Source organism: Nelusetta ayraudi, unplaced genomic scaffold, assembly GCF_046127955.1.
Source record: "Nelusetta ayraudi isolate G7.1 ecotype Tasmania unplaced genomic scaffold, CSIRO-AGI_Nayr_v1 ptg000174l, whole genome shotgun sequence".
In the NCBI taxonomy this organism is placed as follows: Eukaryota; Metazoa; Chordata; class Actinopteri; order Tetraodontiformes; family Monacanthidae; genus Nelusetta; species Nelusetta ayraudi.
Genome location: NW_027466223.1, coordinates 942,998 through 1,081,476, shown reverse-complemented (window position 1 = coordinate 1,081,476; position 138,479 = coordinate 942,998). Strand labels below are relative to the sequence as shown.

The 138,479-nt window shown below is 47.4% G+C and overlaps 10 protein-coding genes across 13 annotated transcripts; 4 read left to right on the top strand and 6 right to left on the bottom strand.

The window, feature by feature from the left end:
* Positions 1-17,837: 17,837 nt before the first annotated feature.
* Positions 17,838-34,147, bottom strand: LOC142880874 (guanine nucleotide exchange factor VAV3-like). The gene is made up of 2 exons (XM_076014847.1): positions 33,913-34,147; positions 17,838-18,008 (listed from the first exon to the last, which is right to left on the bottom strand). Exons 1-2 carry the CDS (start codon positions 34,117-34,119, stop codon positions 17,853-17,855), a joined length of 363 nt encoding a protein of 120 aa, XP_075870962.1. The 5' UTR covers positions 34,120-34,147; the 3' UTR covers positions 17,838-17,852.
* Positions 34,148-41,624: 7,477 nt separating this feature from the next.
* On the top strand, positions 41,625-51,803 carry sh3glb1a (SH3-domain GRB2-like endophilin B1a). Of its 2 annotated transcripts, none has more exons than XM_076014844.1 (9): positions 41,625-41,768; positions 43,441-43,582; positions 44,469-44,597; positions 44,811-44,944; positions 45,890-45,982; positions 48,587-48,676; positions 48,810-48,910; positions 49,391-49,616; positions 50,773-51,803. In XM_076014844.1, exons 2-9 carry the CDS (start codon positions 43,546-43,548, stop codon positions 50,878-50,880), a joined length of 918 nt encoding a protein of 305 aa, XP_075870959.1. In that variant the 5' UTR covers positions 41,625-41,768; positions 43,441-43,545; the 3' UTR covers positions 50,881-51,803. The 2 variants fall into 2 exon arrangements, with proteins under 2 accessions (XP_075870959.1, XP_075870957.1); XM_076014842.1 differs by lacking the exon at positions 41,625-41,768 and adding an exon at positions 42,674-42,950.
* Positions 51,804-55,155: 3,352 nt separating this feature from the next.
* On the bottom strand, positions 55,156-59,432 carry nrros (negative regulator of reactive oxygen species). The gene is made up of 3 exons (XM_076014845.1): positions 59,267-59,432; positions 57,986-58,103; positions 55,156-57,194 (listed from the first exon to the last, which is right to left on the bottom strand). The coding sequence occupies exons 2-3, from the start codon at positions 58,088-58,090 to the stop codon at positions 55,248-55,250; spliced, it is 2,052 nt and encodes a 683-aa protein (XP_075870960.1). The 5' UTR covers positions 58,091-58,103; positions 59,267-59,432; the 3' UTR covers positions 55,156-55,247.
* A 5,741-nt stretch (positions 59,433-65,173) lies between these two features.
* Positions 65,174-68,919, bottom strand: fbxo45 (F-box protein 45). The gene is made up of 3 exons (XM_076014858.1): positions 68,158-68,919; positions 67,134-67,490; positions 65,174-66,124 (listed from the first exon to the last, which is right to left on the bottom strand). Exons 1-3 carry the CDS (start codon positions 68,497-68,499, stop codon positions 65,939-65,941), a joined length of 885 nt encoding a protein of 294 aa, XP_075870973.1. The 5' UTR covers positions 68,500-68,919; the 3' UTR covers positions 65,174-65,938.
* A 299-nt stretch (positions 68,920-69,218) lies between these two features.
* fam168b (family with sequence similarity 168 member B) lies at positions 69,219-74,296 on the top strand. Its single transcript, XM_076014859.1, has 7 exons — positions 69,219-69,367; positions 70,889-71,072; positions 71,215-71,298; positions 71,383-71,525; positions 71,694-71,892; positions 72,010-72,138; positions 72,638-74,296. Exons 2-6 carry the CDS (start codon positions 70,910-70,912, stop codon positions 72,120-72,122), a joined length of 702 nt encoding a protein of 233 aa, XP_075870974.1. The 5' UTR covers positions 69,219-69,367; positions 70,889-70,909; the 3' UTR covers positions 72,123-72,138; positions 72,638-74,296.
* Positions 74,297-74,663: 367 nt separating this feature from the next.
* rbbp8 (retinoblastoma binding protein 8) lies at positions 74,664-80,584 on the top strand. The gene is made up of 19 exons (XM_076014852.1): positions 74,664-74,875; positions 75,765-75,907; positions 75,984-76,026; positions 76,164-76,259; positions 76,367-76,458; positions 76,644-76,716; positions 76,824-77,005; positions 77,100-77,192; positions 77,440-77,516; positions 77,642-77,718; positions 77,859-78,090; positions 78,582-78,681; positions 78,794-78,876; positions 78,967-79,075; positions 79,485-79,655; positions 79,751-79,796; positions 79,886-79,973; positions 80,097-80,238; positions 80,329-80,584. The coding sequence occupies exons 1-19, from the start codon at positions 74,832-74,834 to the stop codon at positions 80,454-80,456; spliced, it is 2,019 nt and encodes a 672-aa protein (XP_075870967.1). The 5' UTR covers positions 74,664-74,831; the 3' UTR covers positions 80,457-80,584.
* Positions 80,585-80,625: 41 nt separating this feature from the next.
* Positions 80,626-84,323, bottom strand: slc35d4 (solute carrier family 35 member D4). The gene is made up of 15 exons (XM_076014857.1): positions 84,067-84,323; positions 83,710-83,756; positions 83,523-83,600; positions 83,326-83,407; positions 83,170-83,247; positions 82,853-82,878; positions 82,709-82,760; positions 82,568-82,616; positions 82,416-82,461; positions 82,265-82,300; positions 81,919-81,953; positions 81,768-81,837; positions 81,066-81,159; positions 80,901-80,965; positions 80,626-80,810 (listed from the first exon to the last, which is right to left on the bottom strand). Exons 1-15 carry the CDS (start codon positions 84,136-84,138, stop codon positions 80,744-80,746), a joined length of 897 nt encoding a protein of 298 aa, XP_075870972.1. The 5' UTR covers positions 84,139-84,323; the 3' UTR covers positions 80,626-80,743.
* Positions 84,324-84,815: 492 nt separating this feature from the next.
* On the top strand, positions 84,816-96,309 carry nsmaf (neutral sphingomyelinase (N-SMase) activation associated factor). 3 transcript variants are annotated; one of them, XM_076014851.1, is made up of 31 exons: positions 84,816-84,959; positions 86,020-86,112; positions 86,765-86,843; positions 86,982-87,043; positions 87,266-87,302; positions 87,494-87,544; positions 87,628-87,699; positions 87,803-87,850; positions 88,373-88,425; positions 88,517-88,646; positions 88,736-88,807; positions 88,907-89,015; positions 89,569-89,745; positions 89,839-89,918; positions 90,006-90,096; positions 90,379-90,442; positions 90,539-90,590; positions 90,930-91,050; positions 91,136-91,267; positions 91,649-91,691; positions 91,783-91,943; positions 92,053-92,164; positions 92,299-92,357; positions 93,094-93,161; positions 93,296-93,363; positions 93,464-93,587; positions 94,103-94,186; positions 94,294-94,444; positions 94,771-94,873; positions 95,026-95,135; positions 95,801-96,034. In XM_076014851.1, the coding sequence occupies exons 1-31, from the start codon at positions 84,922-84,924 to the stop codon at positions 95,896-95,898; spliced, it is 2,742 nt and encodes a 913-aa protein (XP_075870966.1). In that variant the 5' UTR covers positions 84,816-84,921; the 3' UTR covers positions 95,899-96,034. The 3 variants fall into 3 exon arrangements, with proteins under 3 accessions (XP_075870966.1, XP_075870965.1, XP_075870964.1); XM_076014850.1 differs by lacking the exon at positions 95,026-95,135 and having other exon boundaries at positions 88,739-88,807; positions 95,801-96,309; XM_076014849.1 differs by lacking the exon at positions 95,026-95,135 and having other exon boundaries at positions 95,801-96,309.
* Positions 96,310-96,570: 261 nt separating this feature from the next.
* Positions 96,571-104,677, bottom strand: LOC142880888 (cyclic nucleotide-gated channel beta-3-like). The gene is made up of 17 exons (XM_076014863.1): positions 104,603-104,677; positions 104,190-104,271; positions 103,660-103,828; positions 102,976-103,121; positions 102,355-102,651; positions 101,363-101,571; positions 100,962-101,012; positions 100,760-100,846; positions 100,597-100,661; positions 100,345-100,467; positions 99,663-99,804; positions 99,400-99,559; positions 99,118-99,215; positions 98,910-98,993; positions 98,718-98,836; positions 97,985-98,137; positions 96,571-97,005 (listed from the first exon to the last, which is right to left on the bottom strand). The coding sequence occupies exons 1-17, from the start codon at positions 104,675-104,677 to the stop codon at positions 96,576-96,578; spliced, it is 2,490 nt and encodes an 829-aa protein (XP_075870978.1). The 3' UTR covers positions 96,571-96,575.
* Positions 104,678-106,083: 1,406 nt separating this feature from the next.
* Positions 106,084-113,108, bottom strand: LOC142880879 (cyclic nucleotide-gated channel beta-3-like). The gene is made up of 15 exons (XM_076014853.1): positions 113,005-113,108; positions 111,574-111,734; positions 110,966-111,486; positions 110,840-110,890; positions 109,894-109,980; positions 109,730-109,794; positions 109,408-109,530; positions 109,080-109,221; positions 108,805-108,964; positions 108,630-108,727; positions 108,466-108,549; positions 108,228-108,346; positions 107,974-108,126; positions 106,272-106,422; positions 106,084-106,178 (listed from the first exon to the last, which is right to left on the bottom strand). The coding sequence occupies exons 2-15, from the start codon at positions 111,650-111,652 to the stop codon at positions 106,161-106,163; spliced, it is 1,851 nt and encodes a 616-aa protein (XP_075870968.1). The 5' UTR covers positions 111,653-111,734; positions 113,005-113,108; the 3' UTR covers positions 106,084-106,160.
* Positions 113,109-138,479: the final 25,371 nt, after the last annotated feature.

Genomic DNA, 138,479 nt, shown 5'->3' with positions numbered 1-138,479 from the left:
TAACTTCAACTGTTAAACAGGTTAGCTTGACTGATAACAGTTCTATCAGAACGGCACAGCGTTGTCATATTGAACGGTACTAAAACCATTGTGCTCCTTACATTGGTGCGCTTTGTCCAAAAATGACCACGAACAGATGCTCGCGCAATAGCTAACTTGCGTTAGCCTCTTTTCCGTCTGTTGGTTCTGTACACGGTTCTCGTAAAAGTATCGCGTCTTTACCGACGCCTTCATAGCAATGTTTGTCACTGGAGCTGATCAGGGATCAGCTGTTTGCTCGAGGGCTTTCTCGCCACAATGTCCGTGACGAACGGAGGGACGAACGCCGCAGACGAACCCCGAACAAGCAGGTGTGCGCGTGTCGTCAGATACGGTTAGCGTCATCTGCGGACCTCGCCTACCGTCATGTCAAGGGAGTTTTCCCGTCAACGTCTTAGTTCCTTCCTTTTCCCCACTTTTACTTGTTTTAAAGTCTGAAATGTCGAGTTGACACTGTGGTCTCACGGTGAGCTTGTCACACCGAGAAACTTCAAATTAGCTGTTATTGGACTGAGTGACAAAACTGTCAAACTGTCTTTACGTTCTGAATTTTATTTCAAATATTAGAGACAAAAGCTTTAATAAAATTTATATATATATATATATTTGTATATATATATACAAATAATATATACCATAATATTAAACTATTAAAATATATAAAAGGCATTTCACATCTCCTTACCTACTTTGTGATTTTACCAGAGACAACACAGTAAAAAAACATTGTAACTAGTAGTCGACGACTGGGCGAGTGGTAGTCTGCGTGCGTGTGTAAGACTGCTCACTGAAAGCGTGCATAGAATTGCGCACGTTGTACATACGCAGGCGATGCATAACGTTCCATCCGCATAGCAGGGAGCCAATAAGGCCCTGATTACCTTTGATGAGCTAATGTTTGGCAATTAGCGCCGAGGGCCATTATTGCCAATAAAGCACCATTAGCGCGTTCGGGGGAACGGTGACACGTAACTGATTGGAATGCGACACGCGCTCGCCGTCTCTCGGACTCCATTGGCTCGTTTCGTCGCCGGGCGCTCGCCGCACTTCGCAAGCAGCTTGGAGGAAAGGCAACAGCTTTTGGGAAAACAAACTCGGATCCGAGCGACGACGTCACTTGGAAGCCGGACGAGGCGCCCGGCTGGCAGTTGTCGTGCATCTTCGCGACCGCCCCTCGAGCGTCACACTTTAATCAAAACGAACGAAATTGAAAAACAGACCTCCTAGAATGACGGGCGTGTTGGGTTTGGTGCATTGTTTGTTGACACTGAAATAACTCGAGACACGCATTCCTTCAAAAAAAAAACAAAAAAACGTCTACGTAAACAAACCACCGGCATGCGGCAATGCGAAGCTCTCAGCTGCTGTAATCTGCAACAGAAGTGTCTCGCTTTTTCAGAGCAACGCTTAGAACAGAATCTCTCCCAGTAGAGACTGAAAACACTGCTGGTTCTGCTTTAATTATGTCACCGGCTATCTGACACCACAGAGAAATGTGCGCTAAACAGAAGATTTATTATCCTTCATAGATCACTTTACCGGTACATTTGTTTATGCAAAATTAGATGGGCCTCAGAGTCATTCTTCTTGTCTGGCTGAGTCCATTTTGGAAGCTCCAAACACACGAGACAAAAAAACAACACAAACACTCCTCTCGGTGAAAGCCGACGGCGGCCGTCCGTCGCTCCAGCGCCCCCTGAATGTTTCATTCTCACATAAATAAGGCAGCATATCACCCGAGTGATTACACGGACAACACACACACACACACACACACACACACACACACACACACACACACACACACACACACACACACACACACACACACACACTCCGCAAGAATACTGATGTTCTCCGCACACCTCAAGGTCTCAGAGCGGCAACGCTGTCTTAAGCGGCCGAATCCTCGCTGCCGACAGGTGAAACTGCAACTCCGGCTCCGCTCGTTGGGGGTTTAGTGGACAGACTGACGAGCATGACACAGACAATCAGCTCTTAGCCCAAACTATATGGTCCAAGAATTCACAAGACCTCATTGGAAAGACTTTGGCAATGGACAAAGCTCATGGCGGAGATTATCAGCGGCCAGACGTTGCATACAATCTTGCATACACACTCTCACAATATGTACATTTTAATTGTCACAGCAGGAATAATCTGGTTTAGACGCAAACCCTACGTGAATTTAATTATCAATTGTAATTGAAAGTAATGACTTTTAACCAGGCGCACTGATTGCATTTTGCATCCAGATGGCGCAGGTGAAATTAATTCACGCGCGATAAAAGACAGTTTTTTTTAATCTGTAAAAAGATAATAATAACATGGACAAATTTGTTTGTGGGGAGAATCAAATTCCGAGTCTCAGGCACAAAGAAGGAGATCTCCCTTTGCGCTTCCTGTCTAAACACTAAAGCTGAAAGGTGGTTTGTTTGTGTTAGGGATTGGGCCCTACTGGCTGTCTTCCCGACAAGGCTGCCTCTTGCACGGGGTGGGCTGTAAATTTGACAGAACCATTTAACGGTTGTTTATACGCGGTGCACTCTCAAATAAAACAGAACCGAGAGGCTCCCCGGCAGAGAGAACACGCAATACTTAGCAGCCCCCACTTCAAGACTTCATCTCGAGCGCAGCGAGAGTTCGACGGGATGAATGCGCCGTCCGCGTTTGTGAACTGCGGCCAGAGTTTCTCCAATAAATCACCCAGAAAAGAGGATCCTCCCCTCGGGGACGGCGCGAGGTATATCCAGCGGCTCTTGTGCCTGCTGCTGCTATTACCATCCGATCCTCTGCGGCCGCTGTGCTAAAGACATCACCTCATCTCTCCTCCACCCACTCCCAAAAACACAATCTCCATTGTTTCATCACATCGGCGCGACGGTCTCGCTCCCCGGCCGCTTGAATCGCTCCACGGCGGTTAAACCGCGGAAGGGAAAACGGCAGCTGGGGCTGTGGGGTCCCCCCCCCTTGTGGGATCTTTCAGGTGAAAAAATAAACTGGAGTGTTTTAAGAGTCCTTTTAAATGAACGCGGAGGGGGGGAGGTTACCGGGAAGCCGTTTTCAACTCCTTGTAGACTCGTTTTGGGGGGTGTGGGTGCGGGGCCCAAGACTTGAAAGGCTCACCAAAAACCAAAACCAAGTGTTTGAGTGGGCAGCCTGCATAGTAAACGATGTCCTACGGCGAGCAGCGAAAATCCATATGGGTCCCTCCGCAGTTATTCCCCCCCCCCCCCCTCACCGCAGCCTTTGATCCGGCGCAAAGACCCCACCGTTTCAGTGAGCGCGCCGACGGCCGACTGAAAGCGACGGGGGCAAAACAGTGACCCTCGCACGCTCGACTCGGGAATCTGAAGATGGCTCCACGTGAGACGCGAGAGTGCGAGACGCAGACGAGCGCACGGGGTTGCAACAATCGCGATAAGTTTCGAAAGAGACTTTGTTTCAGGATGTTTTAAGGTTCCAGTAAGGCAGTCACAGATGTTTCGCACTTTGTGAAACATCTGTGACTGCGAACATCTCATCTGAGGGGATGCAGCAGCAACTGCCCACCTGCACCTACACTTCGCTGAGAGAAGTTGACAGAGAGTTTTGTTGCCTTCGGTGTTGCCGCTTCCAGAAATCTGTTCCAGCCCTCAAACCACACCTGATGCTGAGAGACAGAAAAGAATCATCTTATCAGCCATCGTGATCACGGAAGACGGACATCACTTGATGATGTGTTTGTTCAAAAATGCAAAAAAAAAAAAATGGATCAAACTAATAAAACAGCTGCTTTTTCACAGCTTGACATTGATGTGTGTGAAAACACTCACTGCAACAACATTGTCCGATGTTGTTGATGCTGTTGTTTTGTTTTTTTTTGGTTCAAATCAATTACATGGAGAAAAAAAAGCCTCCAGTGGGCATCGAGTTCTGCAAACAGAACAATGTGACTGGAGAGGAGGCATTCAAAACGGGTGTGGAACAAGAAGTATTGCTCAATTCGAGTGGCACTCTAAATCCCTCCTTAATAAGATGGACGGATGGATGTTTCAGGCCCCATTCATAATTTACTGTGGCTGGGGGATGACATTGGGACTCTAACGATGCGCACTCAGCTGGAGGAAACGATGGCAACTTGCTCCGCCGGAGCAAGGGCAGCTGGACGGTTTCTTGGCTCACAAAGTCAATCATCTGTGAGAACATGCGGCGCCGTCGTGGGATTCGCGAGGACGCCAAATTCTCAGACAGACCGACCCGACGTCGCTCTTATGCGCGACGAGACGATAATTCCCCCCCAGCCTCGAGTGAAGGTGTGCGAGGGTGCTGCATTTCAGCACGATACGCACGTAAAGCTCCACACCGAGAGTGTCCACGGGATGAATTATCGCACACGCAACTTAATGAGGGAGTGGATCTCACCTGGGACACGGCACCACTGTAATTAACTGGTCGGCGGAGGAGAGAGCTGGAAGGTCTGCGGCACTTGAAAGAGCCGCTACTGAGCACCGCTCCTCGGGGACCTCGCCGTTTCCCCCACGTGCGCAGAAAACGGTATCTATCAAAATTAAACTCGCCGTCTAAATCCAAAGGAATTGTTTTTCAGTATTTCGACGAGCTTCCACAGGTCGCCAAGACGGCTCTGCGAGAAAAAAAAAAATTCTGGGATTCATCTCGTCTTTACAGCCAAGCTGCCTCAAAGTAAACAAAGGCGCCGCGAGGGTGATCCGTCTCGTTGCGCCCCGCGCCAAGATTGATCGCGGTAGTTTTACATGTCAGCCGCTTTATTACCTCCCCCGTCAGTGCTGAATGTTGACCAGAGCTCCATCACGCAACAACAGTCAGGACCAGGCCATAAATCCAAATCTCGGTGGAAAAAATAAAAACGAAACGCGACGGCTCCCGCGTTGCTGGCCAACAGCGTTTCCTAGCTCGCGAGCGCGACTACCGGAGTTTTCCACGTCCCGACAGCGCCAACTGTCTGTCAAGTGAGCCTGTTCAAACTCGAGGTCAGCGCGTCATTTTTATTGCATTGTGTTGGCGTTTTTATTATCTCTTTTCGGAGATTATGGATGCAGCGGGGAATGATTAATTTATAAAACGCTTCCCATGTATTTGCCAGATCAAACAAGAGGCGTGCACCAGAGCCGAGCGTGTACTGCCTGATGTTCCTGCCTGAGCAATATTCTGATGTAAGTAATGGGAAGCGTAGGAAATCTCCTTGATGGATGTACAATGACACATCAGGACCGAGTGATGAAATCTGGCTTCAGAACAGCAGCGAAAATGTGCTTCCCACTTTTGGGCGTGTGCTGCCGAAGCTCCGGCCCCAAATAGCCAGCATGTCACATCTATATGGCATAAGTGGGTTAGCATCGCTTAGCATACCCTGAGGAGTTCCCCAGTATAATCATGAGCAATTAAATGCGCACTGTTTCAATCTAACTCCTCTGATTCGGCACATTAGCCATGCAGCTGTGTGCAATCTCATTATGACTCCCCCACCCCCCGCTGACTTTTCGTTTAAATAATTCAATATCACGCGGTTAAAGTCGGCACTTGAGAAGTGTAATGTTTCCATTGTTAACGCTTAGAATACGAGAGGACGGACTTTGAAACAACTGTTGGCTGTGGAAGGAAAAATGATTTCACTTCAAGGTAAATTACCTGGCATTTCCACCTACACTGCTGTCTTTCAGAAGCTAGGCTAGCGAAGAAAAGGTAATCACGCAGTACGGACTGATCATAAATTGGCATAGCCTGAGAAAGTGAATTGAACAAACAGATAAATATTCGAACTGAAGCACTCTGATGAACAACATATTAGAATGATATAATTGGCTGTTAGCTGCAAATAGAGACCACACAACGGCTCTGCTAAAAAAAAAAAAAAAAAAAAAAAAAAAAAAAGCACTTACAGTAAGTGCTAAAATCCCCAAAACGTTTAAAAAATGAAATATCGATTAGCATTTCCCCAGAGACGCTAACTGCAACGACAATGCCGCGTAGCCAGCAGCAGCTGTTGTGCACCGTCGGACGTCTGGATTATCCAAGGCTGCTGTGTCTGTTCATAAAGTCAGTAATTACCAATATACATTAAAAATGCATATTTTACGTATGGCTGCTTTATAGGCTGTTTATCACCCGACCTTATGTTGTCATTTCTTATTTGAAAGGATGTCAGTTCTTTTGACACCTGTCAGAAGAACTCAAACGAAACTCATATTCCTGTCAGACGAACCACAAAGCTTCCCTCACCTTGTAATATTTCAGCATATATGTATATATATATATATATATATATATATATATATATATATATATATATATATATATATATATATATATATATATATATATATATATATATATATATTTTTTTTTTTTTGATGTAAAGCTGATTTCCCCTGTGATCTCCCTAAAAACAGCTTCTCTCGGGTTGTTACGTAACACAGAACAGTTGGTACATTGTGAGGAAGGATCAGATTTTCAGAGTGGAGTATGGAGGACGGGGATTAGCTTTTTTAGAAACGCCCCCACTTTGAATGATAACGCGTCCGCCCACTCCACCTCTGGGAGGCAGCGCGGAGAAGAAAAGACAACCCCCGGTTCCAAAGATGGAGCCTTGAGCATCTGGAAAAGGCGTCATCGACATACAATCCTATGAAAGTGGGATCTTTATATTACGGGGTGGGGGGTTGCAGATCTCAGCTTGATCAGATCAAGAAAACCTTCGATGTGAAATCCTCGACATGGGAAGAGGACGGTGGGCCTCGGGTAGACTGCGAGGCAAAGGTTTGTGAACGTGTGGCAGTCATCGGGTTTGGATGTATTGAGAAAGCGATCTGCCCGCTCTCTTCTTCTAGGATGAAACCGGCTGTTTTCAGTGCGGTTATAATGGCCTAAAGAGGGGAAATGCGCGCAATTTATGCGGCAGTCGGCGGCGTTATTCTGCAAATCTGTATTCCACCTGGATGTTCAGTATGCAGGTCAGTAATAGGGGGTTTGAACGGCTCCACAAAGGTACAGCCTCCGGAGGTTGTGCTGGGAGTATAGAGAATGCCACTATGTCAGGATGGGGGTGATGTGCAAGAATTAAACCAATACGCACACCTACACACACTGGCAACTTGCACCTCTAGCAAGAGAGAGCGGCTAACCCACAGCCAATTGGTGTAAAAAGAGGAAATTATTCGGGACAAAGTTAGACGTCAAGCACACCACGCCGTCGTCAACATTCATCTGAAGATCGGAGTCTGGGCGATAAGCCCGACGCCGTGAGTAAAAGCCAACGAGGGGACTCTCGCTGTGGCTCTGACGCGGGACTTTTCAGCAGAACCAAGACTTCTAACTGTGGGTTTATCACTTCCGCTATGGAGGCGCGTCCCCGTACTGTCGGCCGTAAAAACACGCAACTAGCCAGCCCAAGATGTTTCACTGTACATTTTTTTTCCCCCAGCGAGACTGTTGGACTTCCTGCGTTAGATTTAACCGAAAGAGCCACACGTGTGACCCCCCCCCCCCCGATCGGCACTTCGACAGGTCATTCTGCTTCCCTTTGTTTTGGAACCATCTGTCGTTGATGAACACATCTGCGGAATCCTGTTTCGAGGCCACTGCCACCCCCCCATCGAGTTTCGCCAGCTTCTCTCCGGCAGAACAGATCAGGCCGCGATCAGCTTCGGCCGCGTCATGAGTGGTTTAGTTATGGTGAGGCGCGGGTCCAAAGCATTTGCTCCTGAAGCCGGCTGGCGGCGGTGAACGGAGGGGACGAGGGGAGGGAGAGAACCTGTCAGAAAGTAGGACAGCGAGGGAAGGGTGGCCGGATCCTCGCAAGTCTTTGATCCCGACCACGGTGGCTTTGACTCGCGCTTCCCCTTGCTGGCCCTCGCCCAGCGGTGGCCTGTAAATACCTGGCAGCCAGCGGGCTCCCCCGACGCACAACCAGCCGCCCGAGAGCGCAAAGGCTTCCCGTGTTTGGCTCTTGGAAGCACAATTACCGTCGCTTGGCTTCGCACGATTTGCGAAACGCCAATCGTTAAAGCAGCGGGACGGCAGGATGTTTGTGCTGCATCTCAGATGAGTAGCATACCCCCTCCCCTCACCCCCTCCCCCTTTCCCACTTTGACACTTCTCACTAAAGGCCTACCTGCTGTGTTTATACCGACAATTTGAGCTTCCCTTTGAACTACTGTAAGCGAGGAGCCACAGAAAGTTGCACGCTCATGGTCTCGCCCCTGTACTGCTGTCCAATTTCTCTCTGAATTTATTTCTGTCTGTGTCACGGTTGCATGTTGTTACATCCAGGGGCCAGACGCGGTCGCAGGAAATGACCTGATTAAACCTGCAGTCGGTCAACACAGGGCAGGTCACTTCAGGGACACTGAGGGAAATCACGAACGCGCACAAAGTACAAATATAGCACTTCAAGGGTTTTAGGCGTATTTGGTTGTTGACAGTCGAGACAGAAAATAATGTTGCGGTAATGCACCGTCACACCTTTCAGCTCAGTATTAAGGTCACACTCACAGCAAGAAACTGCAGATGAGCCCCTGTGGTGACCGTTTCCTCTTCCTGTTTCCTGCTGCTGGCTGAGATGCGACACAAGGACAATTTTCGGGGAATAACTCTCTCTCTCCCTCTTACACACACACACACACACACACACACACTGTAACAGAGGCATGACCTGACTCACTGAAAGGAGGAGATATATTCTCTTCCTATCTGAGAAGCCCACATGCCGTTAGAAATGTCACACGATTCACACCTCGCAATGGCATTTCGCCGCTTGCACAGTCGAAGTGGTCATTCATTCTCAGCCCTTTGTTCGTTTTCCCTTTCCAAAATGTGACGATGCTTACGCCCAGGATCATTCGCGATGCTCACTCTGTCAGATTGCGCAGACGCGGTGTCATAAATTGGCTGTTGTACAAACAGACCGCGCCCCGCCTGATCACGGCTCGCCGTCGCCAAGAGACACGGGCCTTTGGCGAGGCGGGACAAGCAGTCGTCACTCACTCGTAGCAACGGAGGGACTTTGCGCGGTGGCGGCCGTTTGCTGCGAAAGTCTTGTCGTTGTCATCTCGGGCTGTTTGGGAATGAAGCCCAAAGCAGGCGCCGAAATTCCATCTCAGGCTAAATACCGGCACGAGACCGATAGTCGACGAGTAGCTTGGGGGAAAGTTGAAAAGAACTTTGAAGGGAGAGTTCAAGAGGGTGTGAACGGTCATTGCCATTGAGACATTTTTGCAAAGTTTATTAAGTTTATTGTTGACTTAGGAGGATTGACAGCAGTCCTACACCCGAAGAAGGGTTCTTTCACATCCGAAATAGACATGACTTGGCAGATGTGAGAGAGAAAAAAACAAAAAAACAAATGTTAACTGGGGCTATACATTACATCTACGAAAAGGACAACACTTTCGGATCGCTCCCGAAATGTCAAACGCGATGCGTCATACGTGGTGGCAGGCGGATGGGAGAAGATGAACACCGTGTTTGTCACAGTCAAAACAAGTTAATTAGATCCCTTCAGTGGCAAGAGGAGCCTGTTGCACAGAGCTGCCTTCCGGCACCCTTCCGCATTCGTCACAAACTGTAGCATCGCTCTCGGATCTCCTGAAGGGACGGATTGGTCCGTTTGGGTTCCAACAGCTCCGATGTGACGAAATCAGTTACCTCGACAAGGCAACGTGACATTTATGTCAGTTGGGGACTGACTATCCAAAAAAAAAAAAAAGAAATACTTAACAGCCACAATCAGAGACAGGTTCGAGACTCTCTCAAACACTGTAGAAAAAAAACATGTATATGTAATAAATAACAACAATCAGAACAGCATGCGGTGAACCACGAAATGTCAAAACATCCAAACCTTTGAGATTGCACATTTTAGTGTTTGGACACGGATTGAAACCCTGCGGGGCGGCGGCGGTGGGTATCTGGGATGAAGCATCCCTCCGACTGCTCCAAACGTGGGTGTTGGATGCCGCAGCCGAGGCACACGGCGCGCTCGGGCAAAAAAAAAGAAAAAAAAAAAAAAAAGAGGAAAAAAAAAAAGGTTCAAACGCAGCATGCGTGCCCTCATCAAAGAGGTCTCTCTCTCTCTCTCTCTCTTTCTGTCTCTCTTCTCTCTCTCTCTCTTTCTCTCTCTCTCTCTCACAATCAAAGACACACAATCCGTCAGCTGCAGCTGGAGGGGCAGCGGAGCGCAAGGCGTTCTGGCCCGGCAATCTTTAGCGAGCAGCCTTTTTTCGCCTCTGCTTCAACACGTGTGTGTGTGTGTGTGTGCGCGCGTGGTACCACACTTGAGGAAAACCAGCTGGTATGAGTCGTGCGATTCTGTCGGAGGCTCGCCGCGTCACGCGCACGCGTCGTCTCCGGGGCGCAACGACCCCAGTGCTCGACGCTCCCCGTCGGATTGTTTTGGATGAAGAGAAACTCCAAAATGCTTCGAAAGTGAAAGCAAAGGGAGCGTGAAGGCGCCTCAGCCGCCGGAGGAATTTACGGAATCCGTTTTGTCGTCCGTCCGTCCGCCCCTCCGTCCGTTTTCTTTTCCCGCTGTCGGGAGGCGGCAAAGACGAACCTCATCCTCGACGCTTCAGAACCCCGTACAAGTCGGCCGCATAGAAAGACAAATAAACATTTTTGGGGCCTCGCTCACTCCTGAGGCCAATTCAGGTTTCCCCAATTCATGTACGCATTGTTTTTGGACTGCGGGGAGGAAGCCGGAGTACCTGGACGGGGGCCCCCACTAGGACGCAGGGCGACCGTGTGAACATAACTCTCGGGGATCGGACCCGTAGCTTTGTTACTTTTGGGGGTGGCGGCGCCAACTACGGTACCACCAGTAGGGTAGAGTTCCCTGGAGAAGTGGGTATACCCTAAATTCTTGCCCTACTCTTAAGCAACCCACTCAGCAAAGGATAAACACCCCAATTAATACGCAATGCTGGCTGAAGAATAGGTGGGTATACCCCACATACCCTGCACTACCCGAGTGTGTACCACCGTGTTGCCCGCTACTTTTTAAGTACATATATTTTAAAGCAAATAACAGCACGGTTAAAGAGTCTCAAGCCGAATCTCGGGAACGCAGATGTCTTCAATCAAATTGTATTGTTTGGCTTTTTAATACTTCACGAGAGTTTCTTCTGTCATGAATCAATGAGTGGTGGCCAGTTTGTCCATCACTTCTCTTATCTCCGACTTAAATCACGCTACAACAGCTTCTTTTTAAATCCAGCTATGTTCCAAATGACTTTCAGCGGGGTAGAGAAGCACGAGCGCACTTTCTGCCCTACATTGAGACGTTAGCGACGAACGCACGCGATTCCAGCAAACTGTCGGACGCTCCTTTTGATCACGTCTAAAAGTCAAATTCCTGCCATTGATCTTCCCACTGTGTTCTCCCCCCCGGAAGCGCGATGATGCGAACCGTGTTGTTTGGCGTCCAGACAGCATCATTATATTTGGATTCGAGTTATTTCATGTACAAGAAGTAAGCATTGAAAACAAGATGACTCGCATTGCAACGAGGCTGCAGCTACTCGCGCGAATGGAAAATCTCACTCCTGCACAGGCCCGAAGAAAGCAAGCGCAATGACATTTTTAAAGCGGGGAAAGCCCATTGGCTGTTAGATCACATTTTTTTTTATCTCCCAGATTTTCATTAAAAAATACAACAAAAAGAAAAAAAAAGAAACCTGAAAAGACACTTGGAGTGTTTTCTTATTATCAGACCATAAAGCGCCAAGCTGTTCAGGAAGGGGAGCGCGCGGCATCTCGAGCGAGGCTGATTGCAAGTTTAACCATCTGACACCTGCAAACCATTAAGCTCGCCCATTGACACCCTTCTGCAAAAGAGCAGCGCGCTAAATCCCTGAGGGGAACAGTCGTCTTCAAAGAAATTAGCGTGTTTTTCTCTTCAGGAAAAAAGAAAGTGAATGAATGAATGGGCCTTTTACCGCACTGAAAGCACTGCCAACGCTGCAGAATAATAATCATAAAAAAAAAATAAAAAAAAACTGGCACCCCTCAGCAGCAGAAGGTACCCGATACGTGATATCTGACCTTCCGGATCTGCTGCAGTGAGCGCCGCTAAAGGACAAAAGGGTGAGACGGGGCGGCAGGGATGATGAAGAAAGGGGTGGGAGGGGCTTGATCGGGAGACGCATCGACTTCAGTGGCTTTTCTGTCGTTTAAATTTATCTCAGTCGGCGGAGCGCAGGGGGAGGGGAAGGAGGTCGCTAATCAATAAAGCCACTTTGTCCGTCTGTCTGTCTTCCCCCCCCCACCCGGAATGACACCGCTGCCGTCGCCGGCCGAGCAACGCTCCAAGGAGGAGTATGGGAAACGCTCGGCCTCACTTTTCTTCATATAAAAAGGTCCGGTGTTGTACCGAAGTGTACGATTTATTTCATTCTTAACCAATTACCCTGCCGAAGAAGTGGAGACGCCCCGGGTGATTAATTATTTCGTATCGCTCTGCAGAACACAGCTCAAGCGGGTGTGGTGTCGGCGCCCCCGGTGACACGACAAAGCGCTCCATTTTGCAGAGTTCTGCACTGTTCCGGAAAAAGCGGACCGAGCGCAAGACGTAAAGGAAGCACACGGCCGTTCAGGGGCATCGGGGGGGCCACTGACTGAGTCGAACCATCATAACCAGTTCTATGAAACAATGACCCGGAATGCCCTGCGATCATTGGGAGAAATCAGTTCAAGATGAGCTTCATTCCCCCCCCCCCGTCGTTAGCGCTCTGGTCATCATGTGACGACGCGGAAAAGCTCCCGTCAGCGCTTGTATTTCAAATAAGCTGACTTGAGTTACAGATAAAACAGAAGTGAGATTGTTTAGTCAAGAGAGCACCTCGCCTCCCCGCCTCCCCGCCCCGCTTCCGTAAGCGTGTTTCAACCTGCACGCTGTGCTGCGATACCAAACAATCCTCACAATAGCATCGTCTCGTCGTCTGCAGCGGCTCTCGCGAACGTTCAGTCGGTGTCTCCGTGTCCAGAGTGGAAGTGTGGCTGTTCGCACTGACGAATTTGGAGAAAAATTCTTCCTTTTTTTTTCCTGAATCGCTAAAACAACCCAACAGCCAGATCACCCTCCTCCTCCCAAGCTTGCCAGTGAACTACGGTGGCCTGTGCGCACACAAACCCGGGCGCACAGGCCAACCCTTTCTTCGCCAGGGTTCGGTAGAAATATTTTTCAATTTGCTCAGCTTTTTTTTACAGCGATGCCCACCAAAGGAAACTCACCACCGGGTCCACATTGTCTCTGTTTTTTGGCGAGTTTGACGCGGTATGACACAACACGGTGCAATGCCACGCAGCTGCGCTCCATAAGGTTGCTTGGGCCTTCGGCACAGTGGCCCTACCACAGTGCCACGCCAGTTTATTGCTCCCCACAGGAAAATGTGTTTTGAACTCAAGTGCTTGACACATAAACCCCCCCCTCCCGCCGCCGCCGCCGCCCCCCCATGTAACAACTAAGTGCCCCCGGAACAGTGAATGACAAACTGGCAAAAACAGAGCATTGTGCACCCGTCGCGCCGTTAGCCCCGTTGCTCCTCTCTTTTCTGAGGTGTGTGTCTCTTGTTTGTGCAAAACTCCACGCAGCCAAGTTCCTCTTCTCCCCACAGGCCCCCACAACAAGACAGATGCACAAACCAGATGTTGCAGCGCCGAAGGGCCCCCGGCTCGCAGGCGGAGCCGTCGCGAGCCTTTTCCGCGTTGCCTCGTTTTTAACAGAGTCGTCAGGCGGCAGTTTTAACGGCGGAGCTAGCGCAGACTCCTCCGTGACGTCGCGCGTCGGCCCCTCGGATTAAGTTCGGATTGTTGCGCATCTGCGAGAGGAGCCCTCGACAAGCCGACCGCTGGATTCCTCCCTGACTGTTAAAAGCAGGGGGGCCGGGAAGGGTCGGGCTGGATCAGGCAACCAGCCCGTAACGCAGTGGTCTCCAAACTTTTTTAGCAATGGGCCACATGACGGAACTGCATCATGTCGGCGGGCCACGGTTCGTTGACGGGGGGGGGTGCTGGTTGGAAATATAGCGCTAACGTCCCGGCATTTTTTTTTATTGATGGGGGGGTGGCGGGGGGGGTGTAGCTGGTTGGAAATAATGCTAACGTCTTTGTTGAGGGGGGGAACGGGAGCGCGCTATCGCTGTCGCGCTACGCTAACGTGTCGGCAAAGTTACGTGGCGGGGGGGGGGCGGGGGGGCGATTATCTGCCTTCACGCGGGCCGGACAGAGACATGCAGCGGGCCGGATGTGGCCCGCGGGCCGTAGTTTGGGGACCCCTGCCGTAACGTGTCAGCAAAAACTATAGACCGAAAGACAAATCTGCACCCCCCCCCCCCCAAAAAAAAAAACACAACAAAGAGCCGCGTTTGTTTGCGTGGAGAGGGCGCAGCTCGCGCTCGCCAAGGCCGGCTTGGAAAAAAAAAAACAAACTTGGAAATGAACCGGCAAGGTTGATGTTTTATTCAGGAGCAGTCTGGGAGGCATTTAGAGAGGCAGAGAGAGGAAGAAAAAAAAAAATAATTAAAGAATGGCAGGTGAGTGGCAGCTTCGCCCATTCGCGCCTCTCGCCCTCACTCCATTAGCCCCAGCAGAGGCAGCCAACCGAGGATGACTGTCTAATTTCAGATATGTTAAATTCACCCTGGGCAACTCTGGGATTCGCTCAAGACCGCCATCAAAGGGTTTGTTGGCTGGAGCGAGCTGAAATCACCAAAGGGAGTGAGGATCCAGAGTCACTTAAAATAAAATAAAAAGGGAGGGGGGGTGGGGGGAGGGGAGGAAAAAAAACCGCAGTGGAATTTTGGTGTTTGAGGAGTTTATCGTCTCATCTCGGAGGTACGACAGGACCGGATTTCTTGAAGGATTGCTACTTTTAAACAACGCACTCTAAGCAAGTATATGTATGTATGTAAAAATTATGCAAAAAATTTTGCTTGTACTTTTTAAGAATTCTCACGGAATCCTTGGCTAAAACCAACAACTATAAATTCTTTTATTAGCTACCAGCTAATATAGACTGCTAGTAAATGCACTCAAGTGGAAATTTGGATAGGGACCACATTAGTGAAAATCTACTTGGTGCGCTCAGATTGTAAATATATGTATATTTGTTAATACTTCCCGCCCTTTTTTTTTTTTTTTTGTCCGTCTGCACATTTCCCGTGTAAATATTTGCCCCGTGAACAAAAGCAGACGCTCGCTTGCAGTTTTAATTATGGCTGACTCAACATCTGGACGACTCATTATTCACAGTTACTTAAATCAGCTTAGCCAGACGTTAACAACAGCCACTGAACGCCTCTGGGGCATTCCTCATTTTCCCTTCCCTGTCCTCGGGGGGTTATTTTCTTCTGACAATCGCTGGTGTATTCCCGCCGACGCAAGCTAGCTAAATGCTTAAGTCTATTCAGAGCAATTCTTGTGTCATTCGTTTCGGGCCCTGGGTGATTCAAACGCACGGTGACTCACGCGCCACCCAGTCGCGAACATTGGTTCACGCGGTCTGTTGATGTTAAGAGTTGCGCAACACAGACGCCGAGCCGCTGTCGTGGGTCCGGGCGCACTCGGGCGTCAGCGACGCTCGACTGCGCCGCGGCTGGCTGGCTGGCTGGCTGGCTGCCACTTAGAGGCTGAAGACTTGAGTGGCCGTCGACGTGGAAATAAGCAATTCTCACCCAATCAAGGGAGTGATTTGAAGGTTCGTATAAATCGGTGGTTCTGAACTGGTGGAGTCTCAGGAACCAATTTTTTTTTTTTTCCCCCTTATAATGGAGTTGCGAGCCAAATTTATTCCGCAGCATTCAAAAGTAAAGACGCTGGCCCGCTTTCCGTCATCTCTGGTAAATAAATGATTCAAATTGTTAAATTGAATTGTTTGTCCTTCAAAATAAATGCCCAACATTTTCTTTATAAACGTGTATATATTTTGAAATACATTTTATTTAAAAATTAATAAATAAATAAATAAATAAATAAATAAAAAATAAAGGGAAAAAAATGCCGACAAAGCTGCGACACAATTAAAACTCCCTGACCCCCTTTTGGGTCGCAACCCACCAGTTGAGAAACGCAAGTGCAGAATGTTTGATTTGCATTAGAGCGCGAGACGGGAAGTGAAAGTCTGTGTTCGCGTGCCAGAAGAATGACACTTAGCAACCTTGTTATCAGCGGCTCATCGAAAGTGCTAGAAATCACATGCATCCACTAGCTTGCCAACACTTTAACCAGACGTTGAGCAGAAATTAGGCGCTTGCTTTAGGAGTGAGTGTAAATCCTTACAATAAGATTTTTGTTGGAAACATTCGTAAAATGCAACCGCGCTACGCTCGCGTTAGCCACCGTCAGCGGCCTGCAAGTGCAAAAACGGTCGGCGGCGAGATTTGTGGCCACGCCACCTTTTGGAGATGAGCACGCAGCGCAACGCGGCGAGAAGAGCTTGAAAGTATAATAACTGCTGTACGCGGTTTGGAAGACGGCAAACTATTTTTAGCCTCCCACGAGGCCTCATTTGATCTCCACAACATAGAGGACTTGTTCTTTTGTGACTTATCGCTGTGTTTTCCCGCGCGCCTCTCGCTGGCACACATTTTTAGATGGGACTACGACCCCGGCCGTCTCATGAAAAGCCTCAACGCCGGGCAGCTAGCATGCCTCCTCGCTCGCCTTCCTCGAGGCCGTGATATCTAATGAAAGGTCCCGGGGGAGCGGGGGGGGGGGGGGGGGCTCGCCGGGGCTGTCAAAGCGCTGCAGACAATCTTCACCACAGGCAAAGGGGGCGGAGAGAATCAAAGTGATGAACCCGGGGCCTTAGACTTCTAACCCCTCGTAAAAAAAAAGCCTGCGCGCCGTGTCGAGGCATTTTCAGCCCCTTAATGAGGGGGAAGTGATTAAACTGCTGGGTCATGATGCTGACTACGGCTTTGGCTCGGGAGTTAAGGAGTTTGATGAAAGATGCACTGCGGCACTTATAACTACCAAGGAGGGATAACACTGGATTATCTAATGGGCACTAGGAGGCCAAAGAAAAAAAGATACGCACGAGGTCGGCCAAAAAAAAATGTGTAACACACATCAGGTAGAGGAAAAACGTCCACAAATAGCTAATTTCGTTAGCCTAACGGCATAATTGCCTCACTCATTGTTTGGCCAAATTGTCATATCTACCTGACTTCACCAATGTGCTTGCTAAAAAAAAATGTGTTTTTTTAGCAACTATGCTATTAGGCTAACGATTTGCATAAGCACTTCTCGACACGTAGATGCCTCTTTCGAGTTTCGATCAAATTACGCTAGCACCGCGCACCGTGGCGAGACGTTTTCCCCCCCCAACAGGTGGCGCTACCCTTGTGAACGTAGCATCAATATCGACGAGAGTCGAGGGTAGCAAACGTTACCCAAGCAGTGTCATCATGTCTGGCGGCAAACAGCCACCACCTTGAGCATCTCTTGTCATTGCAGAGGCCAAAGGTAACTTGTATTAATCGTGATGTCTGAATAAATTTGGTACTGAAATACTTATGCAAAGTTTTTCTTTTCCTTACATTATTTTGGCTGACTGTATAAAGTGTAGATCTGACAAAAAAAAAAGAAAGTCTTTGCAAATGAAGGAATATGCATCACAATATCCAAATGTTTTTAAAAAAAAATCCAACATCAAAAATCCTCCTCTGGCTCATAAATAATTTGCCCGAGCTTCATTTAACTTTAAGACAAAAGACAAGCCCGAGTGGGCGTGCGGCAAGATCTGACAAATCCAGGTCAGCCGGTGGAGGGAGGCCCGGCGCAGGCTGCCGCTGCCTATCCTAGCTAGTTTCCGCGCGGCTAAGCAAACGCCGCCTCACCTTTCCAAAGTCCCTGACGTCGAACAGGTCGAAAGCCTCGAACAGCTCACTCCTCTTCATGCCGAAGGCCTCGCTGCACGCCGCCAGGAAGGTCCTGATGTTCTTCAGGCACAGGAACTGCGGGAGGAGGAGACAGAGGTTCGGATTGGAGAGTGAGTTTTCACTGAAACATCGAGCGGGGGGAAAAAAATGCTAAGTTTTGACGAATTTGCGCTAAAAGCGAAGAAATAGAAACGCGACGAGTGACTTAAAGGTCCAGTGTGTGAGATTCGGCTTGGTTTATGTTTTTTTAAAAGCTTTCCCATAAACACTATAATAAAAGTTTACACTCACAGTTCAATACAAGTCATTTGGTTTTCCAGCCTTTATAATGGGTCCTCCTCGGAGTTAGCTGCCATTTTGCAGAGCCATTTTTTTTTTAAGGACTGGGCTTCTTTAAAATTGACACACTGGACCTTTAAGAATTGGAACAGTGGGAAAAGTTCTGAGTGAAGACAATTCCACACCGCAGAGACTGAAAGGCGTCGGCGCTATTGGCTCATCGTCGCAGTGTGTCGTAAGACATTGTGCAAAAGTAATGAATGTCAGGCAGACGCTGTGTGTTTTTTTTTTTTTTTTTTTTTTTTCTTTTGCAGTTGGCCACATGAAAATTAATGAGAGCATGGACATAACGATCCGCTGCTCTGGGAAATGTTTGGAGTCGGCGTTGTGCAAAAGCCACACTTCTCGTTCTGTTTGGACATTAAAGGCTCGTTTCCCCACCCCGACGTCCGTGTTGCAATCAGCGCGTTAAGCGCTCGCTGGTCTCGGTTGTGCAACCGCAGAGTCGTTGGTGCGGCTCAAAAGCACGTTAGCTGCGTTCGTTAATACGGTCAGAAGTCAGATGTTATTCAGGGCGCTTGGCCCCGCAAGAACAGTACAAGCATTGGAAACATCAAGCTAGGGCCAAAAACGTCATTATTGTTTGAATTCTGATGAGAAAACGTAACCTAAAAAAAGGACAGAGAGCAAATTTTCAGGCGTTCCGATTTTTTCGGCCGGTCGTCGGGCAAACTGCTGCGCGAGCTCAAGGCCGAATTCCAGCCGCGGCGCCCCCCCCCCCCCCCACACACACACACACACACACACACACACTGACCGGAGGAAATTGGATCGGACGGATCAATACGTCACCCTCCTAATAAACAATGTCACTCGCGGACGGCCAAAGTGTTTTTCTGCCCGGTCTGCAGCTTAAATCTTGCGCTAATGAGGCTAATGGCACTTCATCCCGAAACCATGCATCCCGATTACGCAGCACCACTCGATGCCAGGAGCGCCGACGGAACCCAGAAGAGCACGAAAATATGCAGCATTAAGCTTCCCGGAGTAGATTCATCGGAATAAGACACGGCACGCGGAAGGATCCCCCCCACCCCCACCCACCCCCACCGACGCCTCCGGATTAGCCGACTGTAGTCAAACGCAATCTGTCTATTTTTTTACGTTCGGAACGCCGTAAAAATGCGCACGGCTCGTGGAAAGCGAGTTCAATTTTAACGGTGTCGAAGGGCCAGCAAAATAGTCACAATCTATTTATACCTCCCCGCAGCAATAAATAGCATCGGGTGCTATGACGGGCCATCGAAGGAATCGAGTGACGCGAGCGTCGCCCCCTTTGCACACCGATTAATCACTCCATCGTCGGCATAGGACGGAAGTGAAAGAGCGTGAGAAGCGGCGCGATTTTTTTTGTCGCTAAATTTCCAATGGGCCGTTTGGCGCCTGGCCGCTGCGACGGGATCGCTCCGGTTCCCGCTCTGCCGCCTCGTCAATGGGAAGCAACGGCGGCTTTGATTTTAACGACCAGTAAGCTCGCTTCCCGTGTTGGGCAAACCGGAGGAAGGTTTCGTCAAAGAGTGCCGCAACCGCGCCCTCGAGATGAAGAAATAGACGGAGGGGACGAGAGCCTCGGCTTTGATTGAAAAGAAAAGAGAGAGACGAGAGACGCCGCTATCCGCTATCGTCTGAACTGGGTGGTATTTTCAGAGAGAAAACAGCCACACCGAGGGCTTTTCTCTGTAGACAACGCCTCCCCCCCAAGACAAACACTGCATGAAGCTGAGCGGCAGCCGTTCCGATGGGCCGAACTTGAAAATCACGGACCGAGAGAGGTTCAGCCGACCACTTTTCCCGACACTTTCTCAGGGCTCGGCACCGAAAGCAAATAAGTGAGATCCGGGCGACCGCGTCCATCATCACACCATAAAAAGGGCAATGACACGCTAACTGAAGCTGAAGAAAGAAATGAATAGCAGCGAGGCAACATTTCTTACAATAATAATTTAATGAATAAATCAAATCATTTGGATAGAAGACATAAACAACAGCGTTATTTGATTTTACACACTGGACCTTGTCGCAGGACTCAAGCTTCAAAGCGTTTTTTTTCGGGGGGGGGGGTTTTCCGCCGCCGCTTCGTCGCAGGCGTATCGTAAAGGTCGCCAGCGGACGTGAGCCACTGCCGTGCGGTACGCCCTCAAGCCACAAGTGCTCATTTGGTTAATCAGGAGGTATTTGGGGCGTGTGAACAAAACAAATGCATGCGTGAATGCATGCGTGTGGTTACACGTACACGTACACGCCGCGCGTGTACTTGTTCGGGACAATTTACTGCGTTTATTCGTGAAAACGGACCTTTAAAAAAAGTTCCGTGTGTAAGATTTTGGCCTGATTTTATGATTTTTCTATTGGTAAAAGTTTAACATACTGCCCGTAGATACATTAACAAAAGTGTACACTCGCAGTACAATGAAAGTCATTTGGTTTTCCGACCCTCAGAAGAGTTCTCATTAAATGTATAAGAGTACACATAGAGTAATAAGGGTCTTGCACTGAGTTAGCTGCCATCTTGCGCCGCCATTTTTAAAGCAAGCCCACCTGACAGTGCCCTAAATATGAAGTGCGTTGTCGGGGGGGGGGGGGGGGGCTTCCTTAAACCTTTTACACACTGGACCTTTCAAGCAAAATATACAATAGATCAGAAGGAGGGCAAATGAGCCACTCAGAGTTATGCTAGCAGACGCCCTAATAAACAAAACTTCGTTAACTGACGACCATCAAAGCTGAAACTAATTTACGGAATGAAATCGGCATCGGTGCTACTTTGCCTTCCGACTTAACGCCGGCTGGCCTTTCCACGGGAATTCCATTAACCTCCCCCCCCCCAGCCCCCCCATTTGTTTTCCAAAGGGGCGCCGCTGCCAAGGTCGGAGCGCCCGCGACCGCGGTTTTTTTAACGGCACTTAAGAAAAACACAATCTGCTCCGTCATTCAGAAACACACCTCGCGCCTCTGCGGTCGGCGCACACTGTCCCGCGTCCACGCGCCGAATACGAATTGGGTTCGACCGACTCGGACTCGGCCACTCTTCTTTTTTTTTCTCTTCTTTTTTTTTTGTCTGACGTGCGCATCTTGTCTGCCACACGGACCCCGCAGCCCCCTCCCGCTCCCCCCTTCCCCGGGGTCCCTGGCGCGCTATCTGAGGGAAGCACATTCGCCGGAGCCGCTCACTCCGAGCCGACGGCGGGGGTGGGGGGGGGAGGAGGAGGCGGCGGCAGTTGTCCTAACGAGAGCGCAGCAGCGTGAAGCAACTAGTTACTGCTCCACTGGCAGCGTTTCTTCTGCTGGAGTGACTCTCCGGGGCTCAGGAAGTGCGTGGCCTAATTTTGAGCATGTGTGCGTGCTCATGTGTGCACGCGTTATGTAACAGCAGTCGACTCAAGTTTGAGTGATGGGTTTTTTTTTGTTTGTTTTTTTTTTCCTCTCGCTCATTTTGTGCGTTTCATTCGTCCACTCGCGGGATTCATTTCACTCTGTAACGTCAGACTGACCCGCGTTACATCAGTGGATTGCTTAATGCTGTTTGCTCTCTTGCTGGTAGATTGATCCCAGAAAGCGATGAGGATGCATCCAAAAATCTCTCGGATTGGGGGGGGGGGGACGCCGGTCTCCGACGACATCTGGGAGTAAACAAACTATCTAGCAGGCCTCTCCGTAGCATCAACAACAAAATTAAATGCATTTCTCCCCCCCCCCCCCCCCCCCCACTTGTTTGATGAAGAAATTCCCCCCCTCTTGCCCACTTTCGCCGCGCCCCGCGGAATCTATCGAGACGGCGTAATGCGATCCGTGCACGTCAAGCGTTTTCGGCATCGTGTGACTGACTGCACGCGGATGGCTAAGAATCGATTAATGACGGGGGGGGGGGGGGATCTTGGTTGAAGGACCCTCAAAGTCACGGCAAATAGCGTCATATATGCCGTGGACTAATTCAAAACTCATTCGTCAGCGGTTGGCAGGCCCCGTACGTAAAAACGAGCATGACGCCGATTCCCCCCCAATCTCCTCGCTAGAAGTCGGCACTGGCTGGGCCAACGGAGGCATCGCCCCGAGGGGAAGGCAATCCTCCACATCAAGAAAAAAATGGAAATAGCCCCATTGTTTCCAAGTGAGAATTGCAAGGCGCATTTCAGGGTGTATTTATGCTGCTGCGTCTCAGCGGGAAGCTCCAAACGCTCACTGACTCGGCTCGGGGCTGAAGGAGGCAAAGCTTACACAGGACCGGAGTGACTAGAGTGGCGAAAATTCCAGCTGTGCATCCAGCCATCTGGAATATGACGGAGGAGGAGGAGGAGGATGAGGAATATTCCCGTACGATGAGCCATCCCGCCCCTGAGCCTTTCATACGAGCCCGGGTCTTGCTCTGTATTCACAATAAGCATCGGGTTTCCACTTATGTATTCCACGGTACAAGCCGGAGCTCCATAGCAACAAGCCGGAGCCTTTTTTATGGCCCCTGTGCGTATTGTGAAGCTTAATGAAATCCTTTTCTTGTTCTCTCACATGCATTAAAGACGGCCAGATTGGCCGCCTTCCTGCTTAAACCGTGTAGAGCCGACCGTTAATGGCATGGATGAGGGCCGAGCGGGGAGGGAGCGCTGACGTGTGAAAGGAATCCAATGTTGTCATCAACAGCTTGGGCGGAGGAATAAGAAGAAAATTGGAGCGATGCAGTACAGAGAGCTTCACATGTCACTGGTCCATCTTAAAAAAACCTCACATCTGGGCCGTAATTGGAAGAGGACTTGCCCAAAGACCGTCCTCGGGTTGTTAGCTAAAGGTGCAAGTACTCGTACTGACAGGAGTTGCAAGTTAGCGATAGCTATTTGCTCATAATAGCTCAGAAATGTTCATCATGTCTTGAGATTAGCTTAGAACTCCCGCTGTGAGCTTGCTCCAAACAGAAAATTACCGCAAATTGTGAACAATGGCTGTGGCTAACAAGATTAGCGGAAGCTGCTCCGGCGGCAGTTTTTTATCAAACAGGAAGCAAATTTTCCTATTGTAACGATAACAGAAAAAAACAACAACACTGCAGTCTTTTCTCTGGACCCACGTTTTCATGTTTTTGCCATCAACTGGCCTTGGGTTTAATGTGTTAAATGTCACAGTGGAAAGCAGTTAGCTGCGGGGGCACTCGTGTGTGGCGCTAGCGCCTATAGGAACCCTTCAGCCGGCTGAACAGCACACGTTTTTCCGACTGCTTGAATGTGGCCGGAAAAAGGTTTGCCCATCCTCGGAGTTGCCCTCCAAATTTTGCCTCCCCTTTCCAAAAGCGTGAGGAGCCACTTTTCACAAACAAAGACCGAAATCCCACGCGAGAAAGGTCTGGCGTGTTAGGTTAGTACAGAGGTGGGGAAAAAATAACAACGCCAGTGGTGTCAGAGTTAAAGCCCAGCTGGTTGACTCGGCTGGGATCCTGTATCCGGACTGAATGACATCATGCGCGCACGCCTGTGGAACCCTTTTGTCGGCAATCCAGAGGGTGACGCATCGGCGTTCGAGTCGACCCCAGGTCACATCCATGTCGCGCGCGGGGGGGGGGGGGTGCTTTTGTCAGCTGCACAACCAGGAAATGAGCGGTGGAACATGGGCGAAGGTCCGATTCTCCCTCTGTTTCTCTCATCGCGGAGTGGGCCCCGGGGTCATCACAAGCAAACAGAGCAAGCGTGACCCTTGTCACTTGAAAATAAACATCTTTTTTTTTTTTTAAGTGATTTTGTCAACATAACTCCACGGTCGGCATCTTTTCATTGCGGCAATACGGCGCCTTAGCTGATTTTCACAGTGTTGTCTCTCAACGGAACTGCGTACACTGTGAAATGAGCTGCCCGCCAGGAGTTGGAAAGGAAGCCACAGTGTCCCAGTTTACGTGGGACCGGTGGTCTGGGTTTGGAAAAGTGTGCTTCCACTCACTTTTTCCAGTTGCCTTTCGTGACCCTGAATGTCCCCCGCCAGTTTAGTTGACAAGCTCAGCGTCGCCCCCCCCCCCCCTCCCCCCCCCCCTGCCGTCACATCTCCGGAAACTGGCTCCGGAGTTTTTTCCACTGGTTAACTCTGCTGTGTGAAATATGACTGGGTAAAAACAATGCCGTGATGTAAAAGCACTGGAAGCAGCGTAACCAAGTAGATTACGGAGAATAACTTCTTTATCATATACGTGGGAAAAAAAACGTTTCTGAGTATGTTAAGGCTAGCAGAGAAAGACTTGCTGGCTCTGACGGCCTTGCCACTAGCATTATCCGTTTTGGCAACAAAATCCCACGTACCACCCACTGTGGGACGTCTCGTCTTCAGCAAACAATCCATGTAGGAAATTGTGCATTTCGTACCATGATAAATGTTTGAGAACCACCCAAAATATAGATAGCGAAAATACTTACTGAACTGAAATGTTTACCTTCCGGCCAAATTATAAATTCATATATAGGTATATAGGTGCAATCTGGAGAATGCATAAAGAAACGCAGGTGACAAAAAAAAAGGCAACACTTAGTGTTGCAGCACCTGGCAACATATGTGCAGATTTGGAAGAAGCTTTGATTTCCCCCCCCCTGGTCATTGTCAAATCGCGACTGCTGCCACGGAATCACAAAAAGGCAATAATTAAAGACGCGCCTCCCTGCAACCCCCACCCTTGCAACCGGGGGCTCAGTACCTCCCCCACAACGCCAATAAGTGTCTCAGAAGCCGTTTTCCATTAAATCCCAGTTTAACCCCGGTGACCCCCCTCACTTCCCCCCCTACCAACGTACACAAAGCTTACACCACCACCACCACCCCCTGCCTGATAAGGGAATGGGATTACAGCGAGAGATATGAACCCTTTTAGCTGCGGCACGGGGGTCAAAGAGTTTAAGCTCATTTTGGTTTGATTGGCTCCAAATACGGGTGATGAAGACGGAGCGAAGGCAAGGGGAGTACTGAACGTCTTGACAGCGTGACGTTCTGCAACGAATGTGCTCAACAAACGCATGAACATGAATGTTGAGCGATGAGCATCCTTACTCCTCCGCCGCATTCCCCGTGCATCCTCTTCCGTGTGTCAGTGACGACGGCAGAGCGGTTGTTTCTCCTTTAAAGGACACGTATGACACCAACTTTCATATCTTCGATTTCATCCCAGACTCTCTGGGGCAGGACATTAGTGCAGTGTAGCACTGTCGCCCCGCAGGAAGATAGTCATGGGCTCAAGTCAGACGGAGGCCCTTTTTTTCCCCCGTGGAGTTGGGTGGTTTCGCTCTGGGTACCCCTTAAAGGTCCAGTGTGTAACATTTTTAAGGCAGCCCTCCTGACAGCGTGTTTCCGATTTTGGGCACTGTCAGATGGGCTGCCTTAAGAATTTGGCAGCGCAAGATGGCAGCTGACTAGGAGCAAAAACCCCTTGATCTGCATATATTCTTATATACTGTATAAGGGTAAGCCAAGTTCCTTTTATTGCACTGCAAGAATACCCTTTTAATAATGTCTTTATGGGCAGTATGTTAAGATTTCACTAATATAAAAATCACAACTCAAGCCAAGCTTTACACACAAGTCCAAATTATTAACTGATGTAACACTACGGATGTTTGTTTGTCTCTCCCGCGTTGGTCCGTGCGAGCCTGTGACTTGTCCGGGGTTGAACTCCACCTGGGAAAGGCTCCAGCACCCACACAACCCAGTGTGCAGGATGAGGAATACAAGAAAATTAAGGGTTGGAGTCCAGTGGAACAGCTCTGTTTCATTCATTATTCAAGGCTCTTTTTGGAGCTCAGGAAAAGGCTTATTAAACCTTCAATTTCGAGCCTACAACTCAGTTTTAGGGTTCCTCACGCTGACATTTTATGGGACTTTCCACAAAGACAAGGCGATCATGCATGTTGTAGGGCGGATCAGGGGTGCTGTCATTAACCAGTACAATTTGTGGCATCACAAAGGGGGAGATTTCCACAAATATTTCTTGTAACAGACACTTTCCAAAAAGTGGAGAAAGCCAAAGAAGCAAAGAGACTTCTCATTTCTGGGTAGCACACAGACAGGCTTTGGATATGGGCCTGGTTGTTAGTCCCATCCACACACGAGCTGCTTCTCTTCCTGCTTCATTGTGCCCTTTTCCTCCCTCTCGGTCACACAAATAAAGACATTCCCATTTCCAATAGACAACCGCCGTCCATCACTTCCCTCCTGTGTCGCCGGAGCAGGACACGCTGGAGATAACCTAGTCAATAATCCTCAGTGAGCACAGTCCATTGCAGTATCGACACGCGATGCACACAAAAGACATACAAAACTCCAAAAGCGGTTTCTTCTTAAACGCTTTATGAAGAGGGTTTCAAATCTGGATCCAGTAGGTTCCTGTCCAGGAGCTCCTGGCTTTGAGGATAGGCGCACCAAATTCTAGGTAGCGTCAGCATGTTGACATTTCCATCGACCAAAAAGAAAAGAGAGAGCAAAACTGCTGTTATAATTTATTTATGCCACTACTTGGGTTTGCACGATCGTACGGCACGCCGAAAGGTCTCTTTTGATGGAAGGGAGCTCCTGGAAACGCACATCTCCCTCGTGATGATGATAATGATGATGACTACGATGATGAGCTCTCGCCAGAAAGGAGAGGAGGCAGAATTGACTTTTTTGGAAATCTGACAGTTTTGACAGAAACCGACCTCACCTGGACCAATGTCATTTGATAAACATGGATTCCAGGTACATTCTTCCCCCACGGAATAGACCCAGGCAAAAACCTCGGCATGGATTTTACTCTCACGAGCCTTTACCAGCTGGCCGCAAGCACACGCTTGTTACCTTGGCGACGGAAAAAAAAAAGAAAGGTCAGTTGAATTTGTGCCGGCGAGTTGCATCGCAGCCAATGTCGGCGGACATGTGTGGATTCCTGGCAGAGGCTCTGGCAGCCTTCAGACACGCACATCATCGCGGTGACACATCGCAGCCAACCGGGAGAACCGCGTGAAAACTGTAAGCGGGGCGGGGGGTGGGCGGGTTCGTCGTGACGCAGCACAGCCGTGTTTACACACCGACAGGAACTCTCCTTTGCAGAGGCGAACCAACAAGGTCGGCCGAGCTACAGCAATCGCAGTCGTCGCGCGTCTGACGCTCGCTGAATACAAATAGCGCTGGGGCGATATGACGTGCCGCACAAATCAAGTGGAACAAGAATGACCGTCGGACGGGATACATCCGCCGGCGCAATGCGCGGTTTCTCATTATGCGCGAGTCGTCCCGTAGAAACAAGCAGGAGCAGGGGGCATTTTTCTCCATTAGACGTTGAAAAAGCCGGCGCAATTACGCTCCAGCGCGCCGGCTCGTGATACGATCTCTGAGACGCAAAGCAGCCACATCCGAGCGTTCTCCCGGCGCACTCGGTCACCGTGGCATGCGAGGTCAGGACGCCGGGGCCGCATTAAGACGGGATATACGAACGCGGAGAGAGGGCTCCCTCATTTGCATCCTCCAGCTGAGAGCACTTGCGGCGTAACGCGCTCCCGCGGCAGGGACATGAGTACAAACAAGCAAGACAATTAGGGTGAAGGAACGCACCAAAATAGACGGAGCGCGTGCGCGCGGCTTTGCGGATCACGGCGGCGGCGCCGCGGCGCATCTACGTCTTCGCGGGGGAAGCGTTGAACCGTGCCCACACGGAGACAAAAACCTATGGATTTCATTTTTGAAAAGGTTTTTCCGTCATCGCAGCATCGTGCCGAGGAATCACTGAAAATTCCGTAGCGCGTATGCCAGGCCTGTAGGTGGTGCTCTAACACGGCCACATAAATACACCAAAAACAAAGACGACGACATGGCACACGCACGTAAAACGCACGCAATGTAAAGAAACATATAAGAGAATATTTACAGTATATGTAGAATATGTAGCATATAAAAATAATAATAATGAGAAGAGGATAGCATCAAATGACGAAAGCAAACAAAGTGAACATACAAGTTAAGGGAGCTCTATTGTCATCACTTCAGGTGCGAATGGACTGGAAGCGCCTCAATCCAAGGGTGTTGTTGAATTTAATCAGTCTGGAATCCAAAACAACAAGGATGAGAATTCATTCACATCTCCGCTATCCCCTGCCCCAAATTAGTCCTTATAGTCCTCCCACATGATGCAAGTCATGACATCACTCTCCTCTCAGGTTTTTCTGCCTTCAATTCACAGTAAGCCAGTAAGAATTTAACATACAACACCCTGGAACATCGTCTAAGGCTGCGTTTCTCAACTGGTCGGTCGCCAACAAAAAGTGGGTCACAGAACTGTTTTGATTGGGTCGAGGCTTTGTGGCCAGTATCCCTTGTTTTTTTATAGAGAAGGTGTCGGACATTTATTTTGCAGTACACATAATTCGGTTCAATAATTTCAATAATTTCTTTAAGAGATGATTGAAAGTGGGCTGGCTTGTGTTTGTTTTTTATGGAATAAACTTGAGCGCCGTGGAACAAGTTTGTGTCGCGACTTCATGTTAGGGAAAAAACTGTGGGTCCTGAGACACCACCAGTTGAGAACCACGGGTCGAAAGTGTTTAACCGGGATGACAGCTCACCGCTGCAATGCAAATAAAAGGCATCAAGAGTTCACAGTCTCGCTCTGGGAAAAAAAAACAAAACAAAAAAAACTTGAGCGTTCCTGTGAATGGAGCTCGCAATGAAACTCTGAGCCACTTCAGTTTTCGCCACCGCCTTCAAAGGGGAATAGATCGGGCCTTACTGTCACACAAACCGCAGTTAAAGGAACGCGTCAAAATGTCACCTGTGTGTCTTGTCGTTCCGTTGCTTTATCACAAATCCCCGATGGAGGAAATATTCCGCTATATGACTGATAATGGGGCTGGCGTGCCCTGCTCGCGATGCATCGGGTATGAATAATCTGTTTTGCTGCATTGCTTGGCACGGTTCCACCTGACTTGGTTCGTCGCTGCATGTGTTTAAAGGCTTCATACCGTCACGCCATTACCCTAACATGTCATCAAACCCTATTACCATGAGCAACACAGTGAACATTTTGCCCTGAACAATCCCTGGGACGGCATATTGAATCTCACCACATCAATTCAAAATCCACAATGCAGCTGCAGGCTCTTTTTTTTTTTCTTTTCTTTTCTTTTCTCTCCACTCCTGTTCTGCTGTTCCGCAACCTGCGCAGATCAAAATGGGCGGGCGGGAGGAAGAATGAAGACATCTTCCTCACTCTCCCACGCCCTCGCTCTCTCTAACTTTTTTTTTTTTTTTTTTTTTGTGTCTTTTTGGAGTGTGAAGCGAGCGCCGGCGCCTTTGAAGCTCGACGTTAGGAGCGCTCACCGCAGCTTCCCTCTTTTCACTGCTTCACATCGCGGCGCTTGGGCCCGATAAAATAAACATACAAGGCATGTATAATGTAGAGTCATATCAGGGATAACGCGCCGTACGCTCGTCGCGCCGCGCCCGCCAAGCTGATTATCGTGAAAATGTTAATTAATCTCGCTCTGGAGAGCGTGCGCTCCCCTCATTCTCTCCTCTGTCTCTCTTTTCCCTGATGTCTTCCTGTGGTCTTTTTGCTCGGCGAAATGAATTTCTGCTCGTTAGAATTGGACCTGACAATTATCCGCAATTTCTCCCCCCTCGTCTTCATTAGTTTCACTTTCCAAACATGGCGCAGGAGCCTTGAGGTCTCCGAAGGGGCCACAGTGACAAGTGAAAAGCGATGAGCTCCTTTTCTCACAGTGTGAGCACAGCGTTGGGGTTTTTTTTTTTCTTTCTGCCGTGTTGTGTCTGACATCGGTGTACTTTTGGTGTGAGCTCGATCGAGGGCACGTTTGGTTTCACTTCCTTCCCCTGTTTCATTTCCTGATTTCCTGTGTATGTTGAGGCTTACGCAGCTGGTCTGTTTGTCAGGGCCCTTCGACCGTCGTTCTCTTGTCTCACTTTGAACCGATAGCGGTCACGAACGGAACTGAGCCTGACAGGACAAGGGCAGATGTCGGCATGTCAATTTCAGCCAAATCGGGCCGGTTGCTCTCACCCTCGCCGCGACACAACCACAGTTGTTGCGCGTCAAGACGGTTGTTTTGCGCGAGTAAGCCGAACGCGCTGAATGGCGCCCTCGCCTCGGTCGACATTTCCAGCTGTGTACCGGCAGGAACAATACACACCCAAACCAACACAAACTCGCACGTACGCGGCTTCCCAAACTTTCAAACCCTAGCTTTCGCACGGTGGCGTAAAAGACGGAGAGATGAGGAACAGTGGAGGGGTTGCGTGCTTCTTGTGTGACCAAGACGTGGAGTCCTTGCGCCATGACAACCCACACTTCCTCTTCAGGGTCAGGACTGCTTCTTTTCAGAGTAACGGACAAAGCGGGACTGATCGTGAGGCAGAAATGGTAAAATAAGGGCAGCGGTTGACGTGGTAAAGCATTGTGCGGATTACGTGGATTCTCGCAGCCTGTGTGGCCCTGTGGTCTCTGGTAACAATATGAACTCAAATCACAAACTTGCGCTTGTACACGCGAACGCAGAGCACCTCAGTGCGTCGTTCCAAGTTGCGCGCTGCCATTTTTTTTTTTTTTTTTTTTTTACAAAACAGTGACAAGTTGCTTCAAACACCACCTCTTCTTCTGTTACTTCTACTGCTTCTTTTTAAACAGCATACAAGAGACTGTGTAACATACAGACGACACGCACGCACTAAATAACAGAGCAACACACAAAGAAATATCCCCGGTTGCTTCTTCTGTGGAGACCACTGAACATACACAGGACATAGGATGATATAAATGGACCATCACCATTTTGTTGGACAAGTGACAAAGGAAGTAGCTCCCTGTAAACACACTTAGGTGCAATTCTAGGTATATTAACCAGCAGGAGGGCAGATTAATCGCAGATTAATCAAAAAGTCCACCTTGGATAACTTCGTCGCTACGTTTCTAACCTGGCAAATCGTTGCCTTTACAGCAACGTTCTGCACGCTTTGTGTCTAAAGAACCCATTTACAGCTACGGTGGGCAAGCCCACGGGGTCTCTTTATGTCCGCTAGAGATGTGGCTTTTGGAAAAGGGGGTGGAGGGGTTGCTCAAGCAGCCTCTTTGTAGCCCTTCACTGCCTTTGTCTCTCCAACTGAGGGAGTCCCATGGGTGAAGCCACAGTGGCGTCCCATGTGTTTTTACTAGCCAATGATAAAGTAGCTGTCACGGCGGTGCCCATGAATTATGCAGGCCAAAGGGGAAGCGACTCCACCCCTGGTTATGTAAATTTAAGTTTGAGGAGAAAGAGGAAGGAGGGGTACTTGGGGACGAGGATGTTGACAACCTTTTTTTGGGGGGTTGATGGTGATGTAGATTGGTAGTCAGCGTCCCCTGGCACGGCTGAGCCTTAATGTAGCCGTGATCCACAGACATCAAGAAAGACGAAGAATAAATATTTAATTGTTAGTAGTACGAGTTATGATATCACACTATCGTAGTGGCCTTAAAGTCTAAAAATAGCAGCTGAACAGTCGAGGTCCCACATTCTTTCAGATCTTTGTTTTTCATCCTGCACTCCAGTGAAGCAGCATTTTTTTTATATTAAAAAAAAACTCTGTAGGCATATAAAAACAGAATATTTTGCCCTTTGTTTGCAACCTCCCTCGATGATGCTTCACTGTACCTTCCACTTGTTTGGATGAAGAAAATAAAAAAAGCTGCTCGCGCCTGATTTCCACAACTGCGTTTTAGCACACAATCCCCGAAAAGTGGGGCAAACAAATCAAGTAAAAGATTTCATCTCTGGGGAGTTCAATGTCAGGCTAGAGTCAGTTACTGTATCTTGTAAAAAAAAAAAAAAAAAGAAAAAAAAATAGGGAGATATATTTTTTTCAAAACATTGGGTGTTTGAAATAGACGGTTACAGTATTTGCTGTTGTAAAGGAAGCCCTGCAGGCCTATCCTAATTAAAAACTCGTAGCGAACAGGAAATGTACAAAACGTAATAAACACAGGCTGAAGTCGTGTTGGACGGTTCCAAGAGAGGTTTGCGTCATTGCGGTGGATTAAGGCAAAGAAAGGGAGCGCAAAAAACCCATCTAAAGACAAGTGTTTCACGCTGTTTACATCATTTGCGTGGCAGATGACCCCTGGGAAACGCCGTTCAAACAGAGCGGCACACAGTAACAAGCCCTCGGCACCCAAGTTGTGAGGCGTATGCTCACAAAGGCGTGAACTTGTACGCTGGTGATGTAAGGGGTTGTGCCAGAGTTTTACTACTGATGCTAATTCACCTCTGAATGCGGCCTCATCACCCGCCCGGTGTGAGTAAGCCCACCCAGCGATGCATAAAGCAAGCCCGGACTATAAATAGCCCAGTCTGGGCCCGGCTGAGCGTTGAGAGTAAGTATGGCAGAGAGTGACCTATTGATGTCCCTGTACCAGGAACTCTACTGGTGCCAGTGTCCCACTCCTAACAGCAAATGGACCAATCAGCCTCTCCTCTTACACTCCCAATCTAGTTTTCTCTCAGTTCTCCAAGTAAAAAGATCCAGGGATTAAATTTTCTTGGACGCTGATGACATTAAAATGCTCTAGGCGTCCTTAAATTGGCCCGTTCACCTGCGTGATCGCACTGAATCTCTGGCGCCAAATTGGATCAGGAAAGAACCATGAGCGCATATCATATTGACCGCCCCACTGTAACACCCGTCAGCGCTATTACCTTGGAAACAGGGCTAATCCCCCTTCCTCTCCATCAGAAGTGCAGCCCATCCGTACTACTGATATTTAAACCTTAATCATCTGTTCTGCATCAGACGAGAGCATTAGGGCATCCGCAGCAGAGAAGCAGTCTCATTTTTTTCGGCAGCAGGTCTGCCGTCTCAGTAGGTGAGTGTCAGCGGCGCCATGTGCGCTGTCACTGAGCCAGACGCGCAGATTCACGGCTATGAAGGCGAATATTAATCTGGCCTGGCAGTCCTGCAATAGAACCAGATGGCACTTGAGGATTTTGTGCGGATGCATCTCTTTATTTAAGGTTAAATTAACATAAACTATATCAAAATGCAAAAGAAGCCAAGCTAGCTGACAAATTACATGCCCCGAATTCAGGAGACTCATGTTTAATCCAGTCTCTGATTTGAAGTCACTCTTCCTCTTCACCTTTGACCTTTGAGGAGCCGTGCCACTAGCTAAGTGCAGGTTCAGGGTCTTAAAATGTCAAGAAAAGTTTCATTTTTGTCGTGTGTTGTAACTTTAAGGGGACGTCGTTCCCAAAAGACGGAGTTTTCTTACATTCGCGAAACATGTTTTCTTCTACACTGGTTCAAATGTGGTTTAAATTACGACTTGCCGATTTCAACCCGTTTTTTTTTTTTTGCACCGCCAATGTCGGCTACTGTGGGGGCGGTTCTGGAAAGCTTTTCAAAGTTGGCATTCTACCCGAAGGCAAAGATAATTTGCGGATTGTGTTGCGCCGAATTCAAAACGAGACCATTCTGACCGACAAACGCGTATTGGGGGCACCGAAGCGGGCACGCAGGAGGGACGAACGAGGAATCCGACGTTTCGCCGGCGAAGTCCGGTCCCCGGCGCCCTCTATCTCCCTCCTCTCCCCCGCTTGTTTACCGGAGCAGCATGACGGCGACGCTCGCTTTCTCGCTTTCTCTTCTTTTTTTTTTCTTTTTTTTGTACCTGTGACATCTGCGGCCGCAGGTTGATCTCCTTCAGGTTGATGGTCTGGGGTCGCAGGTTGTTGAGCAGGTGGCACAGGAGGACGCCGTCGCGGAGGGTCTGCGCCAGGTCGAATACCTGCGCGGACTCCCATGTCACCCGGTGGTTCGCCGGGAGCACCTTGCAGTTAATGAGCCACAGCGCGCACTGCCTCCAGTACTCCATCATTTTTTCGTTTTGGTGTGTGTGCTTCTTTGCTTCAGCTTCTCCCGGAGAATTAAGTTTGTTTTTTTTTTTTGGGGGGGGGGGTTCTCGCAAGTAAGGTGGCGGCGGCGGCGGCGTCGGCGGCTCACGCCGAGTCCATTCCCGTTCCACTGGAAACCCCTGCGACAAGAGCCGGACCTCGGCGGGCAACAGTCGGGGGAAGCGCAAGCGAGGTGGGACGGCCGCTCTGCGGATGACGCTCCGGCGTAGTGAGGCTGTGGATGGAGCGCACCCTGCACTCTTCGCCGCCACCTCTCTCTCTCTCTCTCTCTCTCTCTCTCTCTCTCAAACGCACACGCACACCCTCTCCGACTACTGTCAGCCTGGCTGTCTTTTCCTCCCTCCCCCTCACCTCTTCCGCTTGCCACGACAGGCAGGCACGCTTGCGTAGCGACTTTCAGTAAAGCCTTTACATAAGACCGTCCGCAAAACCATGCTTTTGCATTGAAGTTGGCCCGCCAGAGGTGCTAGCAGAACGAGCAGACCCTGATGCAAAATGTCTGTGTCTGTGTCTGTGTCTTCTTTTCGCTGCGTGCGTTGCTTCAAATAGGTACGAAAGTGTTCCTTCCTTTATCTAAAATGCCAAAAACCAGGAAAAAGAAAGTGTGTGCTAAAACACACCGTCCTGGAAATGCGCCCTATGTGATGCCACAAAGGTGTTTTTGCTCTTGTTTTTTTTTTGTTGTTGTTGTTGTTGTCCCAAGTTCTTCTGAAGGTGCGCTCGGCCCAATGGCTGTCGCCTCACGTGTCATGTCAGCAACTTATCGTTTTTTGTTTAGTTTTTTTCAACAAAAAAAAAAAGAGAAGTAAAGACTTTTATTGTTTGTTTGTTTTTGAAAGCGTCGTGTCGTTGTTCCAAGCAGCTCCACGGAAGTCCAGAAAAAGAAGAAGAAAAAAAAAGGACATCGCAAAGTGTTTATGATATTTCGGACCTTTTAAAAAGTTCTGATTTCATTCCTTGTGTTAATTCTAAAAAAAAAAAAAAATCACAGTTCAGTCGGGCTATCAGCAATTCGAGGTCACACCCTTTGCACGTCCTCACGATCCGTCACGTATTTGCGCTCAGCGATTGCGTTTCCCCTTTTTTTTTTCCGCCAGAAGATTTCATTTGCAAAGGTGAATCATCCGGTTCTCAGAGGAAAATGTGTAAAAGCAGATGTGTGTGCGAAGGCGGTGGAAATGTATTTTTGTGTCTCCCGCAACACGCAGCTGTGCCTCTCTGCGAGTCCCTACCTCCCGATTTGCTCTTGTGTTTATCTGCCATCTGTATTTTTGCCATTGCGAGACCGGGAGGGGAAACCGGCACGGCGTTAATTCTTTTCTATGCAGCAAAAAAAAAAATTTGCCAGCGCAATTTCGCGTGAGGAGGTTTTGCACATTTAATCACCGATAAACCTGGAGCCCAGAAGTGAACGCCGTCTCCGTTTTGCTACTTCGTATCTCAGCGAGCCAAGCAGTGGTCTCACAAATTGGCCCCTCGGAAGTGACATTATCACCTTCTGCATGCAGCGAGAAGCAATTATGACTCATTCTCCGTCGAACAAACCCATTTGCAGTCACATATAATCGCCCTCTGTTCACAATATTTTGAAAGTTTTTTTTTTTTTTTAATACTCTCTCTCTCTCTCTCTCTCTTTTTCACTATTCAAATGTGATATAAAAAAAAAAGATGGCATTTTGACGACGAGCCACGCAAAATCAAAGTTAAATGTCGGCCGCGCACTTTGCGCAAAATGAACCCCCCGGCCCCCGAGAGACACATAAAAAAAAAAAAAAAAAAAAAAAAAATGTTCTGCACGCACAAATTCAACATCTAACTTGGGCGCACAAATGGCACGACCGAGTCAATACACTGTCTGTCTGTCTGCGGCCGGACTCGTCACTACTAATGGATTCTGCGCTCATAAAACCAGAGGGAGAGAAAAAAAAAAGCCCCAATGTTACTGTCACACGCAGAATTAGAAGCCTCGACGCGTGTCTTAAAAATTACGCAGCGGGTGTGGGTGTGGGTATCGTAACACGAACAAGCCAAATGTGTGCACGTGGAACAAAACTTCCTGATAATACTGATATACCGACGATAACACTGCTTGGACATTACACCCTTGTGTTAATTTCCTTTTTTTCCTCTCTGTCACTGTCAACGAAAGGGTCCTACATTACAACTTTTGTACCTACATTACAAACAAAGGCCCCATTTAGCCCTCTGTTTTCAACCTCCTGCAGAAAGGATCAGTTTCGGCTTTCTACTCGAGGTGGCAGTGACTTTCATTACATCACAAAGGGCTCATTTCCAGATCTATTTGTTTTTGAAAAGTGCAGCAAGCTAAAGAAGTCGATAATGCAATTTTCAAGCAAGTGAACGCGGCATTAGAAAAAATAATTTCAATACGAGGGCCCCCATTTGTTTTTATTGAGCCCCGTTGGGTAATTAGGGAAGGCAGTCGTCTGCGTACAAGGTGAGGATTAGCATTTTGACGATTTTGATGCGAGGCGTGAGCGCGATGGCAGGATCGAGAAAAAAAAAGAACATAAAAGTAGTCCCCCGGATGAAGTAAAAGAAGGAGTGTGAGAAGATGGGGGGGGGGGAGACACCTGATCGGTGATGAGGTGATTCATCTGCCTCCAAAGCGCGGGGAGGCGCAGAAACACGCCGGCAATCACATTAACGGCGGCACCAGGCGAGGTTGCGCCGCAAAGAATGCAAGACAAGTGGAGAGGAGCCGCGCACCTACAGGATTAGGTTTTTTTTATGTTTTTTTTTTCTTTCTGCAGATTCACGGAGACGTCGAGAGCTTTGCAGGAGGGTGGAAGGAACCTTAAAGGAAAACGCTGACACGCACCGGATGCGCGTCAAACAACTATAGTAACACATTTGCATACAATGACTGAACAACAGGCCCGCGCGCGGGAACAATGCCTTCCAGATTAGTTCCCCCGGCATTTGCAAGCGATTCAGCTGTTTGTGATTTTTTTCCTCCCACGGCTTCGCCGCCAACTCCTTCCTCCTCTTCCGTTTTCACCCGCGCCAGCCGATCTCGATGCCACTCCGACCAAGGCCAAGCCGCCGGGCGGGGGGGCAAATTTTGTTTACCCACGGCGAGGGCGACGGAGAGAGAGCTCGCGCGGGGCTTAGCTGCGTCCGGCGTCGCGTTCGCCGACGTTGGCCACGCGCACGGGGCGCCACGGCTGGCATAGCGCACGTGGCGGGAGAGGCGACAAAGGGCCGGATGCTGGCGAACCTCTCGCCGGCCGTCTCGGGTTTCAGCTTCCTCTGCCCGGGGACTGAAAGGACAGCCGTGTGGCCGGGCAATTATCAGCATTCCTCCCATTAATACCATACACAGACTCGGGTGGAAACATGCAAATGCGAAAGGGCACCGGTGCATTTTACCTCATAAGACCTCGCAAAAAAAACAAAAAAACAAAACAATACTCCCAACGGCGTGCAATGTTTGCAACTCACACTTAAACCGCGTTATGATTATTTCTTGACGCAGAATTTGTTTGGCCAGCGTCTGCCGCGAATTGGAAATACGAGGGGAATTACATCATTAAACGTTTCGACGCGCCGCGCTCGCCTCCGAGAAGCAGCGCAATTACGCGTGGACACAGATGGCGGGTGTTATCAGACTGCCAGATCTTTGTTTCCTCAACACGTAATTAAGTCCTTCGATGATCTGACGAGAACAGAAAAAACCCCGCTCTCCTGTTGACAATTTCAGCCGAAAAAAGACAGTCGACGCGTACAAAGATAGCTTCGCGTTAAGGACAGGCTAACGCAAAATGTATGCCGTTACATTTATGACTAGGCAATATTTGATATGTTTTCTGGTGACGAGAAGCAAGCCTATGATTGGCAATGGCTATAATTTTGCGTTTACTTTAGTCCGGCAAAAAGTTCACTGGCTGATATTTCTCCTCCTTCATGACTCTGTTCTACCCGATTAAACATTTAACCTGCATCGAAACCATTATCATACCCTAAAATCTACGGTAGGGTAAGATGTTTTAAACGCTTTGCATTTACTAGGAAACAGCTGCAGCCACTGCTTTTCAGCAAATGGAGTGCCAACACCTGCAAGCAGTAACGGTGATGAAACATGACTAAAATAGCGCATTCTGGCGTAAGCATTTGACTTCATCTTCTGTCTTACTTTAGATACCCAACTAATGATTACCAGTACCTGTGCCTTTTGTGCCTCAAAAAAAGTTTGTGTTATTGCAGCTCCCGGCTGCCGTGTCAAATGTTGAACCTGAACCTGAAGAAGCGTCGAGCTGCTCCTTCCGCCTTTTTTTTTCTTTTTTTTTTTTTTTACCAGCGAAGCAATCTGACATTCCGCATAACCGACAGAAGGTGCATTCGCCCTTTCCAACCGTTCCAGATCCGTGGGCTCTTTCCCAGATATGGGCGTGAAAGCAGTTCCCATCGACTTTACAACAGTCCATCTGGCCCGCCGTGCTACTGGAAGAGGCCCTCGAGGTGACATAATTAATAACCGCACTGCCCTCAGGTTAGCATATGTGGCGCGCGCTATTATTCGATAGCCAAAACGTGCCAACTAGCAGCGTGGCGTCGCCCTCCGTGCCCACCGTCGTGTCAGATGATCGGTAGCCTATGCGGTGGGCAGCCCTCGGGCACGGCCACACTGTCCACATGCCGCCGATACCTTCTTGCAGTTTTGCCAGCTTGTAATTTATAGCGCGCCTCGGCCCGCGCATTGTGTCACTTGATCTGCTGGGGGATTGGGGTGGGATGGGGGGTTGGTGGCCGATCTATTTGTGCAGCTCTCGTATCCTCTCTGTGCCGTGAAGGGCATGTATACCCTGCTGCATAGAGGGAACAAATGCTAACCCGCACCTGCAGATTTACCCCAGCTGCAGTGTGGCTACAGCTTCAGGCATGCATTTTCACACCTTCTTTGAATGCCGGCCGTCACATTTTTTTTTTTTTCATCTTCATCGAAATATTGCATAACACCAAGAAAGCGCGATAACCACAGCAGAGCTGCGGCGCTATAGCCGCTTTAATTCATGTTTTCTAACGGCTATCGATCGCTCCGACCCCGCCTTCAGCACTCTTATTCTGCCGGTCTAAGAGGCCAGAGGAGAAATCAATGGTCAAGGATAACCCCTCGGGGAGAGGCGGTGGGGGAAGGGGGGGTGTGGGGGGGTGTGGATAAGTGGAGTCTGGCCAAGACTCGCAGGGTCTTCATCAACACTGGGGGCCGTGGAGGGGGATCAGCTGTGGAACCATCAGCGCGGGGGCAGCAGAGCAGAAGACACACAGCGGGAGAGAGAGAGAGAGAGAGAGAGAGAGAGCGAGAGAGAGAGAGCGTGATGAACGAAAATGACAACAGGAGTCATTTGGAGATGTTTCAGCAATTCAGCCCATAGGAATCTGAGATGAGGACAAATCTTACATCGGGAATCTGATTTATAAAAATAGAAGCAATAATATAGACTATTTAAATAATACCGTCTGAACAGACAGTATGGGTTTGATGTGATCCATTTCCGTGAAGCGGCAATGTATTGACTTTTATTTTTGGACAAGTACCAATTGTCAACATTAACTGAATAGAATAATTGACCATTAATGGTTGGTTTTTAACTTCTGGCAGCTAGAGGCCCGGTTAGCACGCCCGCGCTAACGCCGTGGCAACATCTTCCCTGGCGATGGAAGTATGTTTTTCCACACGCTGTCGTTGCGCTCTTATGTAACCCCTCACGCTACCGCGCCAGCCAGAGCGAGATGGCCAGATGGCCCCGGCTCCGGCTGACGGAGCCATCGGAGGCCATAATTGGGGCGTCGGCGACAGATGCAGCAGGTAAGATCGACGGCGATACGGCTAGCTCGGGGGAGGGGGGGGGGGCTGCAGTTAATCACATCGACGAGGGGTTCCTTCGTTTCCCGTAAACATCCTGCGCACATCCTGTCAACAGAGAAAAAAAAAATGGGGATGTTTCTAGATTGAAAATTCAGCTGTGAATATAACAGGAAGGTTGTTTTTCTGTGTTTGGACAGAAAATTGTGATTTGGGAAATATGAGCAAGTTTTTCCTCGGGAATATATAAAAACAATCTCGGTCCAGATGATCCTCGCAGGAACCTCTTTTCTGCCCCCCCCAGAGAAAAAACAAGTTGATGTTTTTCATGTTCCTACATTAATCATAGGCACAAGATGAAGCCTCACATAACTCTGAGCATTATTGTTTTTCCTCCCCGCTGCAATAAAAGACTTCTGACAAGAGTTTCTGATCTGTGACCAACGCACATAATTTTTTTTTTTTTTTTTAACTGTCAGAGTGGCGTAAACCACAGCGGCATTGTTAGCGGATGTGAATAATATCAGCTGTGTCATGGTCCTGGCAGGCGCCACTATACTGACAGTGGAAAGAGCTCCACCTACAGATACGACCGCATCATCTCCGGTGGAAAAAAAAAAAAAAGAAGAGAAAAATCACCCAGTGAGAAGCACTTTCCTATTTCAGAGCTACTCTGGGTACTTTAAAAATACATTGTATATACATATACTATTCTATCAACAATTCCATCCAGTTATTGTTGGATCAAGGTGATCGAATGGGGAAATATTGAAAGGAGTGAGAATTTGCCTGCATCTCAATCAAGTGCTGTAATTGTTGACTTTAAATATATGGAGGGGAAATGAGTCCTTGTAAACATGCTTCAATGTAAGTTGGACTGAGAACCGCTTCTGAGATTCTGAGTCCTTTGTTCTGAGATTTATATATATTTTATTACCCATATGCATCTTTCCGTGCAACTTATTGTTTTGGTTTGTGTCTTTGCCAAGTGGGCTCCAGGGTTTGCCGGCGCTTCCGAGATAGATGAGGCAGCTGTTCGGAATCCAGAGCCCCCCCCCCTCCCGCCCCCCTCCTTTTTTTTTCTCTCTCTCCCGTGAGCCGGTTTATAGGCCCAGGTAGCGCAGGAAAATAGCTCGTAGGCATGAAACGCAGTCATTTGTCACTGTTGATGCGGTTTCGCATGTCTTACTGAGGGGAATAAGCCCCATATCCCCAGGAAAATTTATTTTTATGTCTTCTTTTTTTTCGACTTGTAATGCGTATTTTTCACTCTCGTATTTGGGGCTGTTCTTCTCTTCCGTTCCTGTCTCTGCTGAAAGGCAAGAAAATACATTTACAGAAGGAAATGCAATCGATTCCTCCCCTTCCTCAAAGAAGCCGTTTAAAAAGCGCTGACTTTCATATCCACTTGGTGAAGGCAGCCGCCCCAACACCTCTGAAAGCCGGCCAAAAAGCGAAGCCAAAGCTTTAATATCTTTAACACAGACGTGCTCTAGAAAACTACAGGGGGCTACAGTTACAGTGCTGCTTTGCTGCTTAGGCTCGTAGAAAAATGATAAATAGCCGGAACCATTTGAGTTCTGGCACATTTTGCTGACACTTGTAAGACAATATGGCAACCTGTGGCATTCTGGCAGTGATTTAAGAAACTTCCAGGTGTTTCCAGTTGGGAAGAAGATACCTTTCCCCCAATCTATTATCCAAGGGAAAGCATTGCTGCTGACAGGGCTCCACACAGCAAGAAGAACTTTTGATTCTTCTTCCTGACTTCCTCCCTCACAGCAGGTATTGAACTCTTGTTTGGCATAATTACATCCAGACCCTGAGAGGTTCTGTCGGTCCAGGGACGCCTGTGCGTGTGCTTCCTAAAAAACATTTTCCACGAAACAGAAGACAGCTTCACTTTGCGTGATGATAAACGTAATTGCATTGCATAAACAAATGTTTATGGAACAGTAATATAATAATCCAGGGCCAGTCTACCTGTTACGAGTCTATGGAACAATGTTTTTGAAACAATACTTTTTTTGGCTGAAAAATGACATGGCCTGACTTTAATTTTAAAGTGCTTCAAACAATGTATGTATTCTATGCATGCATTATCTGCAGAGTCGACATGTGAGAGGTCTGTTTCTCATAAGGTCAATTTTATTTTTATCCCACTGTGGGGAGATTTCAGCAGTGACAAGACAGAACGGTTCGGCATGCAGCACTACGGATGCGCATTGCTGCCATCCTACAAAAAAAAAGCAGAACTCAGTATCACGTGATACTTTGGCGTTCTTCCGTGATCATTTTCACGTTACAGCGTTATTTTGTGTTAATGTTCACGTTATAACGTGAAACTATCGCGTTATTTCGTGATAGCTTGACGATATAACGTCATAGATTCACGAAATAGCGTGATAGTTTCGCATTTTGACGTGATACTTTTCAAGTTATAACGTCATACGGAGGGGACATTCAAAAACGCTTAAAGAGTTTAACGTTGCTTAATGACCGAAACCGTCTTAATAAAACAACAACAAAAAAAAAAACAACTGAAGTTGATAACCTCCATTACGCCCCCCATTTATTGTAGTTAAAATACAGGAATTCAGATGAAAGCGCAGGAACGGTCGAAATTCCTCGTTTGCCTCTGTGCGCATGCGCGTCACGCTCTCCCAGCTGTCGCAAGAAGTCAGCGGAGTGAGTCATCTCGCCTCTCTGCAACCATCTTTGTCACGATCAACAGCTGGGTGGAACTCCGGACACACACACACACACACTGAGAGAGAGAGAGAGCGAGAGCGAGCGAGACAGACAAAAAAAAGTTGACTCAATGACATTTTGTGTCGGGATGGCAGTGTGACTGAGCCAACTTGTTTGTTGTGTTTGCTGAAGCGCTTTCTCCCCCGCGGTGCCATGGACTTTAACGTGAAGCGGCTGGCCGCAGACGCCGGCACCTTCCTCAGCCGGGCGGTTCAAGTAAGTTTGACTTGTGTTCGATGGTGGATGTTGTGTCGGCGAGCTAAGCGCTAGTTTCGGTAGCGTTAGCCGCCTGGTGCTACACCACTGCCGTGTCTTGTTTATTGTGTTAGCTTCGGCTAGCTCGTTAGCCCGTCATCACCAGAGAGAGAGGGAGAGAGAGAGAGGGAGAGAGAGGGGTTTCATTTGTGGGCACATTTGTAGTAGAACAGTGGGGTATTTTACCACAAGCTTTAGACTTTGTAGCTGTCGAGAAAGAAACACGAGCCGTGACGTTAGGCCTCGGCAACACCTCACAGATAAAGCTGTCATTAGCTCATCAGATAACTCGCGATTTCACAAGCGAGCTCGCCCGGTTTGCTTGGCGATATATGTTTTTGTTTTTGTTTTGTTTTTTCTCCATTACGGAAGCATTTGTGATTCCGCACAAGTCATTTTCCGACCCACTCTTGTTTTTCTTTCGTTATTTCTTCCCCCCCTCCTCCCAAAGTTCACGGAAGAGAAATTCGGCCAGGCTGAAAAGACGGAGCTGGATGCCCATCTGGAGAACCTCCTGATCAGAGCCGAGGCCACCAAGCACTGGACGGAGAAGATCATGAAGCAGACAGAGGTGTTGCTGCAGCCCAACCCAAGTACGACAATGCTCTTGCTTTTTTTTTTTTTTTTTTTTTTTCCCCCTTTTCTATTTTTTTCTTCTTCTTCTTTTTTTGTCGCGGCTCACAAACGAAACGCTGACGTGATGAACCGCCCATTCTTTATAGCGCAGGTACCCCCTATTTAAAGGGTTACCCTGCCGCCCCACCCCTTTGCAAATGACCACGTTTACCTCGTGCAAATACAGCCCAAAGCACTGCTCAATGGAGATGGAAAAGATTCGTTTTGACGATGCGCAATCTGTTGATCTTTCTGTCTTCCTTTTATTGTGCAAAAAAATAAATAAGCGTAAAGGGAAAATAGATGAACGCGTCACTTGAAAGTAGGTCAGAGAGTCGGGGTCGGTGTGAGAGGTCACGGTAAATATAAATAAATAAATAAATGTTGTTTGACATTCGGGGGCTAACAGGGGGGCGCCTGTGAAGCTTGTGAACTCAGCTGTGCCTCCTCCTGAGGCTTCGCACCAGGATGCTGCTGCTGCTGCCCCTGGTCGACTCGAGCGGAGCGGAGCCGCTGGTCACCAAACCCACAGTCCCGCGGGACGCAGCACGTCGGCATTCCTGATCTGCGCAACTCCCCTCGCAACTCCAGCAACCGGAACGGCTGCCAAGCGTTAACACATGTCACGCAGCCCCCCCCCCCCCCCCCCCCCCCCCCCCGCCCCCAACCACCCTGACCCGACATGTGAGACGCATTAATAGCCAATTAGACGGGGACGCTGTTTCTTGTTGGCTGATGTCACTGCGAAAGCCTCTTCTTTTTTTTTTGTTTTTTGTTTTTTTGTTGTTGTTTTTCCGACAAAATTATACTGTTTGCCTCCTACTGTAGTCCCATGACCCACCTAATTGAGTTTTCTTATTTCAGATGTCCGGCTAGAGGAGTTTGTGTACGAGAAGCTGGAGAAAAAAGCCCCGTCGCGAATGAGCAACCACGAGCTGCTCGGACAGTCGCTGATTGACGCAGGAAGTGAACTCGGCCCTGGGACTGCGTACGGTGGGGAATGCATTGAAGTCACACCACGAGGCGGAGTTCTGGCCCGCTTTGAATGTGTCACATGGCAGTTTTATTCACTCAGGCCCCGGAAGCCTGCTTGTAGAATAGAATTAATACAGTTAAAAGCTTTTTTTATTTAAAAAAAAAAAAAATCTGTTTTAGAATTCCAGTTGAATGTGATTTTTAAGATTGCATCCCCCCCCCCCCTTCCAGGCAACGCTATGATAAAATGCGGCGAGGCGGAGAAGCAGATCGGCGGCGCCGGGCGGGAGTTGATCCAAGGCGCCGCCATCAACTTCCTGACGCCGTTCAAGAACTTTCTCGACGGCGACTTTAAAACCATCCTGGTGAGCTTTTCTTTCTCAGCCGCCCGGAGAATGTAGCCAGCAGCGGCAGCCGCTCGTGGCCGTTAAACTCCGGATGACAGTCGCCTTGATTGTTCATCGTGTTGCACGGATCATAAGATTAAGAAGGCCTTTGTTTAGCCCACATTGGGGAAATGTGCGTGGTTACAGCAGCAAGCGTATACAGTGCAAAGAGAAGAATTAAGAGAGTAAATAGAAATTAAAAAAAGAAAAAATATATATAAATAAATTATGTAATTAATTCACGATTGACCTTATCGATCGATTGACGATTGATTGATAAGCAGCAATTTTTCCTGAGAACCTAAATTTCACAATGAAAACCATGCAAGGAACACATTATTTAACCCTTAAATAATGTTGAGGGTCCAATGGGAGCCATTTTTACATTAAAAACAGTAAAAACACCCTAAATATTGAAAAGTTGACACCTCATGGGTCACATTTGAACTTTAAAAAAAAAAGTTGTTTAAAGTAACTTGTTCCAGGTATATTCTGACCATCACAGCATCTGCAAGTGAAGTGCTCTTTCCTGCCACGACGCTGTTGTTCAATTAAATGTTCAATTCATCGCGACTAATTCAATTTAATCGATTAAATTCTTAATCGGCAATTAATCGGTAGTCGACTACAAATAAGTAAGTTTTATTGCAATATCGAAATTCATTATAAGTTTGCCTCCTCGTGCTGCAGATTGAACGAAAGAGTGACGAACGTGTAGCACAGGGCTTTAAGAACACATTTTTATTGGCTTCATCCTCTGTCGTTACTGTTGAGTCGCTGCAGCCACGTTTGTTTGCTCTCAACTGAAAAAAAGCTCTGGGTTCGTACGCCAGCAGAAACTCCCTGACTTAATTAGGCCTGACCAAATTAAGCGTCAACACACTGACTCGAACCTGTCTTCGTTTTTTTTTTTTTGGCCTGCAGAAAGAACGGAAGCTGCTGCAGGTCAAGCGTTTGGACTTGGACGCTGCTAAAACCAGGCTAAAGAAGGCGAGGATGACCGACGCCAGAGCCGCTGTAAGTACAAACACACAGACACGCACGCAGTCGGCTACAATGACAGACTGTTCTCCACCGGAATGTGTCTTTCCTTGTTCAGAGGACCAGAGTGGCGTCAGTGTGTCCACCTGTCCGCTTCCCTGACATCACATTAGCTTGGAGCAGTTGGCCAGTTGGATTCTTGTGACTTTGCTCAGTCACATGAGGAGCTGTGGGGAAGTTTCCCCTTCTCTATTTTTGAACCGTCGTGTCGCAATACCGCGCACTTTCAATTTTATTTTCCCCTCGTAACTTAATTTTGGTAACGCCGGAAAAAACCCTGAAATTTTTTTGCCATTTCGGTAACTGTGTGTGAGTGTGGATTGTTGTTTGTCCGTCTGCGCAGCCCCTGCGACCCTGAGTGCGGAAGTGCCCCCCCCCCCAAAACTTCAGTTTAGTACCTGCAAGAACAAATGTTCTGTTGCACCTTCCGAGCACCTTCCCCTTTGGACTCTTTGGTTGCGGACCACAATTGCGGGGTTATTTTTTTATTAGCCACGTTTCCATCATTGCCCACTGGCGGCTCAGACTCAGGCGGTGAAAGATTCTCGTCAACTCCGGATCGCGTGGTCGAGCGTTTCCACGCAGCGGAGTCACTCCACCGTCAAGCAGACCTGTGTACTGTCAACACTGGGCTCTGTTAACGCCGAGCGCGGGGTGACGTCGACGAGTCAATCCGCGCGCACCAGCACGGCGGTGGGTGGTGGGGAGGGGGAGGAGGAAGGGTGTAGTTGGCCTGATGTAGTACGTACGGTGGTCGGTGGGGAAGTTTGCCTGATGTAGTACGTACGGTGGTTGGTGGGGGAGGAGGGAGGGTGTAGTTTGCCTGACGTATGGTGGGGGAGGGGGGTGTAGTTTGCCTGAGGTAGTACGTACGGTGGTTGGTGGGGGAGGGGGGCGTAGTTTGCCTGAGGTAGTACGTACGGTGGTTGCCGAAAACCTGAGGGAGGGGAAACGCTGGCAGTGGCTGCCCACGTTGGCAGCGGGTGGTTTCCCCGAAGCGTGAAGACACACACACACTAACACACGCGTGTGCAGCGTAAGGGTTTGTTGTGTCGACGGCGCGGCAACAGCTGCGGCTCTAACTACTGTGTCACTGTGTTTTTAAAAAAAAAAAAAATTAAAAAAATGCAAAGCAGCAGATGTGAGCGGAGGAAGTGACAAAGGTGAGTGGAATGTCGTGGCCATCTCTTGAATCAAAACTCTCCCCCTCTCTCTCTCTCACACACAGACGCGCACACACACACACACACACACACACACACACACCAAATCCCCCTGTTTGCTGTGTCAACAGCTGCCGTCTCCTTTGCCACGCCAGACCGCCGGCACCTCTCACAGCCCAGCAGTGTCGGTCCTTCCTCTCCCTACACACCTCTCTCTCTCTATCTATCTCTCTATCTCTATCTGTGCCGGGCTCTAGGACAGCGAGGGCCATTGTCCCCCCCTCCCCCCACCACCCTGTCTCTCTCGGCCACCGGATCCATATTTTCTTTGGACTCGGTGGCGGCCCCCATTGTTCCCAGCGGCTTTCGTTTTTTTCAAAACCCCTCTTGGCCCGGTGCGAGGAAAAGGAAACCCCCCCTCCCCCAGGAGACAAACATCTCGTTCAGCTGTGCGCTGCTCGTCGTGTTCCTCCCTCCTCGCTCCCTTCGTGTTCGTGGAGAAATGTCTTGTCGTGCCTCCTCCATGTTGTCTCGACGCCCTGTGCCTCTGACTCGCTGCCTCTTCACTGTGGTTTTCTATTCCATCGTCTCACATTTGCCCATTCGTCATTTTCACTCATCGACGCCGACTTTTTTTTATGGCGATGTCGGAAGGTTTTGCCTTAAACGCGAGGCAAAACTGGCCTCGTGCTAGGGATGGGCGATATGTTATTGTTTGCAATATGTAGTCCAAAAACAATTCCCCACGGTGCGAATGTGTCATCTCGCGATAATAACGATAAGCGCCTGATGATGACGTAATTACCTAGCACAACGCACTTGCTCGCCCAATAACAAAAAAAGGCGGGCCGATAGCGTCCACACGGTGCTCAAGAATCAATCGTGGATTGCGTGCAAAGTGAAAATGAACACAGCGAAAGCGATTCGCAAACACCCCGTTTTACTTTTTTATTAATGTTCTTTCGGGTCGGCGAACTGGGATATTGAGGCAGGAAACCTAAATGACAAAAATGTTAGCGAACCTTTGCTAGCACAACTCCCAAACAACGATAGCACTCTGTGGCGCTAATGTTGTTAGCGAGCCGCTGCTGCTGCTGCTTTAAACACGGCGTGCTTCGGCTGCTCTTGTTCTTCCGTCTTCAGGGGTTAAACTTGCGGCGCCACACCAGGTCTGGCATAGGTACTGCATAGTTTTCAGTCGTTTCCAGCGTATCCGTGTAAACAGGATTTTTTTTTTTTTTTTTTTAATCGTCACTTTTATAGTTATCGCAATAAATGCCAGAAATGATCGCGATCAGATTTTCAGTCCGTATCGCCCATCCCTACCACTTGCTATCAGACCTTTTCAACTTGGGTGTTTGTCCAATTTTTTTGTTTTCTGAAAATGAACGTGCGGCCTTTGCGTCTCCCCACTCAGGCGGAGCAGGAGTTGAGGATGACCCAGAGCGAGTTCGACCGGCAGGCGGAGATCACCCGCCTCCTGCTGGAGGGCATCAGCAGCACCCACGTACGTAGCCTCGCGGCCCAGGCCCGACCTGGACGCCAGCCGTTCGGTCATCAAAACTCCAGCATGGACCACTCACCGTCCTGTCCCCTCACACAGGCATCAGCAAGGTGTAAAATGTCTCTTGCATTCTCAGGCTCACCACCTACGCTGTCTGAATGACTTCGTTGAGTCCCAGACTACGTACTACGCACAGTGTTACCAGTACATGGTGGATCTTCAGAAGCAGCTGGGCAGGTGAGGCGAAGTTTGCAATGATCGATTCTGACTGGGGATGTTAACAATTAATCGATTAATTGCCGATTAAGAATTTAATCGATTAAATTAAATTAAATTAAATGACATTAAATTAGTCATGATTCATTGAAAGTTTTTTTACACAGGTTTTTTTTTTTTGTTAAATGGTGTGGTGTACACCTGTATACGAAGTTACTTTTAAACGACATACAAAAAAAAAAAGTTAAAACGTGACTCGTTAGAAGTCAACTTAAAGTCAGAGGATAAATGTTTAGGGTGTTTTTACCAACTCTGTGCACCTCCATTTTTCATTGAACTGAAGATCAACATGAATACTATGTCTGTATATTGAATGTCTGAAGCAATTATTATTACACTAATAACGAGGGTCACGGGAAAGTTTGTTTCGAAATTTTGTCAGTGAAATTGTGAAAGAGTAGGAACCTTTGCTAACACCCCCCCCTGCCCCCCCCTCACCAGTTTCCCCTCGTCGTTCACCAACAACAACCAGTCTCCGGTGTCGGCCGCGGCGAGCATCTCGGTGCCGACCATCCCCGTCACGGCCTCCCTGCCCAGCGTGTCGGGCGGCTCGGCGTCGGCCGGCGGCTTCAACGAGCTGCGGAGCACCAACGGCAGCCGCAAAGCCCGCGTGCTGTACGACTACGACGCGGCCGGCAGCAACGAGCTCTCTCTGCTGGCGGACGAGGTGGGTCGATGGGGGGGGGGGACAAAATGAGATTTGTGCACAAATGTGATGCAAGGGCCGTTGTCTTGCCGAAACATCCGGTTTTTATGCTGCTGAACGGAGCGGGTGGCCTGAAAGGTGCCTGCGCTAAAGGAAATTGCACGCGGGAGACTTCAGAGTGAGACTTCCTCAACGCCTCGTGTCAGAAATGCACGAGTCTAGATCAGGGGTGGTCAAACTTTCCACTGGCGGCGGCGCAACGGGTTCTAAAATTTGACAGAGGGAGCCGGAGCGGGAGCAGATGGACGGAGAAGGAAACCATATATCGTGGGTTATGGAGAAAACATGGGTTTTAATGTCTATTGAAAATGAACAATAAGGGCTACAGCAAAATCAGTGTCTTTTGAAGCCCTGTGGTATTTCGCTCTCTATAGAAATGACTCTGAAAAAAATGGGTGAAATAAATCTATTTTATGACTTATTTATTGTTAATATGATTTCTTAAAGTTCGGCGGGCCGGATTAAAAACGCTTAATGGGCCGCTTACGGCCCCCGGGCCGTAGTTTGCCCATGTGCTTGCTAAGAAATCTTGTTTTTTCTTGTTTTCTGAAAACGTTCAACGTTCACTTAGGCGACGATACTTTTAGGCTAACCATATGAAACAACTAGAACAAAATGATACCAAAGGTCTGCTTGTTGCAACCTGCAAGTCCAAACTCCATCTTGCACTGTGCTGCTTTACTGTCGGGTCCTTGAGTCTGTGATGTTAGTTCTGTTTGTTTATCCGTTTGTCTTTTCCCCCCTCCATTTAAATGAATATTTTTAATTATCTTAAGGACGATGGGATGGAAACGTTCCGCCATTGGTCACATGGTCCCAAAGCCCCCCAAATAAACTGCATAAATAGCAGCCGCCATGTAATGCAGATGTGCAGCCTTGATGGCTCTGATCCGCTGCCGTTCACAGCCATGACGGTCACAGAGATGAAGGAATTTTTTTTGAACGCAGAAGGCGTCGTCCAATTCGCTCTGCATGGATCGTGTTCCCTGAAACGTGATTTTCTTCAGTGTGAGAAGATAGATTTTTTTTCGTCATGAGAAACGTCCCTTTTTCGATAGTGACGGGAGCGTCGTATATTTTGAAATGCACAGTGTGACATGAATCTGTCTCTCGCCAGGTGATCACAGTGAGCAGCAGCCCCGGCATGGATTCAGACTGGCTGATGGGCGAGCGAGGCAACCAGAAGGGCAAAGTGCCAATCACTTACCTGGAGCTGCTTAACTGAGTCCTTCCTTCCTGCCTTCCTTCCCTCCTGCCTTCGCCCACTGCGACGCGTGCGAGCTCATATTTATAGGCCATTTTCAGGAATAGCATTTCCTCGCCGTCATAATATCTCACACCCCCCCCCCCACCACCACCACCACCACCACCACCACCCGCAGGAAAGCACGTGCCACATCATCTCTCGAAAACTTCCAATGAGTTTTTTTGTTGTTTACATTGTGTCTCGGATGGTGACAAAAAGCTTTTAAATTTAATTTTTTTTCTTCTTCTTTTCGGTTTTATTCTTCTCCAAAAGTGACTTCACTTCACTTTGGAGTGTGCATCAATACCAACCGCGTCAAAAGTCTTACTTCATAAAGAATTCTGCATGTGGTCCAACGGCTGTGTGGCGACCATTGGTGTGAATAGCGTGTCGTTTGTTTTGTTTTCAGCACTTTTGTGTACATCTGTGTGCCAGCGAATAACCGTACCAGTGGATTTGCCCAGTGACTGGGCAAGAACGACTTGCCCAAAAAAAGCCGCCTGCCAGGCATCAGCAAGTGCCTTTTACTACGACGTAACCCTTTTGTACCTTCCTCCCCGCAGTATTCTCGCACTGTGTCCTGTTTCTCCACTGATTACCGGACCCAAGTATTTGTAAGTTATTGGCTGAAACTTGTCGGAAAAAAAAAAAGAATTTGTCTCTTGGAGGTTTGATTTTGTTGCCGACTCGTATTTTTCATTTTATTTTATTTTATTCTATTTTTTTAATCTCATTGCATTCGCCGTGTTGCATTTCAAATTTACATCCAGCCGCCTTGACATGTTTGGGGAAATGTAAGTATATTACTTTGCTTTTTGTTCCGTGTGCATAAGATGAAATGGCAGACAATTGTAAGATAAAAATCCAGTATGATGCATAAATTAAAAAAGAAAATTAAAATGTGTCGTGTCAGATCTGTTCTCCTTATTTGCGTCTGTTATTTGTTTTTACATCAGGAGCCACTTGTGCTCAGGGTGCTACGGTTGTTACCCAGCTACTGGTATAAGAAAGATGAGTAAAAGGGACTCAGTGAATACATAACATAACGTAACACCATCTGCACCGCTTTATTTATCCTTTCGTGCCTTTAAACCGGTGCGATTCCCGAATGGTGCCACTAGGTGGGACTGCAGGCAGCGTGATCTCTTATCGTCTTGTGAAACAAGTCGGTTTGTTGGCACATAAACTGTAGGACGGATTTGAGTCATGTGAGATGAAGACAGCAGAAGACTTCGCAGGTGGTTGCGGTTCAATGAATCCCGCGTTTTTAATGCAACCGCCACTCTTCACAAATTCACTCTTGACTGGAGACTTTGGTGTAGTTTTTTGGGGGGGCAATATAAATATGTACGTGTGTGTGTTTATCATACATGTATGCGTGTATATAGATGTGCATGTGTGTGTTTATGTATATACACTTAAAAAAAAAAAAAAAAGAAAAGAAAAGAAATTATGAGTATTCACATTTGCTGAAATGAGGAATTTAATCGCAATTTCGTAAACCAGTGTTGATGGTCCCCCGTGTGAAACACCACACTCCGCTGAAGAGCGTCACTCTGAAGTCCCTCCTTGACACACATTCGTCCTGAAGAAGGAACGGCAAAAACCGAGCTCATTCCCGCTATGTCGCTGTAATTTGGTCTCTCTCCAGACCCATTTTCCCGTTGGGATTTTCACGACTCCCGGAGCTGCAGTGCCAGCAGCTGTGCGCAGAAGAAATCCCCACGAAATAACTCTGACCCAGTTTGAGTTTGTACGCCTTTGTGAAGATGTTTGTAGGAAAACACAGATTGGCCTCGCGTGCACACGAACCTCAGTTGGTCTTATCCGAATTTTTATTTATTTATTTTATTTATTTTTTATTCAGCCAGTTGCCCCTTTTGGCTAACAGCCACACAGTGGGCCTCAGTGAGTTGCTTCCTGACTTAACATAGACCCTTAGCTTCTGTGTATGAAGGAGCGGGAAGGGTTAACAGGAAGTGAAGTTTTGTAAACTGGCTCTCAACTTCCTGAAGGTCAGCAACATACATATATATATATATATATATATATATATATATATATATATATATATATATATATATATATATAAATATATATATATATATATATATATATATATATATATATATATATATATATATATATATATATATATATATGTCAAAAGTCGTGGCACACCCTATGAATTTAATGTCTTTTCTGACTAATGACATTGCAGGTGCTAAATTGAAAGGAATCGAAATTGCGCATGAACACACAAGGAATTATGTAGGAAACAATAAAAGTGTAAAATAACTCAAACAAGTTTTACATTTACAGTCTTCAAAATAGCCACCTTTCAAGTATATTTAGAGTTATTTGACGTGTTTTTCTTTGCTGTATAATTACACATGTCTTGCTCATATATTTAATGTTTTCAGTATCTATCTGCAGTGTAGAAAGTCGTAAAGATGAAAAAAAACAACTTTTGACTGGTAGTATATATATATATATATATATATATATATATATATATATATATATACATATAAATATATATATAAGAATCAGTCTGTGAAGGGACCTTTTGGAACACTGTAGTGTGTTTGGACCATGATTCATCATTGATGAGGATGATAGTTGCCACCACTGCCATGTCATCATGTATGTATGTAATAAATTCCACAAAGTGTATGAGCTAATACTTTGTGTTTTGGTGTGAAACCGGCCTTCACGCATATACAACTGGGAGTTAAACCCCCTGGCAGCACCCCCATCCTCTTCAGCGCTCTATTTAGAGCTTTCACATCCTTTTAAAAAAAAAAGTAACGAAAGTGCTAAAGCACAGGCAAAGTGTTGAACAGATTAACAAATCAGATAAGCGAGAGAGAGAGAGAGAGAGAGAGAAAAACATGCCAAGGGGGGAGAGAACGCTTCCTCTTTCATCGGTCCTCATTTCTGTCATCCCTAGCAAGCCTTATTGCACCAACTTGAATTTTCATCTCTACAAAAAGCCAATTCTGAAACAATATAAACATATCAAGATGTATGGTGTGAATATGATCTCGAGTTGACTTGGTCACCAGATATTTTCCGCAAAAGTAAAGATGGATCTTCCCAATCATCTCAGGGGGTTTTCTGCTGAGCGTGCAAATTAATATCCTCTTGTTCAACAGTGTGTGATCGGAGTGTTCCGCAAAACTATGTTATTTCGGTGGAAAGCCTTTCCCAATCATTTTCCTATACGTGATCGAGCAAGCGGCAGCATTTTGCGCCTGCTTGTCCATGTGAGGCACGGATGTCTCAGTACAAGTGGAGATGTGTTGCTCTCAACTGGTTTTAAAACGCTGGCTCCAATCTGCAATTTAAAATAGGGCACAGCTGTGCACAGCCCCAGTTATAATTATTGTAATTATTATCATTAATTAGATTTTTTTTTTTTTTTACCTCTGCAGCTTCCGAACATAGCCGAACTAGTTCATTTTAGCAATTCCTTTTGCTGCTATGAACTAAAGCCCCCAGTTTGGTGGCGTAAAAAAAACAAACAAACCGATGCCAGTCACTGGGTTGTAAGTGATAATGCAGAATTTGGCACAAAGAGGCTTGACTCTGCTTTCTCTTTTTTTTATGTTCCAACCACCATGACCCTGAGTGCTACCACAGTGGTATTCTGGTTTCTTTCTGGTTAGGCCTCCATCGCGCTGCTCAGCGACGCACACATCCATGGCGCGTTCAAACGCGACGCACCTCGACTCTCCAGACCGCGTCTTAAACCGATCGGATGCCGGCTCTTATTTAAAAGTATAAAGCTTCTGATGATGTGGCCGATACGGGTGACCTTGGCTCGCGCGTGGCAGGGACGGTTACCGTTTGTGTTACCGTGCGCTACCACGGGCCCCAGCCGACTCTCTCGGGACGCTCGCGTCGAGGTTGTGTGCGTCTCATTGATAGGAAGGAAACCTCAAACCCCCTCTTTGAGATACAGAACTGGGCAGTTGCTGCACATCTCAGCAAAACAGGAAATTTCACGTTTCCTCTGCTGCTTATAGCAACAGCTTGTATCAACCTGCTTCTGCAATAGACGCGCTCACACACACACACACACACACACACACACACACACAAATAAGATCGACACGTTTACATCAGGGATAGCAGCTGGCTCGTTTTGGCAAACGCGGCCGTGTGAGAGAGCAAATGATCAGTATTACAGATTCAGGTCAGTGCCCCCAAAAAACAACAATAAATATGACAATTGTGAAAAACAAAGATGCAACGTTTTAAATTGTTTTTTTTATTTCCAGCAACTTTTATTTTATGTTTTGACAGCGCACCGAAATGTGTCGCACAAACACATGCAGGGTTCAGTAAGATGTGGGCTTGAAACACTTCTTTTTTATGGATTTTTGTACAGATTCGGGTTTGAAGGTGAGGAAAGTAATAATCAGAATGCCCAGGAAGAAAAGACAGATAGGCACAATGAGCAGAATGTACCAAAGCACCGACTCCCCGTCCTTGCTCAAGCACGAAGACAAGTTAAAGCGCTCCAGGCGGTGCATGGCTTGGAACAGGTCCTTGCATTCGATGTCTGAGCGTCCGACCACGTTGATCGTCTCAAATGTTCTGAACCAGTCCGTCTGGCAGCAGTTGAAAGGGTTTCCATTGAGGAAAATCGTGTGCAGTTTCAGGGCTAACGTGCTAGCGTGCCCCGTCGGAATGGTGGACAGCCTGTTGTCCCTAACGTCCAGCACTTTCAGGCCGAGGTTCAGAAGCGAAGCCGGAAGGCTGGCGATGCTGTTCCCTGAAATGTTCAAGTACTCCAGGGTGCGGAAATGGGAAAAGTCAAAATCTTGGAGCAGAGCGTTCCCTAAACCTAAATGTTGCAACGTCGGGCTGAGACTCCGTATTGAATCTTGTGAAACGACTCTGGGATTGTCAGAAAGCTCGAGATGCGTTAAAAGCAAACCGGCGAATGCGGACAATGGGATTCGTTGAAGGTTGCATCCGTTCAGGTACAGCTGCCTCAGCGAGGCAACGCGCTTCCAATCCACGCACGTGGACATAGTGTTTGCACTTGTTTCAACTGCTCCCGACGGACAAATGTCAATACTGTTGTAGCTGAGGTCCGCCGACCTCAGGGCCTGCAATGAAGAAAAGAGTCCGGAGGGGACGCTCTCCAGAGCGTTGTGGCTGAGGTTGAGGTACGTCAAATTACCAAGAGCGCTCACCGTGCCTTCGTCTGCCAGCATCTGGCTGAGCTGGTTGTCGCTAACGTCCAGCTCATACAGCCGGCTTGAAATCTCCCCCGATGTTAGATTTAAGGTTTTCAAGCAGTTCTTGCACATTTTAAACCTGTACAGGGAGGGCATTTTCTGGACGAAGCCTTCGGGGAAGTACTCCACCTGGTTCGCTCCCAGATCTAAAATCTCTACGGAGGAGACGTCGCCGTGCACGCTCTCGTCCCATAGTTGGATTGTGACGTTGCCGGTGTAATTCTTGACGTTGAAGAACTCGACGTTTGCGCTGGAATTCTCGACCGTGGCGTTGGCCGCCAAATGTTCGTAGAAACGGACGCTGTTGTGCGACAGGTAAAGATTGCGCAGGCGGCTGTGGGTGGGCAGGAAAGGGAAGAAGAGGAGTTTGTTGTGCGACAGATCGAGCGTCTCCAGGTGGAAAGTGTCGTTGAGCTCCTGTCTGGAGATGAACCACTCGATGAAGTTGTGGCTGGCGTTGAGGGTGAGCAGCTGGGTCATGTGGAAGTCGTACAGGCAAGGGAGATAGTTGAAGGCCAGGTTGAGCCGCTGGAGCTTGTGGGTGCCGTCGAAGGCACCTTCGATCTCGAAGATCATGTTCCTCTGCAGGTCAAGCTCTTTGAGCTGCTCCAGACCCGCGAACGAGGCCTCGTCCAGTCTTTTCACAAGGTTCCCGGACAGATTAAGGTACTCCAGGGACGTCAGGTTCTGGAGGAGGGTGGCAGCCATTTCTTCGTCGAGCCCGTTCTCCGAGAGATCCAGAACCCTGAGTTTGAACAGAGTCCTTAATGCGCGACTCGTTTCCTGGTGGTCAATATAAAGTCTGTTATTTGCCAAATTCAGGCTCACTAAAAGTTTCGAGTCTTGAAAAGTGTTTGATTGGATTCTCTGTAAATGATTACAAGCCAAGCTCAGGGCGCTCAGCGAGGGGTAACTGAGGGAGTTGTCCTGTAGTGCCCGAATGAGGTTGTAGTTGAGCTGAAGCTCCTCGATGCTTCCCGGCAGACCGGCAGGCACAGCGGTGAGATTGCAGTTGTTGCAGGCCGCCATTTGTTGCCTCTGCCAGGAGAAGGAAACAGGATTTAAAGCGTGCATCGTGCATTCCTTGTGCGTATGTCACACAACCCCCGCGCACCACTTCCCATTTTGTTCCCCCTGATGTGGCAAAGTGGAAAGAATATGTTGTTGTTTTTTACACAGGATGTTCTCCCGACCATCTGTAACCTTGGGTTGCGCAACATATAAAATTCTGAAATCTGACATGGTGAAATAGCGAAAATAGAAGTTGAATACATGAGAACGGTCATGGTAATGTCACGCAGTTATGTACAATATTTGTATTCGACAAATATATTCATACTATATATGAATATAACATCTATAATTATATATATATATTAGTTAGATATAGTAAAATTCAACATTTCAATATTCAATAATATATTGAAAATAATATATCTATTTTCAAATTAAGTACCATAAAGTTATTTTTAGTTTTATGGCAAGATGTCTTGCTTTTGTTCACCATCAGTCATGCTGACATCTCACCGGGTATGACTATGATCAAGTGGCGCATCGTACATCAGGGGGATTATTTTACTTTATTTTATCCGATTCCTGTATCATCCCCAGATGGAAGAGTTACGCCCTGGAATTGAGCCGACTACCCTGAGTTATCAGTTGATAGCTGTAACCATAACCAATGGCGACATTATTTTTCACATTATCACGTGAAGATGTGTACGCCGTGCGCTCTCACATCAGCGCACGCTACCTCATCTTACTCAATGGTCTTTCTAGTATTTGTCTATAGACCGATAGAAGGAGAAAACAAACAAACAATGTCTCACCAGCTGGCATCTCCTCTGCTGCGGATAACTGGAGGCCGGAGTCAGTATCGGTGTCAACATGGATAAAATGCACAGCAGGGACGGAGCGAGCTTGTGGACTGGCATTTTAACATCCTCACTGTCGACAAGGCCAGAGACAGAAAGACGGGTTAGCACGTGTCGCAGGAAAAAAGACACCCTACCATAGCAGCGTTTAGCTTTCGATCGGCTAAACAACACAATCTAATGTATTTTCAACTCTGGCATCCTCCTACATGCTCACCATCGTTTAAATGTCGGGGGCGTCTTATGTTTTTCGCAAACTTTCAACCCACTGTTTCATCTGCTGTTGTTGTCCACACCTTGTTTACGCACAGTGGCCCGCACTGATGCGCACATGACAACGGAGCGTCCCTGGTCACATGCTTTTAAAAATAGAGAAACGTGAAAAATTCTTATGAATCTCCAACGTTATGTGACAAAAAAAAAACGCAGCGGCTTCTCGGTCTCGGTTGGAGTTCTTGATCCACGAGAACAATACAGAGTTGTTTGATCGGAACGTCTAACTTTACTGAAGCTGCGCGTCTTAGAAAAAGTTAAAAATAAAAAATTTTGAAAAATTTTGAAAAAAAAAACAAAACTGTTTTTGTGAGTAAACAAAAACTGTCCTACCTATTTGATAAAGTTACACCATGTCATATCACTACTACTGCCGGTAGTGTGTGTGTGTGTGTGTGTGTGTGTGTGTGTGTGCGTGAGAAGCATGATCTAAATTCTGTAACACAAAGGTCTCGGGGCACAAGGGCGTAATCAACACACTGTGGGAAACAAGAAAAAAAAAAAGTTGGCCGCAGAAGAAAGAACGAGCGAACGAAAGAAGAGAAGAAGAAGAAAAAAAAAAAACCAACGTGTCGCTGAGAAGATGCTTTCTATTTCACGCCTGTTTCAAACGGATGGTGCCAGTAGAGGAGACACTACAGACTTATATACATATATATATATATATGCAGGATTGCACATATGACGCATTGCACATTTATATATGCTAAGAAACGCGCAGTTGTCATAGCTGTCGTTCTCACAGATTTGGCGACACGTGAACTAGATTGCATGCGAGAAATGAGCCGGGGGGGGGGGGGGGCAACTGGAATCTTATCCAGCGCTGGAGATGCCGTGCACCACAGACAGACAGACAAACAGACAGACAGATGCAGGACGCGTTTAAACCCGACTCCGCTGCGTGGGGCGAGCCGCACGCTGCACGCGCCGCCGTAAGATCGCAGGCTCGCGCGCTTGACTTACGCTGGTGGTCAGGTGCGGATTTCCCGAGCCACCGACGGTTGATCCCCTCACCATATCGCTGGTTTGGCTCCCCCTCCGCCGACGCAAAGCGCGCTCTGGCGTGTCAAGTTCGGCCGCCGTCGCCTGCCGATGCGCGGACGACTCTTTCCCCTCCTCCTTCTTCTTCTTCTTCTTCTTCTGTCTCTCTTTCTTCTTTAAAACTCTTCACGGAAGAAGGCAGGCAACGGAAACCGAGTCACACGGACGAGCTGCAATCACGAAAAAAAAAAAGAAGAAAAAAAAAAAGAAGAAGAGCGGTCTTGGTGGGGAAGGAAGGGGACGGCGGGGGGGGGGTCGATGTTGCGGGGGGGAGGGTGGGCGCGCGCGTGAAGTTCGTCTCCCTCCAGGCTCTGTTCGCCACTGGAGCAGCGTGTGCAGCGCCAGGCGCCAGTGTTGTTGGTGTTGGTGGTGGTGGTGGTGGTGGTGATGATGGTGATGGGGGGGGGGGGGGGGGGGGCGCGCTCGCAAGATGTTCGCATATGCGCACGCCGCCCGCAGAAACCCAGAGAACACACCCGTCACACCCTTCACACCCTCCGCTCTGCCTGATCAGCCAACATTCGAGAGAGGAAACCGCTCGACACACACACACACACACACACACACACACACAAGCGCGCACACGCCCTTCCTGCCTGATCTCCGGCCTGTGACACTCTGACAGCTGTGACAAACCATGCACCAACACCAAAAGCGCGCACGCAACAAAAAAAAAAAAGAGAGAGAAAAAAAAAAAAAGCATCTGAACGCAAAGGCCGGTGGCGCTCGGTTGACCAAACAGCACCGTGAACACATCCGGGGGGGAGGGGGGGTTGTGGTCAGCGGCGCGCAAACCGTAGCACGCCGACGCCTCAGGCCCCCCCCCCCTACCCCCAGTCACAGACTTTTAACCAAACGCTGCTTCGCACTCGGCCCCCTCTCAGTTTCCTAAACCACCAAGAGCGGCTCGTCTCTTTCATCCCTTGCTGAACTTGTCAGTAAGCCGTCGACTCGCGTCCCCTTAATGGTCAGCCATGGTTGCAAGAATGGGGAATTGGGAATCAGGAAGTGATGATACTGTCCTTTAAGAGTTAACTTGTTAAAAGGTTCCTTCCTGTTTTTATCCCCCCCCTCCCTCCCCCTCCCCCTCTCCCCTCCTTTGCTGACATCTACGCGTTAGGCTCTCACTACTGGATGTTTTGGTACGTTGGGTTTGGCCGGCAGAGGCTTTCTTCATCAGTGGGTTGTGTGACATGGACGCACAACAGCCCACTCACGACGCAAGTGTGCGCGGATGCACAGTGAGCAATTTTTTTTTTTTTTTTTTTTTTTTTTTTCACCTCTTGCGAGCTGCCTCAACGCAATCCTGCACCTTTTTGCGTCCTGGTCACATTAGCATTAGCAGCATCAATCCTTGCCTCATTCCTGACAGCCCCGATGCAACATTAGCACAGTACGGGTCGAGTATGTACATGACTAAAAATATATTTCCGCACCAAAGACAAAGTATTCCCCGCAGCCTTCCTCGTTAGGAAAAGGCCGTTTTTTTACAAATCAAGCTCCAAAGCGCGCTGGTACAGCATGGCGGCACGACAGAGACTCGCAAGTCTCGATCACGTGGTTCAGTACTGTGTTCAGTTTGCACCCTGAGTTCTTGTTTCATCATCAGCGATCTTGAGACATCTTATCCAAACAGCCCACATTGTTGACTGATCCGTCGTCACTGTTAAAAAGTATATAATTCTGGAACGTTATGGACGTTCATGGTCCCACATTGTACCTGCTCATGCACAGTGCTGCCGGGATTAGTCCGTAAAAGTAGTCCCACTCCTGACTACTGATTACTCCTTTAAAAGTAATTCAATTACTTCTTTCACTACTTTGTTTCATAGGTAATCAATTACGAATGACTTTCGTTTGAACTCAAAATAATGTTTGCGTTTCCAGGTATCAAACGCAATCGCTGTTTTGTCGTTCGCCTCCGCCGCCGCCGCCGCCGCCGTCATGCTTGTTTCGGTGCGTGGTCGTCGTCGCACATCGATGACGTCGCATGCACGGCTGCGCCGTCAATCTGCCACATCGTCGTTTTCGGTTGTTTTTCTACATTTCAGACTTTTTGTGGATAACAAGACATTTTCAGCTTGCAAAGCAAAATATTTCAGAAAAGTAAATGGAATCGTTACTCCATGAAGTAATTGTGATGTGATGACCATTTTTGCCAGAGTAAAAAAAAAAAAAAAAAAGTAGTTTGATTACAGTAGTGGATTACTTTGTAATAGATTGCTCGCCAACACTTCTCATAAACAGTCATTTTTCACCAGTAGAGCAGCCCCACATAGTTAAGTAATCTTAAAACAGCATCGGACAACACAGTGGCGCAGTGTGCAGATGCAAACATGCATGTGAGGCCAAGTAGGAACTATAAATCGACCCTAGGTGTGTGTGTGTGTGTGTGTGTGTGAGTGTGAATGGTTGTTTGTCTCTCTATATGACCCCGCAATGAGCTGGCAACTTGTCCAGACCTTCGCCCCATTCGTCCCTCCAGGAGGGAGGGAGTGCAGGATGAAGCCAAAATAGATGGATGGAAACAGCATATGTGGCCCTCTTTACAACATCCTGTAAAAAAAAAAAAAAAACACACCTGGTTTCCCACTAAACTCAAAGGGGGGGGGGGGGGGGGAGAGATCCACCCAAAGAGTTGCTTCCACACACACACACACACACACACACACACACACACTTTCTGTACCGGTGCAATAAAAGTCTTTTCAAATTTCAGGGGCTAAAGACACAAAGCAAAAGAAAACAAAACGCAGCGGTAAGGTGAACATTTCACATAGAACTCTTTACATTAAAACCAAGACTTCATCTCAGACAAATCTATCTATCGATCGCATTTTTAAAAATTTTTTTTGGCCCGTTCAGAGCAAATCCTCAGTGCACAATGGCCTCGAAGCCATCGAAGGCTATCGTGTGACTATCACTTCAAGTGGCAGGATTCATACAAAAAGCTTTGGCGTATAGGCGTGTTGTCACTCTGGGATAAATCTAACATCCTATCAACCCAATGAAGGGGAATGATTGAGGGAGGAAAAAAAAACAAAAAAAACATTAAAAATGTAAAAAAAAAACAACTTTAAAACTTTAAAACTTGTGTAAATACAGGGGTGCTCGGTCTACTTGATGCGTGGCCACAATGAGGCAAATACATAAATGAATAAGTACTCGCAGGCACACCGGACAACGGACAATTTGGAAATCCCAACTCACCTCACCTGTATGTTTTTTGGACCATGTAGACACAGGGGACAACAATCAACCTGCCTGCGCACCAGCAGGAGGCGCCCCCAGGGGCCTTTAAATCTGACCTGCAGCCTTCTTGCTGTCAGGCGCCGGCAACAAATTTGCATCAAAGTATCAATCGTTTTACACACAGTCAGGCGGCGCACACACAGTGTTATATCGCCTGGCAGGTTCAGTAAACGTTCATTTGTGGCTGCAGCTCACCGCACAGTGGCGATGTGCTTTTGTTTTTGCGCGCAGCTCTCGCACAGGAAGGGGAGCCATGGCGGCGTGAACGTTTGTGGCCGCCAGGTTTTTTTTTTTTTTTTTTTTTTTTTTTTCAATTCCAGGATGTGGATGGCAAATTCAGAAATAGAGCAGTATGGGGGGGGGGGTTTGGCACCGGGGGTTGTGAAGTCCCATGGGTGAGGGGGCGTGTGGGAAACTAATACCATGCGGCGTAAACCACCTTTATGTAAACTGGCACCACAGACAAGAATAATGTATATATATATATATACATATATATATATATATATATATATATATATATATATATATATATATATATATATATATCTTCTCGTTGCCTCTGACTGACTGGCTTTGCCCGCCCGGCCAATTCCCAATGGTTGCTCCCCTGGAATTCATGTCAGCACTGGACGTCAGTTAGTGAGTTGTGTGTGAGATGTATCGCAAGGCGTAACACGACTGACCGTCGTTGTGAGGTTTCCATTGCCCAATATAACGACTTCCTATTGCGTTGGAGCGACACATACAAGAACTATACTGCCCCCCAGTGGAATAATAGTTTATTATCAAATATGCCGAGATTCTTTCAAGGAAAAAAAAAAGAAAGAAATTATACAAAGTCATTTTGGGAGATTTCTGTGACATATTTAGATCTTGCCAACTGATCAGTAGGTGTTAATTCATGATGTGTAGCATTCTACCCATAATGTGTCAATTTTTTTTATTTTTTTTTTACCTAAAACGGATGCCTTGCAATTGGACTGGTCTTGAATGACCTGACCTGACCTTGCAGCGCCACTCTGCAAACTCTCACAAGCAAAACCCATCAATGAAAGACCAGTTTGATGTTCATTTCTGTTTTCTGATGGCTCACTCGATCTTGCATCTTCCTTGTAATAGTTATAATATCAAGGAAAAGTCATGAGACTCCGAGCGGACCCACAATCTGGGTTTCTGTAAATTTGTGTTGGCACAATCTGGGTTTTTTTTTGCTTCTTACTCGAAAAAAAAAAACATACTCAAGCAGATTTATTGTTCATTTTCATGATATTATAGAAAGGAAAAAAGTAGATACGGGTATTTTCTATTCAATCTTGTGCCAACTCATCCCTGAAAATGTGACACGTTGGGCCTTTAAATCAACACAAAACAGAAAAGGTAAAATTTACAAAAGCAGCGTGTGAAGCAGCTTTGATGAAAGTCCATCGTAAATTGATACTCAAAGTTGCCCGCTGACCTCGGCATACAGCGTGCAAAACGTCACGGTTGAGTTGCGCGCTGCCTTTGCAACGGAAGACTTTTGCAGATCTCTCACGTTTGAAGCACCTTTGACAAACACTGTCGGAGTGACAGGCGGCTAAAATGATCAGGGAGGCAGACGTTCAGGGTCAGAGTGGGACAGGATGACAGCGGAGCAGACAGATGGCTCTGTATTAGGGGATCCGTCCTGAGACTCAGGGACAAACGGCAGCCGAGCTTTTGGCACCGGCAGAGTGTCATTAATGATTCGCTGCAACGCTTGGCCGCCGCCGTTCCGCTGAGAGCACAGCGTGCCACGGGCACATCCAGCACCACTTTTGTTCCGTCTGCGTGGAAGTTGTACCCTCGCAGATGGGTCACTTTTGGTTCGTTCGCACACCCGAGTCATTTGGGCGATTTGCCCAGATGTCAAAAAAAAAAAAAAAAAAACAACAACTGGGATTTAAAGCTTTTCTGTTTTGTTTTTTTTTTTTAGTTTTTTACGGCCAACTGTGTCCTCATAAATAAGCCCCCCCCACTCCGCCCCCCAAAAAATAAAAAATAAAAAATCAGTTTGGAATCAAAGGAATGAAAAACAATGAATAAAAGCTGTGCAGTGAGAAAGTGCCACTTTTGTATCCCCTGAAAGAGATTTGAGCATGGGGTTAACAATGTTGTGGGATTGGACAGGATAACAGAGTGGAGTCTGTCAGAGTAGTGTACTATCAATATATCGATAAATATTGATATAAATATTGATATTGAAAACTAAAAACGGTCCAATGTGATTTTTCCATAGTATGGATATATCGCGGGACTTCAGCGCGATCTACACCACCACCCCTATTCCCCCCCCCCCTCCCCCGTCAACGAAACTTCCGCGGTTTCGCTATTATCAAAAAGAATCGCATCGAAAATCAATATTTTTCAAAATATCGTATCGAAAGTCTGAAATCCAGTATCGTGACAACACCGGTACAGGGTGTCCCAAATAAATTTCAGCGGTTTCGGTGCACCCGTCAACTGGGGGACTGTTTGTGCGAGCACATTTCAATATGCAGTTTATCCTCCGTCAGGATGTCGAACCGTGCAGAAGCAGACAAACACTCTACAACGTAGGGTGGCACAATGTAGACTTTATTTGTAGATCTCATAACCATATAGTATCTATAGTACCATAGATAAAACCAAATAAATAGTGTGTAATACTACAGTAGCACATTAAAAAGGACATACACCAACATGGTACAGGTATAAATTCTATCATTACAGGGTAAATATATATATATATTAAAATGCCAGATGTTGTCTCCATGTGCCAGCGGCAGACATGCACATGCACGGTGGTGCGTTTTACGTCGTTTGCCCTCGGCGAAGCGCGACAGCGGGCCACGGTGGTTTTGGCGTACGACGTTACGATCACGGCATCGGTTACAATTAAAACGGCCCTCCCCCGCAAAGTGACGCGACAGACGGCCGAGGACACCCACTGTTTATTTACCACTTGTTTAAAAACTATGCTTCAAAGTATTTGCCAACGCGTAGTTCGTGGCCTCTCGGAAGCAGACGTAAAATCGGGAGTTCAGCTCCGTCAAATCGCCTAAATCGGTGTTCGCTAGCGTCCCTGTTCTTACCGTCATAAGAGTCCCGGCTGCTAAACTGTACAGGTGGAAAATTCAGTGTTTCTGCCTAACGATGTTTTGCGAAACCCCTGCTAGAGTTCTGTGGTCGGCCACCTCCGTGAAGGTACGCGGTCGGCTCGCCCGGCCTCCGCGTGGAAACCTTTCGAAAGGGCCGTCAAGTGTGAAGTCCAGCGCTCGGCTCCCGCCACCCGTTCGGATTTAGTCGAGGCCCCTCCCCCCCCACCGGACGCAGCCGCTTCTAGCCATCCAGGGGTTTCCCCAGGTACACCATGGTGACTTCGGTGTTGCCGTAGACTGCGGAGACGGCGGGGTACAGGCAGGCCTTGGGCAGTCCGCGGAACGCCACGCCGAGGAACTCGAAACCCCTCTCGAAAGCCAGCGTCTTGTCGTCCATGTCGAGGATCACTCGTATTCTCTCTCCGATCTGCGGGGGGGGAGAGCAATTTCCGCGTTAGAAAAGTACTGAAAAAAACAACAACAACCAATTTCGCAGGTTCGGGAGCTTCCTGGTGGTGTGAAAGCATGCCGGAAAACAAATAATTCAAATCCGGTATTTTTCTACCCGATATTAATTCTGGTTTTGCAGTATTGCATTTTCGGCTTTTGTCTCATTCTGTCGGATTATGACTTTATTGATGCACGGTTTCACACCATCCTGAATTAAAAGTGTTTTTACTTGAAAAATCAATGACATCAGCATCGTCAGCATTAAAACCCTAAGGAGATCCATCTTTTGGGCTACTGTGATACAGTAGGAGCAATCTGGCCCTCTTCTTACAGGTGGACCAGGTCTATATTTGCAAATAGTAAACATTAGGATTGAAATTAACCATTTTAGACTTTTTTTTATTTTTTTTTTATTTCCAAAAAGATACTTTGTGCAAAACAGGAATGTTTCAGTCTATTTACTGGAGACAGATCCCTGTAGATCATAGGTGTCAAACTCTGGCCCGTGGGCCAAATTTGTACTGCTAGTACTACAAATCCCAGAATGCTCTGCTCAAATCAGGACAGGGCATTCATTGATAGGAATTATTACTTAATTGGTTTATTGTTGTTACTTTATTTTGAAATTTATTGGGGGGGGGGGGGGGATTACTTTTGAAATTTAAATCAAAAGGACTTGCAAATAAATAAATAAATAAATCAAAAAGGCACATTTACATTTTATTTATTTTGATGAGTTTTTTTTCAATTTGAAGTTGGATTTTGCACGTGTGCAATATTAAGTGACTTATTGTATAGTTTTAAGCTTTGCTTGCTGCATATTCAGGCTGAAGCAAAACTTGTTTGGGTCCACATAAAAAAGGTTCACCGTTATATCTGTTATATCTTATGGAAGATTGTTTTTTTTTTCCCAGCAAATATCAACGTCGGCCGGCTACAAACGTCCACGTTTGAGATTTTGGCCCCACGGTGTATCTGAAACATACCTGGTATTTTGGCGCGTTGTTGCACTGCGGGAAATTGCCGTTGACCTCGCCGTTGTGCAGCAGGTTGTTGTCGACCAGGTTCCAGCCCCAGCTCTGGTCGTCGCTGCCCAGCAGGGCCACGTAGCCCTGGCACTGCATGGGCGCCCGCTTGGTGGCGAGGCCTATGACGGCCACCGTGCCCAGGGGGCCCTCCCACCAGATTTCCCAGGCGTGCCGCCCTTCCGAGAAGCCGATCTTGCCGCGGGCGCCGTCCGTGCTCTGGGCGATGGGGTTCCGGTGAAGGGTGAAGCCGTTCTTCTTCACGTACACGTTGCGGGAGCAGTCGTGGGAGCTCAGGCCGTGCTGGTAGGCCTTGAGCTGCGAGGAGAGAGACAGCCGAAAAACAGCGGGGGAGCTGCGGTGACCACATGCATGGACTTTTTCCCCGTATGGCAAATTAGCTGGACAGTTTGTGTTGGCGTCAGATGGGTTTCGAGACAAGACTGGCAGTTAGGCAAACAAGCAAAAAGCAGTAAGTAATGAAGAAAGAAGAAAAAAAAAAAGAAAAAAAAGTTAAGTAGGGCTCGACTGAAGGTGCCAGACAAATCTCCAGCAAAGGTCAGCTGGACCAGATCCAAGGAGCCATGAGATCCGTTTAAAAAGTTCACATTTGAGTAAACAAAGTATGCGATGGAAAGATCCGGTGCGCAGCGGGAACATTTGTCGGCAGGAGAGAACTAAGACTGAGGCACTTTAACCTGAGCATAACCGATCCCAAGCTATTCCCACCACATGAATCAATTGAAGTCGATCAATTGAAGTCGATCAATTGAAGTCACTCTAAGGGAGCAATTTACACGACCCAAACGAGCCACACATTCAAGTCAACAAGATATTGTCAATTGTATGCACATTTCTCGGGATTCTGCACATTTCTTTTTTTTAAAAGCTGCAATTAGCATGCGATTCAACGGGGTAGCTGTCAGTCACAGCATAGAGACAGTGGTTGTCTCTGCAGATAAGAGAGGTGCACCGGTGATCATACCTTGCCCTTGTAGGTTGGCAGGTTGCACAGGATGTCAGACCGCAGGGCTTCGTCGGTCAAGGACCGGCTGCACAGGCTGCGCCACACCTCGCTGTTTTCATCCGCCAGGATATTGTTCCAGTGCCAGCACACCAGCCCGCAGCCCATCAGATCCGACAGCTCCAGATAGGAGAAAATGTGCTCCAGGACCCGAGCAGGCAGCCTGCCGGCCACCCCTGAGCCTCCACCGGCGGCAGCGGCGGAGTAAGGGGAGCCGGTGGAGCTGCAACTGGCGGCCGCTGCTGCGCCCAGACAGGAGGAGCCTCCGCCACCGCCGCCGCCGCCGCCGCCCGCTCCCGACATTACACCGTCGCTGTTGACCGTTGACACCAGGGGACCGAACGGCTTCCCTTTACACCCAATACCGAGACCTAACACAAATGAAAAGTGCACATTTCGAGCACCGAAATCACGTACAGGACGTCTCGAAATCACAACAGTATGGACACGGGCTCTTCCCACTACAATGGCTGAATGGAAACGATGCGTCAAGGTCCTGGAAGAGCGAGACGACTTAATATATTGCGGTCACGATGGCATTTCAATTGACATTGGCACAAGTGTCGGGTACGTTGTTTGAGGACAACCTGGCGTAAATCCATTGTTAAATCTTTCCCAAATAAAAACTAAATATTATTTCAAAGTCATATTGTTTTTATTTTCTGTAAGGACCACGGTTACGACGGACGTGAATCTTACTGGATTTTTAACAGCTCTGACGGGCGAGAAATTAGGACATTATTCTTGATTTAATTGTGCTGTTATGATGCAGCAATGAAATTCAATCGATGATATGATACGTCAAATAAATATCCATCCATTATTTATATATTTTAGAATTTTTTTTCAAAAATATTTTTTTCTATTTTTAAGTTGTTGTGTATGAGTAAGAACAAACATATTTTTTTCGACATCAACACAAAACGCCACTTAATAATTTTCGCAAAAATTGTAACTATAAATGATAAAAAAATAAAAAAATAAAATAAAATAAAAGACGGTGTTTTTTTCGGCCGAGGACCACGTGACTCTACACGGAAGTGACGCGGGGAGTGCTCAAAAGAGTTCAGCAAAGCATCTGGGAGCAAAAAAAACACCAGCTACCTTTTGTATCGTTTCACAACAGAAGAGGAACCAGAGGAGGACCAGCGGACTGCAAGGCGCCACGCAAGTAAGTTTTGCGTCGCGCATTCTGCACATATCAAGGGGCTTGTGCGCCATCATGCGAGACGAGGCGTCGCTGCAGAAACCGCTGGCTGTCCCGGGGCCGGCTGGCTGGCTGGCTGACTGGCTGGCTTGGCTTCCTCCGCTATGCGGCCTGTTGACAGACAAGCTGTCCCCATCTGGCCGCTGTCCGGGGACAGTCCAGCGGTTTTTCCGCGGTCAGACAGGTGACTGGAGGGTCAGTCGCTACGGATGCAGCAACTTGCTAGCGACATACCAGCTCGGCGAACGGCGGGGTTGCGCATGTAAAAACGCATGCGAGCTAAGCTAGCGAGTGATCCGATAACAAAAGCCCGCTGCGTTCATGTTCACCTTTCCAAATTCTTTCACTTAGGCTAAAGGTTGCCATCTTTATTTTTGTGCGTGTGTGCGGCCAGCGCGACCGGCGTCACATTTGAGAAATTTCGCGCATCGCAGTTGTTAAAAAAAAAAAAAAAAAAAAAAAAAAAAAGACTAATAAACTGCAAACCGACCCATCAGCATATTTACATTGTCGTCCAACTTACCAAACTGCATATTTTCCTTGCGGTAAATCACTTTGTCTTTTTCAGGTAAGATGTTGCAAGAATCACAGCGAATAAAATGTATATATACGTATTTCCCTATTTAGGTTTTACCGAGGCATTTTATACAGTTATCTTAACAGTTTGAGGCATTATGGTTTGATGAACAGTTCAAGGTGTTTAATCGATAAAAACCGACAGTTAATGATATACGACTTAGCCGTGCTCCATTACGGCACTAATAATAAAAAAAAAAATGTTTTGGAACGACACTGGCTTAAAAAACAATTTCAACCTAACGTTCGTACCGTTTCTCGGCCCAAGGGTGAGTCTAAATTTGTCTTTCAATTTCGATTGTATAAGCCCATTTGTAAATGGATGCAATTGTCCGTGTATACCAATAGAGGGCAGCACCTGCACATTGCTGAGCTCAAGTTTGAAGGCAATGGACTGACTACACGGAAAGTAAAAAGGATGCCTTTAAATATTCTTTCCTGGAATACATGCATTTTATTTATTTATTTTTTAAAGATTATCTACCTTCATATTTTGATGAAAATATTCCAGTGAAACCAGAGTATTACCGCACAAAACACAAATATTTGCCAACATATGTGCCAGTCATGGTAAGTGATGCTGTATGGCCTCTGTAAGTATTTCAAAATATATATATTTTTTCAAAATTGTTTTTTTTTGTTTGTTTGCCCCCCAACAAGACTATTCAGCTTCACAAGTGAGCAACATTGACTGAAGGTCACTGCACACAATCCTCATCCGATCGTAAATCTAAAATCGCATGTTTTTCACGAGCCTCCTTGAAATGTTGCTGAGAGATTTGCTGCCTCATCTTTGTCCCTGGCCTCCATCATATTCAATTTGTAGTTTTAAAGAGGGATAAGTCGTACGATATTACGGACAACATTCACATGTTTTGTTTTGTTTTGTTTTCTCCCTCTACTGTGCAGCAGCTGCACTTGCGATCACGTATGATCCCCGTGTACGTTCCGCGAAACCGGCAAATCACAATAAACGCCAACTCACATTTCGTGCATCCGTGCTTGCAGCATCTGCAGACCACCATGAATCCTGTCTACAGCCCTGCATCCACAGGGGTCCCATTTACCAACACTAAGGGTATGGGCTACCCAGGTAAGTTTAAACCAGTCGCCGCTACCCGCAAGAAGACACGCCGTCATGAAATCTTCTCTCTCTTTTTTCTTTTTTTTTTTTTAAACTATGCTTTGTTTTTGCTCTGTTTTTTTTTGTTTTGTTTTGTTTTTTGTCACACCAGCTGGATTTCCTGTGGGCTATGCTGCTGCTGCTCCAGCGTACACTCCGAATGTCTATGCAGGGGCAAACCCAGCCTTTCCCAGTGGTGAGTTTCCAGTGAGCTGAACCGTGTATGTATTATTGTGTTGACATTTAGCAATGCTAACTCGAAGCGTCTTCCCGCCACCAGGTTATGCTCCGGGGACTCCTTTCAAAATGTCCTGCTCCCCCAACACGGGGACTGTCCCACCGTACTCCACCTCACCCAACCCCTATCCGGCTGCCGTCTACCCGGTGCGGAGCACCTACCCCCAACAGAACCCCTATGCACAGGTGTGAACGCAGGATCGGAGCTTCCCGACAAACGGCGGTGGCACTGATTCTCCTGAGTTTTGTTGCCGTCGTGTCGTGTTCTCTAATTCTGAAATTAAAAAAAAAAAATAAAAAAAAACATGAGTCCAGTCGATCCCGAAGCTGAGCTGTTCAAATGTGACTCTGCAGGCGTTAATACCGTCACAACAGCAAGGCGCCTACTACACGCAGCCGCTGTACGCCGCGCCGCCGCACGTCATCCACCACACGACCGTGGTCCAGCCCAACGGGATGCCCGCTGCCATGTACGCCCCGACCATCCCCACTCCCCGCCACAACGGCATGGCTATGGGAATGGTAGCGGGCACCACTATGGCCATGTCTGCCGGTGAGCGCCGCCGCGGGGGAAAAAAAAAAAAAAAAAACCCCGTCACTTTCCAATCCTGGTCAGAACCCTTTTGCCGATTACGTGTTTTGTCCTGTTCTGTTTTTTCCGTTCTCCCAGGGACCTTGTTGACGACCCCTTCGCCAGCGCCCGTCGCCCCCCACCAAGTCACGATGCCAACGTATCGGACCCCTGGCACGCCCAGCTACAGCTACGTGCCCCCGCAGTGGTGAACGGAGGGCAGCATGAGTAAGTTGCCATTGATCGAAGGCCGACTCTCAGGAAGCCTCCTATGCTCCATTATCAGAAAACGGCTTATTGTGCCATCAAAGAACATGTTTTATTCTACCTGCCGCCAATTTCCTCGCTTATCACTTAAAGCCATAGATGTGTTGGTTTTACACTGCAGTTATGAAATTTCTGCTCCCATGTTCTTGCACTTGTGTTTCTCTCATCCAATTTAAACTCTATAGATTTCCAGAAAGTCAAAGTTAGAAAAGTCAGTAAATTAAGGGACTATATTGTCATTATTAGGCTAAAAAGTGTCATTTTGTAACATCACTGGTTCGTGGTGTGCTGTGCGATTTTCTTATTTTTCTTTTTTCTTTCTTTCTTTCTTTCTTTTTTTCCTCCAATGTGGAAAATGTGACGTGGCTCAAAAAATAGGCTGAAAAAGAAACATTCCAGAAAGTCTCTGTTAGGATTTAATGACTTTTTTTTTAATCAAATGTCCTCCCCCCCCCCGCAGGTTAGAAGACGGCAGATATGCATTCGCACTCCAGTGTTTTTTGCGAATGGTGGGGACCTGCGCTTGCCAGCGTCTGCAACCAGTTACTCTTCTTCCAGCATAATGTGAATTTAAAAAAATAATAATAATAATGACGATGATAATAATAACAATAAAATAAAAAAAACGACTTCATAGAAAGAGGCCCATTTTAATAGGAGGGGGCGACAAGTAGGCCCATCCCCATGACCCCGCCCCCTCTCCATGGAATAAGGCTGCATTCCATGTCACACCCAGCGCCAGCACCGATCCAAACCTGCTGCATATCTCACATCGATCAGCAACGCCTCCATGCAAACTTTTTAGTGGACTGTCATGCAGATTTTTATAGCTTCAAACACTTAAAGTGGTGAAAAGGGAGTTGTTGTTTTTTTTTGTTTTGTTTTCTTTGTCGTTTTTTTTTTTTTATTATTTGGGGGATACATATGATGTTGAGTGCATGTGTATATATAGATATATGAAGTAACGCTAGCTCAATCTACCTGCTGTGACGGAATGCAAAATCAACAAGAGGCACACATCCAAAGGAAACGGGGTGGGGGGGTGGGGGGAGAGCGGGGGAGTAATAATCTGCAATGCTGAATCACCGGTGACCATGTCTTAGACATTAAAAAAAAAAGAAAGAAGAAGAAGAAAAGACGTCTGTTCGTGCAAAAAAAACAGACCCGCCCATTCAAGCGCAGGGGGAGGGGGGGGCAAACTGTAACTCTTTTCACTGCTTTGTGTTGAAGTAAGTGACGTTCGACTTTTATTCTGTTGGTGATGCAGCACATGCGTTTTTCGTCTTACCATTTTTGTATTTTAGGAAGATGTTTAAAAAAAAAAAAAAGGTGGACCTTTGATTTTCAGCCTCTGACTGATGGCCAATTCCGACATTTAACCGTTTTAAGTGTTTTATTATAATTTTTTTCTTTTTTTTTGTTCCCTTTCCATTTGAATGTTGTAGGGAATGAATGTCCACTATTCCAAAAGCGCGGCAGCGTTCGTTCGTTCCCCCCCCCCCCCCGCCCCCTTAGAAACACTTTGAATTGTCGAAACTGTTGACTCGTTTGAAATCCGAAGTGTTCTTAGCGGGGCATCGAAGATGCTGCACTAAAATCATTTCCACCCGCTTAGGAGCAAGGCGAGTGAAAGAGTAGGAGCAGTACCGTGTGTGCGTTTTGTATGTGTATCAAAGAGAGTTAAAAAAAAAAGAAAGAAAAAAATATTAACCATTTAAAAATGGTGCCATATAGTGCAACATGCCTAGAGTATTTGACCTGTATCTCACAATTAATCGATCTGTCCTTCAGTTGGTCTGAGCACTACATCATTGACTCACCGCTAACTGTGGCCATGTTAGGAAAAGAACAATATTGTTAAGCTCCATTTGTGAATAGCACTACTGAAGCAAGACACTAACTAAGAAACCGTTTGTAAAGATATCTGACCTTTTACATTGCTGGCTGTTTTACCTCAACGTTTCAGGCTAACACACCAATATCACTGTTTCAGACATGCTTTTTCTATGTTGCCTCAGTCACCTCAGTTGAATAATCTGTTTTGTAAATGTTATTTTTGTGACTTTGGTTCTTGTTTTGTATTCTTAAGAAATACCAAAAAATAAAAATGAATACCAGATTTCTTGTTTTGTTTTTTTTTTTGTTTTTTTTAAATTGTGCATCATTGAGGCTGCGCATTGGCCTCACTAACAGACAGAACAACATGAGGCAGATGAGAAAATAAGCTTTCACAGTCGAAGAACTGTATGCTGCACCAAAGAGATGCATAGAAAAAAAAATATATTATTTTTTTTAATTAACGAGATGTAACTAAAATAAGACTCACAAATGTTATTTAAATATAAGCAAATATTCTATTATTGTCTTATATAACAATTGTTGTGACGTAGTTTACATGAACGAATAGAGGCGTCGACGACACCAAACTTGTGAGGAAAATAAAAGGTGACGCGGAAGTGGCTTCTCAAATTTCCACTGGGAATCAAGGAAAGGTTCGTGACACTGCGGTCGAGCCAGCCAACAGTTGGGAAAAAGCCTTCGAGCTAGCAGACACTCGCTTTCTGCTTGCTTTTGTGTGCACCAGGTATTACGGTAACTGCTTCGCACACTGGAACTGGGAAAAAAATATAAAACAACCACCTCAAGGTTAAGCTATGGACGCCCAGAACACTTCTCATGATGGGGAAAAATGGCGCAGGTAAATATTAAAATTATCAGTCGAACATGTTAATCACCTGGGGGGGGCGCAGTGGAAATGAGACTCTTGCGTCAGGATGTCAAACGGATGAAAAGTACCTTTTGGTTTGTTGTCACTCGCAACAAAGCAAAGTAGTCAGTGTTATGTGTTCATATTGCGTTATCTTAAAGTTTATAGAGGGACCGAGAAGATAGTTGTTTCGTTGGAGAAACAACTCCAACGAAACAGGAGGAATCCTGTTGTTGTCGTACTATACGCGGCTACCTGATTGACACTCCATGCCAGGTGGTGGCGGTAGTGCGCCGGAACGCCGTTTACCGAACGTCAATAAAACGCCAACGAAGAAGAAGAAGAATGACATCTTTCCCGTCATGCATTACTTCAGCGCGCGAGATTTTGTTATTTCTGGGATTCATGGACGTCGGAGCTCGGAGTTTGTGGAGGTTAACTTCTTTAAGAAAGGTGGGGACGCGCTGTCATCATTTCTCTTTCCACCGCTTTCACGGACTGTACAGTGTGTGTTTGTTTGAAGTACTGACGCCGTACATTGTCGTGCATTTAGCGGACTCGCTTCACCAGCATCATTATTCTTATTTGTTTACAGTCGGCATAGAAGGAGCGAGTTTGTTTCGTGTTCATTTCTACACTTCAAATTCGTCTCGTGCATTTTATTTACACTTTTATTGTTTCCTACGTAATTCCATGTGTGTTCATACGTCGTTTCGATGCCTTCAGTGAGAAACTGCAACGTCAATAGTCATGAAAATGAAAGAAAACACATTAAATTCACGTGCATTTTTTTTTTGAGATGACAATAAGCATGACACACACACACATACGCACGTTTCTACCGTTAATTGATGAAGAGAATCTGCGTTTGCCTCCTCAGTGAGGTTGTAGGAGACCTGGCGGTGACTGAAACAATGAGCACTCCCAGTTCGAGTGGCGCAAGCAGTGGCTCTTCCAAGTCAGCCGAGCAGTTTGAGGCTTTCTGGAGGCAGCTCAAAGAGTTTCACCTCAATGTGCTGGAAGGTATGACTGCAAATCCCCTTCACTCTCTCCCCCCCCATACGTTTTCTTTTAATCCCTTCATTTGTCGCCCTTTTAGAACTGGAAGCAAAAGTAAGCAAGTTGAAAAAAGAGCGCTGTCTGTAAGTGTGACGTTTTACGCATTGGAATCTGAAATAACACTCTATTTATTTTATTATTATTTATTTATTTCGTCTCCCGCTTATGTTATTAACCTGACATTTGATTTCTCCTAAAAAAAAAAAAAAAAAAAAAAAAGAGACGCTCAGAGACTTGAGGCGTTTCACGACCGCAACCAGCAGCTGAAGGAGCAGAACAAGACGCTGCAGGACACCGTCGACCTCCTGGAGATAAGGTGACGCTCACAGTGCACACACGCCAACATAGACATCTGTTTTTTTTTTCTTTTTTAAATAGGGAAGGCCCGGGGGGGAAAAAAAGCTGCAACTTTTGTGTCAATAGGCTTCGGACGCAGGTGTGCAAGCGGTGTGCAGTCTTGGAGGAGGACCTGAAAAAAAAGCAGGAACAAAAGTTGAGCCTCATCTCCAAGCTGAGTGAGTTTAAAACGGCGAACCGGTCGAATAAGAAAAAGATGAAATTAAATTAAATATTTTTTTTTCCCAGTGTTCCGTCCAGATATTCTTGTGTGTAAAATGATTGATTTTCATCTTCTTCTGAAGACATAACTTTTGCTTTTGATGCTCGTTGAGGCTCCTTTCTTTTTTTTTTCTCTCTTCAGAAAAAGAAAAAGACAGCCTTGAGGATGAGACCAGCAAACTGCACAGCGAACTACGCGAGCTGAAGACATCTCTGTAAGCACTCGACTGTTTGACACTTTCTTTCTTTTTCTCGTAAATTAGTCTTAATTCTAAATTAATTTATGCTAGCTTTTTTTTTTTTGCGCGCGCGCGCGTCTCAGCTCTGTGCTGCAGCAGGCTACGTCCTCGGATGAACACGTCATCCCCGGCACTCCGGTACTGCACAGCTCGCTGCCCGCTGGGGGAAAACTCCGGCGCCACAGACGCCCCGAGCACGCCAAGCGCGTTCGCTACGCGGAGACGCCTCTGCCGTGGTCCGGCAGCTTGCTGTTCAACGGTCAGCGTCCACACTTGTGCAGTAGCCACGAGTGAAATCCCAACCCCCCCTTCCCCCGTCGTCGGTCCTCTGACCGCAGCGTCTGATGTTTCCTCAGAAGCGAACACGGAGCGCGTCGGCGCCGGGGAGAAATCTAAAAGAAACGAAGTGCTTGTGCCGAACACGTGCGTACTGGACGCATCTGAGATCTCGGGTAGGTTGAAAAAAGAAAAAAAAAAAACCTACAGAGGCGATATTTTGAACACCTGGCCTCATTAACATTGATTTTTGGATGTGTTTAATTCGTCATCTTTTAAAAGAAGCCTAAAGGTTTTGAGAAATTTCCTGGACCTGCAGATGTAATACCGGCTTTGTCCCAGTTTGATGGAACTGCGCGGGATGATATTGGTTGTTGAGCTTTGGCTTCTTTCTTCTTCTTTTTTTTTAATCTCCCCTTTCAGCGGATGGAGATAGTGACATTGAAAACAGGGAGGAGGAGGTACCAGAGACCTGCGGACTCCTCGACAAGCCTCGCACGGTACCAGCGCTTCCCGAAACTCTTTGGACAATGCAATTCATTTTTTTTCACGATGTCTTTGCACAGGGCTTGGACAGTTCTGTCACTCCTGTCAGTGAATGTCATTTGTTTCAAAATTTCCCCAGAAAACTCTGACGGTCCCAGGACTGAGCAGAGGACAGAGCAGCTCAGAATCTCCCCTCATGCACAACATCAGTTTAAAGTAAGAGCTCCGCGTCGCTGCGTTTTTCACGTTAATGTAAATTCTGCTCCGCTTGGTGATTTTTTTTTTTTTTTTTTTTTTAATGCCGAACATTCGATGCAATGCCCGATCCAGTAACCCGACCGCTTCCCTTCGCCCAGGCCTCGCCCGGCCACCGGCTTGTGCGACTTGACGACGGAAAGATCCCCCTCGCTTCTTTCCCACGTCAAGCGCTTTGCGCAAGGCGGCCCGGCTCGCCACGCTAAGCGGAAGAAGGAGGAGGGCGAGCCGGAGTCAGCGGGCGAACAGGACCGGGGGCTGGAGGACAAACGGCTTCACCCCGAGGTGCACGAGCGAAGCTCCTCGTCTTCGAGTCGTCAACAACGCGGCCAGGTGAGATCCACCGGAGTCACCCTCTCATTCCCCGATCCCCATATGGAGAGTTGTATGTGAACTATATAAATTAATGAATCACCATAGATCCACCAGGAGTGTCTTGCAGGTGGACGGTTTTCTCGTGGGATTATCACGATAACTATCGCGATATTTCAGTGAAAACCCCCACGAAAAAAACAGGGCTGAAAAAATTACGACAAATGGGGAAAAATTAGTCAGAAAAATAATATAAAACACAGCCTTTTTTTTTTTCCCTCAACTGAATGCAATACGCATCCGTAGTACATGCATTTTCGTGACAAGCACATATTCCCACATAATAAAAAAAAACACTCCCTTTTTCTAGCTGTGGGTCAGCGTGAGCGCAGTTTATGATGGTACGCATTGCTGGGTTAGTGAGCATCACTTGCACACCGCTTTTAGCGATGCATTGCATTACAGTCAACACTGATGTTCACCTGTACGGGAACTTCCTGGTCTTTTTACAGGTGTGCGCCACAGAGACCTTCAAGACCCCGGGCGTCAGAGGAGTGCCGGCGAAGGCAGGAGGAGGAGGAGGAGGAGGAGGCGGCGGCGGCGAGGAAGGCGGTCAGTGTTCATCGGCTCGCGGTGACATTTCAGGTTGGGGGGCCGGTTGCGACGCCCACCCCACCTCCAAGTGAATTTAGCTCCATCTCCCCTCCCTCCCCCCCAACCGCAGGTGAAAGGAGGCAGCGGTCGGAGGCCGCGTGGAGCGTCGACCCCGCCCTCGCCCTCTCCGAGTACGACAGCGAGCCGGACGAGGTGCAGGCCGACGCCGATATTTGTTGATCCGAGGAAGCGACGGCCGAGTTTCTTACTGTCCGGCTGTTCCCTCCCCCCCCACACCTCTAGGAGGAGTGGCGTCACGCGGAGATGCCCGACTCGGACTGCACCTGGATCAGCCACAGCGTCCTGCAGCCGCGGCCGGAGCGCAGTCCAGACGAGGAGGAGAACATTTCTGGTGAGGGAATTTGAACTGTGGGGCTGTTATTATGGGCTGTTTCCATATCCGTGTGAATTAGTGGCGCAAGCAAAAGAGGTAAAGTAAGTATTTTTATATTTTTTTTTACAGTGACTGATTTTTTTTAATTTTCAAGTCATCCTTGTACGGCCACATGCACCTCCAGTGCCCAGTGAAACCACTTATGTGGCCTTTTTAAGAGACGGGTGCAGTAAAAATAACTTTTAAAAAGTTACATTGTTAGCAAACACTTAGAAGAATCAGTTGATGGACCTGGTTTGGTTTTCCATACTTTCTTATTCTTTGATTTTCAGCACGTCAGTGGCGTCTGCTGCAAATGTTGAATCAGATATAAGAGGTTTTTCTGTAAAAGTTTTATAATGATGCTTGTTGGTTTTTGTTCTTGCAGGACTGGGCGAGAAGGTGAACGACAGCTTGGACATGATGTTCGACACAACGGCTTACGGGGAGTACAAGTCTTTTAGCCGCACCCAGGTGGAGCGGAGCCAGCCTCGTCAGGAGGAGTGGGAGGATGAAGAGGAGGAAGATGAAGATGAAGATGCAGAGGGTGATGGTGGGAGTTCACACTGTGAGATTGAAAAAAAAAAAAAACTCCTCCTCCTTGTTTGGTTAATGGCTTTATTATTATTATTATTATTGAATTCTCTTTTTCAGATTGTGACGACAACGCAACGAGCCAAAGGACCGAGCGCAAAGCAAAGTAAGGCACATATGGACCCTTCAACTGACTCTTAAATACAGTCTCTCTTTAATCCTCTCTCTCTCTCTCTCTCTCTCTCTCTCTGACAGATACCCGAACTTTGCGCACGTGGCAGTGATCCGCAAGAAGGATGAAAGGCAAAAGCTGCAGGGAACCACCTGCAAGGAGTGCGAAGCCGTAAGCGTTTGTGACTGGAGCAAAAAAAAAAAAAAAATTAAAATAAAATTTCAAAAAAAATGAATTATCTGCTAAAAAAAAAAAAAACAGAAAAGCACAACTTCGCTCCCTCCTCCTCGACAGTGCTACTCGCACCTCTCCGACGAGGAGAAGCAGAAGAAGCTGTCTGCGTGCTCCAGGCACAGGTTCCTCTACGTGCCCCCCTGCACCCCGGAGAACTTCTGGGAGGTCGGCTTCCCGTCCACGCAGACGTGCATCGACAGAGGTAACCTCCCGCAGCGCGGCTTCCCCGCCGCGTCATCGACAGAGACTCACGGCTCGCTGTCCTCCCCTCCCCCCCGCCCCGCCCCCCCAGGCTACATCAAGGAGGACTCCAACCCGCTGCCGCGCCCGCGCAGGAGGCAGCCGTTCAACGCGCTGTTCTCCCCCGGGAAGGCGCCGTCCGAGGAGCCGGCGAAAGGAAAAAGGCCGCCGCTCTCTTGAGCGTCTTGGCGGAAAACCGGACTCTTTACTATCGAATGTTATGACTTGTGATTGTGATAAATAAAAGTGAACCGTGTTAATACGGCGTTTTGAACGTGTGAACTTATTTCGCAGACGGTTCGTGAGGAATAAACTGCACGTCTGGAAACGACAACACTGACAATCCGTTGGGAAAAAAAAAAAAAAAAAAAGTTGGTCCTCGTGTCATCGGGACACAAAAACGGGGTGGAAATGTCTATATTTAGAAAATGACTTCTTCAGTCGGACGTCCAAGTCTCGGGTAAATCTCACCGCAGCTGAGATTCTCTCTGAGAATAAAGCAGCAAGGCCTCGGCAGCATGACTGACAACCACACTGCAACACAGGACAGGACAGGACAGGAAGTCATTGAGCGCCTGGCCTGCTGCGTTCCAGCCAATGACATCATGCAGGTCAAGGACTTACCAAATAAAAGCTGGTGTGCTCATAGTCATGTGGAAAACAAATGGCGAGAGGGACACGGCAGTGATCTGGAAGGACAGGACAGGACAATGAATTTATTTATTTATTTATTTATTTTACTGCTTGCATGTGTTTGAAGAGATAGAAAAAAATAAATAAATAAATCACCTTTGATAAGAAGATCCAAACTCCGAAGTGCTCGATGGAGAAGCCGCTCTGCAGTCTGACGGTCGCCAGCAGCAACATGAAACCGAGCAGCGCGCTGCGACAGGAGAAGTGAGATTTTGCGCACAAATCAATCGCGCTCCCGACCTGCTGGCTGTCGGACCGCTTCCCCCAAAATATAAATGGACTGATCTTAACCAAAACTGCTGCTAAATGTGTCTTTACAAAAGTAAATTGATAAAAAGTGAAATAAGAACAACTAAGCAGTGTTGTTGGGATTACTCCATAAAAGTAATCCGACTACTGATTACTCCATAAAAGTAATCCGACTACTGATGACTCCATAAAAGTAATCCGGATACTGATTACTCCTTTAAAAAGTAATCTAATTACTTCTTCAACTACTTTGTTTCATAAATAATCAATTGCTAATTACTTTAGTTACGAAATAGTAGTTTAAATACAGTAGTGGATTACTTAGTAATGGATTACCTGCCAACGCTGTCATGACAACAGCTTCCAAAATAATGTCGAAAATATTAGTTGGGAGACTTTTTAAAAGAATACTGTCCTAAAGGCCTCCATGCTGCATGCAAGTCCTTCAGCAAAAATATGATTCAGCAAAATGTTTTTAAATTCTCTCGACAACTTCACAGAAATGACAACCATCCATTACAATGTGACACGTGTGTCAGAGTTATTCACCTGGCACAGCAGCCGCTGTGAAAGGTGCGGGATTTGAGGGAGGGAAAGTCCAAAGCGCCGGCGAGGTCACCTGCAAAGTTTGAAAAGTTTCTGTCCGTTAAGTTACTGGCAGCTCAAAGACCCAAGACGGACAGACAAGAAGTGTGCGCACCTGTTGGGTGGGCGGCGACAGCCAGCAGCAGCACGCTGTTGTGAGAAGCACATCAATTCTTAAACACAGTCACTCTAGACTCCCTGTGACTGCACTGTGTTCATTTATTTATGTGCTTGGACCAGGGCTGGGCAAACTTTGGCCATGTTCAGACTGCAAGCCAAAATCCCATTTTTAAATTTTTTTTTGTTTGCTTTGACTTGGAATAACAACAGCAATTGCATTAAAATTCTCATTGCTGGTCAGACACGCTTCACATTTCGCGCCTAACCTGTCGGTTGGATGGAGGTGACTGTGGATCACGGTGCTTCCCACGCACTTGCAGATACGTTTCATGACATCTTACCTCAACAAGTAGTTAATGTACTGCTGGTCCAGGTCGCTGCAAGACAAAACGACAAAGCAACCCGTCGGTGAGGTGAGGTGGCTCTTGAAGTAGCATAGCATCATGGCGGCGTGCATTTTCCCCATTGTCTTACGCGCATGTGCTAACTCACCTCAAGCCACTCGGTTTGTAGTGGGACTTAAATACCCTGTAGACACCTAGAAAACAATGAAGATGATAATAATAATAAAAAAAAAAACCCACACCAAGCACCGCCGAGGTTTACCTAACAAAGTGGCTGGCGAGTGCATTCGAAGGGCGCACCGACGCAGCTGAGATGAACTGCGGCCCACGCGTAACCGCTGACGTTGAACTGCAGAAGAGAGAGCGAAAGGACTGATTCTTCTCGCCGCGCAAACACTTGCTTCGACAAAAGACGGCGTCGCAGGCGGAGCAAACCGTTACCTGGGGATCGGAGAGGGGGAGGTTGACGGCGGAGAGCAGCAGAAGGCATAAGCTGTGGAGTCACACACACACACGCGCCCGGGTTATTTTGCACATGACTCAGACGTTTGACGAACTCCCGACAGCCGGACTTCATCCACTGACCTGATTGAATTCAGCAGTTGCAGCTTCTGCAACAGAGGGAAGACGTTATTAGCGCTTAATAAGCAGTTTGCACCACTGTGACTAAACGTGTAAGAGTAAAGTAATGGGATTACTCTGGCGAAACTTGTAATTCGATCATAATTACTTCGGCAAGCGACGATTGCATTACTTGTCCGAAATATTTTACGTCTGAAATTGAAGAAAAAAACAACGCGGCAAAAGAAAGTAATCGGTAATCAGCAGTTGGATTACTTTTATGGAGCAATCCCAACAACGCCGACGTTGAGAAACTTGTGGGGTTGTGCTCGAGCACGCACCTCACCGTGGAAGGCCTTCAGGACAACGCCGCTCACGACGTGGGAGGAATTCTGCAGGGTGAAGAACAACGGGATGTCCTGGAAAGAAAGTGAAGGCGATGAAATTGAAGGCGGTGGCGTCGTGGCGGTTTTTCTACAGGCGGTGGGAGGACGCACGATGAGAGACAAGGCCCTGGATCCTGCGTATATGTTCCCGACGAACAGGAGGGAGGCCGGCAGCCAGGAGAGCGCGGCTGACCTGTGACACATTTAAAGATGCAAGACAAAAGTTTTTTTGTTTTTGTTTTTGTTTTTTTTTTTAAAATAATATTGTTTTGATTTGTCAATAAAGAGGTTTGGATGGACGTTGATACCTGGAGATGCGACTCATTTCCACCCATCCCAGCTTCCCAAAGAGGACGAGCAGGGCGGCTCCTATCAGGGTTTGCCATCTGCGGAAGAAATATAGTGTTGAAAGTTCTAGGCCATAAACACCAAATAATTCACGTGCATATGTTCTTATGGTTGAAGGTTTTTGAAGACTTGTTGGCAGCGACTCACCCCTGAAATAATGTTGGGTAGGTGAATTTTAACACCGAGAGGACGAACTGAGCAAAGGAGGAAGAAGAAGAAGAAGAAAAAAAAGAAGACATCAAACACCTGGTTAACGTCATTGTCTTATGAAAACAAATCATTGTGTCGATTAAAACATATTTCTTTCAAAAACAACAGTAGGTCCTACCATTTCAATAAGTCAATGATTAAGTGATACCACACCCATAAATGTACCGTTGTATTGATGTAACGGCATCCCTCTCTGCCACCAAAGCGACTTCCCCGCCTCGTTAACCTGGAGTAAAGTTGCTCGCGCAGTTTCCATCAACAGGAAGTCAAACATTTGTCAGCCACAACACCCACCTTGTTGGTGAAATATGTCACGACGAAGACGAAGCTGAAAGCCAGGCCGGTGAAGTATTTCCTCCACTGCATAGTGAGCCGCCGCGGACGAGCATAGTTGCCGACAGTCCGGGGTGTGAACGAGGCTAAACTCTCATTCTTGGGTCGCTTTCAAACTTCGGACATCTCCTGGTCAAATACTCCCCTCGCTGCCCTCAGGCGACACGTCAAGACGTCGTTCAAGGATCGTCTGCCGTGACAGGATCGATCACTAGGCGCCTGTTTAGCGGCCTCGTTTTGTTTGGTTTGTAACCGCTGGGATTCATTTCCCCGTCAGTTGAACATCTTGATTGATTCATTTGTGGTTACAATTTTGAAATGTTTGTTTGTACAGGTTTGAAAAAGTAAAAAAAATAAATAAATAATAAATTCAGCATGAGGTACAATTCAAGCTGGGCATATCTGACAATGCGCTCGACCTCGAAACGCGGGGCGAACGTCAATTTAAACCATTTTTTAAAAATTATTAAATACTGAATTGAATCAAAGAAAAATGAAGTAATGAAACTGGACAAAAAAAACAAAACTGTTTTGTTTCATCATTCCGTTATTATGTGTTGCCGTGCGCCGAATTCAAGATCCCGCCCAGATATGACGTCTCGTCGGCCCGTGGTGTTCGGAAACCTGGTCAGAGTGACACCTCCCTTTCTCAATATGTACAATGATCGTTTGTGTGCAAGCTCAGTCACGTGGGTTTTTTAAGCAAGTTTCCGTGTTTACCGCAGAGAGTCGCCGAGCGGAGCCGAGCGCGTCTCGACCGTCGCTGCCGCCGCTGCCGCTGCTTGGGACTCCTGGCGACTATGATGCACCGTCGCCATGGCTTTCTTACAAGCACAAGAACGGACGAAAGAGAGGTCAGTGTGTTTCGCTTCGCTAGCCGCAGGACTGACATTGCTGCTCGGGCGCTATTTAATATATGGAGAGTGGCGAAGAAGGAAGGAAAAAAAAAAACAACACACACACACACACACACACACGACCTCTCGTGCTAATGACAATGTCAGCTGTGCGACGCACTTTTTGTCTCCTGACCGTGGCTGCATTCTGCTTCACGACATTCCCTCGTACTCCTCACACATTCAGACGCTTTATTCGCCCTCCTTTGCCTCTTTAAACGGCTTGTTTTTAAGGGCATCGAGATGCTGAGTCTTAGCCGAAATGCATGACGGACCGTGAAGTCATTAAATACTTTGTTGGGAGGAAGAGAGGGAGGAAAGGGGGGAGAAGAAGAAAGACGGTCCTATTGATTTTTATTCATGGCTCACATTAACCGCAAGGCATCGGCCGAGAGCGCTTTCGAATGTAAAGTGAGACGTCAAAGTCTGCAGAACGCTTGGCTAATCTTCGCTGAGCAGCTGCGTGTGGGCAAGGCGAGGAAACTTCCGAGCAATTGAGATTTGTACAGCAATTAGTTGGCGTGGCGTACTCGCATTAAGAAAAAAAAAAAAAGAAAAAAAAGAGAGGAAAAACTAGTTGGCGGATGGAAGGGGAATAAAAAAAAAATTGCTTTGGTTTATGGGGATTTATGGAGCGATAAACCGCCCGCGGTCAGGTCACACTCTTTTTTTTTTTTAGTGTGTCAATGTGTCAGGCATGCTTTTATTTTAGGAACGTTTGCGCCTCTCCGTTAAAGGAAGTGAGTATGAGTCACCCTTTAAGACCACAGGAAGAAGTGAAGTGCACTCTACGTGTGACTTCAAGTAATATGTGTCATATCTCTCTCTCTCTCTCCCCCCCCCCCCCCCTCAATCTCACAATGACCTGCTAGTAGACAGTGAACAGAAAATAAAATAAAAATCGTTACAATCTTCATAAGCATCATTAGCATCGATTTCTAAATAGAAGCAGAGATCTATCTATCTATCTATCTATCTATCTATCTATTATAGTTTTGTTTTTGTTTTGTTTTTCCAGATTCTCCCTCCTGTTGCTGGACTTGGAGGAATATTATTTTGAGCAGCACACAGCACACCACGTGGTTCGCACCTCGGACGGCGCGAGAGGGAGGTAAATACGTCGTCTATCTCCTCATTTTCGTGTCAGATACTGCTTTTTTTCCCGACATCTCAGCATTATTGTGGGGGGTTTTTTTTTCGTTTTTTTTTTTTACACTGCGTCATCGCGATGGTTCCCAGAGCCGCAAGCGTGTAAAAACACCAAAACGGCGGTGAGACGTTCGAGGCGCAGTGCGACTGAACACTCAACTCAAACTACAGAACCTTGAGCAAACGGACAAAATACGAGATTATTTATAAATTGAGAATAGCGTTGTCAAAATCGACGATCGAATATCGATTTTTTTTTTCGATACTGAAAAGTGAAAACGATACGATGCGATACGTATATATACGCTCCCTCCGCTACAGGAGTGTAGGCAGATCGCGTCGCGAAGGGACTTCAGCGTGACCCTCTCCCCTCCCCCCCTTACTTTTCCAAATATCGTATCGAAGTCTGAAATCCAGTATCGTGATAACACTAGTTGAGAATATTGTCTCCTTTGGCAAACATTACCTTCCTCGACGTTTTCTGCGATTGTAACGATAGCGAATAGCCTGCAAATGAAACGCAGTCTATCATATTTTGCCCTCGTCGTGCCGCCGTTTTTCCAAAGGCGGCGGGCGGCGCCGAAAAGCTACAAACTCGCTGTTTTCCCTTCCAGGAAGGTCAGAGGCTCGCTCAAGATCTGCTCCAGATCTGTCATATTCGACCCGGATGATCTCACAGAGCCCATTTTAAAGGTGCGCTTGCATCACATGTGTGTGTGTGTATGTAACGTATCACTGTGCACATTTAAACAAAGTTTGAATATTTAAATGAAATGAAAGATTTCTTTTAGTTTTTGGATCACAAACCGCTTTTGCTGCCGTTCCCCGCAGATCCCCCTCCGAGACTGTAAGAAGATCGAGTTTGTGGAAAATGAGACCAACCCCTTCAACGAGTGAGTGATCTGTCAGGTCGTCGCCAGTGTTTGCACGCTCCCCTCACACACTACTATTTATTCAGTCTGTCAAACTGGTTGGTTGACATCGGAGGAGGGCAGTCATCTTCACCTCAGTGAGGGTGTGATTTGGGCTGTGCGCATTTTTTTTTTTTTATTGCAAATCGTGCTTTTTTTGCGAATGACTGAAGTTGTGTTCAATATTTTTTGTGTTGCGTTCAGGCCTCGACCGTCTGCCGTCTCCATTTCCTCTGTCCAGGTTTGTCGTCAAAGTGTCCTAATTTTTGTTCAACTGTTTTGCAAATGTAATTTGTGCCCGATTCATTTTTTTTTTTTCCCCGTCGTCGTTTTCGACGTTATTATTTTTTTGGGGTGTTTTGTTACGTTTCACAACACCGTTAGCAGAGCGACGCATTCATTTTTTTAAAAAAAATCTTCTGTCGTATTCAGGTGATTTACATCAAAGAAAGCAACGTCATAGCGCCGTACAGGAACGAGAGGGTGAGTGTTGCGCGCGATTGCATGGCGGAACTGTAGCGCAGAAACCCAAAATGAACTCGACGTCCACCTCATCCTTTGAACAGGGGACGAAGAAAATAACCTTTCAGCTGGAAGTGTGGAGCAAAACCGAAGATGTCGTTCAAACGCTACTTCAGGTACGCACGTTTTTTTTGAAGAGGAGGAGCGACAAGGGAGGGGTTTTAACCGCTTGCATGCGGTTTTTGTTTTTAATTTTTTTGGCTCTGCTGTCCTGTTTAGCTCCACAGAGCGTCCTGCCTGGAGAAGCTGGGAGATCAGGCCGCAATGGTGAGTCAGCACCACAATTACTCGCGTCGCAAATGTCTGTCCTAGAAGATGAGGGAGTCTGGGGTGATTCCTGTCAGCGAGTAATCTGTTACCAAGTAATCCACTCCTGGAATTAAACGGCGTTTTGAGTCACGGACGAATGCAACGGGGTCACTGTGGCAAAACTGGTAATTGTATCATAATTACTTCATCGAGCCAAACATTCGTTCGTGTGAAGAGGACAGAGACAATACTTGGAGTTGCAAAATTTGCGCTTTAATAAAGTTCATTCCAAAGCACTGAGAAACGGTTACTTTATCTTTTTGGAACTAAAGTAATTAGTGATTGATTATTTATGAAACAAAGTAGTTGAAGAAGTAATTAGATTACTTTTTTTAAGGAGTAATCAGTGGTCGGATTACTTTTACAGAGTAATCTCGACAACACTGCTCGCTGAATCTTGACTTAAATAATCCTGGATATTAAACCCAGCGAGTGTCATGCAGGCTTGACTTTTTTTATTTTTTTTTTGTGCATTTCCAGGTCGCAGCTAATTTGCAGTCCCGGTTGGCGAGGTCGTGTTTCGACAAAAACTGGTACGTCGGACGCGACAATTAGAAGCGAACGTCGTGAGTTTGTCACGTCGTGCGCGATTTTTTTTGACGAGACCTCGTCGCGATTGTGAAGCTTTCAGAGCGTCGCGGAGAAGCCCCACATGGAGTGCGCGGCAGAGATGGTGCTGCCCCTGGTGTCCAACCCGGGCCACGTCTGCATCACCGATCAGAGCCTCTACTTCCAGCCCCTCAATGGATATCCAGTAAGCTGAGGTTCTCGAACCCCTTTTGGCGGGGAAACGCGTCCTGGCGAGCTAACTTAGCATTTTCTCTCGTCTTGTCGCCATTTCAGCAGCAGGTCATTCAAATGCGGCTCCACAGCGTCAGGAGAATCTACAAAAGGCGGCACGGGCTCCGCCCGCTGGTGAGCACGGCCAGTTTGGCACATGTGTGAATGATTATTTCCTCCGCCACCACCTATATGTATTCAAGCCGCGTGTACTTGTGCCCATTTCGCCACCAGGGTCTCGAGGTTTTCTGCACCGAGAACGATTTCTGCTCCGACATCTACCTGAAGTTTTACAACACGGCCGACAGAGATGAAGTTTACTACTACATCGCCACTTTTCTGGGTAAAACTCCTATAAGTCACATTGATTTTCACCCTCAAACTCTTTCAAGAAAGGGGTCCGTTTTAGGTATTTGAAATGTGGTTGGATGAGAAACTCGTCATTTCAATTGAAATCCAAAATTCGGGGTTTCCAGAAAACTCTCCAAACTTAAATGTGCCAATCTTCGCCAGTGAATTGCCTGACACGTGCAGACATTCTGAGACCAATCTGACCAGCACAGGCAATTAACAGGTGGACGTCTGGACTGCCAATCTCTAGAAATGCCCAATATTACTCTCTTGATGTTTGAGTGAGGTACCAGTGTGGGATGATACATTGCAAAGTCTTGATTTCCAAACCTCTTTTTAGCGTGTAGCTAACACGGAACGAGCACCAGAGGCAAAGCACGGACTTTTCTCACGAAAAGTGAAGTTTGCATAGCGCTGGGCCTTTCACACAAGGTTTTCAAAAGCTTGTTTTAATCTAATCGGGGTGGAATCCTGGGGGTTCTCATCTGAAGCGCTAGCGTCAACACACTCGTCCGTTCGCCTAACCCGGCCTCCTGTCCCTCCAGAGAATCACATGACGGAGCACACGGCCGAGAGCTACATGCTGCAGTGGCAGCGCGGCCTCCTCAGCAACTACCAGTACCTCCTCCACCTCAACAACCTGGCCGACCGCAGCTGCAACGACCTCTCGCAGTACCCCGTCTTCCCCTGGGTCCTCCACGACTACAGCAGCGCGCAGCTGGGTGAGTCCACGCAGCTTCCTGCGATCGAGAGACGAGAGCCTTTTCCCGAAAAACTTTTTTTATCAGTGAACGGAAACCGACTGTTTCTTTCAGATCTGACAAACGCTGACACGTTCAGAGATCTGAGCAAACCGGTGGGAGCGCTCAACAAGGAGCGTCTGGAGCGACTGCTGGTGAGAACTGATCCATTCGCCGTCTGACGGAGAATGTGAGCACTTCAGAGACCTTTTTCTTTCTTTTTTTTCTCTCCCCGTTTACAGGTCCGGTACCGAGCGATGCCCGACCCGCCCTTCATGTACGGCAGCCACTACTCGTCTCCGGGCTACGTTCTGTTTTACCTGGTCAGAGTCGGTACGTGGGCACTGGAACCGCGTAACTTGAGAGAGCAGGAAACTGCCCGGTCCACCATGCTGTTCAAACATCTGCTGCCTGCCGTCGATGCATCTTAAATTAAAAAATATGAAAATTTGAAAGAGCAAATAAATTTAGAAACTAGGGGCTGTCAGTCGATTAAAATTCTTAATCGCGATTAATCGCATAGCGTCCTGATTTAACTCACGATTAATCGCAAATTTGAGTTACTTCAACAGCCCTGATATTTCTCTTTCTGTCCTTCACTGTTGCCCCCTGCAGCTCCAGAACACATGCTGTGTCTCCAGAACGGCCGCTACGATCACGCGGACCGCATGTTCAACAGGTCCGTCAAAGGCTCGTAGCTCGTCGCGTTTTCTGCGTCGCGCAATTGTCAAGTCTCCCCGAGGTCCCTGACACTCGTTTTGTCCATTTCCAACAGCATAAGTGAAACGTGGAAGAACTGCTTGGAGGGAGCGACCGACTTTAAAGAGGTAGAAAGTTTAAAGAATTGAAATCTTCTTTGAGTCTTTTTTTCTGCGTTAGTGCCGTCAGACACTGAAGGCAGCGTTGGCAGGGCTGCCACAGTCGGCGTGCGAAGTGTGCAGTTGATTTGACGGCTCTGGTTGAACACATATTGGTCGGCTCGGCAAAGTAACAAGCGGCAAATCCGCTCCGTTCTGGATAAAAGCCACATGCGTGCGCCACTTCCTTCCGGCTAAAGAGATTTTCAAGCAGTTGTGAGAGGAGCCTCTGTTCCCCCCCCCCCCCCCCCCTCCCCTTCTGTTAACGATGCGTCGCCCGGCGCGCGTGCCCTTCTCTCCACGCCGCAGCTGATCCCAGAGTTCTACGGGAGCGACGGCGACTTTCTGCAAAACAAGCTGAGTCTCGATTTGGGCCGAAAGCAGAACGGAAGCTTGGTCGGCGACGTGGTCCTGCCGCCATGGGCCTCAGGTCAGCGTCCCATCGGGCTGCACTCATGGCCGCGACGTTGGCGTAAAGCCTTTCGCGAATTCAACTCCCGATTCCGTTGAAACAGATTCCAAGGATTTCCTCCAGAAGCACCGGATGGCGCTGGAGAGCCAGTACGTGTCGGAGCACCTTCACGAGTGGATCGACCTGGTGTTCGGCTACAAGCAGAGAGGCAGCGAAGCCGTCGCCGCCCACAATGGTAAAAAAAAAAAAAAAACACAAAACGAAGATCGGCTGTTGTAAACTTGTACAGAGTCGCGTTCACACTGCCAGCCAAAATCCGATTTTTAGCCAATCCAGATTGAAACCGGATGGCTCTTTTGTAGTCTGAACAGTCACAAATCACATGAAATCCGATTTTTGCAAAAACGGATTGAAACCACTTTCGGGAGGTAGCTTCAAATCGCATTTGGACAGATGCGCACACACCCATTGGTTTTGCCTGTCCATTGACAGCCAGCCCGAAAAATCTCATTTGAGAAGGAATACGATTTGAATCCGATTCGCCCGCAGTCTGAACGCGGCCAAGGAAATGGAAAAGAAATGATAAATGAATTGTTGCTTTTCTATTTTCTCACAGTCTTTCACCCTCTGACGTACGAAGGCAACATGGACTACGACGGGTAAACGCGGCAAGGCAGTGACTGCACTGGCAATCGTACAGCATTTAAGGCTGCATGGCCTAACTGGCCTGCGGTTTCTCTGTCTGTGCAGCATCGAGGACCCGGACCAGCGGATCGCCATGCTGACGCAGATCCTGGAGTTCGGACAGACGCCCACGCAGCTGTTCAACAGCCCCCACCCGCAGAGGATCACACCGCGATTCCACAGCATGACCAGAAGCCCCAGCTCGCCACCCGGCCAGCTGTCTCCAGGTAGGAACTTCTTCATTTTAAGTTGTTAAATCTAGGTTAGGAATATCTTTTATTTTCCGGCAACGCTTAAAAGTGTATTTTTTTAATTTTTTTTTGCCATATTCCACAGCCTCTCCAAGTGAGGATTCGTCCTTCGAGGACCTGACGGAGGAGAGCAGGAAGTTGGCCTGGGCCAACATGGCGAGCCTGAAGCTCGTCTCCAGCCACAAGATCCACAAGGAGTAAGTTCAGGAGGCTTCCATGCATGCAAGTGGAGCGCATTTTGAGACAGTATCGCCTGTCACATAGAACCTGCGAGGCATTAGTCGAACCGGTCGTTTTTCTTTTTTCCCCCTTCCCTCTGTCAATTTCCTAGAGCTGTGACGGGCATCGCCGTGGCTCGAGACGGAGCAGCTGTTTTCTCCACGTCGCAAGGTTCGTAAAAAAAACACAGACGGATCACAATGCGTAACTTCATGCGATGTTTTCTGCATGCGTCACGTGAGATTTGGGAGAGGCACCGACAGTTTCTCCCCTCGAGGGGCCACGGAATCACGGAAGTGAGGCACAGAGCAAACAGACGAGTTAGTGATCGAGTGACGTGATGTTCCACAGCGGTGGAAAGAAGTTTCTGGACGCTTCAGACATTTGCGATGCTCTGTGTTGCGCGAAAGAATCCGTCGTGAGTCTCCAAGTACGGTCATCAGCATTTACCCACATGCTGCATGCGCACTGTTCTGTTCAACTCAGAGCTGGATGTTTCAACAAGATGACATCCAGAGTGCAAAAAAAGACTTTAGTTTTCTTATTTTGTCTTATCAACTACAAAATAATTTCAATCTTTTTGTGTTTCTCTGATGCCGGCAAATCTTTTGAAACACCCCCCCAAAAAAAATTGTCTTTATGCACAATTTGAATTGCGTAAAAAAAAAAAAAAAAAAAAAAATCAATTTAAAAACGTGAATTTCAAAAACATTTTTTAAAAAGGGGTGTCCGAAAACTTTCTTCCACTATCGTACGGCAGACGCTGGTATTCCAAGGTTTCTGTCCCTGTCAGAGACGGCAGCGATCGCGGCGGCAAAGTGGATAAATTTTAATTTCAGAATGAGTCAATAAGTGACACAATAAGCGTCTCTCTCTCTCTCTCTCTCTCTCTCTCTCTCTCCTCTAGACTCGACGCTGAAAATGTTTTCCAAAGAGCTGAAGGAGTTCCAGAGGAGCATGTCCTTCTCCAACATGGTACGCCCAAGTTTGCGTTTTTTCCGTTTTCTTGTTGTTGTTTTTTTTTTTTTTTTTTTCAATTTTCCCTGCACCCTCTCTCTCTCTCTGCCTTCGGCCCTCACGTGTCACTTTCGGGACGGTTCCCTCCTCAGGCTCTCTCATCCTGTCTGATGCTGGCAGACGGCAAGACGGTCGTTTGCTCGTCGTGGGACAACAACGTGTACGTGGAGAAAGCCGGGAACAGACGTCGATTTGTGGTCCTCAAAACAGCGGTCTCGCGTTTTCACACTCGCCCCCACGTTCTCCTGTCCCCTCCACAGTTATTTCTACTCTGTCCCGTTCGGCCGGCGGCAGGACACTCTGATGGGTCACGACGACGCCGTCAGTCAGATGTGCTGGTTTGAGAATCGGCTCTACACGGCATCCTGGGACTCCACCGTCAAGGTGACGATGAGTATTTCTTCATATTTTGCCGAACGTTCGCGTAGGTGTCCATGTATGTATATGTACAAGTGTTTGTGTCCATATGCTCGTGTGTGTATATAACTATCGTCGGGATGGTAACAATGAATCGACGATCGATTAATTGTCGATTAAGAATTGAATCGATTAAATTAAATTACTCACAATTAATTGAACATTTTTTTTACACTGGTAGTTAATATCATTATAACAGTGTGTAGGGGCAGGGAAGAGCAATTCACCCGTAGATACTGTGATGGTCAGAATATACCCAGAGCAAGTTACTTTTAAACAACCTTTTTTTTTTTTTTTTTTTTTTAATAAAGTTGAAATGTGACCTAACTTAAAGTCAAAGGATGCATGTTTAGGGTGTTTTTATTGTTCTCTAATGTAAAAATGGGTCACACTGGACCCTCAACATTACTGAAGGGTATAATAGTGTGTATAATGTGTAGGTATTTCAATTTTTATTAATTAATTAATTTCTAATTTGGCAGGTGTGGCAGTGCCCCGCTGCCAGTGCCTCCACTCACAAGAGAAGCCAGTTCGAACTGCTGGCAGAGCTGGAACACGATTCCGGGGTGAGCGGGGGGTCGGGGGGGCAATTGAACCCACTGGGCAAAATGCAAACTTTTTTCCGTTAAAAAAAAAAAATAATTCTCCTTCCTTTGCGTCGCCAACGCCACAGGTGAACACCATCGCTCTGAATCCCGCCGGGACTCTGCTGGTGTCCGGCTGCAAAGACGGCACCGCCACCATCTGGGACACCAGCGGCTACGCAACGCTGCAGCAAGTCCAGTGTCACAGCGGGACCGTTCACCACATGGCCTTCAGCCCCGGTCCGTCTCTTACGCTTAAGCTTTTATTCCAAGAAGTGGATTTTTTAAATTTTTTTAAATTTTGTTTTAATTTTTTAATTTTTAATTTTTTTTTAAATTTTTGCCTTTTGGTTAGTGTAATCGTAATTTTAGATCAGATCAGAATGAGTGCATGTGAGTCATTGACTGGCATCTCTGCTCTCAAGCTTCTCAAAATACCTCTAAAACTCTGTACGCCGGCTTGATTTCAGGTCTTAGCCTTTAAAAATATTTGAACATGAGGTAGGTGTTCCAGATATGAGTGCTAAAAAAAAAAAAAAAAAAGCCCCCAACTATGACCTTTGCAGACAGCCGGCACGTTCTCAGCGTGGGCGCCGACCTCTGCATGAAGGTCATCGACGTCCAGACAGGAATGGTGATGTCGTCGGTGAAAGCAGAAGAGGAGCAGAGGTAAAATGCATTCGAGCGAGACATTTCATGAATACTTACAGCTGCCCAGAATGGTGTAATAATGCCGATAGGATGGAGGAGCCTCTTAGTGAGCAATAAAGAACCGGCTGCTGACAGCTTGTTTAAAAGCCCGGCGCTCCGTTCGTTCGTAGGTGCTTCTTCTGGGACGGGAGCTTGGCGCTGTGCGGGGGCCAGTCGGGCGACCTCCTGCTGTGGGACCTGCTCAGCAACACTGTCATCAAGAGGATCCCCGGTCACTCAGGTACCAGCCAATCTGCCCGAATCGAGCGCCAACCCTCAGTCACTGCAAGCTTTAAAGGCCCAGTGTGTAAAAGTTGGGCTGATTTATGATTTTTCTATTGGTAAATTGGCTTGATGTACTGGATGTAAATACATGAATAAAAGTGTCCACTCTCAGTACAATAGAAGCCCGGTTCTCATTTTTATATAAGAGCACACATAGACATTGGTCTTGCTCCCAGTTAGCTGCCATCTTGCGCTGCCATATTTCTAAGGAAGCCTGGTGTGGACAACCCGGGCTGCCTGACGCTCGCATTCTTAAGTAAACCAATGAAGAAGAATGTGGACAAGGCGTCCAGGTTTTTGTGGGCAGGCCACCGTAGCTCACTGGCACGCTCGGGAGAGGGAGGGACGGAGAGCGAAAGAGTGCTGCAATCTAAAATGTAACCACTTGATGTCGCTGTTTGTCCCTAAAAAAAAAAATAAAAAAAAATCTCCAAATATTACACACTGGACCTTTTAAACTTCTTACCAGAATCCTACCTGATTCCAGAAGTTCTCACTGTCTGTTTTGAAAGACTGCCTCCCTTTTTTGTGTTTTTTTTTCCTTTTTCTCCTGTTAAAAAAAAAAAAAGAAGCAAAGACTGCCCCTTTAGTTAAGCATTCAACTATTTTTACGTCCGGCAGGTGCCGTCACAGCCATGTGGATGAACGAGCCGTGCACCTCGGTGATCACGGGCGGAGAAGACAGGCAGACCATCTTCTGGCAGATCCAGACTGCATGACCCCGCCGTCCTCTGAAAAAGGACTGCGCGCGCATGGTATCACACCGCAGGAGGCCGGGGCGAGAGGTGAAATCTCTCAGGACAAAAGGTCACCGTACACTCATACTGGGAGGAAAAAAAAAATGTTCTGCTGAGGTTTTATTCTTAAAAGCAGGAAGTATTTTACGCCTTGATTTCACTTCTCTTTTTTTGCTTTTTGAGTGTTTTGTTTTCTTGGCTCGCTGCTTCTTTTTTTTTTTTTTTTTTTAAAGTGTCGCTACGGTAGTTTTACGTGTATTTTATTCCGTGACGTATAAAAAGTCAATCTTCAGGCTGCTCAGGTGTTACAACTCCGACCTCTAAACAAGTCGCATCCCCTTCCCCGTCTTGTATTTTCTTCTTTTGCCCCGATGCGTCGTGGATGAAGCTCAACGGAAGAAAAATCAACGGCCCGTTTGTAGACGTATGTATTTTCACCGTCTGAAATATTTAAGCCAATTTAAGCCGAGTTACCGCACGATCAACAAGTAAAATTTAGAAACCCAGTGCTTATGAATAGCTTGCGGGCAGGTTCGTGGATTAATACAGGATTGTATAGTCAATTGACTGTGATGTTGTTGCCGTTTACAGTTTGGTCGTCACAGCGACAGCTCACATTTCAGAAAGGACACAAACCCCAATAGAGTTCATATCTTTGTTTAAAAGACAGGAATGACTTTATTCTTGGATTTATGGAATACTACCCCCCGCCCCCAAAAGTGAGTTTTCCATTGTGAGACAATACATACATGAATAAGCTCTGAGTAGCCAGAATGAAGTCCAAAAAAAAAAAAAAATGGGTTGGAACAGCAGTAGACGAGTGACTTCTTATGTCTTCTGTTCTCGATGTTTCTGGAAGGAAAGACGGCAAGAAAGAGAGAAAAAAAAAAAAAAAAACATCTCACGTTCCAGTTGCTGCTTGCGGGTGCTTTGTGAATTGGATTGGCAGGTGCGCGAACCTTTACCTTCATCAGATTGCCGAACGCCTTGAGTAACTTGGGCGTCGGCGGCTTCGGCCCAAACAGAGTGAAACCTTTCGGCTTTTCCTCGGTGGCTTTGGCCGCCGGCGCTTTGGCTTTGGTCAGCTGCCTTTGAGGTGAACGACACACACACACACACACACACACACACACACACACACACACACACACACACACACACAGAGCCGGGTGAGGCCTTTCTAAAGCTGTTTGGGCTTTTCATCCACTTGAAAACAGATTACGAACTCACTACAATCAGCGTTTTGGTTCACAACGTTTTACTGTTTGCTTGTAGGACATTGTTGTTGTTGTTGTTGCTGTTGTTTTTTTTGGTTTGTTTTTTTTTAATTATTATTGATAATAAAGTTGCATCTCTTGTTAACTTTGTCTCCTTCAATTGCATAAGTAGTGCAGCCAACTTTCATTCTGAAAAATAAAGGATGCCTCCCTTAGTGCTCGGGGTCATGACCATGGCAGGCCAGTGGCTCGCCAGCAGTGGTAAATCATAACTTTAAAAATTGTATGTTTAAATTGTATTGAAATCTTTTAACACACCAGTCAATAAAGTGCAAGATGGATGGCTTTTACAAAGCAATTAAATAAGGATGAAAAGAACAAGCTGATACTGATTTATAGCCGGCTCTACGCAAACTACGCAGCCAGCACGCCGTTGTTGCGAATGGGTTGCGCAACGGTATTGCGGGCAGCTACGCAGATTACGGGTTTTGAACGCAAACGTGAGTTTGCGTTGAAAATAAATTTACGTTCAAGACAACTCGGAAGTGCGGGGAAAAACCCCGTCCCGTATCTTTTTCGAAACTGGACGGACCATATCAAGACCGTATAAGTACGGGACAATTCTGTATTTTAAGGGACGGTTGGCAACTCAAGGCATGAATGGCCGACGGAACTAATATAATCACCAATATTCATCGAAATTTAAATGGTACAACTCTCCTCTGTGCGGATGAAAGCAACTTTGCTATGCTATCTCTAGCTAACTGTCTTTTTTATTTTTTTATTTTTTAATTAAAATTTTTAAAAATGAAACGGCCTCAACAAAAACCATAGACTTGAGCCGGACTTACCTCCCCTTCCTGGCCAGAACCTTCTGAGACTCGGGGTAGTGGATGAGGATATCGAACAGGTCCTTCTTCTCCAGGACGAACAGGTTAGCAAAGCCGTGCGCTTTCACGTTAGCCGTGCGCCTGTTTCCTCCGTCCTTGGCAGACTGTAGTAAACTGAGGGTGAGGGAAAAAATCGTTTCCAGGACAAACACCAATGTTGTGGTTTGTTAATCGTACAGAAAACTAGACTCCCATAGTATTTGTACTCTTAAACATCTACAACGGCACATGAAAAATGCAGTTCTGCACTAGGCGGAACAGCGCTCGTGCAGGATGTGGCTATTGGCTAAATGTTTGTGATTGCACTAAAAAAAAAAAAGAAAACTGCACTTAATACCGATTCTTAGCGCAGTACTGCACATTACATAAGCATAAAGTGTCCAAAAACTTTTTTCCACCACTGTGTAGTAAATGCACTTCTACGGCGGTTTACAGCCCGTTTCTTTAAGTGATGAAATGGAGAGCAAAGTATTTTCTGAACATCTCGGGACACTGATTTTCACACATGATATTGATGGGCCTAAGGTGAGTAAACTGCCGTTGGTTTGGTACCAATTGGACCAACACTGTTCGAGTGTTAAGCCTCTTCAGTCTGGGGTGGCTGCTGCTAGGCCCTTTGAGACATCACGTCATGGCTCCTTGCCCTTGGTGATGTCACCCAGAGGGCCGAAACTTGCAAAAATGAAAGTCGCACCTGATCTCTCCAAACACACAGCCGGCCTTCAGCGTGACGAACACGATGCTGTTGTCCGGTCCTCCCACCACCTGCACCGCTCCGCCTTTGATGATGTACATCTCCTTGCCGATGTCGCCCTGCGGGTCGCGAGGAAAAATATTTGGGAGTTTTATGACCGCGTGTGGCACTCGCGCGAGCGCGCCAGCTCACCTTCTTCACCACAAAGTCTCCGGGCAGGTAGATGATGGACTTGAGCCTCAGCAACATGTCCACCAACATCTGCTGATCACAGCCCTGACATAGCAGAGAGGCCGCGGGAGCGTTCATTAAAAAAAAAAAAAGGAGCATTGTGCATTTTTTTTTTTTTTTTTTTTTTTAAAGAATGTGCTGCTAAACAGAAGAGTGAAGGACGGGGGACCTTGAACAGATCGATCTTCTGAAAGGTGGCCAGGTTGATGTCCACGGCGATGGCGACCCTCATCACCAGAGGCATCTTGTCCAGCAGCTCCGACTCATCTGGAAAAAGACAGGATTATTGTAAGGCTGATGTCTATATTAATTAAATGAGTGTTAATAATCCACAATTGGTCATTTTTACTCCTTGTATTGCAGTTTGTTACCATTTAAATGTTTATTATTTCGTCATTTTCAGTGTTTGTTCATTTGTTTTTTTTGCTTTTTTTACCTTTCTAAAACTCACCCAGCATGCCCTGAGCGGACCAGGTGTAGTTGTACCAGGTGCGCACCCGGTTTTGGACTTGCTTGGGGATCTTGTAGGTGTTCATGTAGTCGACGCAGCCGTCCATGGACGCCCGGAAATACGTCTGTGCCGCCGTCGCTGCTCCTATGACGTCTCTCATCTGAGAGAAAAGAATGAGGAGGACGGTAAATGCTTGGAAGTGTAGGGAAGTGTTTTCGTCGCAGCTACGTGGCGGGTCCCGATCTTTGAGAGGCTCCTCCCACCTGCCCGATTAAACTGGAGAAGACGAAGACGCCGATGAAGAAGTTGAGCATCTGGAAGGTGATCTCGAAGGTGGTGACGGGCTCCGGGAGGCCGCCGATGTTGATGAGACTGCGCACGGCAAAGTAGTAACAGCGCAGGTACCTGTGGACAGGCAACAGGTTGACGGCGACGTGAAAAAAAAAAAAAAAAAATCATTTAAAAACACTTTTGATTACGCAATTCTACGACACTCGTGTCAGTAAAATTGAACAGAACGACATTTTGATGTAAATGCAAAGTAAAAATCCTCCTGATTCCGTTCAATTTTGTTGTGATTGTTTTTGCAGGTACAATATTTTCACTTTACCAATGCTTTTTGACAGTTTGTATTAGCACAACGGCTTTCAAGCCAGCTCTTTGTGATGTCATAAAGGGCTCAGACACTTCCAACTCTTCCAACTTCTCTGGAAATGAAACTGAAATGAAACTATAAAACCTTTCAAAACATCTTTTGCAGTGATTTTAATAACCTACATTTGTACCAGAATTCGTTAGATCTTCGATAGAGCTTCAATTTGCATTTCACTTGAAATTTTTGTCGGGCCTTGTCGGGAAGTTTACTTGCGCGAGATAGGATGAAATCCAAATGAACGCGCGCGTTGTTTGTCGCTTGCGGTAATTTTTCTTTTCAACTTTACGTACGCTGTGCCGTTGCCATCGTACACCCAGGTGGTGGAGGCCAGGCCCTGGTGCATCGACGCCACAAAGTACGCGCAGGCGTTGAGGTGGAGCATGAAGAGCAGGTAGCCTGTGGTGCGGGCCACTCTGCAAGAGCAAAAAGACACTGCTGTCAGACATGGAGTTAGTCCTTGCAAAAAAAAATAAAAATAAAATAAAATAAAAATCTCATGGCTCAAATTCTTCATTCTCCCAGTTTGTCGCGCAGCCCCGCACCTCCAGATGTAGGCCTTGGCCATGACGCTCTCCAGCCGGTCGCTGAACTCGAAGAAGGAATCGATCTGGAAAACAATACGGGTGAAGCCAAACAGGGGGACACGACTGAAGTTGTGTGTTCAAGAGTGTGCTGCGGTGCAAAGAGAAGCAGGGGCTTCCTTACCCGGGCGATGCGGTTGAGTCTGTAGACGGATGAGAAGTCAAAGTGCAGGCAGAGGAGGTCAAAGGGCAGGACGCAGAATATGTCCGTCTGAAAAGAGTTGAGAGAGTTCAGTAAAGGTCGCTCACGCTCTGTGTGGAAAAAAACAACAAATATTTTCAAATATCTGTTGATCATTTCAAGAGCTGATTACGGATCTCCTCACCTTGAAGCGAGGCGACTTCCGGTAATGTTCTTTAGTCTGAGCTCTGTCTTTCTGCAGGGGATAAATGGAGTGTGCGGCAGGTTTCAGAGCGCTTAAAAACTGCACATTTTATACAAGCAAGTACTGGCATAAAACGAAAGAGAAACTGTGTAAGTCACGAAAAATTTAAATTCTGGTCTCATTTGCTAATAATAAGCGTTTATTTGTTTCTTTTATCCTTTTTAGCGTTGACCAAAGGTAATGCGATGTCATATCGGTGTGAAGGCAGACATCCGAACTCATAAACACAACATAATGTAAAATATATGCGGCAACGATTACGTGCTTAAAATTGCAATTAAGTTTAAGTTGCAATCTGTTTTTGTTTGTTTGTTTGTTTGTTTTTTTGCTTCGTGACTCACGATGATGTCCCCTCCTTTGACGAACTGCAGCCGCGGCTGCCAGATGACGATGTCGACCAGGTTCACCAGGTCGCTGAGCATGTCGCAGATCACCCAGTACATGTTGGCGGTCGGGTAGTGGTAGGGGAAGGCCAGCCGCGCGGTGCAGAACCAGGCGTTGTAGTTGAACGCCACGGCCACCAGGGACAGCCAGGCGATGTAGCGCCGATCTGGAGGAGGAAGGCGCTACATGCAGTTCATGCAGGATTGTATATGTTTTTTTATTTATTTCCTGACTGCTTGTACATCCACCTAAAGCAGCGTTTCTCAACTGGTGGTTTGCGACCCGAGAGATGTTTTTGTTTCCAGTTGCATTTCGACTGGGGATTTTCCCTTTTTTTCTTTTTCTTTTTTTTTTTCAAAGGCATTTTCAAAATACATATTTATAGAGAAAATGTTCGGCATTTATTTTGCAGGACGCACAAATCAATTCAGCGATTCCAACATTTTTTTTTTTTTTATCAGACATGATAGAAAATTGGCTAGCTTCTTTCATTTTTGTGGAATCATTTTGAACTGCGACTTCATCCCTCCATCCATCCATCCATCCATCCATCCATCCATTTTCATCACCCACTTCTTTCTGCACTCAGGGTCACTGGGGTCTGATGGAGCCTTTCCCCCAGTTCATCGCTGGGCCGCATAGAGACACAAAGACTGACAACCATTCGCACTCACACACACACACACACACACACCTACGGACAATTTAGAGTTCCCAGCTCATCTCACATGCATGTTTCTGGACTGTGGGAGGAAGCTGGAGAACCCACACAGACACAGGGAGAGCATGCAAACATCCACCGAGGCAGCAGCACTCGACACACAATTCAATTCGAGACGGGATAGAAAGTGGGCAAGCGTTTTTAGCTTTGTGGAATACTTTGGGTTGTGACTTCGTGACAAGGAAATAAATGTGGGTCCTGAGACGCCAGCAGTTGAGAACCACTGACCTAAAGGGTCCAGCGTGTTCCCCAGGATGCCGTCCATGGCGTTCTCGACGGGCCTGAAGAGCACGTCCAGACAGAAGAAGTTGATGTCCGGGAGGATCTTGGCCACCTTCTTGGCCTCCTTGGCCAGCCTCTCCTCCTCCGCCTTCTTCTCGGCCTCCAGCCTCTTCTCCTCGTCCTTCTTCTTCTTCTCCTCCGCCTTTCGGGCCGCCTCCTCCGCCTTCTTTTTTTCCGCCTCTTCCTTGGCGATGCGCTCCTGCTCCTTCAGCTTGATGTAGTCGGGCTTCCTGAGGAGGGGCGCTGACCGGGGAGCACAGGTGGTCAAGTGAAAGTATTCTCATTCTGTACTTAAGTAAAAGTAGGGATTCAACTCTCTCTCTCTCAAAAAAAAGAGCACAGGTTCTGAAATGTACTTAAAACGAATAAATTAGTGAAACAATACACTCATTGATTCACTGTACAGAGTTTGTGTGTAAAAAGTAGATATTTGTGTACACGTGCTGGGAGTAAAAGTAAAAAATAAATACTCAAGTAAAGTACAGATATCTGAAAAAGCTACTTCAGCACAGTAACAACGTATTTGTACTTCGTTACTTCGCACCTCGCACCCGCGTCCGTACTTACTGACAGGCGGGCTGATTTCCGGGGAGGTGGCGTAAGGATCGATGGCCTTCTCCTTCAGCACCTGCGTGCGCTCCCTCAGCATCCTGGCCAAATTTCTGAGCGCATCGTCCGCCACCTGGGAGTAGACGACCGGCGGAGGCGCTTCGCTGGAGGGAGGAAAACTTTGTCAGAAAACTAACCGGGCAGCACAGGAAACAGCTGGTTGACTCACTTTTTTGGAAATAATCGTGCGAAGCTGCGCTATGTACGTGAAAAGAAAGGGCGGAGGTGCAGTACAGAAGAGAGTCCTGCAGGTGGTGCAACTCCACTTTGTTTCCATGGCGGCAAAAAATAGCCAATTTAATCCTAATCTTTAAAAACCGACAAAAAAAGAATAGCAAAGTACAATACAAAAATGTTTAATTGAAATTGTGAATCTGTGAAATGCAAGTGGTATTTTCTTTTTTTTGTTGTAAAGTTTAGAATTAAAAATTAAATTCTGTTTCTTAATGTTCTTGGATTGTTGATTACGCTTCTAATCGCATTTTCTTTTTTTTTTAGGTGTCAGGGCACGATCAGTCCTATCAGTCAGTGCTATAATGTTGCGATAATGAAGCCCATCTGACCACTCACACGATTGCGCTTGAATAGTTTGAAATGTGTTCATCCACTGCACCTGTGTCAACGTTTATTCTGCCTCCTTACCCATCGGCCCCTTCTGGATTTGCATCAGGAGCACCAGGGGCGGGAGCGGGAGCAGCTGCGGCAGGAGCGGGAGCGGGAGCGGGAGCAGGCGCAGCTGCGGCAGGTGCAGGAGCGGGAGCAGGAGCAGGCGCATCTGCGGCAGGTGCAGCAGGTGCAGGAGGAGCTGCAGCTGGAGACAAAAACCAAACGAGAAGCCGGTGAGTGACATGATACATGAGTTATCCCTCATCTGAGCAGTCGCTCCCACTGATCTGTGCACTTTGTGACAAGTGTAATAAAATGACACCAAGCAATATTTTTAATTGGAAAACATTCATAATTTAATTTTTTTTTGTTGTCAAAAACTCCTGCAACTTTCCAAAGCGTTCGGAATCACTGTCCATCTGAACATTTCCAGCCCGTTTACCTGTGACCTTTGTGTTGGCCCCACTTTTTTCTTTTTTCCCCTCAATTAATCCTTTAATCCCAAAGTCAGGGAGACGACCAGTCCTCTGCCAACCAATCGGCTGAAACCAAACACACCCCCTCACCTGGTTTAGGCTCCTCTTCTTTCTTCTCCTCCGCCGCCTTGGGCTGCGCTTTCTCCTCCTCCTTCTCGGGGGGCTTCTCTTGCTGGAAACAAACATAGCTCGGTGGTCAACAGCGGCGCTGCGCTGCACAACTACCGCCGCTGCAAGTCTAGCAAAAACGGCCTCAGAGCTAAAGCCGTCTGATCCGAGTCACCTCAAGAGACCTCGAGAGTGGAGCGTATTAGGAGTCACACAGTGGCCAACACACAAACAGACCCACGAGAGGAAGATACGTAAACCTGTATAGTGTTTAAATTGTGAAACTAGCACCAAAGAGATGAAAGGAGGAGCCTGACCTCCGTTTAGGTCGCAATACGAACGACAACAACAAAAACGAAAAAAAAAGACACAGGGTCCAGCTGAGACGTTCTTACCTTCGGAGGTGGAGGCGGGGGGGCGCCGGCAGGGGGCTCCGGGGCCCCTATCAGCTTCTTGAGCCTGCTGAACATGGTGACGGGAGCCTGCCCGCGCAGGACTCACAGGTCCCAACAGAATGCCGAGGGATCCTCTGCGCTCGTCCTCTCGCATCTAAACTTCCAAGAACCATTAATTCCCCGAAGGCACTCCCCTTTCTAACGTGGCAGATCGGCTGGCACGGCCGCCAGTGGCCAAGCCTGCTGGCCGCAGGCCAAATAAAGGGACGCTAAGAAAGGAAAAACCAGCCAGTTGACTTTATTTTTTCCACTGGCAAAAATGCACTGTAGCGTCGCATCTACTGAGTCTTTGAAATGATTGCCTGTCATGAGAAAAGGACACTTCAGATAAGATAGGACAAAAGCTGTTTTCAATACTCTGAATACCTGAATACACGAACCCTCTAAAGAGGCAAGGAAACATCTGGTCATTTCCAGAGCCATATGATAACACACAATGATATAATAATGAATATGACATGGACGGTTTTATTGCTGATGGTTACATGAAGTTGATTTTCCACTTTTGACTGATGGGATTTTGCACATTACTTATATCTTAATGTCCACACAGGGGAATGTTGTTATAATTTACATGAAAAAAAAAAAAAAAAAAAAAAGACTGGTTCACTCATGAAAAATCTTCTTATATCTTATATCTGACACCGTGGAAGCTGCGTTTCTAAATATAAATGTAATTGGGCCGGGCTCAGACAATATCCTGTGTTGCCATCACGTGATTTATTTGCCGACACTTGATTTATCGACATAATCGGGCGACTCGTGTATGGCCGCGTCGTCGTGTTTGCGTGGAGTAAAGGTTGCTGCGCATTTGGACAAGCAGGGTTAATCCCAACCAACTGCAGAATTTGCAGAGTCCTCTTAGTGAATTAAGCCGGGAAACGTCCCTTGTGTCTCTGGAAGGATTAGCGGGCACTTCTCCGTCTTTCCTTCTCTCTTTCTCTCCCAGAGGAAACCCACGGCGATGATGAAATATAGGGGGGAAAAAGAAGCTTGAAAAGCCAGAAAAGTAACTTGTTGTTCATTTATTTAAGAAAATATCATTTGAGAGCTTAACATTCGGATGTAATATTGAGCATAAATGTTACCGTTATTATAATAAAATAAGGCTTTTATAACTAAAGCAACATTAAACACATGAGCAAAATGACAAAAATGGTAAATTAGCGGTTACACGAAAATGCACATGAAGTAGCGTCCACTATCAGTGCACATATTATGTGTGTGACATTTTAAATGTGTATTTGTGCGTTTTATTTAAATTTTTTTTGACGTGAACAATTTTACATTGGAGGTATCATTTGCTCATATCTAAGAGCCCAACAACTTATGGACTAACGCCGTCTTTTCACCAACATTTTCAAACGATGGAACACACACTCAGTACCTCAGTGCAAAAAAAAAAAAAAAAAACAAAGGTCAGGAAGTTAAAAACAAAACTGTACATGGACTCCCAAAAAGGAGTCACGATAAAACAAATTGGCTCCAGCTCCCTTCCTCACTTGTTATCTCCAGCCTGGGGAAAGACATGGGAAACAAGGTGGATTCAGCAATCGGCCTCCTAGTCATGATTCTGGAGGTGACATGTGAGACGTGCGGCTGTTAGTACCTTCATTTTGTCAATAATTGCTTTGTTGATGTTCCCACCAAAGGCACGCAGCAGTTTAGGGGTGGGCGGTTTAGGTCCGAACAGTGCCAGTCCTTTCTTCTTCTCCTCCTCCACCTTGGCTGCTGCTGGACCCTTGGCCTTCATCAGTTTCCTGAACACACAAAAATTGTACACACTTTGTCGTACAAGCACGACTTGGGAGTTTCTACCCTAGAAAAAGTCTTTAAGAGGGGCCCTGTTATGAAAAGCTATATGTATGTATCACTGTGTATTACTGGCACAAAAAAAGTACAAAAAAAAAGTACAATTTGCTAATTTAGGTGTATAGAAAGTTATATAATTATAATAATAATAATCTTAGTGTACCATAAACAATGGTCAAAATGGAAAGAACAGTATGTTTTTTTTTCTTTCCACAATGGTACATATAATGTGTATTTTAACGAGCTGTGGTTCTTCTCTCTTATATTTTGGCACTTGTGGTTATAGAAGTGTTTTAACCTTACCCTGTGTAGATGTTCTTATTTAAAAACAAACAAACAAACAAACAAACAATAACAACACATTTCCGGTGGGTGTATGCAAATTAGCGAAGCGCGCGACAAGTCCGGTACTTCCAAGTGGTTAGCAAGCTAAAGCTCGACCGAGTGTTCTTGCTTTGCACTCGTTGTGTTCGCGACCAAAAGAGAAGACACTCTCCCACCGAGTGACTCCACGTAAGAACGTAGCGAAGTTCTAAACCGGCTACTCTGAAGATGTAGCAAGTGCCGAAACAAAGTTAGCCGCTAACGCTATTATTTATTAACGCTAGTGACTCGTCTCCCGATTGGACAATCACGCAGGTGGGCGCAAAAGGATAGAACGCCGTCACTGCGGTTTTCGACGTGACGTTAAAACAAGGGAGGGGAAGTTGTCATTGAGCAAAAACGTTGTTATTCCCACCAGCTACCTCAACACCTGTTTGTGGACCCCCCAGCGAACCCCATATGAACAAATACGATCTAGCTCCATTCGTCAGAAGCGGGACTCAAGTCGGAGGTCGCCCCACTCCAGGACTGCAACCACAAGTCGAGCCGAGGCATGCTTGGTTTATTCTACTTCAGGTAAGAGGCTGCTGCTGCCCCCCTCCGAAAAACGTTTGCAAAGACTGAATTCACCCGCCGTGGTGATGTTTGGCTGTCTGTCTGTCAGTCAGCACCCGCCGTGGTGCTTATTTCAACGTGAGAGACGACCTGTTCGCACGGTCAGGCAAACGTGCTAGTGTTTGTGTTCAATGGTGTATCTGTCTGATGGTATTTGCTGTGTATGGTTAAATAACGTCTCACGAGGGTGGCAGGTGCGCCTTAATGAAGCTAGGCTAAACCTGTTTTTATTGCATTTATTGCTCTCATTGCTTTTGTAAGTGCGCCAGATTGGTGCCAGCTGTCGTCGTGTCCGCATTGTAATGCACAACTTTGACTGTTCTTTTCGGAATACTAATCAAAAATACATTTAGTGTGATTGTGTTGTGTGGCCTGTAGGAATGAATATGAGGTAACTTTAAGCCAACATTGTTCGACAATCAGCAGACCGGGGACCTGGGTTGCAAAGTAGGTCAATACTGACACCTAGTGGTCACTTTTAGAGTGCGACTTTGACGTGAAACAAGTGAATATTGTATCATTTTTTTTTTTTTTTCTAAATTACTCCACATGCGGCTTACCGTCCCTTCCGCGCCAACACTTTCTGGGATTCCGGGTAGTGGACCAGGATGTCAAACAGGTCCTTCTTCTCCAGGACAAAGAGGTTGGCGAAGCCGTAGGCCTTGACATTAGCAGTTCGCCTGTTCCCTCCATCTTTGGATGACTGCAAGAGACTGATGATAGTAGGGGGGTAAATGGATATTTTTGTTTGTGGCTATAGAGATATTTTATTATTTTCTGTCTAAATGCAACAAAGATGAAACCTTTCCTTTACCTGATTTCTCCAAACACACATCCGGCCTTCAGAGTGACAAACACAATGCTATTGTCTGGTCCTCCCACCACCTGTACCGCTCCGCTTTTGATGATGTACATCTCTTTTCCAATGTCACCCTGTAGGAGCGAACAAATGAAAAAAAAACATGAAAAACATGAAAAAAAAACCCCAAACCCCGCACTGCAACGATGCAGACGATCCAAACCCCTCCAAACTCATGTGTTGCATTACTCACTTTCTTCACCACAAAGTCTCCGGGCAGATAGATGATGGACTTGAGCCTCAGCAACATGTCCACTAACATCTGCTGATCACAGCCCTGTAGAGACAACCGGGGATGTAATGTTGTGTCTGAGCTGCAACATGCTTTGCGAACTTGTCTGGCTTTCGAAACGGCACCTTGAACAGATCGATCTTCTGAAAGGTGGTCAGGTTGATGTCCACGGCGATGGCGGTCCTCATCACCAGAGGCATCTTGTCCAGAAGCTCCGACTCATCTACGAGGCGCAGGGCGTTTTTAAAAAACTTTTTAAAGTTTCTTATTCCCAAAGAGCGCTGCGTTGGGGACACTTACCCAGCATTCCCTGCGCGTCCCAGGTGTATGTGTACCAGGTGCGGACTCGGTTCTGCACCAGAGACGGGATTCGGTTGTTGACCATGTAGGAGACGGTGTTGTCCATGGAGGAGCGGAAGTAGGTCTGTCCTGCGGTGGCTGCACCAATGACGTCCCTCATCTGAGGGGAGGTCTCATTAAAAAGCATGATACCCACCACTTATAGCTACAACACTGATTAACCACCCAGACGAAAAGGAGGCTAACTTCTAAGGGGGTCGAGCCAACATCCCCACCTGTCCGATCAAACTGGAAAACACGAAGACGCCCGTGAAAAAGTTGGTCATCTGAAAGGTGATCTCAAAGACGGTGTGCGGCTCGTTGAGACCCCCAATGTTGATCAGACTGCGGACAGCGTAGTAGTAGCAACGCAGGTACCTGCGGAGAGCAAGGTGACTTAGAGAACCCCATCACATCACATTGTACAGGACCGGACTGTTTAATAAGCAGGTTAAAGCAAAGTTTGTGCAGGCATAGTTGCGTTCATGCCAGACAGATTGAATTTGTTTTTTAGGAAAAAAAAAAGATATGTGGACGCGCAAAAAAAAAAAGCTCAGTACTCACGCGCTGCCTTTACCAGAGTAAACCCATTTTGTTAACCCGATGCCCTGATAGGCTGATGCCACGTAATACAGGCAGGCGTTGAGGTGGAGCATGAAGAGGAGATAGCCGATGGTCCGGATCACTCTGGCGAGAACAACATTCCATCAGTCTGTTGCCAAGGCAGCTGTGGCCAAGTTTACATCGTGACTCCCGACGAAGCAGTTTGAATATACTGTGCACGATAGTTCATGTCGTTTTCTGTACGATTTACTTTTGGCGTGAAACAAAAAAACAACAACATCATTTGTGATAAGTGAATGTAAGCTAGCGACTCTCAACTGACCTCCAGATGTAGGCCTTCGCCATGATGCTCTCAAGACGGTCGCTGAATTCAAAGAACGTGTCTGCCTGGGGGACAAGTATGGCAAAGCTGCAGGTTAATTTTTTTTGCCCTGAGACGATCCCTCGCCGTAACCGAGAAGGGAGCGGATGAGGGCGAGGGCTCACCTTTAGCAGACGGTTAGCTCTGAAAATGGATTTGAATCCAAACTGTAAGTAGAGCAGGTCGAACGGGAGGAGAGCCATCGTGTCCATCTGAAAGGGGAGGGACAACCGTGGAACCCAAATGGGGTGAGTGATTAGTTAGAGGCTCCAGTGCAGGTGTCGGGCACAAGGGAAAGCGCTTTTTTGACGGAGAACGAAAAACAACCATCAACCATTCAGCGAAAGGTCTCATGCCATGCAAAAATTCTCTTCGCAGATGTTTTCTCACAAGGTTTGTCTGGACCATTGAATGTTTGCTTCTGTTTTCAAAAAAGAAGGCCAATATGCAAGTGTAAAAAAAAACCCAACCTGCATTCTATCGTTACGCCAGCAGGGACCGCCAAAAATGTAAACACAAAAACAAAGTAACCATAAAGACAGCAGTCTGGAAGGTGGATGGGATGCTGGGACACATGCCGAACTCACCCTCCAATCATTGGCCACCTCTAATTCCACATTCGAATGTGGAATCATCCGGTTTCAAAACACCGACGCTGGCGCTGACCGTGATGCTTTCACGGTCGGCACCATTTGAAAGCTTCTGAACGGTTGCAAAGTTTCAAACCAGTCTTTTTTTTAAAAAAAGTTTTGTACAGTCAATGGTCCCAAAAGAAGTCCACTTTCCCAGTAAATTTTGCTAAAACACAGCTCTAGAGCTCAGCCCTTCGTGAAGACACCAGACAGGTGTTGGCTTTGCCCTCTAAGAAGAAGCTCAAACCCAGTGTTTTTGCTACCGGCTATAAACAAAGGGCCATCAATGCTGTATTTTTTTTATTTTTTTTTGGACAGCCTCACGGTTTTGATTATTTCTACAGGGCTTCTCCACCGGCACCCGGGATACACGACTACAAATTTGACAATTAGTTGAATACGAAAACCTCAGATTGAGTTTAGATTGAAGTTCACGTACCATAAATCTTTCCGTGTCTCTGTAGTTCTTCTTGGTCATCACTCTGTCTTTCTGGAAGAAAAAGGGGGACGCGTCAGCCATCCAGATGCTCAAACAACAGGGCACGGCCGCTCGCGTGGGACTCACTATGATGTCGCCGCCCTTGACAAACTGTTTGCGCGGCTGGAAGACGAGGGTGTCGGCGAGGTAGATGACGTCGGCCAGCAGGTCGGCGGCGAACCAGTAAGGGATGGCGCTCTCCTCGTGATACGGGAAGCACAGGCGGGCCGTGATGAACCAGGTGTTGTAGTTGAAGGCCAGGGTGACCAGGCTGAGCCAGGCGACGTAGCGGCGGTCGGTGAAGGGGTCGATGGTGCTCCCCACCACGGGGTCCATACTGTCCTCGATCGGCTTCAGGGCAACGTCCACCGCGCGCCAGGCGGCGTCCTTGGCCTTGACCTTGAAGCTCTTCGTCTTCTCCGCCTCCTCCGCCTCGGCCTTCTTCTTCTCCTCCTCCTCTTTCTTCTTCTCCTCGGCCTCCTTCTTCTTCTTCTCCTGCTCCTCCTTCTTCTTCTTGTCGGCCTCCTCCTTCTTTATCCTCTCCTCCTCCGCCAGCCTCTTCCTCTCCTCGAGCAATGTGGCGTACGCGCCCTTCCCCAGCCGAGGCGCTGTTGAGGGGAGACGACGGGGGTTTCACGTCGAAGGAGTGCAGAGGGAGGGGAGAGTGCGGAGGAACAATGACGGTTCGGACTCACTGACAGGAGGGCTGATTTCCGGGGACGACGCGTACTGATCGATGGCCTTCTCCTTGTAGAAGTTCTGCCGCTCCCTCATCCGAAGCACGATGGATCGGAGCTGTTCATCGGAGTACTTGTTGATGACAATTGGCGGTGGTGGCGGCGGGGGCCCCTCTTCCCTGAGAGGTGAAGAAGACAGTCGAGTCAATCCGTGACCGGATCATTCGAGGTACATTTCTACCGGTACCGCAAATTTACCCCAGTGATGCCCGAAGTTCCCTTATTGTACACATTGTCATATCTGCATTTTACGACTAGTAACCACAAAGACCCATACATCTCCAGAAAACACCATGGTTAGCCTTCTGTTTACATGCAGCCTTTAGCAATAATGCTTTGCTTCAGCTACCTGCTGCCTGCAACCCACATGTTTGGAGAGCAAAGGGGGGCTTGTCACTAACACTGGATGCACGGTATGATTTGGAGCCAGTGCCCTTTGTGACATCACCACAGGATTGATATCCAGGTCTGTGTTTTATTATTATTATTATTTTCTTTTTTAACATGCACCTTCCGACAAGCAAAAGAACAAACAAGCGCGCAGTTGAGTGTGGGGTTTTGTGACGCCCTTATCTGCTCTCTTGGCGTCTGTCGCCTCCCGGTGGACATAATCCAGTAAGTCATGATCGAGCCAGCGACCTGCGAAGGTGTGTGATCAAAAGGGATTATTTATAGTCAATTTTAATCTGCCGGTGCCCCACTGCTGCTTTCTGCCGAAGCTCACTAGCTCCTCTGACACACCGGTCGCGCTGCGGCGCTCCCAGACTGATGGCATCAGTCAGTTTGTGTCATGGCATGGCCCGCAACCGACTATACAAGCCCCCCCCCCCCTCACTCCCCCCCTCACCCCCCGCCGTTGTGACGCTGCAGCGTCTTTGTGCAGCGTCTGCATCTCCTGGGGGAGATTGCCACATGCGTTACGGCACTTTATGTACCTGTACTTATCATGCTCTATTGCTGTACCAGAAGTGGCCTCGGTGAGCTTCTTAAATCTAAAAAGCTCCAAAGCCCTTAATCCAGTTTCTTCACCCCCCTCCCACTGTTGATATGCTCGCTGCGCCAGGGGATAAAGATCCGACACGCCGCTCTCGTCTCTCTGTGCCACTCCGCAATCTTGTCAGGGAATCTGTTTAATTAGCGTCCACCAGGTCATTATTTTGATACGGTTTCTGGTGCGAGGGCCTTGGCAGGCCTCTTGTTTTTGAATTAGTTAGGAAAGCTGAGACGATGGGAGAGTGACCACAGCGGCAAAGCTTTTTTCAAATTAAAACTGGGACGCGTCATGATCAAAACGTAGGCGAAGGAGGCCGGCGCTGAAACATTGTGACGTTGCTCGGATGCAGTATGAACGTTGCTGCAACAAAAAACAACCGCGAGAACAAGTCTTACCCTTCCGCAGGAGCTTGGTCAGGGTTAGCTGGAGCAGGGGCCGGAGCTGGAGCAGGGGCCGGAGCCGGCGCCGGTGCCGGAGTTGCGGCCGGAGCCGGAGCCGGCGCCGGTGCCGGAGTTGCGGCCGGAGCCGGAGCCGGTGCCGGTGCTGGAGCTGGGATGAACGGCAATCCCAATTATTTTCCTTCTCCGAAATTGATAGCCGCATGCTAATCTAGTCAATCTACAGTCCAGATCACACCTTTTCTTACTGCACAGTACTGCTTTGGAGTTTACAGCACAAGTGCTCATCCTAAGGGCCTTTAAAATGTCAACATTTAAGATACAATTTGATTTTGGGTTATCACAATAGCCATTAGGTGTCCGCATTTAAATCAACCCAAAGAAAATACTTGTCTCTGTAATCTAAGTGAATCATCAAATTTTTGTTTTGAGAATTGCAACGCTTGTGTGGAGTAAACACCAACTTTATCCCTTATTGAGGAAAAGTAAGAGGGGCTGTCATGCCAATCACTGTATCCAAATTATGCTGGAATTTTCGATGTGCACAGCCGGTGTCACACTGCTAAAGTGTTCACCCAAAACGCCTCAATCTAGCGCCCGATTTAATTGACTTGAGTGGCTCGTCGTGCTCGACTGGTGCTAAAACTGCGTCAAAATGGCTTTGAACGGACCACAAACAAAACATAAACAAAACCGACCAACTAATGACTTTACTCTTGTTCTTAATCGACATCTCTGCCCCACAACACTGGCAAAGAAATTTGAATTCCAATCGCATTATCTGGGTGTCTCAATCGGAGTTCTCCGATTCCAATCGGAGTTCTGTTTACATGCACGTGAGTTCTCCGATCATAATCGGACTAAGGCAATAATTTCGAATTTCTCTAGTGCCACGTAAACGCACTGAATGTTTACAACCATTAGGAGACTCCCATGACATGACATACAAGACAGTTGGGAACTCAGAGGAAAGTGAGACCAAAGTTTTGACTCACCCTGCGGTTTGTCCTCATCCTTCTTTTCCGCGGGCTTCTCCTCCTGCCAGATGAGCAAGCAAAATCTTGAAAGACCGCATCGCTCTAACTGGGGCCATTAGGTTGGACATTTTCAATTAGGGCCGCACTTTAAGTGCATCGTGAATGAAGCATTACGAACGGACCGATCGCTTTTGTTTGAAGCCCGCCGGGCAGCGAACGGCCTCGGCGACGCTCAGTTCTCCAAATAATTTATTTGGAATATTCCATGGCAAGGGACGCACGCAATCATGGACCAATCGGCGGAATGGACCAATAGTTTTCATCCAGAGGAAACTAATGGGCACACAAATTGCTGTTGCGCAGTCGATTGTAGCTCTGAATCTTAGCAGCTGTCGTGCCCGATTTTCAATGCATCTCCAGCTATTTCTTGCACATACTGAACTATACGATTGCTAATGCACAGACACATGGGTATTATAGTACCTTAGCTGGAGCTGGAGCTGCAGCCGGTGCTGGAGCCGGTGCCGGAGCTGGAGCTGCAGCCGGTGCCGGAGCCGGAGCTTGTTCAGGACCTGCACCTGTTCCCCTTTCAGGCGGCTGCGGGCCGCTCAGAAGGCCCTTCAACTTGGCAAACATGTCTCCAGACCTACAGGTGCATCCGCTCTGCCTCGGCGCGGACAATGCGCTCGGCCACCCCGAGGAGCCAAAAAGCTCCTTGGGCTATAACTCCTTTTAGCAGCGCTAAGACTCCCGCTGGGGGAAAAAATAGCCCCCACCATCGCAGCTGACATCTAAGCCCATCACCATCTCATATAAGATCTAAATAGGATTATAGGTGACCACTAATGCTGGGCTGAGGCGCCCGGGGGAAGGGCTCATGCGGCATACAGTGCGTGTGTGCCGCATGTACGCGCGCCGCATCAGTCGGCGAGGCGTATGATAAGCAAACGCTAATCTGGTCGTGACAGCAAGCATTATTGTAAAGACCTCAGTGTTGCAGCAGCAGCAGCAGCGGCAGGTACTTTTCTTAATCACTTTGTTGTGCAGTATCCATTCATAATGCAATGCGTCCTGATCAGGATGATCTCATCGTGCGGATTATTGTGTGAAGCTCTGAACGACGTATCTTTAAACACAAGACGGTTTGCTTACGTGAATTTGTACATTCGTCGCTCAGAAATTATGGATATATAAAATATGACATATTATACGTATTAATATCTCATTGTTAATGCACTCTGTGCGCATTCTTTACACACAGGGTGTTTAATCCGCACTTCCGCACTTGGCAGACTCTTTGGAATTTTTTGGACATTTTGACAAGGAGACATTAGAGGAAGTAAGGAAGGAAGGACACAAGGAGCTTGTCCAGCTTTTTCTCAGCAGAGAATCAACTAATTTAATGAATACACAATCATTCATTTGATTGTGTGCTTAATCATTTACTGATGCACTTGTTTCCATTTTTAATTAATTCATGACTGTCATGATTATTTGGTTATTTATTCAGTTTGGGCACTTTTGTGTAACTTGCTGTCAGAAAACTACAATCAGCTAAAGTTTCTGCAGCTAGCTGATTCTGCAGCTACATCTGTAGTTGGCTACAGTTAACTGCAGATTTAGAAACAGTTGGAGCCTTCAATGGGTTGAGTTCAAACAGATTCAGGTTGTGTATGCGTTTCGCTGTCGCTTCTTTGATGAGGTATATACTACATAATCACTGTGATAGAAGTAGTGATCTATTTTATTTATTGTCTATTTTATTTGTACTGATGAACGTCTTCCCGGGCGTTATTCGACATACATTTCTTTGCACGCTATTTCCTCCTCTGCCCTGTCACGTTGTGCCCTCGTCTCAGGGAAAACAGTCACATGGCTGCTTGTCGTTAATAATAATATTATCGGCCGCCCACTTGGCCCCCGTTTCCAACTCCTCCTCTCGGAGCGCGGCCCGATGAAATGAAACGGCGACGCGTGACGTGCGGGGGCAGCTCCCGCGGTACCTCTTGGACACACGCTTCTCAAAGACTTGACTTACCTGCGGCAGGCAGAGGAGGAGGAGGAAGACCGGCTGTCACCCGAGGCTTTCGTTTTTTTTTTTCGGAACCACTAGAACCCCTCGATCTCTCTCTTGTCAAGTGATGCGGGGAGCTTGGTCATTAAGGCCCTCCACCATCCCTTCCATTAATCTAATTAAGCCTCAGGGGTGGGAGTTGCGGAGTCGGCCAAATCCGCCGCAAATGTACTAAGAGCTCAACCCATTCGATGTTCTGCGCACCGTGCCGCTCGGCAAAGGGCTGAGGAATCCCTCGGCGCGTCCTTCGACCGTCAGGTTTTCATTCCGGGGCGAATTCTTCAAGCACGCTAATCAAAATCAACGTCGCGCTTCGCTAAACCGGAACTTGTTTTTTCTTCCTTCAGTCGGCCGGGGGAAGAAGTGGTGGATGATGGTAGAGGTATAGAATACAGAATAGAATAGATGAACTTTATTGATCCCCAAATTGGGAAACCACGCTGCAGCACTAAAAAAAAAAACAAACCCCCAAATAACGATACAGTAATTGCAAGAAACAGTCAAGTCAATCTATATGCAACAAGCAAACAAGAGCAAGATGCGCAAAAGACAGTCGGCGTTGGATTGTTTGGTGACCTATGAGTCGCCACAATGGTCGGTGCAATTCAGAGAAGCAACCATGGCAGCGATGTCGCCATGGTAGAGAGAATCAGCACTCTTCATTTCGTCAATGTTTATCTTTAGGTGCCGGTCTAATTGCTGCCTGGTGAGGTGTTAAACGCGGCCACGGCCTCCCGGAGCTGAAGGTGTCACGTAAGGTCGCAGTTTGGCGTGTCGTCCCGCAGGAGGCCAGAGGGTGGCAGCACATCCCTTCATATGTCTCTCCCTCTCAGCAGGCACGGAGAGTTACAGTGAAAGGCAACAGAGGTTGTGCGTGTGCTTGGGTGACTTACGAGCGTTTCAAATGCGGAAACATCTGGAGGGGGGCGGGGGGGGCAGGAATGCCGTGATCCAGGAGAATTAATACCTCGCATCTGGGAATCGTGATCGATAGCGACGATACGCTCCGGTGCGCTGGGAACAGAAAAAAAAAGAGAGAGGCTGACGCTGATTGGGGGACGATCTCCACTTTCATTTTCCGTTAATTAACAGTGCACGCCGATCTTTAATCTTGGGGAGATGCTGTGAACGCGTTCATCCTCCCTATATCAGCCTCTTTGTTATGGCTGGACGGCTTCTTGCTCTTTCATCCGGGGGGCTTTTTCATCCAACCCTCGTAAACTCCGTCCGTCCGTCTGTCTGACTGTCAGCCACCAGAGCTCCCTCCGAGTTTGCAGGCTGGGCGAGGCTGTCAGAAAGTTTGATAGGCCTCGCTGCGTGGGGGGGGGGGGGGGGGGGTTGTTGATTTCTTTGTTTTTTTTTTTCCATTGAAGAAAAAAAAGAAATGCAAACAGGGAGAAGGGAGGAAAGGGTTTGTCGAAAAGAGCGAGAAAATGAAGACGGAAGTGAGAGCAGAGGCGAAGAATGGAAAGGGAAAGGAGCGATGGATGGGCGCCGCTGGAGAGATGACAAACGGCTGCTCTCCCGCTGACACGCCGGTCATTTCTCATGAATGTTAACAGCCCAATTTCCTCTTGCGCCGCGGCCCCTCCATCCCCAACCCCAACCCCAACGCGCACGCACACACACAAACACGCGAGCGCACACCTTTCATATTCCGTGTCTGACACGCCCCTCGGCACCAATCAAATCTTTGCGTGACGAAGCTGTCGGCTGGCGTTAAGCTTCAGGTCCCCTCATCATAACACTCTACGCCTGACAAAAGGTCAGGACTGACGCTGAGGAAAAAAAAAAAAAATGCGACTCGACGGCGGCCGAGGCGGACGATCGACCGGATTAAAATTTTAATCGTCTGACGCCGGAAAAGCAAGCGGAGACGAGTTAAAAAAAAAAAAAAAAATGTTAACGTGAGAGCGGAGGGGCTTTGCAGAGGCGCCCAACGCTGCAGCGGAGTAGAACGCGCCGAACGAAAAATGTGGGCGGCGAACTCGAGGTCGGCCTTGGTGTTTAGACTTGGTCGCAAGACCGCTTTTTAACGGCCTCGGTCTTGTCGCGGACTTGGAGGTGGACTCTGGATTTTTTGGATCAACACTGCAATGACAGAGATGGATCCACGTTTAGCGTGCTTAAAAAGCTTAACTGGCCGCGGTTTGCCCCACCCCTGATGTATACAGCCGTGGTCTTCTCGTGATCTCGAACCCCAAATTGCTTGGTCTCGTCTCACTAGGAAACGGTACGAAAGGTAAGAGAGCGCTGAAAAAGCTGCCTTTCACCGGTCCAGAAAAGAATGGCTGCGGGGGTTTGGACCATCCAGCGTGTTTGGGTAGTGCTGCAGGATGATGTTTAGAAGTTTTGTTTTTTTTTTAAGCTGCATCCACATGTACGCACGTAGACATTCTTTAAAACGTTTATATTTTAAATCCCCCCCCCCCCCCAAAAGTGGAGATTTTCTCTTACGCTGCATCAGACGACACACAGCACAAAAGTTCACAGCTCATTTCTCCCATTACTATTTTCTGAGTAGCCACATAGTTTGTTTTGGCTCTGATTCACGACCACATTGTTCCACTGACCCAATTTAACCCCCTCCCCTCCCCTCACACACACACACACACACACACACACACACACACACACACACACACACACACACACACCTCCCCCCCCAACTTGGCACAGATGAGAGCTATAACATATGAACGCGTAAGCAGGAAAGCAGCGTATTAACTCAGGCGTTCTCTGATTGTCGGGACACAGACAGACAGGGAGGAAATAAATTGGTCGTCTGCCAATGCATCTGTAGCCTAAGCAGACGGGATCAGATGTTTCCTGGGATTGTGAGTGGTGCGTCACTGCAGACGTGACAATGGCAGCTAATCAATACAAACGCGCCAATGGATTCGCTTGGAAATGTCAGAGCTTTGCGTCTCATGTTTTGCTTCTGTTGTCGCCGCCTAGTGGGTGAGCGTGCTGTTGCGTTCCAATCTGTCAATGTGCGCATAAAGATATTCTGCGAAATGCTTTCACCTGTGCAGGATAGATTACGGTTAACGATATTTGCTTGTAAAAAAAAAAAAAAAGTCAATTCATGGACGTTAGCAGTTTGGAACGCACACTTGGAATCTCGCTAGCATTCTTACTCTGTAGTGATTATCGTCAAACAGGACAGTGTGTTGATGTCCACAACAAAGAATATTTTACAAAAGCTGCCAAAACCTGCAAAAATATTTGCTGGGCCACAGAAATGGAATGGAACACCGAATGATCTCCTCAAGGGTCCCCGTCAGCGCAGCATAAACTACTGGATAAAACAATGAGGCCATTTGAGTGGTTATAAATCAAGCAAGCAAGCTAACAAGCTAACAAGCTAACAAACAAAACCTGCAAAACAACACTGACCTCAAAAATAGAAAAGAAGAGATACGTATATATAATAATGATAATAATGATAAATCACATTTATATTGCGCTTTTTATAACGTTCAGAGTCACTTTACAAACTGCCCTAACTAAACCTTACCCTTTATATTCCATATCTTCTATATAGCCACTTTTTTTTTTTTTAAGGCTCTTAAATCTGTGACACCTTATTTCCCACAGTCGCATCAACAAAGTTTTAACGCGACTGTCGGAGCCAAAGATGTGACGTACGGAGCACCCGGAGGAACGTGGCCTCCTTTGACCAGGAAGTTGGTTCACGCCCACCTCACGTGCACTTTTCTCCATGCATTTCTGGTTCAGGTTCTCCCCCCCCCCCTCCGAACTGCATGCACGCTTGCGCGCAGTCCCACGTCCGTGTGCGAGAACAACAGGAGGAAGGTGAAGGTTAATGAAAGGTGGGCCTCACATCTCGCCGTGTGCCACCTCTCTCCACAGATGGAGACGCTGATAACACTCCCGCCGCCCCTCCCCCACGCCCTCCCTTCACCCCCGAGCTCCTGCTGCCACATCCACACTCATCACATCCTCAGTACAAAGCTCCAGCGTTGGCCAGTAATCTATTACTAAGCAATCCATTACAGTAATTGAACTACTGTGGCAAAACTGGTCATTATTTCATAATTACTTTATCAAGTTCAACGATTCCGTTACTTTTCCGAAGTATTTTGCAAGCAAAAAATGTCTCGTTATCCACAAAAAAGTATTTATAGAAATAATTAGATTACTTTTTAAGGAGTAATCAGTAGTTGGATTACTTTTATGGAGTAATCCCAACAACACTGTTAATTAGTAATTGATTACTTATGAAACAAAGTATTTAAAGAAATAATTGGATTACTTTTCAAGGAGTAATCAGTAGTTGGATTACTTTTATGGAGTAATCCCAACAACACTGTTAATTAGTAATTGATTACTTATGAAACAAAGTGTTTAAAGAAATAATTAGAGTACTTTTCAAGGAGTAATCGGTAGTCGGATTACCTTTATGGAGTAATCCCAACAACGCAGCAAAGCTCTGTATTTATTTATGAACAGATCCACAGGTGTCTGTTGCAGGCCGTCAGTCTGATTGCTGCGTTTCCGTTGAACGCGTAAGAAAAAGAATAAAAGCCTTTCTAATAAACCCACTTCAGAGGCGGGAAGCTGCCCTCAGCTTGAGGACACGGTGCGTTTTATCAAAATGCTAATCCTCTGGCCTGTTCGCTGCAGACGGTCTTGTTTTTTTTCCTCCCCTTTCCGACTCACTCCCATGCCTCACGGTGCATAATCGGCCCCGCGTGGAATGCATATTGTTTTCGACAATGCACCATTTGCTCGCATGCGTGACGCGCACGGTAGGGGCTGCGGTCGGCGGCTGACGGCATCCGGATGTCACGGCGGGAAAAAAAACAAACTAAAAGAAAAGTTCTCAAGATGCCGTTTCCATTTCTGGAGGCGGCGGTACGTCTTTGGCCTGCTAATTGCCGCTGACTGCAATCACTCAGCAGCACAGCGACCGCAGAGGACCGCTTGGGGGGGGGGGGGGGGGGCGTAAACGCATGTCGCGACTTGAATTAAAGGCCGCGATCTGTCACACCAGAGCACTCAGACATTCAGAGGGAGACAGTTTTATGGGGACGAATCTTTGAACTTTCTACAAGGGGGGGGGAATGAAAAACCAAGACCTCCATCTGAGACACAGACTCTCTGCATTTATTCGGCTTTACAGTTCAAACCTGTCGGAGATGATTAAATGTTTTGCGGGGGTGGCGTCTTATTAATTATTATTATTATTATTATTATTATTATTTTTTAAAGCCGTCCTATTTCCATACCGCGAAACCCTGCGGCATTCATGAGCTTCCCCTCTTCAGGGGAATGAAATGCGCTCCTCTGACTCTTCCTCCACATTCGCCGTCTCCTGCAACTTCCACCCTCCTTTGCCTCCACACCCTCGTCTCAGCCCCCCCCCTCCTTCCCCCGCCGCCACGCTTTCGCTCGTAAGGGATTTTCCTTCCAGCCACGTCTCGGCTGCACTGCCAGACGTCGGTTTAAGCTGGGAAAGCAGCGACCGTAACGAAAAGTACGATCGCCGGTGCACCTGTGTGTCCGTCTGCCCCCCCCCCGCCCGCTGCAGAGAAACTTTTCGATCCTCTTCAAATTATGTTCTCGCTCGTGTAGGTGAGAGACTTGCGATTTTTGGACGGATGCCACGCCGCAGCTGCGGCGTCGCTCGGGTTTCACCGGCCGCTTGACTTTTACTGTGGGACTTCCTGAAAGCCGTTACTGCGGTGCATGTGCGCCCACGGGGCGATTTCCCTAACACTGCCTAAAATGTCAGAAAAACAAACGGATAATTTGTCCTGTTGTGTTAATAAATTTCATCGTCTAAAAATGCGCGAGAACGCGACAAACTCTGAGACGAGGTCGTCCAGAATCCGACTGAGACAAACTATTCTCAGACAAGATATTCTTCTTCTGTTTTTGTAGGGTCTCTGCCCATTGAAGCCCATTGAGGTTGAGCTTCAATGGACGTGAACGGAGCGGCGTGTAATCACTTTTTTTTTTCAACTGCAGTGAAAAGAAAGAAGACGTAATGAGGCGGTCATTGGGTAAATGCTGCGTTTAGTCCCGCTTCCGGGCGCTCGGGTTCTCTGGGAGTCAATGTATTACAGTTCCAACTTGATATAGTTGTGCTAGTTTGTTCATTCGTACTGTAGGCTAGCTCGGCAACAAGGCAGCTAGCACTATGTCTGCTGTTATGGCAGACAACAGACCTACAAATAAATACAATTAAATGGACAAATTGCATGTTGAGGCCGAAAACCACCAACACCAGCAGCCGCCACTGATGTGCGCACATGCACAGGTCTATAAGTGTAAGTCCATATGCATATGTGCAGTACAGTACAGCGTCAAAGTGAAGTGTCTCCCCCCCCCCCTGCTCAGCCGTGCTGTCTCGCCAGATTTCCACTTTATGCACGGTGGAGGCGGCACGAACGCACTCGCACACGGCTCTGTCTGACCCCCTCCCAGTGCTCCTCCTGCACCTGTCCCCAACCCCACCCAAATTGGGTCAAGTGATCCGCGCCCCCCCCCCCTCCCGCACAGGACGGGGAATTGGGGGGAACAGCCCTTCAAATGGTTCGCTGCCAAAAGAAACGGGAGCTTTTTGACGGAGGAGTTCAGTGGAGCTTGTTTTCTCAGGACGAGGATGAGACCGAAAAACACAGAGCCGGCATTGTGCTCACTTCCAAATCTGCTTTTCTTTGTGACCTCATCTGTTTTTCTCTCTTTATGAATCAACCTTCCCCTCCTCTCCCAGAGACTCCCCTTTCCAGCGGCGCGTCCGCGTCAGAGCTATTATTCCAGTGGGTGGGTACGGAGGGAAAAGGGGAGTGTTTTCCCTTTTCCGTTTTAATTTCCTGCCGACGCCGCTGCCTCGTGCGCTCACGCGCGGGCGTCGAGGGACCGACAAATCCTCAGACCAAAGGTTTCGGTTCTCTAAAAAAAAATATATATATATATATATATAAGAAAATTCTGAGACCGAGCAATAATTTAATCTGCTTCTCCACGCACTGGCAATCCTCAGCATTGCAGCTACCGGATTTTTAGGCTGAAAGAGAGTCGGGGGGGGATCACAGCTGTACTTCGTTCTGACATGGACATTATTATTCAAATCAAATATTGTGGGAATTCATCGTGCACTCGTCAGGCCACATTATGGAAAGAGATCCTCCTGGGGGGTGCGGCACGGGGACGGTCGGCAGGGTCGTTCCTCCGGGGTCCATTAATGTAATTTCATCACCATCCATCAGGCGTCTGCGGAGACATTTTGGCCGCTTGCATGGCCCCACGAATCCGAGAATCCGCACTCCGTTTTTGCTCAACGTCCACCTGCTCCGCCTTCGACTCGGCTGCCATAAATCAAGCCAAGCGGCGCCTCGATCGGTAGGAACGCCGCGACCCGTATGGAAACGCCTGATCAACGGAGGTCATCGGCAGGTGGGCGATCCTTCCGTCTGTTGCTACGGAGTGTCGCAACACTGAGCAAGGGCACGGCGCTCTCCCGGTCTCGCAGAAATCTTTATTGGAAAGTAATGGCAGGAGGGCATTTCTCAGAACAAATTGGGGCGTCACACAGTGCCGCCGATCCATATCGGAGAAGATGCAAGCTCAGGGAGAAATCGGAAGCAGCCCGGAGCAACAAGGTATTTATCAGGAGCCATTGGGATGAGCGCAATCGATAGGGTCCCCATCATGATGGAGTGGCTATGGAAATGTGATAGCCCGCCTTGCCCTGGCTTCGGGAATGCGCTGGTTCACCGGACCAGTAACTGTGATCGATACGAAGCAAGTCCCGAGGCATTAGGCGCACAAGTCTCACTGCTTAGAGGCCGAATTCACTTGTAATCTGCCGGCTGAGCGCTGGGACGAGTCAACAGCTTAGTTGGTTTCACCGCCTCCTCTCTGAGTGCATGCAAAACGGCATGAAATGCCCTGAAAACGACATGGGAAAGCGGAGAGGAAGAAATGCAGATTCGGTGGATCGATAATAAACAAGCACAATTGGATTTTTTTGGGGTTCGTTCGAAAGCTAAAAGAGAAGTCTTACTCCTTTTTACCTTTTCCTCTGCGGTTAATAAACTTTCGCAAAGGAGCTATCACAATGCACCTGCTGGAGCCTCACCGAGCTGTCACAGAGCAAAGGCCAGGGTTGCACCCTGGACAAGTCGCCGGTTCATCGCAGGGCCACTATTAGGAAATATGCTGCAGTTAAGACCCAAAACTCTAACTGTCTTTTAATGTCTGTTAAAAAAACAAACCTACAACCTTCAACTTTTTTTTGCCACTGTCCATGTTAGATGATTATGGATAGATAAATGATGGTGTTTGCACACTGTGTATATTCGCTTCCACAGCCGTCGGCGCTGAGGGGAGGAGTGGAGTCGCCGTCTATATCCGATACCGTATGGAGAGGTGAGATATATCCAGGCACGGCGGAAAAGCCCTTGGCTGCACTTTGCCTTCCAAAAGAATGATAGAGTGAGTGAGGCTCATCGATATGAGAGCAGTGCACCCAGGCTCGACCAATGATAAAAACCCCTGCGGACTTACAGTGGTGGAAATGCGCTTTCCCCCCAGATTACTTTCCTCCCCATCATTTTCAACCTGGTCTCATTTCACTTTTCTTTTTTTCTTTTTTCTTTTTTTTTTTTATTAAAATCTGCCTGACACTGTGCTGCCAAGGGGGAAAAAAGAAGAAGGAGGAGGAGGGCGTAAATACCACGCCGGCGCCGACCGTGCTGCAGTGTGAAAGAAGTGGAGAGAGAAAAGTCGCTGGAGGAGGTAAAGACAGGAAGTCCCCTTCCCATCTGCCCTGGGCGGTGGAGGAGTGAGTCATCCTGCGGAGTGCCACAATGCTAAATGCCCCCCCCCCCCACCCCCCTTCTTTGCATGTCTCTCCGAGGGCCAACCGAGGTAAGAGCGTCTTCCAAAAGGACTCAGGTGCAAAGAAAGAAGTAGTGCTCTTTGAGGCTCCCCCCCCCCCCCACAGCTCAAAGAGGAAGGAAGACGCGCACTTTGCTTTGTCTCAGTCGTTCTGGAGCGGAGAGAAAAAGGGTCAGCGGGTTGAGTCATCGTTTGTTTGAAGGATTTGCACCAAAGGAGCAACCCCAGCCGCTCAGTCAGTCAACAGTCTGAAGATTTCAGGCCAAACGAAAGAAGCCTTCGGTTGATAAAACGGCGTACGGTCACCTCGTTTTTCCATCGGGGTGGCGTGTGAAACCCTCCCCGCTCCGATGACGTGGATGTGAGTCACTTCACCCTGCAGCTGCATCACCACCATCCAAAAAAACTAAAATGTCATCCGTCTTGCCAAAGCGCCGGCGAGAGGCGCTTCCAATCAGTCAGGTCCTAGGATTTTCTTACCAATAGGTGTAATTTTAACTTTGATTAAACCAGAAAGCAATCGCTACTGGTTGCCAGTAAAAGCCCCCAGAAGAGACAGAAGAAATATTGGAAGTGACAGTGAGCTTAGCTGCTTGAAATATATCTTTCGTGTGTTCTTCACTGCTGACTGTTTTTTGGCAAGAGCAAACCGCCAAGTGTGATTTTTGGCTTCCAGGTGGGTTTTTCTTGTAGTAGTGTTTGGCGGGGAATTAAATGAAGCTGCAGCGGCAGCGATCAAACCGTATTGTTTCCAAGTCACCTGCGCTCGGGAGTGAATCCCACTTTCCTCCATTACGTGAACACAAAACACACGTTGTCCTCAGAAACATAATGGCTCAGGGTAGCGGGCGGTCTACACCTAACCCAGCTGTCGGAGGGCGAAGGCAGGGTTACACCCCCGGACAAGTCACCAGTTCATCGCAGGGCCACAGAGAAAGACAAACAAAGAACGCACAAACGCACCGACAGACAATTTTGAGTTCCCCGAGTTGCCTGAAATGCATGTTTTTGGACCGTGGGAGGATTCGGTCGTACATTGAGAGAACCCAAAAGGACACGGGCAGATAGGCCCCACACTTGGCACTGAACCCGCAACCTTCTTGGCGTAAGGCAGCAGTGCTGACCACGACACCTCTCTACTGTTCACCGACATGAAAAACCTGCAACAGGCTTTATGGAAACAGAGACCCCTCTGGCTTTCCAGTCGACACCAGCAACACGGGCCTCGCGTCTCGGTTGCGGCGGCTCCAACTACTTGACTAGCGGCGAACACTGGCGATTTCTTACAGAAACGTTTTTCCCCCTTCGTCCTCGCTGTGTTATTGCCCACAGTACAAAAATGTACTCTGGCTGCTCGGTAATTTATTGGATCCTCTTCTGAGGCTTCTCCGTCTCTTTTCTTCTTCCCTCTCGCTGGCACTGGGACTGGACGCTGCGCAGCCTCATTTCAGCTGAAATATTATGACTATGAATCTCCGAGTTGGATTTCTCCGTTGCGGAGACGCGGCCACGTCTGGCAGAGGTGGGACGTGTCCTCGTGCCCGACCTGCCAGGTCCTCTCCTCCAGCTTAAAAGACATCTGCTGCTGCTGCTGCTGCTGCTGTTTGGAGATATTCCAAAGGAAAAGAGTCCCTCTAAACACTCATTTTCTTCACTGGGCATTAATCAAACGCTGTGTTCCAGCTGCTGGGTGCTCGGTTTCTCTTCAGTCCGGGCGACGTCGGTGGATATTGTGCCCTCTGGCTCTCATTGCTCAGGCCTCGCTGTGGCTGCGTGGCGTTGGGAAATATACTGTTCCCAGCATGTGGGGAAGGGTTTGAAGTTTCAGGGAAAGTTCTGTGTTTTTGGTGTTTCTCAAGGGCTATTTCTTCCTGTCTTTATTTTTATTTTTTTTTGTGTCTTTGTCCTCTCCGCTGGCAGCGCCGTAGAAGTTAATCCCACAATAACACGCTGCCCCAGACTGAAGGCAAACGGGTCCTTTTAGGACAGTGGAGGACATTTGCCCTCCTCCAGAGGCGTTTCTCCCGCTTTCTCTTCTTGCAATGCATTATCTTGTGACAGAGGTGTCCGGGACCCTGCTCGCCCGGTGGTGATGGATGGTCCTCGGTGCTCCACAGCGGCCGCGGTGATTGGCTAATGCTGATAAAGCTCTAAATGACTTCTGTAGGAATCCCATTGCCCTCCGCCTTTTCCTAGAAGGTGCCGGAACCGAAACGGAATCAGCCTTTTAATTTCGCAGGGATTGGCCTTTGACCGTTTCAGAGCTCATAAAAACACAAAGGAAAGCGAGTCCCCCCGAAAAGTTGGAGCCGATCCCGCAGAGAAAATCATAAGACGTGGCTTCAATTTAGGGATAATGTTGGGTGGATACTGGTAATTAGAGCTGCGGTTATTTTCAGTGTTGGCGAGTAATCTATTACAAAGTAATCCACGGCTGTAATTGAGCTACTTTTTCCATTATCACCTATTTTCACCTATTATCACCTAATCTGAATGTCAGGAGCGTTTCTATGCGGTTATGGCTAGTATGGCTGTGGGCCTGAGGCAGTAAGTTCCTGTAAGAGACTGATGCATCATATATGCCGTACTGTACTGTAATGAAGATGTTGTTTGTCAGCACGACAAACCTTTTTGTTTCATTTGCATTTAAGACGGGAAAGAAAATGAAATCCACCTCTCATTTCCATTTTGGAGAGCAGAAAAAAAAACAACTTACGGATAAAAACAACCAACCCACGTGCTTCCCGTGAGACTTCAAAGGAGAGGGAAACCCCTCGACAATCCCTGGAATATCATTTAAACCAGTTCAGAACGCACGGCTCTGCACACGGCGGCTGGCTGTGGCTCAAGCGGGACCGAAACACTGAGCCGAACGCCGTCTCTTATGAGGCGCAATGACCGTAAACTAATTATTGCGTTACGCTTTCAAATGTAACCGGCATGAGGGGGAAATGATATGCATAAAGCACAGACGGCTCGTTCCCCGGTTGGCCTCAGTGTGACTCGATGCGTGAGCCTTGATTCGGCACGCCGGCCTCTTTGAACTTGTCCAGCGCTAAACCTTCGCAATATGCTCGGAGCAATTGCACGCAGCGCCGGTTAAAAGTCGGAGGGGGACAGAAGTCTGCGGCTTTGAGATTCATTGGTCAGCTGGTCACACTTGGCCGGTCAGTCTCACTTTTAATGATCAAAAAGGGCCCGAAAAGGCAAGCAGACGTGTGCACTTTTAAGCTCTGAAAGTTTCCAGCTTGACATGAGAGATGTGAAGGGGGACTTGATATGACAATATGATAATACCTTGGTGACTTGGTGACAAGCCCTTTGTGTGATTTATTTTGATCTTTAAAAAGAAACAAATATACGGACTTAGACAAAGCGCAGTTGATGATAAATAAGAAAGAACAACTAAACTGAAAAGCCAAATCCAATCAGTTCTGGTCTGACTGCTTGAGACGGGGGGGGAAACCAAAACATTTCCACGTGTCAAATTTCAAACTCACTCAAGAGTAATTCAAAGGCTCCGTCAGTAGTTTCGTCCTTGCGCCCTTCGGTCCTTTCGATCCACTTCAAGATCAGCAAGCAGACGGATGGTAAGTTTGGAGCACAGGTGGACTGGAGTAACCCGAAACCCACTGTCTTCAACCCAGTCCTGGCTGCTGATGATGATCAAATGGTTAAAAATGCAATAGACAAAACTGGAATATGGTAGATTTTGTATGAAGTAGTGCCTTTTTATTTTCTATTTGTTTTCCGATACTCGGTGTCATAAAAACACTTATCCAATACTTATCCCGACGCGTCTTTGGGGGATGTATTTTCTTCATTTAAAAAGATTGAAAGACATTGAAAAGGCTAATCATCCAGCATTCAAGGAGGATGTTGTCCCCCCCCCCCCCCCCCAGTGCATTACCAGGCGCATTTGAAGCAATTTTGAAATGCTTTTCTCAGCCGCAACAACATCTTCAGCCGGCAAAGTCTCTGAAAGGAACAGGCAGAACTCCATCACAACTGCCCGAGGATCTCACGCTATTTCTGTCCCTACAACTCGGTTACTCAGTGATGAGTCAAAAGACGTAGCGCACGTTGCCGTTCATCCCGTTGGACATGCTTTGCTCGGCTCGGCAAGGCGCCGCTGCGTTTCTGTTCACATTTACATAAAAAGAACGACAGGGGGAAAGAAAAACTACCACCCTTGGACCCGAAACATTCAGAAGGCTGACCACGGATGTGCCCCCCCCCCCCCCCCCCCCCCCGCAACTGAGGAGGGCATCGGTTAGGGGAGACAAAGAAAATGTATTCCTGGAGACAAGATAAATAAAGTACATTTGTTCTGTTTAGCATATCTTGGCTCAACAGATTTGGAATGAGAGAACAAAAAGGGAGAATGGACTCGGGCCAGAACAAAATGCACTTAGAAGTCTCAGGGGAGGAACTTGGCGTGAAAATTAAGGGGGGGGGGACCTTTTCACGAGGAGGGAAATTAAACAGATTTTTTATTTATTTATTTATTTTTTTAACGCTCATCATCTAATGTCAGGCCGAGAGACGCAGTTTGGCTTTTTAGCACTCGGGGGGGTCATTAGAGGCAAAACGCGAACAAAGCGCAGATGGATGACACGTGTGTTATGACTCGGCATCTGCGGTTTCCCGTCGCCAGTAGGCGGAAATGAAAAGGCACCGTGCCGCCGACGCCGGCCGCACACGCCGGCCGCACACGGCGTCAGCGCCGTCCCGCCGCGGTGGAGGTTCCGTGCGCTCGATGCCTCTGACCCCCCTCTTGCCAGTTTGACTACCCCTTCATCCTCGCTAGCGCACAAACAAAATTACGCTAATGGAAACTTCCCGAAAAGTACAAGTTGCAGTGCTGTGTAAACAAGCTTTCATTCTCTTTTGGCTGCAGAGAAGCGGGTCGAGAAAAATGGGTTTTATATAATTTGTCGGGGCGGGGGGGGGGGGGGGGGCGGAGCGGCAGTTAGCGCCGTGGCCTCACAGCGAGAGGGTCGCGGGTTCGATCCCCGCCAGTCTAAAATCATCGCACGTGAGGCGGAGTGGAAACTCTGCTTCGGCCGTAGGAGTCAGAGCGAGTGGTTGTTTGTCTGGAAGTGACCCCGCGATGAACTGTCAGATTGTCCCGGGCGCAACCCAAGACAACTGGGAATCGGCTCCAGCAGCCCCCGTGACCCTCAGTGCAGGGGGAGTAGCATCCGTAGGAAAAGAAATTGCATTGGAATATCAGGTGTTGGAAAGGCAGGCAAATCAGGCGCAGTCATCTCGGGGAAAATACTGCGGGTTGTGGAACTGAGACGCGTGATAACCAAATTTCTATAATCCACTGAACCAGTTCCCACAGACAGACAGACAGACAGAAAAAGCTTAACTTCAGCATATGCACAGATTTGACCCATTCTTAGTCCAACTGGTCTGCATGCATGTGAGAATTATTCGATCTTTGCTAATTCGCAATGTCTGGGCGGGTTAGCCTGATTTTTACAATTTAAAATTTTTCAGTTGATCTAAAAGTCAGGTTTTAATCGCCGTGCAGGCTTGGTCTGGCCGCGTTTCCGTTACCCCTGGAATTGCGCAAAACCTAAATATCGCAATAAAAAAAACTGAACTAAATCAGGCTAAGTCATCTCGGGAAAATGCGTTGAGAAGTTGTGAATGGCGGAACCGAGACTCAAATTTTTTGATCCACCGAACCAGTTTCCCGAAGACAGACGGGTGAGATCCGGGGACGGAAGCCGCGTCTGACAGGCAGCCGATCGGCCTGACGGACAGACTGCGAGTCCTCTGCTGCCGGATCTCGCGCAGTCAAACGCGGCTCTGACAGCGATTGCTTTGGACAGGCCCGTTCCCTCCCGCTGCACTCCATCACGCCGGGGACACGAAAAAAAGAGAGAGAGAGAGAGAGAAAAAAAAAACAACACAAAATCAGCATGTATTATTCATATTCACCAGAGCCATTACTTGAATATATCGAAGATGCGGGCGGTTGCAAAAGCGTAAGATGGTGCTGCAGCGGTGTTTCAGTTGCTAAAACACATATGTGTATGTGTTTATCAAACCGAGACCCTCGTCCCCTATAAAACGCAATGGACACAGATTGACTAAAGCTGCCCTTTCCGTCTGCGTTTCCCCTAATGATTCATCCTGTGTAAAACATCTCTTATTCACTTCCTCTGCTCCAAAGAGGAGCGCGCTAGCTTCTTTACTGAGTCAGCCCAATTCCGTCCTGCTCTTAAAAACGGTTTCTCCTGGAACAAAAGAAAGCGATCGAGGAGGGCGCACAATATAATGGGAGGTGGGGGCAAATGATAAGAGGAAAGGGGGATGACGGGCAAGGAGCCACGAACACGGAGTCGAGGCGGCAGCGAAGAAAAGCCATTTAGCCCTCAAAGAGTCTTTCCAGGAACTGACAGCGCGTGTTTTCTTCTCCTTTGGACAGAACTCATTGTTTGAAATAAGTGAACGGGGCTGTGGCACAACACATGAACGGAACAACGCGTTATTTAGTAAAAATAAGTGATGAAAAGAGTCGATTCAATCCAAATAGCGGCGAAATATCCATCACCATAACTCAACGTCAACGTTTTTTTAAGAAGTAACGTTCTTTTTATGAATTGGGTTTTACTTAATTCAGAAGACAAACTGAACCGATACATAATATTCAAAACAGAGCGAAAAGGCTGACACCAAAGCTAAAATAATCTGTGCTTTTGAAAAAAATACAAAGTGACGGACTGTAGCTTTTGGGCGCAATTTCACAAAACTTACAAAAACCTTGAACCACATATTGATATTCTCGGGATTGACTGCACTCGTCTTTGGTTTCATTGTGTTACACAAATTGCTCAGTTCTTATGGAAACCAGCCCCAGGCAGCCATGTTGGTCCAGCACTAAGGGGGGGAAATCTATCACTCAAACATGCAAGGCTAGGGACGAATTGCCTTGTCATCCAAGATGAAAACGCCTTTATGTCTGATCGACCACAGTAGAAGTCTGATTTGACGAGAATAAGAGGTGGGAAATTACTGATAAACCTCAAGGTATTTGCTGCTTTTCTTGCACTTTCTGCTTTTGTCGACTTAATTTATCCAAAGTTGATTCAAATACAACAAACCTGAAACCACCTCTGTATTTTATATTACACTTGTTGCCCTTTAAAAAGAGATAAGTTATCCAGCTGTTTTTTTTTTTTTTTGTTGTGGGGAAAAGGGCCTGAATCTAAAATGGACTTCCTTCAGAATCAGACACTTGGTGAATAGCGACAAGCAAACGCAAACTTCTGGTTGGTCGGTTTGGTCCGAGCAAGCTGTGGGAACTGTTAAATCCACACCGGGGTTGTTCTCCTGCGCGCTATTCCCCCTCACTTTCCCACATTCCCGCTCCTCCTGACAACCCCAACGTGCTCGCGGAACCCCCGGCCACACAAAACGGGAACGTTGAAATGAGACGAGGCGCCGATTGATTCGGAATCTGAGGTTACGGGGAGACGGAGCGGCGCAGCGGAACGCGGAGCCTTTCTCGCTCTTGGAGATGTGTTTTTCAGTTCACCGTTACACCGGGGGGACCGTCTGCCTGTGAGGCAATGACTCAGCCGGATAGGTCATTCCTCCGCAGGGGAGTCTTTGTTCTGTGAGCTATGATTACATGTGCAGATTAAATTAAGGCCTATGGGCCTTCAGACACCTCTGGGCTAAATCAGCAACGCGTTTAGCTTATAATTAACGAGAGCCATATTGGCGAGGCTCAAGTAACTGCCCACTCCCCGAGTCCAATGCACTCGGGGAGTCGCTCGGAGCAAAAAATGGAGCTCGACGACTCTCATATTCGTCTAATAAGATCTGCAGTACTTCTGGAAAAGAAAGGGGGTCGACTGTTAATTTAAGTGCTCCATGTTTCAACTTTAAAAACTTGTCTCGGGAAGCGGTTCTGTTGTCTCTGCAGCACAAAATGAATGAGATGCTTTACGATTAGTATGCTAGACATGCGCACAGTAGTCAAGCGCAATGCTAGCTTGGCTAATCGGTCAATTCTATAAATGTGCATAGAAGAAAATTAGATATTAGATATTTATTTTTTACTTATTTGGTTAGCTAGTTGGGTACCACCCACAAATACATCAAAATACTATTATTTCTTTTGTTACGATCCGCAGATTAATGGCGGCATCTGTGGTTGTAGATAAATGCTCGATATTCTATTTAGAAAAAGTTTAAACTTCAGCGCATGTACAGATTTGCCATAATTCGCATTCTCTCAGGGGCTTAGTCTAAATTTTTACATTTTCGATTTCAGTTGAGCTAATGTGTTCTCGTGTTTTAAAAGTCAGGTTTTAATCGGACTCATGCAAAGATTGCATGCAGCCTAGCTCTGGCTGCGTTTCCATTACCCCGAGAATCGCGCAATTAAAGAATGGTAATGGAAACACCTGAACTTACAAAAACCTCTCAGATATCGCTTAAAGGTTTTTACGGCCTCATGACGTGGTTTTTCAGACCTGTATCGATATAGAGCAGGGGTCCCCAAACTACGGCCCGCGGGCCACTACCCCCTCCCCGCCACGTAACTTTGCCGACACGTTAGTGTAGCGTGACAGCGATAGCGCGCTCCCGCTCCCGTTCCCCCGCTCAACAAAGACGTTAGCGCTATTTCCAACCAGCCCCCCCCCATCAACGAACCGTGGCCCGCCGACATGATGCAGTTCCGTCATGTGGCCCATTGCTAAAAAAGTTTGGAGACCACTGATATAGAGGTATATCGCAAAAGTGTCACAGAAACACTTTTTTCGCATTGACATGTTACCAGTATGGGGTCACGTGACCAGTTCACTTCAAGTGAAAATGTCACGTTATGTTTGGACGGAGGAGGAGACGGAATATTTTTTTTTCCAAGTGATCAAAAAGAAAAATATAACAACCCTTCTCGACAGCAAACAAACGCAGACATAAAAAGCAGACATAATTATCGCGAAGTCTTGCTGGGTAAAATTTTACGAGAATTTCGGCTCATGCGCATTGCACCATTCAATGGAAACGCTCGAAATTTTAGAGATATCACTTGTATTTTGCGAAAAACCAATGGGTTTTTTCTTTCTTCAAAACTTGGGATTGAAAGATAGATTGGCACATGCGAAAAAAAAAAGAGCTTTCAGACCGAATGCTTCCGCTAGCTTCACCGTCCCACAATGCTGTTAGAAACCAGGCTGGGCCGTCGTTTCATCACAGACGGCATTCACGCTTGGATGGTTTTACTTGCCCGCTGAAAGGATTCTCCCTGCCTCGAAGCAAAAAAAAAAAAAAAGAGAAAAAAAAATCTCTCATCCGCACTTTTCACTAAATTACTTTCCCTCTTGCCAGGCATGATAATTCCTTAGCAAAGCGGGGCTGCTGCATGGGCCAATCCAGAAAAATAAATAAATAAATGAATAGATAAATAATAATAAAAAAAAAAAGCTGCTACTGGCGTGTGGACGGAGAATAATAAACGATCCCGTCAAAAGCAAATGTCATTACAGCGTAAATTATGAGGCACGGAGCAGACGAGTGTTTCACGAGCCCGGTTGACGGTGAACGTCTGGCCGGTGCCTTTGTCCTCGGAGACAAAGACGGCGGGGGAGATAAGCCTCCGCCGCGGTTTGATGTCTGGCTTTAATCTCGCTGACGACCGCTTTATTAATTGCCCAGAGACGAATGACAAAAGCTAATTGGGAACATGCCGAAGTCAAACTTGAAAGGAGCGTTTGAAGCCGTCCGTGACGGTCCAGAGTATCAGTGCGGGGCCCCGCTAAGTAGCCGCGCTGTGACTCTCCCGTCTCCACCCTCTCCGACTGCCGAACGTTTGATGAGTTTGTGTTCCCAAACGAGGTTCGCAGAGGCCTTGCGACTCAGTTAATCATGAGATAGTCCAAAAATCTTCTTAAAGTTTCTGTGTTCTTTGGTGTTTGATATGTGAAAGTGTAACCTTTTTTTTTTTTTGCCGGGTTGACATTGATCGATCGATCGATCAATCAGTCAACCAATCAATCAACCAATCAATTTAGCGGGAGATCACACCCAATGACGTTTCAAAGCACTTTCAAGAGCCAACCAAAAACCAACTGATCCCTCCAGAGCTAGCATGAAGCGACAGCGTCCAGGAAAAAGAGGCAACCTCGAGCAGAACCCCCCCCCCCCGAGTCTGGAAGGCGGCCATCTGGCCATCTGCTTTGACCAGTCAGGATGAAAAGGAAATTCAAAAAATGAAGAGAGAAAGAGAGATAAAAATAGAGATAAACAGAGGAGTAGAGTCGGAGTGGCAGAGTGGGTTGCAGTGGAAACAAACTGTCATTATTTGTATTTATGGGTGTATGTATTTAAATATGTATATATATATATATATATATGTATAGGTCATATTTTATAAATATACCTAAAATAACTTTCGGACGGACTTCTTTTTTAACACCGTCTTCTATTAGAGCCGGGCTTGATTTCAAATGTGGCTTCGCTCACGGCTGCAACCTGACAAAAAAGGTCAAGCTAGCAATTTCCCTTGAGTGCTGGTTGGCACCGGTGAAAGTAAGTAAGTGGCGCTTCTCCGTCTAATTGCTGGATTTGATATGGTACGCGCACGCTCGTGTGCAGAGAGGAAAGAGCTGCGTGAAGTTGCTAACTCGCTAGCTGGCTCATCCATCGTGAGTAAAGCTGAAACTCTCTCGCTGATCAATTGAATGGAGAGGGAACTTGCGGCATCGCTACACATTGTAGCGAATTACGACGGCAAAAATAGGCAACTGCAACTGGCAAGCGACTTCAATGGTAAAGCCACTGTGCGCAGAAAAGGCCACGTGAATGCTTTGAAAAAAACTTTATTTCCCCTGTTATTTATTGACAAAACTGTGCCGACTTTAATGAAGTTGTCATATTTCTTAGGGCTGGAATATAAAAAAAACAAAACCCAAAACAACTTCTATGAAGCTTTCTAGACTCTGCTGATGGCAAAACAATGACCTCATCTAACTCTTTCTCTCTCTCTCTCTCGCTCGCGCGCGCGCACACACACACCCACACACACACAGAGCCCCTTGGCTGGCCCGTCTTGATTCAGATGGGAGATTCACTTTCCCACGCTTGGAAAGTGGAGCAGGCAGCCTCAGAATAAGACACTGCGGGAATATTTTGGTCTCCCCTCATGCCGACAGTCGCGTTGTTCCATTGGCCCCTCTCTCTCTCTCTCTTTTTTTTTTTTATCACACACCTGCACGGTAGATCAAATTCACCGTTTTAACCCAGGGCACCCGAACATCAATCACCGTCACAAAGTCAGTTTTGTTCTTCTTCTCAGTCCTAGAACGACAATATTAGGCATTCCAAACAGTCTTTCGTTATCAATCCTGTTGGTTTATGCCGTCGTCGTTATTCAGCTGTCTCGCATATTTAGATCATGGAGACTTGCCGTGTTCGCGCGCATCCGTTTTGCTCCCCTGCAAACTGCCTCACAACGGCCCTCAGGCCGTTCTTTTAGGAGGTCAGGCATGGAGGACGAGCTGCCGCTGGTGCCACCGTGGACCACATGGAGACTGTGAATACAGAGTTGGAGCAGAGAGAGAGAGAGAGAGAGAGAGAGAATCTGAATGTCCCGCAGGTCTTTTTTTTTTTAAAAAAAGAAAAAGTTTTCAGTGCTGGAGAGGAAACATCCTTCCCCGGAGGAGACGGCTTGCACTCCCAGGAATGCGGCGACGTTTGGAATAGTGGGAGAGTATCAGAGGCACATGTCCAACAGCATAGCATGATAGGTTATTCATGCCTTGTTTTTTTTTTTTCTATGCGCAACTTTTGCTTTTTCAGTCCTTGGCGACTTAATGCCCTCGGCAAATGTCTTTCCACTGTGTGCACACATCGAGGGAGGGGACCTCGGGCAGCCCGGAGACGGAGATGCGTTTTCCAAGCGGCCAGCGACCAACAGAAACATGAAAGACAAGAAGACAGTGACAAGACAGTTTTGGTTTGTTATTTTATGCAGATTTACTGTCGTGGCTCTGCATTGCTGCCCAAACTGAAGCCCTGCGATGAATCTTGAACGCCCCTTCTGCCTTAATCTGGCAAGTTTGGGTCCACTTGAGAACTCGAGTGCGCCGTCTGGTTCCCAACCGCGTCGTTTTGTTGCGTGGGGCGGCGCACCGCTATATGGTACGTTTTTCACCCCTCCCTCGACTTTTGGCAAAGGCAAGGCGGTACGACTCGCAGTCTGGATCCGGTATGGAGCTGGCGAGCGTTCCCAATGAGCAATCAGCCGCGGAACTGCGGCGCGTTAGGCGATACGTCCTCGGGGGAACGAATTCATTTCCTCGTAAAGCCGAGCACGTTTGTTGGCATCTGGCGTCGGCTGAGAATTTTCAGCTGTCTTTTTTTTTTCTTCTTTTTTTTTACCCTCCATCCATTTCCCCTGTTGCTCCATGTGCCAGGGCTCTACACAGCTTTATGGTCCGATTATAGCTCCAGTGGCCTCATTACTGTCAATGAAGGGCTGTCGCAGCCCGACACCAGCCCATTGGACGAGACAATTTGCCCACTCGTTGGCTCCTCTGCTCGGCAACTCCAAAATCATTGGACTGAGGGATAACGGGCAATAAAACATGAATAAAATATACCCAAATCCTACATCAATGTTTTGCGTGGCAATGAATAATGCACATGCCGTTGGCGACCGTTTCAGGCTTGTCCAAGACAGAGAAAAATGTTGGCCGCTTTGACAAAGAACTGGCATTCCAGTCAATCTCTTATATTGATGACGTGATGCTAATTTTCCTTCACGGTCGGAAGTCAGGGCATACTTAAAAAGAAAGATTTTTTAAGAATAATCCATAATATTGAAATAATGTCATCGACATAGGCACTATTCTAATCCCCGAGGCTCTGATATTGACAAAACGCACCGGTCCACATTTGCAAATTTGCGTTCGCAGTCACGTTTGCTCCCAGGAAGCTCAGTCTCAGTGTCCATTGATTTTGAACGGAGCTTTTTCGACTGAAAAAAAAAAAAAAAGTGTGCGAGAATAAGACGGCATCCAACACTGGTAAAAAAAAAATAAAATAAAAAAAATCTATTTCAAGGCATGTGAAACACGGGTGCATTAGCTGGAGGTGTTCAGCTCCTAGTGTGTAATTTAAAAACCCTCTCTTCCAATCATGCAATTTTATTATTTTTTTTAAATTTTTTTTATTTCTGCCTCTTCAATTATACCGGATCCGACCTCCTTTTTCCGCCGATTTGTTTTAAGTGGAGCCGGAAAACGGCTCTGGTCTTAGCGGGGCTAAAGCGCCTCCTGCCAAGGCGCTGGCGAGGACACGCGAAGATTGTCGGGCGCAGCCCCTCAATCTCGAGCGCCGTGCTGTGCCATTGTCGAGCTCCCATTCGCGGGGAAAAGGCGGCAATTTCGTTTCAAGCGTGCTAATGTGCAAAAGGAGGGACACCTGTCCCTGGTTGGTGCTGGTTCCGTGCCGCCACGCCGCAGTACGTCTTCTTTTGTCCACTTCCAAAAAGGATAATTTCAATTTTTAGCAGA

Excerpts from the sequence above, each read along its gene's own strand:
- LOC142880874 (XM_076014847.1), bottom strand. The coding sequence starts at position 34,119 with ATGATGGAGTACTGGAGGCAGTGCGCGCTGTGGCTCATTAACTGCAAG. Across the intron at positions 18,009-33,912 it reads TGCGGCCGCAGATGTCACAG|TTCCTGTGCCTGAAGAACAT; the intron begins GTACAAAAAAAA and ends CTCCTCCCGCAG.
- sh3glb1a (XM_076014842.1), top strand. The coding sequence starts at position 42,888 with ATGGACTTTAACGTGAAGCGGCTGGCCGCAGACGCCGGCACCTTCCTC. Across the intron at positions 42,951-43,440 it reads TCCTCAGCCGGGCGGTTCAA|TTCACGGAAGAGAAATTCGG; the intron begins GTAAGTTTGACT and ends CTCCTCCCAAAG. Across the intron at positions 44,598-44,810 it reads CGGCCCTGGGACTGCGTACG|GCAACGCTATGATAAAATGC; the intron begins GTGGGGAATGCA and ends CCCCCCTTCCAG.
- nrros (XM_076014845.1), bottom strand. The coding sequence starts at position 58,090 with ATGCCAGTCCACAAGCTCGCTCCGTCCCTGCTGTGCATTTTATCCATG. Across the intron at positions 57,195-57,985 it reads AGCAGAGGAGATGCCAGCTG|AGGCAACAAATGGCGGCCTG; the intron begins GTGAGACATTGT and ends TTCTCCTGGCAG.
- fbxo45 (XM_076014858.1), bottom strand. The coding sequence starts at position 68,499 with ATGTCGGGAGCGGGCGGCGGCGGCGGCGGCGGTGGCGGAGGCTCCTCC. Across the intron at positions 67,491-68,157 it reads TGCCAACCTACAAGGGCAAG|CTCAAGGCCTACCAGCACGG; the intron begins GTATGATCACCG and ends CTCTCCTCGCAG. Across the intron at positions 66,125-67,133 it reads ACAACGCGCCAAAATACCAG|ATCGGAGAGAGAATACGAGT; the intron begins GTATGTTTCAGA and ends CCCCCCCCGCAG.
- fam168b (XM_076014859.1), top strand. The coding sequence starts at position 70,910 with ATGATCCCCGTGTACGTTCCGCGAAACCGGCAAATCACAATAAACGCC. Across the intron at positions 71,299-71,382 it reads AAACCCAGCCTTTCCCAGTG|GTTATGCTCCGGGGACTCCT; the intron begins GTGAGTTTCCAG and ends TCCCGCCACCAG. Across the intron at positions 71,526-71,693 it reads AACAGAACCCCTATGCACAG|GCGTTAATACCGTCACAACA; the intron begins GTGTGAACGCAG and ends GTGACTCTGCAG.
- rbbp8 (XM_076014852.1), top strand. The coding sequence starts at position 74,832 with ATGGACGCCCAGAACACTTCTCATGATGGGGAAAAATGGCGCAG. Across the intron at positions 76,027-76,163 it reads TTGAAAAAAGAGCGCTGTCT|AGACGCTCAGAGACTTGAGG; the intron begins GTAAGTGTGACG and ends AAAAAAAAAAAG. Across the intron at positions 78,877-78,966 it reads ACGACAGCGAGCCGGACGAG|GAGGAGTGGCGTCACGCGGA; the intron begins GTGCAGGCCGAC and ends CCACACCTCTAG.
- slc35d4 (XM_076014857.1), bottom strand. The coding sequence starts at position 84,138 with ATGCAGTGGAGGAAATACTTCACCGGCCTGGCTTTCAGCTTCGTCTTC. Across the intron at positions 81,838-81,918 it reads TGTCGCCGCCCACCCAACAG|GTGACCTCGCCGGCGCTTTG; the intron begins GTGCGCACACTT and ends CAAACTTTGCAG. Across the intron at positions 81,160-81,767 it reads CACAGCGGCTGCTGTGCCAG|CGCGCTGCTCGGTTTCATGT; the intron begins GTGAATAACTCT and ends CTCCTGTCGCAG.
- nsmaf (XM_076014849.1), top strand. The coding sequence starts at position 84,922 with ATGGCTTTCTTACAAGCACAAGAACGGACGAAAGAGAG. Across the intron at positions 87,545-87,627 it reads CGCCGTACAGGAACGAGAGG|GGGACGAAGAAAATAACCTT; the intron begins GTGAGTGTTGCG and ends TCCTTTGAACAG. Across the intron at positions 88,808-88,906 it reads GGCACGGGCTCCGCCCGCTG|GGTCTCGAGGTTTTCTGCAC; the intron begins GTGAGCACGGCC and ends TTTCGCCACCAG.
- LOC142880888 (XM_076014863.1), bottom strand. The coding sequence starts at position 104,677 with ATGTTCAGCAGGCTCAAGAAGCTGATAGGGGCCCCGGAGCCCCCTGCC. Across the intron at positions 104,272-104,602 it reads CCCCGCCTCCACCTCCGAAG|CAAGAGAAGCCCCCCGAGAA; the intron begins GTAAGAACGTCT and ends GTTTGTTTCCAG. Across the intron at positions 98,837-98,909 it reads GAGACTTTGTGGTGAAGAAG|GGCGACATCGGCAAGGAGAT; the intron begins GTGAGCTGGCGC and ends CGCGACCCGCAG.
- LOC142880879 (XM_076014853.1), bottom strand. The coding sequence starts at position 111,652 with ATGAGGGAGCGGCAGAACTTCTACAAGGAGAAGGCCATCGATCAGTAC. Across the intron at positions 109,531-109,729 it reads GCGAAGGCCTACATCTGGAG|AGTGATCCGGACCATCGGCT; the intron begins GTCAGTTGAGAG and ends TGTTCTCGCCAG. Across the intron at positions 108,127-108,227 it reads TGTGTGTTTGGAGAAATCAG|TCTCTTGCAGTCATCCAAAG; the intron begins GTAAAGGAAAGG and ends TACTATCATCAG.